The sequence below is a fragment of the Anomaloglossus baeobatrachus genome, unplaced genomic scaffold (assembly GCF_048569485.1).
Source record: "Anomaloglossus baeobatrachus isolate aAnoBae1 unplaced genomic scaffold, aAnoBae1.hap1 Scaffold_646, whole genome shotgun sequence".
In the NCBI taxonomy this organism is placed as follows: domain Eukaryota; kingdom Metazoa; phylum Chordata; class Amphibia; order Anura; family Aromobatidae; genus Anomaloglossus; species Anomaloglossus baeobatrachus.
In genome coordinates, this window is record NW_027445015.1 from 1260 (window position 1) to 145438 (window position 144179).

Genomic DNA, 144179 nt, shown 5'->3' on the forward strand with positions numbered 1-144179 from the left:
GCGAGGGGAGAGACGACGACCAGAGGCGAGGGGAGAGACGACGATGAAAAGTAACAATATAATAATCTTTATTTTTATATAGCGCCAAGATATTCCCCAGCGCTTTACAGACAGGATCATCACTGTCCCCATTGGGGCTCATAATCTACATTCCCTATCAGTCTTTGGAGTGTGGGAGGAAACCACAGGAAACACGGGGAAAACATACAGGCTCCGTGCAGATGTCGTCATTGGTGGGATTTGAACCCAGGACCCCAGCGCTGCAAGACTGCAGTGCTAACCACTGAGCCACCACAAGACTGCAGTGCTAACCACTGAGCCACCACAAGACTGCAGTGCTAACCACTGAGCCACCACAAGACTGCAGTGCTAACCACTGAGCCACCACATGACTGCAGTGCTAACCACTGAGCCACCACATGACTGCAGTACTAACCACTGAGCCACCACATGACTGCAGTACTAACCACTGAGCCACCAGAAACTGCAGTGCTAACCACTGAGCCACCACAAGACTGAAGTGCTAACCACTGAGCCACCACAAGACTGCAGTGCTAACCACTGAGCCACCAGAAAACTGCAGTGCTAACCACTGAGCCACCACAAGACTGCAGTGCTAACCACTGAGCCGCCCATATCCCGCTGTATTATCACCCCAGCGCAGGCAGCGGAGCCCCCACTGCTGAGGTCACATACGTCGTTGATCCCCGGATGACATCACTCACCTGATAACCTCCAGCTCGCAGTTGTCCTCCGGGTTTTTGGCGTTCCCTCCGGTCTTCTGGGCGTCGTGCACGGGGGTGGGACTCGGAGGTGGACAGACCGCCAGTCACTTCTTGTCGAGTGTTCTGGGGGGGGGTGATTAGAAGACTGGGTGGTCTCGGAGGAGGTGACTTCGAGCTCTGAATCCTGAGTGATGGGGTCACTGGTGTCGGGGGTGTCGGCCGCTGTGCCGGGTCCTGGGGTGACATCACAAGGGGACACATCCTGTGTGAACGGGTTGTATCGCTGCTCTGAACTCTTCCCTTGTGTTTTGGGGGCCATTGACCACAAATGGTGCAGAGCGGGGAAAGCCGCTGCCATCATGGAGGTCTCCGTCTGTGACAAGGGAGCGGGGGGGGATCATAAACAAGCGTTACTCATGTATAGGGGGCGCCCAGGGATCGGCAGAAGCCGGGGGTCTCCATCATCTCATCCACAGATTGCTGACAACCAGTCTGGCAAGAAGTGGTCACCCCACCCCCACCCATGTCAGGTAGCGGTGTAATTACAGGGAATACAGGGGAAGGTTAATAGCAGGGTCACCCCCCCTTCCCCCGGGGAGACACGGCCCTCGCCTCTCCCCCCCCCCCGGGGAGACACGGCACTCGCCTCTCCCCCCCCCCCGGGGAGACACGGCACTCGCCTCTCCCCCCCCCCCCCGGGGAGACACGGCACTCGCCTCTCCCCCCCCCCCCGAGGGAGACACGGCACTCGCCTCTCCCCCCCCCCCGGGGGAGACACGGCACTCGCCTTCTCCCCCCCCCCCCCCCGGGGAGACACGGCACTCTCCTCTCCCCCCCCCCGGGGAGACACGGCACTCGCCTCTCCCCCCCACCCCCGGGGAGACACGGCACTCGCCTCTCCCCCCCCCCCCCCCGGGGAGACACGGCACTCGCCTCTCCCCCCCCCCCCCCCGGGGAGACACGGCACTCGCCTCTCCCCCCCCCCCCGAGGAGACACGGCACTCGCCTCCCCCCCCCCCCCCGGGGAGACACGGCACTCGCCTCTCCCCCCCCCCCGGGGAGACACGGCACTCGCCTCTCCCCCCCCCGGGGAGACACGGCACTCGCCTCTCCCCCCCCCGGGGGGACGCCATCGCTAGCAGGACTCTCTGCATTTGGAGTTTGGCCGTTCCCGCGAGGCTCCCGGACGGCCGCGTCTCATGCTGCTTTCTGGCCTCCGTCGGGATGGATGAGCCTCCATTATCTGGAGCTGATGGAGGACTGACCCCTGTGTGAGGACGATCACCCCCTGCACCGCAGCGTACAGACTGGAAGAAAGTGCCGGAAATAAATCTCACGGCTGGAGCGGGGATCGTCAAAGAAAACCGTCCACAGACGTACGCAGTGTGTATATGTGTATATACGGTATAATATATATATATACAGAAATCACCCACCATTGTCATAAAACAAAGAGCGTTAGTATCAAACATCAGCAGCGCCAAGACTAGACCCGAGGATTAGTGAGAGAAAACACGGAGGACGACAGACAACGGGGTGGGGGAGGACGACAGACAACGGGGTGGGGGAGGACGACAGACAACGGGGTGGGGGAGGACGACAGACAACGGGGTGGGGGAGGACGACAGACAACGGGGGGGAGAGACAACGGGGGGAGAGACAACGGGGGGGGAGAGACAACGGGGGGGGAGAGACAACGGGGGGGGAGAGACAACGGGGGGGGGAGAGACAACGGGGGGGGAGAGACAACGGGGGGGAGAGACAACGGGGGGGAGAGACAACGGGGGAGAGACTGGGAGGAGGAGAGACAACTGGGAGGAGGAGAGACAACTGGGAGGAGGAGAGACAACTGGGAGGAGGAGAGACAACTGGGAGGAGGAGAGACAACTGGGAGGAGGAGAGACAACTGGGAGGAGGAGAGACAACTGGGAGGAGGAGAGACAACTGGGAGGAGGAGAGACAACTGGGAGGAGGAGAGACAACTGGGAGGAGGAGAGACAACTGGGAGGAGGAGAGACAACTGGGAGGAGGAGAGACAACTGGGAGGAGGAGAGACAACTGGGAGGAGGAGAGACAACTGGGAGGAGGAGAGACAACTGGGAGGAGGAGAGACAACTGGGAGGAGGTGAGACAACTGGGAGGAGGAGAGACAACGGGGAGGAGGAGGAGGAGAGACAACGGGGAGGAGGAGGAGGAGAGACAACGGGGAGGAGGAGGAGAGACAACGGGGGGGGTGGTGAGACAACGGGGGGGTGAGACAACGAGGAGGAGGAGGAGGAAAGACAACGAGGAGGAGGAAAGACAACGAGGAGGAGGAGGAGGAAAGAACAAGGAAAAGGAAAAAAACATGGAGAAGGAAAAAAATGCGGACGAAGTAGGAGTAAAAAGACAACGCAGAGTTAGAGGAAAAGTCAACGAGCACGAAAAGGAAAAGAAGAGGAGGAGGAAAACAAAGCAGAGGAGCAGCAGGAAAACAACGCAGAGGAGCAGCAGGAAAACAAAGCAGAGGAGCAGCAGGAAAACAAAGCAGAGGAGCAGCAGGAAAACAACGCAGAGGAGCAGCAGGAAAACAACGCAGAGGAGCAGCAGGAAAAGACAATGCAGAGTAAAGCTGGGGTCACACTAAACGACAGCGACAACGACGTTGCTGTTACGGCACCATTTTCTGTGACGTAACAGCGACCTTGTAAGTCGCTGTTATGATCGCTGCTTAGCTGTCAAACACAGCGACGCAGCAGTGATCATAACGACATGCGTCGCTGTGCTGCAACATGTGCAGAGAGCAGGGAACCGCGCACACTGCTTAGCGCTGGCTCCTTGCTCTCCTAGCTACAGTACACATAGGGTTAATTACCCGATGTGTACTGCAGCCACATGTGCACAGAGCAGGAGCCGGCACTGGCAGCGTGAGAGCGGCGGAGGCTGGTAACAAAGGTAAAATATCGGGTAACCAGGAAAGGTCTTCCCTTGGTTACCCGATGTTTACCTTGGTTACAGCTTACCGCAGCTGCCAGTGCCGGCTCCTGATCGCTTCATTTCGTCGCTCTCTCGCTGTCACATACAGCGATGTGTGTGTCACAACGGGAGAGCGACGACCAAAAAATGAAGCTGGACATTCAGCAACGAGCGGCGACCTCACAGCAGGGGCCAGGTCGTTGCTGGATGTCACACACAGCGACAGCGACGGGACGTCGCTGCAACGTCACAGAAAATGGTGACGTAGCAGCAACGTCGTTGTCGCTGTGTGTGACATCCACCTTAAGAGGAGGAAAAGATAAGTGGAGGAGGTGGAAAAGTCAATGAGAAGGAGTAAATGACAGAGGAGGAGACGGAAAAGACAATGCAGAGGAGGAAGAGGAGCAGGAGGAAAGACAATGCAGAGGAGGAAGGGGAGCAGGAGGAAAGACAATGCAGAGGAGGAAGAGGAGCAGGAGGAAAGACAATGCAGAGGAGGAAGAGGAGCAGGAGGAAAAGACAATGCAGAGGAGGAGGAGGAGGAAAGACAATGCAGAGGAGGGAAGAGGAGGCAGAGGCGTAAAAGACAATGCAGAGGAGGAAGAGGAGGCAGAGGCGTAAAAGACAATGCAGAGGAGGAAGAGGAGCAGGAAGAAAAGACAATGCAGAGGAGGAAGGGGAGCAGGAGGAAAAGACAATGCAGAGGAGGAAGGGGAGCAGGAGGAAAAGACAATGCAGAGGAGGAAGGGGAGCAGGAGGAAAAGACAATGCAGAGGAGGAAGAGGAGCAGGAGGAAAAGACAATGCAGAGGAGGAAGAGGAGCAGGAGGAAAAGACAATGCAGAGGAGGAAGGGGAGCAGGAGGAAAAGACAATGCAGAGGAGGAAGGGAGCAGGAGGAAAAGACAATGCAGAGGAGGAAGAGGAGCAGGAGGAAAAGGACAATGCAGAGGAGGAAGAGGAGCAGGAGGAAAAGACAATGCAGAGGAGGAAGAGGAGCAGGAGGAAAAGACAATGCAGAGGAGGAAGAGGAGCAGGAGAAAAAGACAATGCAGAGGAGGAAGGGGAGCAGGAGGAAAAGACAATGCAGAGGAGGAAGAGGAGCAGGAGGAAAAGACAATGCAGAGGAGGAAGAGGAGCAGGAGGAAAAGACAATGCAGAGGAGGAAGGGGAGCAGGAGGAAAAGACAATGCAGAGGAGGAAGAGGAGCAGGAGGAAAAGACAATACAGAGGAGGAAGGGGAGCAGGAGGAAAAGACAATGCAGAGGAGGAAGAGGAGCAGGAGGAAAAGACAATGCAGAGGAGGAAGAGGAGCAGGAGGAAAAGACAATGCAGAGGAGGAAGAGGAGCAGGAGGAAAAGACAATGCAGAGGAGGAAGGGGAGCAGGAGGAAAAGACAATGCAGAGGAGGAAGAGGAGCAGGAAGAAAAGACAATGCAGAGGAGGAAGGGGAGCAGGAAGAAAAGACAATGCAGAGGAGGAAGGGGAGCAGGAGGAAAAGACAATGCAGAGGAGGAAGAGGAGCAGGAGGAAAAGACAATGCAGAGGAGGAAGAGGAGCAGGAGGAAAAGACAATGCAGAGGAGGAAGGGGAGCAGGAGGAAAAGACAATGCAGAGGAGGAAGAGGAGCAGGAGGAAAAGACAATACAGAGGAGGAAGAGGAGCAGGAGGAAAAGACAATGCAGAGGAGGAAGGGGAGCAGGAGGAAAAGACAATGCAGAGGAGGAAGGGGAGCAGGAGGAAAAGACAATGCAGAGGAGGAAGGGGAGCAGGAGGAAAAGACAATGCAGAGGAGGAAGAGGAGCAGGAGGAAAAGACAATACAGAGGAGGAAGGGGAGCAGGAGGAAAAGACAATGCAGAGGAGGAAGAGGAGCAGGAGGAAAAGACAATGCAGAGGAGGAAGGGGAGCAGGAGGAAAAGACAATGCAGAGGAGGAAGAGGAGCAGGAGGAAAAGACAATGCAGAGGAGGAAGGGGAGCAGGAGGAAAAGACAATGCAGAGGAGGAAGGGGAGCAGGAGGAAAAGACAATGCAGAGGAGGAAGGGGAGCAGGAGGAAAAGACAATACAGAGGAGGAAGGGGAGCAGGAGGAAAAGACAATGCAGAGGAGGAAGAGGAGCAGGAGGAAAAGACAATGCAGAGGAGGAAGAGGAGCAGGAGGAAAAGACAATGCAGAGGAGGAAGGGGAGCAGGAGGAAAAGACAATGCAGAGGAGGAAGAGGAGCAGGAGGAAAAGACAATACAGAGGAGGAAGAGGAGCAGGAGGAAAAGACAATGCAGAGGAGGAAGGGGAGCAGGAGGAAAAGACAATGCAGAGGAGGAAGGGGAGCAGGAGGAAAAGACAATGCAGAGGAGGAAGGGGAGCAGGAGGAAAAGACAATGCAGAGGAGGAAGAGGAGCAGGAGGAAAAGACAATGCAGAGGAGGAAGGGGAGCAGGAGGAAAAGACAATGCAGAGGAGGAAGGGGAGCAGGAGGAAAAGACAATGCAGAGGAGGAAGAGGAGCAGGAGAAAAAGACAATGCAGAGGAGGAAGGGGAGCAGGAGGAAAAGACAATGCAGAGGAGGAAGGGGAGCAGGAGGAAAAGACAATGCAGAGGAGGAAGAGGAGCAGGAGGAAAAGACAATGCAGAGGAGGAAGGGGAGCAGGAGGAAAAGACAATGCAGAGGAGGAAGAGGAGCAGGAGGAAAAGACAATGCAGAGGAGGAAGAGGAGCAGGAAGAAAAGACAATGCAGAGGAGGAAGGGGAGCAGGAAGAAAAGACAATGCAGAGGAGGAAGGGGAGCAGGAGGAAAAGACAATGCAGAGGAGGAAGAGGAGCAGGAGGAAAAGACAATGCAGAGGAGGAAGAGGAGCAGGAGAAAAAGACAATGCAGAGGAGGAAGGGGAGCAGGAGGAAAAGACAATGCAGAGGAGGAAGAGGAGCAGGAGGAAAAGACAATGCAGAGGAGGAAGAGGAGCAGGAGGAAAAGACAATGCAGAGGAGGAAGGGGAGCAGGAGGAAAAGACAATGCAGAGGAGGAAGAGGAGCAGGAGGAAAAGACAATGCAGAGGAGGAAGAGGAGCAGGAGGAAAAGACAATACAGAGGAGGAAGAGGAGCAGGAGGAAAAGACAATGCAGAGGAGGAAGAGGAGCAGGAGGAAAAAAGACAATGCAGAGGAGGAAGAGGAGCAGGAGGAAAAGTCAATGCAGAGGAGGAAGGGGAGCAGGAGGAAAAGACAATGCAGAGGAGGAAGGGGAGCAGGAGGAAAAGACAATGCAGAGGAGGAAGGGGAGCAGGAGGAAAAGACAATGCAGAGGAGGAAGGGGAGCAGGAGGAAAAGACAATGCAGAGGAGGAAGAGGAGCAGGAGGAAGAAGGGAATTTTGTTACTTACCGTAAATTCCTTTTCTTCTAGCTCCTATTGGGAGACCCAGACGATTGGGTGTATAGCACTGCCTCCGGAGGCCACACAAAGCATTACACTAAAAAGTGTAAGGCCCCTCCCCTTCTGGCTATACACCCCCAGTGGGATCACTGGCTCACCAGTTTTAGTGCAAAAGCAAGAAGGAGGAAAGCCAATAACTGGTTTAAACAAATTCACTCCGAAGTAACGTCGGAGAACTGAAAACCGTTCAACATGAACAACATGTGTACCCGAAAAACAACCAAAAATCCCGAAGGACAACAGGGCGGGTGCTGGGTCTCCCAATAGGAGCTAGAAGAAAAGGAATTTGCGGTAAGTAACAAAATTCCCTTCTTCTTCGGCGCTCCATTGGGAGACCCAGACGATTGGGACGTCCAAAAGCTGTCCCTGGGTGGGTAAAGAAATACCTCATGTTAGAGCTGCAAAGACAGCCCTCCCCTACGGGGAGGCAACTGCCGCCTGCAGGACTCTTCTACCTAGGCTGGCGTCCGCCGAAGCATAGGTATGCACCTGATAATGTTTGGTGAAAGTGTGCAGACTGGACCAGGTAGCCGCCTGGCACACCTGTTGAGCCGTAGCCTGGTGTCGCAATGCCCAGGACGCACCCACGGCTCTGGTAGAATGGGCCTTCAGCCCTGATGGAACCGGAAGCCCAGCAGAACGGTAGGCCTCAAGAATTGGTTCTTTGATCCATCGAGCCAGGGTGGCCTTAGAAGCCTGCGACCCCTTGCGCTTACCAGCGACAAGGACAAAGAGTGCATCCGAACGGCGCAGGGGCGCCGTGCGGGAAATGTAGATTCTGAGTGCTCTCACCAGATCTAACAAATGTAAATCCTTCTCATACCGATGAACTGCATGAGGACAAAACGAAGGCAAAGAGATATCCTGATTAAGATGAAAAGAGGATACGACCTTCGGGAGAAACTCCTGAATGGGGCGCAGCACTACCTTGTCCTGGTGGAAGACCAGGAAGGGAGCCTTGGATGACAGCGCTGCTAGCTCAGACACTCTCCGAAGAGATGTGATCGCTACCAGAAAGGCCACTTTCTGTGAGAGTCTAGAAAGTGAAACCTCCTTCAGAGGCTCGAAGGGCGGCTTCTGGAGGGCAACTAGCACCCTGTTCAGGTCCCATGGATCTAACGGTCGCCTATACGGGGGTACGATATGACAAACCCCCTGCAGGAACGTGCGCACCTTAGAGAGTCGTGCTAGACGCTTCTGAAAAAAGACGGATAGCGCCGAGACTTGCCCTTTAAGGGAGCCGAGCGACAAACCTTTTTCTAACCCAGATTGCAGGAAAGAAAGAAATGTAGGCAATGCCAAAGGCCAGGGAGACACTCCCTGAGCAGAGCACCAGGATAAGAAAATCTTCCACGTTCTGTGGTAGATCTTAGCGGACGTGGGCTTCCTAGCCTGTCTCATGGTGGCAACGACCCCTTGGGATAATCCTGAAGACGCTAGGATCCAGGACTCAATGGCCACACAGTCAGGTTCAGGGCCGCGGAATTCCGATGGAAAAACGGCCCTTGGGACAGTAAGTCTGGTCGGTCTGGTAGTGCCCACGGTTGGCCGACCGTGAGACGCCACAAATCCGGATACCACGCCCTCCTTGGCCAGTCTGGGGCGACGAGTATGACGCGGCTGCAGTCGGATCTGATCTTGCGTAGCACCCTGGGCAAGAGTGCCAGAGGTGGAAACACATAAGGGAGCCGGAACTGCGACCAATCTTGCACTAAGGCGTCTGCCGCCAGAGCTCTGTGATCGCGAGACCGTGCCATGAAGGTTGGGACCTTGTTGTTGTGCCGGGACGCCATTAGGTCGACGTCCGGCCTTCCCCAGCGGCGACAGATTTCCTGAAACACGTCCGGGTGAAGGGACCATTCCCCTGCGTCCATGCCCTGGCGACTGAGGAAGTCTGCTTCCCAGTTTTCTACGCCGGGGATGTGAACTGCGGATATGGTGGAGGCTGTGGCTTCCACCCACATCAGAATCCGCCGGACTTCCTGGAAGGCTTGCCGACTGCGAGTCCCCCCTTGGTGGTTGATGTATGCCACCGCTGTGGAGTTGTCCGACTGAATTCGGATCTGCTTTCCTTCCAGCCACTGCTGGAAGGCTAGTAGGGCAAGATACACTGCCCTGATTTCCAGAACATGGATCTGAAGGGTGGACTCCTGCTGAGTCCACGTACCCTGAGCCCTGTGGTGGAGAAAAACTGCTCCCCACCCTGACAGACTCGCGTCTGTCGTGACCACCGCCCAGGACGGAGGTAGGAAGGATCTTCCCTGTGATAATGAGGTGGGAAGAAGCCACCATTGCAGAGAGTCCTTGGCCGTCTGGGAAAGGGAGACTTTCCTGTCCAGGGATGTTGACTTCCCGTCCCATTGGCGGAGAATGTCCCATTGAAGCGGGCGCAGATGAAACTGCGCAAACGGAACCGCCTCCATTGCCGCCACCATCTTCCCGAGGAAGTGCATGAGGCGTCTTAAGGAGTGCGACTGACTTTGAAGGAGAGCCTGCACCCCAGTCTGTAGAGACCGCTGCTTGTCCAGCGGAAGCTTCACTATCGCTGAGAGAGTATGAAACTCCATGCCAAGATACGTTAGTGATTGGGTCGGTGACAGATTTGACTTTGAGAAGTTGATGATCCACCCGAACGTCTGGAGAGTCTCCAGTGCAACATTCAGGCTGAGTTGGCATGCCTCCTGAGAGGGTGCCTTGACAAGTAGATCGTCCAAGTAAGGGATCACCGAATGTCCCTGAGAATGCAAGACTGCTACCACTGCCGCCATGACCTTGGTGAACACCCGTGGGGCTGTCGCCAGACCAAATGGCAGAGCTACGAACTGAAGATGGTCGTCTCCTATCACGAAGCGTAGAAAACGTTGGTGCTCTGTAGCAATCGGCACGTGGAGATAAGCATCTTTGATGTCTATTGATGCTAGGAAATCTCCTTGAGACATTGAGGCAATGACTGAGCGGAGGGATTCCATCCGGAACCGCCTGGCGTTCACATGCTTGTTGAGCAGTTTTAGGTCCAGAACAGGACGGAATGAGCCGTCCTTTTTTGGCACCACAAAGAGATTGGAGTAAAAACCTTGTCCTTGTTCCTGAAGAGGAACAGGGACCACCACTCCTTCTGCTCTTAGAGAATTCACCGCCTGCAGAAGGGCATCTGCTCGGTCGGGATGTGGGGAAGTTCTGAAGAACCGAGGCGGAGGACGAGAACTGAACTCTATCCTGTACCCGTGAGACAAAATGTCTGTTACCCACCGGTCTTTGACCTGTGGCAGCCAAATGTCGCAAAAGCGGGAGAGCCTGCCACCGACCGAGGATGCGGAGGGAGGCGGCCGAAAGTCATGAGGCAGCCGCCTTGGAAGCGGTACCTCCGGTTGCTTTCTTGGGGCGTGAGTGAGCCCGCCAGGAATCAGAGCTCCTTTGCTCTTTCTGAGTCCCTTTGGACGAGGAGAATTGGGGCTTGCCCGAGCCTCGAAAGGACCGAAACTTTGACTGCCACTTCCTCTGTGGAGGTTTGCTTGATCTGGGCTGGGGTAAGGAGGAGTCCTTACCTTTGGACTGTTTAATGATTTCCGCCAATTGCTCACCAAACAGTCTGTCTCCAGATAATGGCAAGCTGGTTAAACATTTTTTAGAAGCAGAATCTGCTTTCCATTCCTTTAACCACAAGGCTCTGCGCAAAACCACAGAATTGGCGGAAGCCATTGCGGTACGGCTCGTAGAGTCCAGTACCGCATTAATAGCGTAGGTCGCAAACGCAGTCATTTGCGTAGTTAAGGACGCCACTTGCGGCACTGCTGGACGTATGAAAGAGTCCACCTGTGCCAAACCAGCTGAAATAGCTTGGAGCGCCCACACGGCCGCGAATGCTGGAGCAAACGACGCGCCAATAGCTTCATAGACAGATTTCAACCAAAGGTCCATCTGTCTGTCATTGGCATCTTTAAGTGAAGCCCCATCCTCCACTGCAACTATGGATCTAGCTGCAAGCCTGGATATTGGAGGGTCCACTTTTGGACACTGGGTCCAGCGTTTGACCACGTCAGGGGGAAAGGGATAACGTGTATCCTTAAGGCGTTTGGAGAAACGCTTGTCTGGATAAGCATGGTGTTTCTGGATTGATTCTCTGAAGTCAGAGTGGTCCAGAAAAGTACTCAATTTACGCTTGGGATACCTGAAATGGAATTTCTCCTGCTGGGCAGCTGCCTCCTCTGCTGAAGGGGCTGGGGGAGAAATATCCAACAGCCTATTGATGGCCGCTATAAGGTCATCTACCATGGCGTCACCATCTGGCGTATCCAAATTGAGTGCGGCGTCAGGACAAGACTCCTGATCACCCACCTCTGTCTCATCATATAGAGACCCTTCTCGCTGAGACCCTGACCCGCGTGATGACGTGGAGGGTCTCTCCCAGCGAGCTCGCTTAGGCGGCCTGGGACTGTCATCGGAGTCAGAGCCCTCAGCCTGTGATGCCTGGGACCCCCTTGAAGTACGGATTAACTCCAACTGAGGGGGACCGGGGAACATAGGCACAGCAGTGTCTATGGTCTGAGCAACTGGCCTGGACTGCAAGGTCTCCAGGATTTTTGTCATAGTCACAGACATTTTATCAGCAAAGACTGCAAATTCTGTCCCCGTCACCGGGGCAGGGTTCACAGGCGTCTCTGCCTGGGCTACTACCACCATAGGCTCTGGCTGGCGAAGTGCCACTGGGACTGAACATTGCACACAATGAGAGTCATTGGAGCCTGCTGGTAGATTAGCCCCACATGCTGTACAAACAGTGTATACCGCCCGTGCCTTGGCACCCTTGCGTTTTGTGGATGACATGTTGTTGTCTTCCCAGAGCAAGATAGGGTATACAGCCAAGAAGCGACCGTACAGTGCAGTATATATATATATATATCTGGTACAGGAAAAAGTACACCAATACAACACTGTGACACTAGTGGGGCCAGCACTAATGTGCTGCTTACCGCCCGCCAACGCGGGTGTGTGGTCGCCAGAAATCCCTAGTCTGGGTCTCCCAGAGCCTGTGTCCGTCCTCCAGCCAGACTGCATGCAGGAATGGCTGCCGGCGTCCTGTGGAGGGGGGGGGCGGGCCCTGGGCGTGTTGAGACCAAAAGCGGGAAACCTGCTTCCCCCTGTGCCTAGTGAGAGGGCTGGAGCATGTAAATAAGGCTCCAGCCCTCGGCGCTGAGTAATCGTACAGCGTCTCTCCCCTTCCCTGATTGACAGGGTGGGGGCGGGAACGAAGCGGAGCTAGGCCGCAGAAGCCGGGGACTAAATTTATAAGCGCCGCCGCCGTAAAAGCGCGGTCGGCGCTAAGTCCCCGGCGCACTACAAGTCCCAGCCGCGCCGCCGCTCCGAGAGTGGCCGGCGCGGTAGTTCCCAGCACATGAAGTCACACAGCTAAGCTGCTGTGACTCAAACCCCAGCGTACAGCGCTACTGTCCCCGGCGCACTAACACACCCAGCAAGTCTGGCGTGTGCGTGCCCGCCTGTACGGGGACACAGAGTACCTGAAAGTTGCAGGGCCTTGTCCCTGAATGGTACACAGCTCCGTATCCATCAGGTTCACTGGGTCTGTGGACGGAGCCCGGCCTCAGGGCTTGGGGGCCGGTAAGATCCCACTTCCACAGAGCCCCTCAGGGGGATGGGGAAGGAAAGCAGCATGTGGGCTCCAGCCTCCGTACCCGCAATGGGTACCTCAACCTTACAAACCACAAGTGGGGTGAGAAGGGAGCATGCTGGGGGCCCCATATGGGCCCTCTTTTCTTCCATCCGACATAGTCAGCAGCTGCTGCTGACTAAACAGTGGAGCTATGCGTGGATGTCTGACCTCCTTCGCACAAAGCAGAAAACTGGTGAGCCAGTGATCCCACTGGGGGTGTATAGCCAGAAGGGGAGGGGCCTTACACTTTTTAGTGTAATTGCTTTGTGTGGCCTCCGGAGGCAGTAGCTATACACCCAATCGTCTGGGTCTCCCAATGGAGCGCCGAAGAAAAGACAATGCAGAGGAGGAAGAGGAGCAGGAGGAAAAGACAATGCAGAGGAGGAAGAGGAGCAGGAGGAAAAGACAATACAGAGGAGGAAGAGGAGCAGGAGGAAAAGACAATGCAGAGGAGGAAGAGGAGGCAGAGGCGTAAAAGACAATGCAGAGGAGGAAGAGGAGCAGGAGGAAAAGACAATGCAGAGGAGGAAGAGGAGCAGGAAGAAAAGACAATGCAGAGGAGGAAGAGGAGCAGGAGGAAAAGACAATGCAGAGGAGGAAGAGGAGGCAGAGGCGTAAAAGACAATGCAGAGGAGGAAGAGGAGGCAGAGGCGTAAAAGACAATGCAGAGGAGGAAGAGGAGGCAGAGGCGTAAAAGACAATGCAGAGGAGGAAGAGGAGGCAGAGGCGTAAAAGACAATGCAGAGGAGGAAGAGGAGGCAGAGGCGTAAAAGACAATGCAGAGGAGGAAGAGGAGCAGGAAGAAAAGACAATGCAGAGGAGGAAGAGGAGCAGGAGGAAAAGACAATGCAGAGGAGGAAGGGGAGCAGGAGGAAAAGACAATGCAGAGGAGGAAGAGGAGGCAGAGGCGTAAAAGACAATGCAGAGGAGGAAGAGGAGCAGGAAGAAAAGACAATGCAGAGGAGGAAGAGGAGCAGGAGGAAAAGACAATGCAGAGGAGGAAGAGGAGCAGGAGGAAAAGACAATGCAGAGGAGGAAGAGGAGCAGGAAGAAAAGACAATGCAGAGGAGGAAGGGGAGCAGGAAGAAAAGACAATGCAGAGGAGGAAGGGGAGCAGGAGGAAAAGACAATGCAGAGGAGGAAGGGGAGCAGGAGGAAAAGACAATGCAGAGGAGGAAGGGGAGCAGGAGGAAAAGACAATGCAGAGGAGGAAGAGGAGCAGGAGGAAAAGACAATGCAGAGGAGGAAGAGGAGCAGGAGGAAAAGACAATGCAGAGGAGGAAGGGGAGCAGGAGGAAAAGACAATGCAGAGGAGGAAGAGGAGCAGGAGGAAAAGACAATGCAGAGGAGGAAGAGGAGCAGGAGGAAAAGACAATGCAGAGGAGGAAGAGGAGCAGGAGGAAAAGACAATGCAGAGGAGGAAGAGGAGCAGGAGGAAAAGACAATACAGAGGAGGAAGAGGAGCAGGAGGAAAAGACAATGCAGAGGAGGAAGAGGAGCAGGAGGAAAAGACAATGCAGAGGAGGAAGGGGAGCAGGAGGAAAAGACAATGCAGAGGAGGAAGAGGAGCAGGAGGAAAAGACAATGCAGAGGAGGAAGGGGAGCAGGAGGAAAAGACAATGCAGAGGAGGAAGAGGAGGCAGAGGCGTAAAAGACAATGCAGAGGAGGGAGAGGAGGCAGAGGCGTAAAAGACAATGCAGAGGAGGAAGAGGAGCAGGAAGAAAAGACAATGCAGAGGAGGAAGAGGAGCAGGAGGAAAAGACAATGCAGAGGAGGAAGGGGAGCAGGAGGAAAAGACAATGCAGAGGAGGAAGAGGAGGCAGAGGCGTAAAAGACAATGCAGAGGAGGAAGAGGAGCAGGAAGAAAAGACAATGCAGAGGAGGAAGAGGAGCAGGAGGAAAAGACAATGCAGAGGAGGAAGAGGAGCAGGAGGAAAAGACAATGCAGAGGAGGAAGAGGAGCAGGAAGAAAAGACAATGCAGAGGAGGAAGGGGAGCAGGAAGAAAAGACAATGCAGAGGAGGAAGGGGAGCAGGAGGAAAAGACAATGCAGAGGAGGAAGGGGAGCAGGAGGAAAAGACAATGCAGAGGAGGAAGGGGAGCAGGAGGAAAAGACAATGCAGAGGAGGAAGAGGAGCAGGAGGAAAAGACAATACAGAGGAGGAAGAGGAGCAGGAGGAAAAGACAATGCAGAGGAGGAAGAGGAGGCAGAGGCGTAAAAGACAATGCAGAGGAGGAAGAGGAGCAGGAGGAAAAGACAATGCAGAGGAGGAAGAGGAGCAGGAAGAAAAGACAATGCAGAGGAGGAAGAGGAGCAGGAGGAAAAGACAATGCAGAGGAGGAAGAGGAGGCAGAGGCGTAAAAGACAATGCAGAGGAGGAAGAGGCGTAAAAGACAATGCAGAGGAGGAAGAGGAGGCAGAGGCGTAAAAGACAATGCAGAGGAGGAAGAGGAGGCAGAGGCGTAAAAGACAATGCAGAGGAGGAAGAGGAGCAGGAAGAAAAGACAATGCAGAGGAGGAAGAGGAGCAGGAGGAAAAGACAATGCAGAGGAGGAAGGGGAGCAGGAGGAAAAGACAATGCAGAGGAGGAAGAGGAGGCAGAGGCGTAAAAGACAATGCAGAGGAGGAAGAGGAGCAGGAAGAAAAGACAATGCAGAGGAGGAAGAGGAGCAGGAGGAAAAGACAATGCAGAGGAGGAAGAGGAGCAGGAGGAAAAGACAATGCAGAGGAGGAAGAGGAGCAGGAAGAAAAGACAATGCAGAGGAGGAAGGGGAGCAGGAAGAAAAGACAATGCAGAGGAGGAAGGGGAGCAGGAGGAAAAGACAATGCAGAGGAGGAAGGGGAGCAGGAGGAAAAGACAATGCAGAGGAGGAAGGGGAGCAGGAGGAAAAGACAATGCAGAGGAGGAAGAGGAGCAGGAGGAAAAGACAATGCAGAGGAGGAAGGGGAGCAGGAGGAAAAGACAATGCAGAGGAGGAAGAGGAGCAGGAGGAAAAGACAATGCAGAGGAGGAAGAGGAGCAGGAGGAAAAGACAATGCAGAGGAGGAAGGGGAGCAGGAGGAAAAGACAATGCAGAGGAGGAAGGGGAGCAGGAGGAAAAGACAATGCAGAGGAGGAAGAGGAGCAGGAGGAAAAGACAATGCAGAGGAGGAAGAGGAGCAGGAGGAAAAGACAATGCAGAGGAGGAAGGGGAGCAGGAGGAAAAGACAATGCAGAGGAGGAAGAGGAGCAGGAGGAAAGACAATGCAGAGGAGGAAGAGGAGCAGGAGGAAAAGACAATGCAGAGGAGGAAGAGGAGCAGGAGGAAAAGACAATGCAGAGGAGGAAGAGGAGCAGGAGGAAAAGACAATGCAGAGGAGGAAGAGGAGCAGGAGGAAAAGACAATGCAGAGGAGGAAGAGGAGCAGGAGGAAAAGACAATGCAGAGGAGGAAGAGGAGCAGGAGGAAAAGATAATGCAGAGGAGGAAGAGGAGCAGGAGGAAAAGACAATGCAGAGGAGGAAGAGGAGGCAGAGGCATAAAAGACAATGCAGAGGAGGAAGAGGAGGCAGAGGCGTAAAAGACAATGCAGAGGAGGAAGAGGAGGCAGAGGCGTAAAAGACAATGCAGAGGAGGAAGAGGAGGCAGAGGCGTAAAAGACAATGCAGAGGAGGAAGGGGAGCAGGAGGAAAAGACAATGCAGAGGAGGAAGGGGAGCAGGAGGAAAAGACAATGCAGAGGAGGAAGAGGAGCAGGAGGAAAAGACAATGCAGAGGAGGAAGAGGAGCAGGAGGAAAAGACAATGCAGAGGAGGAAGGGGAGCAGGAGGAAAAGACAATGCAGAGGAGGAAGAGGAGCAGGAGGAAAAGACAATGCAGAGGAGGAAGAGGAGCAGGAGGAAAAGACAATGCAGAGGAGGAAGAGGAGCAGGAGGAAAAGATAATGCAGAGGAGGAAGAGGAGCAGGAGGAAAAGACAATGCAGAGGAGGAAGAGGAGGCAGAGGCATAAAAGACAATGCAGAGGAGGAAGAGGAGCAGGAGGAAAAACAATGCAGAGGAGGAAGAGGAGCAGGAGGAAAAGACAATGCAGAGGAGGAAGAGGAGCAGGAGGAAAAGATAATGCAGAGGAGGAAGAGGAGCAGGAGGAAAGACAATGCAGAGGAGGAAGAGGAGCAGGAGGAAAGACAATGCAGAGGAGGAAGAGGAGGCAGAGGCATAAAAGACAATGCAGAGGAGGAAGAGGAGCAGGAGGAAAAGACAATGCAGAGGAGGAAGAGGAGCAGGAGGAAAAGACAATGCAGAGGAGGAAGAGGAGCAGGAGGAAAAGACAATGCAGAGGAGGAAGAGGAGCAGGAGGAAAAGACAATGCAGTGGATGAGAAGTAAGGCCTTGTGCGCACTGGGAAATGGAATCCGTCGGGATGGATGAGCCTCCATTATCTGGAGCTGATGGAGGACTGACCCCTGTGTGAGGACGATCACCCCCTGCACCGCAGCGTACAGACTGGAAGAAAGTGCCGGAAATAAATCTCACGGCTGGAGCGGGGATCGTCAAAGAAAACCGTCCACAGACGTACGCAGTGTGTATATGTGTATATACGGTATAATATATATATATATATATAGAAATCACCACCATTGTCATAAAACAAAGAGCGTTAGTATCAAACATCAGCAGCGCTAAGACTAGACCCGAGGATTAGTGAGAGAAAACACGGAGGACGACAGACAACGGGGTGGGGGAGGACGACAGACAACGGGGTGGGGGAGGACGACAGACAACGGGGTGGGGGAGGACGACAAGACAATACAGAGGAGGAAGAGGAGCAGGAGGAAAAGACAATGCAGAGGAGGAAGAGGAGCAGGAGGAAAAGACAATACAAAGGAGGAAGAGGAGCAGGAGGAAAAGACAATGCAGAGGAGGAAGAGGAGCAGGAGGAAAAGACAATGCAGAGGAGGAAGGGGAGCAGGAGGAAAAGACAATGCAGAGGAGGAAGAGGAGCAGGAGGAAAAGACAATGCAGAGGAGGAAGAGGAGCAGGAGGAAAAGACAATGCAGAGGAGGAAGAGGAGCAGGAGGAAAAGACAATGCAGAGGAGGAAGAGGAGCAGGAGGAAAAGACAATGCAGAGGAGGAAGGGGAGCAGGAGGAAAAGACAATGCAGAGGAGGAAGAGGAGCAGGAGGAAAAGACAATGCAGAGGAGGAAGAGGAGCAGGAGGAAAAGACAATACAGAGGAGGAAGAGGAGCAGGAGGAAAAGAATGCAGAGGAGGAAGGGGAGCAGGAGGAAAAGACAATGCAGAGGAGGAAGAGGAGCAGGAAGAAAAGAATGCAGAGGAGGAAGAGGAGCAGGAAGAAAAGACAATGCAGAGGAGGAAGGGGAGCAGGAGGAAAAGACAATGCAGAGGAGGAAGAGGAGCAGGAAGAAAAGACAATGCAGAGGAGGAAGGGGAGCAGGAAGAAAAGACAATGCAGAGGAGGAAGGGGAGCAGGAAGAAAAGACAATGCAGAGGAGGAAGGGGAGCAGGAGGAAAAGACAATGCAGAGGAGGAAGGGGAGCAGGAGGAAAAGACAATGCAGAGGAGGAAGAGGAGCAGGAGGAAAAGACAATGCAGAGGAGGAAGAGGAGCAGGAGGAAAAGACAATGCAGAGGAGGAAGGGGAGCAGGAGGAAAAGACAATGCAGAGGAGGAAGGGGAGCAGGAGGAAAAGACAATGCAGAGGAGGAAGAGGAGCAGGAGGAAAAGACAATGCAGAGGAGGAAGAGGAGCAGGAGGAAAAGACAATGCAGAGGAGGAAGAGGAGCAGGAGGAAAAGACAATGCAGAGGAGGAAGAGGAGCAGGAGGAAAAAGACAATGCAGAGGAGGAAGGGGAGCAGGAGGAAAAGACAATGCAGAGGAGGAAGAGGAGGCAGAGGCGTAAAAGACAATGCAGAGGAGGAAGAGGAGCAGGAGGAAAAGACAATGCAGAGGAGGAAGAGGAGCAGGAGGAAAAGACAATGCAGAGGAGGAAGAGGAGCAGGAGGAAAAGACAATGCAGAGGAGGAAGGGGAGCAGGAGGAAAAGACAATGCAGAGGAGGAAGAGGAGGCAGAGGCGTAAAAGACAATGCAGAGGAGGAAGAGGAGGCAGAGGCGTAAAAGACAATGCAGAGGAGGAAGAGGAGCAGGAAGAAAAGACAATGCAGAGGAGGAAGGGGAGCAGGAAGAAAAGACAATGCAGAGGAGGAAGGGGAGCAGGAGGAAAAGACAATGCAGAGGAGGAAGGGGAGCAGGAAGAAAAGACAATGCAGAGGAGGAAGGGGAGCAGGAGGAAAAGACAATGCAGAGGAGGAAGGGGAGCAGGAGGAAAAGACAATGCAGAGGAGGAAGGGGAGCAGGAGGAAAAGACAATGCAGAGGAGGAAGGGGAGCAGGAGGAAAAGACAATGCAGAGGAGGAAGGGGAGCAGGAGGAAAAGACAATGCAGAGGAGGAAGAGGAGCAGGAGGAAAAGACAATGCAGAGGAGGAAGAGGAGGCAGAGGCGTAAAAGACAATGCAGAGGAGGAAGAGGAGGCAGAGGCGTAAAAGACAATGCAGAGGAGGAAGAGGAGCAGGAGGAAAAGACAATGCAGAGGAGGAAGGGGAGCAGGAGGAAAAGACAATGCAGAGGAGGAAGAGGAGCAGGAGGAAAAGACAATGCAGAGGAGGAAGAGGAGGCAGAGGCGTAAAAGACAATGCAGAGGAGGAAGAGGAGGCAGAGGCGTAAAAGACAATGCAGAGGAGGAAGAGGAGGCAGAGGCGTAAAAGACAATGCAGAGGAGGAAGAGGAGCAGGAGGAAAAGACAATGCAGAGGAGGAAGAGGAGCAGGAGGAAAAGACAATGCAGAGGAGGAAGGGGAGCAGGAGGAAAAGACAATGCAGAGGAGGAAGGGGAGCAGGAGGAAAAGACAATGCAGTGGATGAGAAGTAAGGCCTTGTGCGCACTGGGAAATGGAATTTTCTTGAGAAAATTCCGCATGCTCTCAAAGATTACCGCACCCGCGGTAAAAAAACGCGGGAAACAGCACCCGAAAACCGCATGCGGTTTGCTGCGGTTTTACCACGGTATTGCCGCGTGCGGGTTGGGATGTGCTTTATTGCATTCAATGCAATAAAGCACATTGAAAGAAAAAAAAAAAAGTCATTTAATTCTGAGATAGTAGATAGTTAGACAGAAGAATAGATAGATAGAGGGATAGATAGATAGACAGACAGATAGAGGGATAGATAGAGGGATAGATAGAGGACAGATCGCTGCATTTCCCACGGTCGGCAGTGAGTTCACATTACCGGCCGTGGGAAATGACCGGTAATTACCTCTGCTGTCTGCTGCTTTCATTCAGCGCTGTGTCTGTGACAGTCGCGGCTGGATGTCAGCAGTGCAGGACCTGTGGATTACGCCGGAGCGGTGGATTTCGCCGGAGCTTTGGTGCGGGAGGGGTTAATAAAATGGTGAACGAGGCTTGTTTGTTTTATTTAAAATAAAGGATTTTTCTGTGTGTGTTTTATTCACTTCACTTACGGGTTGATCATGTCAGCTCTCTCATAGACGCTGCCATGATCAAGCCTGGAGTTAATGGCGGTGGTCCCCCACCATCATTAACCCCTTGTATTACCTTGCTGCCACTGCTACACGGTGGCAAGAAGAGCCGGGGACACTCCGGTAGTGCCGCATAATGCATGCGACAGTGCCGGGGCAGCTGCGGCTGATATTCTCGGCTGCGGGAGGAGGAGTGAGGCGGGGGACATTAACCCTGCCCCTCTCCCTCCCCAGCCTGAGAATACCGGGCCGCCGCTGTGTGCTTACCTCGGCTGGAAGGTGAATATGCAGCGGAGCTCACGTGTTTTGTTTTCTATATTTCCGTTTTCTTTCTATGTGTGTTCTATGTGTCTGTGATGTCTGTGTGTGTGTGTGTGTGTTCTATGTCTGTGTGTGTGTGTGTTCTATGTCTGTGTGTGTGTGTGTTCTATGTCTGTGTGTGTGTGTGTGTTCTATGTCTGTGTGTGTGTGTGTGTGTTCTATGTCTGTGTGTGTGTGTGTGTGTGTTCTATGTCTGTGTGTGTGTGTGTGTGTGTGTGTGTTCTATGTCTGTGTGTGTGTGTGTGTTCTAGGTCTGTGTGTGTGTGTGTGTGTGTGTTCTATGTCTGTGTGTGTGTGTGTGTGTGTGTGTGTGTGTGTGTTCTATGTCTGTGTGTGTGTGTGTGTGTGTGTGTTCTAGGTCTGTGTGTGTGTGTGTGTGTGTGTGTGTGTGTTCTAGGTCTGTGTGTGTGTGTGTGTGTGTGTTCTATGTCTGTGTGTGTGTGTGTGTGTTCTATGTCTGTGTGTGTGTGTGTGTGTTCTATGTCTGTGTGTGTGTGTGTGTGTTCTATGTCTGTGTGTGTGTGTGTTCTATGTCTGTGTGTGTGTGTGTTCTATGTCTGTGTGTGTGTGTGTGTGTTCTATGTCTGTGTGTGTGTGTGTGTGTTCTATGTCTGTGTGTGTGTGTGTGTGTTCTATGTCTGTGTGTGTGTGTGTGTGTGTTCTATGTCTGTGTGTGTGTGTGTGTGTTCTATGTCTGTGTGTGTGTGTGTGTGTGTGTGTGTTCTATGTCTGTGTGTGTGTGTGTGTTCTAGGTCTGTGTGTGTGTGTGTTCTATGTCTGTGTGTGTGTGTGTGTGTGTGTGTGTTCTATGTCTGTGTGTGTGTGTGTGTGTGTGTGTTCTAGGTCTGTGTGTGTGTGTGTGTGTGTGTTCTAGGTCTGTGTGTGTGTGTGTGTGTGTGTGTGTGTGTGTTCTATGTCTGTGTGTGTGTGTGTGTGTGTTCTATGTCTGTGTGTGTGTGTGTGTGTTCTATGTCTGTGTGTGTGTGTGTGTGTGTGTGTGTGTGTTCTAGGTCTGTGTGTGTGTGTGTGTGTTCTATGTCTGTGTGTGTGTGTGTGTGTGTGTTCTATGTCTGTGTGTGTGTGTGTGTGTGTTCTAGGTCTGTGTGTGTGTGTGTGTGTGTGTGTGTTCTAGGTCTGTGTGTGTGTGTGTGTGTGTGTGTGTGTGTGTGTTCTATGTCTGTGTGTGTGTGTGTGTGTGTGTGTGTGTGTGTGTGTCTGTGATGTCTGTGTGTGTGATTACTCTCTGCTTTGCTTCCTCTTCCTGTAATGACATCACTTCCCTGCAAAACTGCAAGCAAGCGATGCACATTACCGAAGGTAAACCGTGAAATACCGCAGGGAATAACGCAGGAAAACGCAGTGAACCGCACAGAATTTGCTGCCTGCGTTATTCCCTGCGGGATTTCACGATTAACATTGGAGTCAATGGAGTGAAATCCCGCAGCCACGTGCGGAAAAGAAGTGACATGCACTTGTTTTTGCTGCGGGATTCCCACAGCAAAACATGCAGCTGTCAAATTCCGCCTAGTGCGCACAGGATTTTTTTTCTCCATAGGATTTGCTGGTGATTCACTGCAGAGATGTTATGAACATTTTCTGCAGCGAAACATGCAGCAAATCCGCGGAAAATCCGGTAAGTGCGCACATAGCCCTAAGCCCACACAGAGGTAGAGCAAGAGACAACGAGCAGAAGGAGGAAAAAAACTCAGAAAAGGAGGAAAAGGTAAGGAAGAGGAAGAGACAAGGAGGAGGAGGAGGAGGAGGAAAAACAACTAGGAAGAAGAGGTGGAAAAGACAATGGAGAGGAAAAAAAGAAAGGGAAAAAGAAAGGGAAAAGGAGGAGGGGAAGGCGACATGAACAGAAGAAAGACACAAATAGAAGGATAAAGGGAGAGGATAACAAGCATAATGAGGCTGAGAAAGGCACAGAACACGGCTGCTCCCCACCTTCCCAGTCTGTGCTGGGGACGGACGGCACCGCAGGGTAAGCCTCTCCAAAATCATAATCTACAGAGACCAGGGACAAAAGAGCGGATTAGAGAGCGGTGCAGACGAGGCGGGGCGCAGACTGAGCGCAGCGCAGACTGAGCGCAGCAGCTCCACCATGTGTAATCCAGGCCCCGGCGGCCCCCGCGGAGCTCCTACCTTCACTGGACGGGGCGATGGCGCTGTCGTCCCACTCCAGATTAGCAGAGTTGATGGAGTTGAAGGAATTGAGAGATAAACTGTCAGAACCACGAACGTTGCTGGGAAGCCGGTCCTCAAAGTCAAGAAGATACTGGGGCTTGTAGTACTCCGGCATGTAGGGAGCGAGGTCCAGATAGGGAACGTCCTACAGAGGAGAACGCAACAATCACCTCCATAAAGAGGCACAGCCGAGCCCCAGAGCACCCCCAAACCTCCAACATCACACGCCCAACCCCGGGGGCTCCACAATCTGCTCTACTACACAGATTTATAGCCCCCCAAATAGGAAATACTGATCCTGAGCTACCTCCAGCATTATACTCCAGAGCTGCACTCACTATTCTGCTGCTGCAGTCACTGTGTACATACATTACATTACTGATACTGAGTTACCTCCAGTATTATACTCCAGAGCTGCACTCACTATTCTGCTGGTGCAGTCACTGTGTACATACATTACTGATCCTGAGTTACCTCCTGTATTATACTCCAGAGCTGCACTCACTATTCTGCTGGTGCAGTCACTGTGTACATACATTACTGATCCTGAGTTACCTCCTGTATTATACTCCAGAGCTGCACTCACTATTCTGCTGGTACAGTCACTGTGTACATACATTACATTACTGATCCTGAGTTACCTCTTGTATTATACTCCAGAGCTGCACTCACTATTCTGCTGGTACAGTCACTGTGTACATACATTACTGATCCTGAGTTACCTCCTGTATTATACTCCAGAGCTGCACTCACTATTCTGCTGGGGCAGTCACTGTGTACATACATTACTGATCCTGAGTTACCTCCTGTATTATCCTCCAGAGCTGCACTCACTATTCTGCTGGTGCAGTCACTGTGTACATACATTACTGATCCTGAGTTACCTCCTGTATTATACTCCAGAGCTGCACTCACTATTCTGCTGGTGCAGTCACTGTGTACATACATTACTGATCCTGAGTTACCTCCTGTATTATACTCCAGAGCTGCACTCACTATTCTGCTGCTGCAGTCACTGTGCACATACATTACATTACTGATCCTGAGTTACCTCCTGTATTATACTCCAGAGCTGCACTCACTATTCTGCTGGTGCAGACACTGTGTACATACATTACATTACTGATCCTGAGTTACCTCCTGCATTATACTCCAGAGCTGCACTCACTATTCTGCTGGGACAGTCACTGTGTACATACATTACTGATCCTGAGTTACCTCCAGTATTATACTCCAGAGCTGCACTCACTATTCTGCTGGTGCAGTCACTGTGTACACACATACATTACTGATCCTGAGTTACCTCCAGTATTATACTCCAGAGCTGAACTCACTATTCTGCTGCTGCAGTCACTGTGTACATACATTACTGATCCTGAGTTACCTCCTGTATTATACTCCAGAGCTGCACTCACTATTCTGCTGGTGCAGTCTCTGTGTACATACATTACATTACTGATCCTGAGTTACCTCCAGTATTATACTCCAGAGCTGCACTCACTATTCTGCTGCTGCAGTCACTGTGTATATACATTACTGATCCTGAGTTACCTCCTGTATTATACTCCAGAGCTGCACTCACTATTCTGCTGGTGCAGTCACTGTGTACATACATTACATTACTGATCCTGAGTTAACTCCTGTATTATACTCCAAAGCTGCACTCACTATTCTGCTGGTGCAGTCACTGTGTACATACATTACTGATCCTGAGTTACCTCCTGTATTATACTCCAGAGCTGCACTCACTATTCTGCTGGTGCAGTCACTGTGTACATACATTACATTACTGATCCTGAGTTACCTCCTGTATTATACTCCAGAGCTGCACTCACTATTCTGCTGGTGCAGTCACTGTGTACATACATTACTGATCCTGAGTTACCTCCTGTATTATACTCCAGAGCTGCACTCACTATTCTGCTGCTGCATTCACTGTGTACATACATTACTGATCCTGAGTTACCTCCTGTATTATACTCCAGAGCTGCACTCACTATTCTGCTGGTGCACTCACTGTGTACATACATTACATTACTGATCCTCAGCTACATCCAGTATTATACTCCAGAGCTGCACTCACTATTCTGCTGCTGCAGTCACTGTATACATACATTACATTACTGATCCTGAGTTACCTCCTGTATTATACCCCAGAGCTGCACTCACTATTCTGCTGCTGCAGTCACTGTGTACATACATTACATTACTGATCCTAAGTTACCTCCTATATTATACTCCAGAGCTGCACTCACTATTCTGCTGGTCCAGTCACTGTGTACATACATTACATTACTGATCCTGAGTTACCTCCTGTATTATACCCCAGAGCTGCACTCACTATTCTGCTGGTGCAGTCACTGTGTACATACATTACTGATCCTGAGTTACCTCCTGTATTATACTCCAGAGCTGCACTCACTATTCTGCTGGTCCAGTCACTGTGTACATACATTACTGATCCCGAGTTACCTCCAGTATTATACCCCAGAGCTGCACTCACTATTCTGCTGGTGCAGTCACTGTGTACATACATTACTGATCCTGAGTTACCTCCTGTATTATACTCCAGAGCTGCACTCACTATTCTGCTGGTGCAGTCACTGTGTACATACATTACTGATCCTGAGTTACCTCCTGTATTATACCCCAGAGCTGCACTCACTATTCTGCTGGTGCAGTCACTGTGTACATACATTACTGATCCTGAGTTACCTCCTGTATTATACTCAAGAGCTGCACTCACTATTCTGCTGGTGCAGTCACTGTGTACATACATTACTGATCCTGAGTTACCTCCTGTATTATACTCCAGAGCTGCACTCACTATTCTGCTGGTGCAGTCACTGTGTACATACATTACTGATCCTGAGTTACCTCCTGTATTATACCCCAGAGCTGCACTCACTATTCTGCTGGTGCAGTCACTGTGTACATACATTACATTACTGATCCTGAGTTACCTCCTGTATTATACCCCAGAGCTGCACTCACTATTCTGCTGGTGCAGTCACTGTGTACATACATCACTGATCCTGAGTTACCGTCTGTATGATCTCAAGAGCTGCACTCACTATTCTGCTGGTGCAGTCACTGTGCACATACATTACATTACTGATCCTGAGTTACCTCCTGTATTATACCCCAGAGCTGCACTCACTATTCTGCTGCTGCAGTCACTGTGCACATACATTACATTACTGATCCTGAGTTACCTCCTGTATTATACCCCAGAGCTGCACTCACTATTCTGCTGCTGCAGTCACTGTGTACATACATTACTGATCCTGAGTTACCTCCTGTATTATACCCCAGAGCTGCACTCACTATTCTGCTGGTGCAGTCACTGTGTACATACATTACTGATCTTGAGTTACCGCCTGTATTATACTCCAGAGCTGCACTCACTATTCTGCTGGTGCATTCACTGTGTACATATATTACTGATCCTGATTTACCTCCTGTATTATACTCCAGAGCTGCACTCACTATTCTGCTGGTGCAGTCACTGTGTACATACATTACATTACTGATCCTGAGTTACCTCCTGTATTATACTCCAGAGCTGCACTCACTATTCTGCTGGTGCAGTCACTGTGTACATACATTACATTACTGATCCTGAGTTACCTCCTGTATTATACTCCAGAGCTGCAATCACTATTCTGCAGGTGCAGTCACTGTGTACATACATTACTGATCCAGAGTTACCTCCTGTATTATCTCCAGAGCTGCACTCACTATTCTGCTGGTGCAGTCACTGTGTACATACATTACATTACTGATCCTGAGTTACCTTCTGTATTATACCCCAGAGCTGCACTCACTATTCTGCTGGTGCAGTCACTGTGTACATACATTACATTACTGATCCTGAGTCACCTCCTGTATTATGCTCCAGAGCTGCAGTCACTATTCTGCTGGTGCAGTCACTGTGTACATACATTACTGATCCTGAGTTACCTCCTGTATTATACTCCAGAGCTGCACTAACTATTCTGCTGGTGCAGTCACTGTGTACATACATTACTGATCCTGAGTTACCTCCTGTATTATACTCCAGAGCTGCACTCACTATTCTGCTGGTGCAGTCACTGTGTACATACATTACACTACTGATCCTGTGTTACCTCCTGTATTATACTCCAGAGCTGCACTCACTATTCTGCTGGTGCAGTCACTGTGTACATACATTACTGATCCTGAGTTACCTCCTGTATTATCTCCAGAGCTGCACTCACTATTCTGCTGGTGCAGTCACTGTGTACACACATACATTACTGATCCTGAGTTACCTCCTGTATTATACCCCAGAGCTGCACTCACTATTCTGCTGGTGCGGGCACTGTGTACATACATTACATTACTGATCCTGAGCTACATCCAGTATTATACTCCAGAGCTGCACTCACTATTCTGCTGGTGCAGTCACTGTGTACATACATTACTGATCCTGAGTTACCTCCTGTATTATACCCCAGAGCTGCACTCACTATTCTGCTGGTCCAGTCACTGTGTACATACATTACATTACTGATCCTGAGTTACCTCCTGTATTATACTCCAGAGCTGCACTCACTATTCTGCTGGTGCAGTCACTGTATACATACATTACATTACTGATCCTGAGTTACCTCCTGTATTATACTCCAGAGCTGCACTCACTATTCTGCTGGTGCAGTCACTGTGTACATACATTACATTACTGATCCTGAGTTACCTCCTGTATTATACTCCAGAGCTGCACTCACTATTCTGCTGCTGCAGTCACTGTGTACATACATTACTGATCCTGAGTTACCTCCTGTATTATACTCCAGAGCTGCACTCACTATTCTGCTGGTGCAGTCACTGTGTACATACATACATTACTGATCCTGAAATACCTCCTGTATTATACCCCAGAGCTGCACTCACTATTCTGCTGCTGCAGTCACTGTGTACATACATTACTGATCCTGAGTTACCTCCTGTATTATACCCCAGAGCTGCACTCACTATTCTGCTGCTGCTGCTGCAGTCACTGTGTACATACATTACTGATCCTGAGTTACCTCCTGTATTATACTCCAGAGCTGCACTCACTATTCTGCTGGTGCAGTCACTGTGTACATACATTACTGATCCTGAGTTACCTCCTGTATTATACTCCAGAGCTGCACTCACTATTCTGCTGGTGCAGCAACTGTGTACATACATTACTGATCCTGAGTTACCGCCTGTATTATACTCCAGAGCTGCACTCAGTATTCTGCTGGTGGAGTCACTGTACATACATTACTGATAATGAGTTACCTCCTGTATTATACTCCAGAGCTGCACTCACTATTCTGCTGGTGCAGTCACTGTGTACATACATTACTGATCCCGAGTTACCTCCTGTATTATACTCCAGAGCTGCACTCACTATTCTGCTGGTGCAGTCACTGTGTACATACATTACATTACTGATCCGGAGTTACCTCCTGTATTATACCCCAGAGCTGCACTCACTATTCTGCTGGTCCAGTCACTGTGTACATACATTACATTACTGATCCTGAGTTACCTCCTGTATTATAGTCCAGAGCTGCACTCACTATTCTGCTAGTCCAGTCACTGTGTACATACATTACATTACTGATCCTTAGCTACCTCCTGTATTATACCCCAGAGCTGCACTCACTATTCTGCTGGTGCAGTCACTGTGTACATACATTACATTACTGATCCTGAGTTACCTCCTGTATTATACACCAGAGCTGCACTCACTATTCTGCTGGTGCAGTCACTGTGTACATACATCACTGATCCTGAGTTACCTCCTGTATGATCTCCAGAGCTGCACTCACTATTCTGCTGGTGCAGTCACTGTGTACATACACATTACTGATCCTGAGTTACCTCCTGTATTATACTCCAGAGCTGCACTCACTATTCTGCTGCTGCAGTCACTGTGTACATACATTACTGATCCTGAGTTACCTCCTGTATTATACCCCAGAGCTGCACTCACTATTCTGCTGGTGCAGTCACTGTGTACATACATTACTGATCCTGAGTTACCTCCTGTATTATACTCCAGAGCTGCACTCACTATTCTGCTGGTGCAGTCACTGTGTACATACATTACTGATCCTGAGTTACCTCCTGTATTATACTCCAGAGCTGCACTCACTATTCTGCTGGTGCAGTCACTGTGTACATACATTACTGATCTTGAGTTACCGCCTGTATTATACTCCAGAGCTGCACTCACTATTCTGCTGGTGCAGTCACTGTGTACATACATTACTGATCCTGAGTTACCTCCTGTATTATACTCCAGAGCTGCACTCACTATTCTGCTGGTGCAGTCACTGTGTACATACATTACATTAGTGATCCTAAATTACCTCCTGTATTATACTCCAGAGCTGCACTCACTATTCTGCTGGTGCAGTCACTGTGTACATACATTACTGATCCTGAGTTACCTCCTGTATTATCTCCAGAGCTGCACTCACTATTCTGCTGGTGCAGTCACTGTGTAAATACATTACTGATCCTGAGTTACCTCCTGTATTATACCCCAGAGCTGCACTCACTATTCTGCTGGTGCAGTCACTGTGTACATACATTACTGATCCTGAATTACCTCCTGTATTATACTCCAGAGCTGCACTCACTATTTTGCTGGTGCAGTCACTGTGTACATACATTACTGATCCTGAGTTACCTCCTGTATTATACTCCAGAGCTGCACTCACTATTCTGCTGGGGCAGTCACTGTGCACATACATTACATTACTGATCCTGAGTTACCTCCTGTATTATACTCCAGAGCTGCACTCACTATTCTCCTGGGGCAGTCACTGTGCACATACATTACATTACTGATCCTGAGTTACCTCCTGTATTATACTCCAGAGCTGCACTCACTATTCTGCTGGGGCAGTCACTGTGCACATACATTACATTACTGATCCTGAGTTACCTCCTGTATTATACTCCAGAGCTGCACTCACTATTCTGCTGGGGCAGTCACTGTGCACATACATTACATTACTGATCCTGAGTTACCTCCTGTATTATACTCCAGAGCTGCACTCACTATTCTGCTGGGGCAGTCACTGTGCACATACATTACATTACTGATCCTGAGTTACCTCCTGTATTATACTCCAGAGCTGCACTCACTATTCTGCTGGGGCAGTCACTGTGCAGATACATTACATTACTGATCCTGAGTTACCTCCTGTATTATACTCCAGAGCTGCACTCACTATTCTGCTGGTGCAGTCACTGTGTACATACATTACATTACTGATCCTGAGTTACCTCCTGTATTATACCCCAGAGCTGCACTCACTATTCTGCTGGTGCAGTCACTGTGTACATACATTACATTACTGATCCTGAGTTACCTCATGTATTATACTCCAGAGCTGCACTCACTATTCTGCTGGTGCAGTCACTGTGTACACACATTACTGATCACGAGTTACCTCCTGTATTATACCCCAGAGCTGCACTCACTATTCTCCTGGTGCAGTCACTGTGTACATACATTACATTACTGATCCTGAGTTACCTCCTGTATTATACCCCAGAGCTGCACTCACTATTCTGCTGGTCCAGTCACTGTGTACATACATTACATTACTGATCCTGAGTTACCTCCTGTATTATACTCCAGAGCTGCACTCACTATTCTGCTGGTCCAGTCACTGTGTACATACATTACATTACTGATCCTTAGCTACCTCCTGTATTATACCCCAGAGCTGCACTCACTATTCTGCTGGTGCAGTCACTGTGTACATACATCACTGATCCTGAGTTACCTCCTGTATGATCTCAAGAGCTGCACTCACTATTCTGCTGGTGCAGTCACTGTGTACATACACATTACTGATCCTGAGTTACCTCCTGTATTATACTCCAGAGCTGCACTCACTATTCTGCTGCTGCAGTCACTGTGCACATACATTACATTACTGATCCTGAGTTACCTCCTGTATTATACCCCAGAGCTGCACTCACTATTCTGCTGCTGCAGTCACTGTGTACATACATTACTGATCCTGAGTTACCTCCTGTATTATACCCCAGAGCTGCACTCACTATTCTGCTGGTGCAGTCACTGTGTACATACATTACATTACTGATCCTGAGTTACCTCCTGTATTATACCCCAGAGCTGCACTCACTATTCTGCTGCTGCAGTCACTGTGTACATACATTACTGATCCTGAGTTACCTCCTGTATTATCTCCAGAGCTGCACTCACTATTCTGCTGGTGCAGTCACTGTGTACACACATACATTACTGATCCTGAGTTACCTCCTGTATTATACTCCAGAGCTGCACTCACTATTCTGCTGCTGCAGTCACTGTGTACATACATTACTGATCCTGAGTTACCTCCTGTATTATCTCCAGAGCTGCACTCACTATTCTGCTGGTGCAGTCACTGTGTATATACATTACTGATCCTGAGTTACCTCCTGCATTATACTCCAGAGCTGCACTCACTATTCTGCTGGTGCAGTCACTGTGTACATACATTACTGATCCTGAGTTACCTCCTGTATTATACCCCAGAGCTGCACTCACTATTCTGCTGGTGCGGGCACTGTGTACATACATTACATTACTGATCCTGAGCTACATCCAGTATTATACTCCAGAGCTGCACTCACTATTCTGCTGCTGCAGTCACTGTATACATACATTACATTACTGATCCTGAGTTACCTCCTGTATTATACCCCAGAGCTGCATTCACTATTCTGCTGCTGCAGTCACTGTGTATATACATTACATTACTGATCCTAAGTTACCTCCTATATTATACTCCAGAGCTGCACTCACTATTCTGCTGGTCCAGTCACTGTGTACATACATTACATTACTGATCCTGAGTTACCTCCTGTATTATACCCCAGAGCTGCACTCACTATTCTGCTGGTGCACTCACTGTGTACATACATTACATTACTGATCCTGAGTTACCTCCTGTATTATACTCCAGAGCTGCACTCACTATTCTGCTGGTGCAGTCACTGTGTACATACATTACATTACTGATCCTGAGTTACCTCCTGTATTATACTCCAGAGCTGCACTCACTATTCTGCTGGTGCAGTCACTGTGTACATACATTACATTACTGATCCTGAGTTACCTCCTGTATTATACCCCAGAGCTGCACTCACTATTCTGCTGGTGCAGTCACTGTGTACATACATTACATTACTGATCCTGAGTTACCTCCTGTATTATCCTCCAGAGCTGTACTCACTATTCTGCTGGTGCAGTCACTGTGTACATACATTACATTACTGATCCTGAGTTACCTCCTGTATTATACTCCAGAGCTGCACTCACTATTCTGCTGGTGCAGTCACTGTGTACATACATTACTGATCCTGAGTTACCTCCTGTATTATACTCCAGAGCTGCACTCACTATTCTGCTGGTGCAGTCACTGTGTACATACATTACTGATCCTGAGTTACCTCCTGTATTATACTCCAGAGCTGCAGTCACTATTCTGCTGCTGCAGTCACTGTGTACATACATTACTGATCCTGAGTTACCTCCTGTATTATACCCCAGAGCTGCACTCACTATTCTGCTGGTGCAGTCACTGTGTACATACATTACTGATCCTGAGTTACCTCCTGTATTATACTCCAGAGCTGCACTCACTATTCTGCTGGTGCAGTCACTGTGTACATACATTACTGATCCTGAGTTACCTCCTGTATTATACTCCAGAGCTGCACTCACTATTCTGCTGGTGCAGTCACTGTGTACATACATTACATTAGTGATCCTGAATTACCTCCTGTATTATACCCCAGAGCTGCACTCACTATTCTGCTGCTGCAGTCACTGTGTACATACATTACTGATCCTGAGTTACCTCCTGTATTATACCCCAGAGCTGCACTCACTATTCTGCTGCTGCTGCTGCAGTCACTGTGTACATACATTACTGATCCTGAGTTACCTCCTGTATTATACGCCAGAGCTGCACTCACTATTCTGCTGGTGCAGTCACTGTGTACATACATTACTGATCCCGAGTTACCTCCTGTATTATACCCCAGAGCTGCACTCACTATTCTGCTGGTCCAGTCACTGTGTACATACATTACATTACTGATCCTTAGCTACCTCCTGTATTATACCCCAGAGCTGCACTCACTATTCTGCTGGTGCAGTCACTGTGTACATACATTACATTACTGATCCTGAGTTACCTCCTGTATTATACTCCAGAGCTGCACTCACTATTCTGCTGGTGCAGTCACTGTGTACATACATCACTGATCCTGAGTTACCTCCTGTATGATCTCCAGAGCTGCACTCACTATTCTGCTGGGGCAGTCACTGTGCAGATACATTACATTACTGATCCTGAGTTACCTCCTGTATTATACTCCAGAGCTGCACTCACTATTCTGCTGGTGCAGTCACTGTGTACATACATTACATTACTGATCCTGAGTTACCTCCTGTATTATACCCCAGAGCTGCACTCACTATTCTGCTGGTGCAGTCACTGTGTACATACATTACATTACTGATCCTGAGTTACCTCATGTATTATACTCCAGAGCTGCACTCACTATTCTGCTGGTGCAGTCACTGTGTACACACATTACTGATCCCGAGTTACCTCCTGTATTATACCCCAGAGCTGCACTCACTATTCTGCTGGTGCAGTCACTGTGTACATACATTACATTACTGATCCTGAGTTACCTCCTGTATTATACCCCAGAGCTGCACTCACTATTCTGTTGGTCCAGTCACTGTGTACATACATTACATTACTGATCCTGAGTTACCTCCTGTATTATACTCCAGAGCTGCACTCACTATTCTGCTGGTCCAGTCACTGTGTACATACATTACATTACTGATCCTTAGCTACCTCCTGTATTATACCCCAGAGCTGCACTCACTATTCTGCTGGTGCAGTCACTGTGTACATACATCACTGATCCTGAGTTACCTCCTGTATGATCTCAAGAGCTGCACTCACTATTCTGCTGGTGCAGTCACTGTGTACATACACATTACTGATCCTGAGTTACCTCCTGTATTATACTCCAGAGCTGCACTCACTATTCTGCTGGTGCAGTCACTGTGTACATACATTACTGATCCTGAGTTACCTCCTGTATTATACTCCAGAGCTGCACTCACTATTCTGCTGCTTCAGTCACTGTGCACATACATTACATTACTGATCCTGAGTTACCTCCTGTATTATACCCCAGAGCTGCACTCACTATTCTGCTGGTGCAGTCACTGTGTACATACATTACTGATCCTGAGTTACCTCCTGTATTATACTCCAGAGCTGCACTCACTATTCTGCTGCTGCAGTCACTGTGTACATACATTACTGATCTTGAGTTACCGCCTGTATTATACTCCAGAGCTGCACTCACTATTCTGCTGGTGCATTCACTGTGTACATACATTACTGATCCTGAGTTACCTCCTGTATTATACTCCAGAGCTGCACTCACTATTCTGCTGGTGCAGTCACTGTGTACATACATTACATTAGTGATCCTAAATTACCTCCTGTATTATACTCCAGAGCTGCACTCACTATTCTGCAGGTGCAGTCACTGTGTACATACATTACTGATCCTGAGTTACCTCCTGTATTATCTCCAGAGCTGCACTCACTATTCTGCTGGTGCAGTCACTGTGTACATACATTACATTACTGATCCTGAGTTACCTTCTGTATTATACCCCAGAGCTGCACTCACTATTCTGCTGGTGCAGTCACTGTGTACATACATTACTGATCCTGAGTTACCTCCTGTATTATACTCCAGAGCTGCACTCACTATTCTGCTGGTGCAGTCACTGTGTACATACATTACATTACTGATCCTGAGTCACCTCCTGTATTATGCTCCAGAGCTGCACTCACTATTCTGCTGGTGCAGTCACTGTGTACATACATTACTGATCCTGAGTTACCTCCTGTATTATACTCCAGAGCTGCACTCACTATTCTGCTGGTGCAGTCACTGTGTACATACATTACACTACTGATCCTGTGTTACCTCCTGTATTATACTCCAGAGCTGCACTCACTATTCTGCTGGTGCAGTCACTGTGTACATACATTACATTACTGATCCTGAGTTACCTCCTGTATTATACTCCAGAGCTGCACTCACTATTCTGCTGGTGCAGTCACTGTGTACATACATTACTGATCCTGAGTTACCTCCTGTATTATCTCCAGAGCTGCACTCACTATTCTGCTGGTGCAGTCACTGTGTACACACATACATTACTGATCCTGAGTTACCTCCTGTATTATACTCCAGAGCTGCACTCACTATTCTGCTGGTGCAGTCACTGTGTACATACATTACTGATCCTGAGTTACCTCCTGTATTATACCCCAGAGCTGCACTCACTATTCTGCTGGTGCGGGCACTGTGTACATACATTACATTACTGATCCTGAGCTACATCCAGTATTATACCCCAGAGCTGCACTCACTATTCTGTTGCTGCAGTCACTGTGTACATACATTAAATTACTGATCCTAAGTTACCTCCTATATTATACTCCAGAGCTGCACTCACTATTCTGCTGGTCCAGTCACTGTGTACATACATTACATTACTGATCCTGAGTTACCTCCTGTATTATACCCCAGAGCTGCACTCACTATTCTGCTGGTGCAGTCACTGTGTACATACATTACATTACTGATCCTGAGTTACCTCCTGTATTATACTCCAGAGCTGCACTCACTATTCTGCTGGTGCAGTCACTGTGTACATACATTACATTACTGATCCTGAGTTACCTCCTGTATTATACTCCAGAGCTGCACTCACTATTCTGCTGGTGCAGTCACTGTGTACATACATTACATTACTGATCCTGAGTTACCTCCTGTATTATACCCCAGAGCTGCACTCACTATTCTGCTGGTGCAGTCACTGTGTACATACATTACATTACTGATCCTGAGTTACCTCCTGTATTATCCTCCAGAGCTGTACTCACTATTCTGCTGGTGCAGTCACTGTGTACATACATTACATTAGTGATCCTGAATTACCTCCTGTATTATACCCCAGAGCTGCACTCACTATTCTGCTGCTGCTGCTGCAGTCACTGTGTACATACATTACTGATCCTGAGTTACCTCCTGTATTATACTCCAGAGCTGCACTCACTATTCTGCTGGTGCAGTCACTGTGTACATACATTACTGATCCTGAGTTACCTCCTGTATTATACTCCAGAGCTGCACTCACTATTCTGCTGGTGCAGTCACTGTGTACATACATTACTGATCCTGAGTTACCTCCTGTATTATACTCCAGAGCTGCACTCACTATTCTGCTGGTGCAGTCACTGTGTACATACATTACATTAGTGATCCTGAATTACCTCCTGTATTATACCCCAGAGCTGCACTCACTATTCTGCTGCTGCTGCTGCAGTCACTGTGTACATACATTACTGATCCTGAGTTACCTCCTGTATTATACTCCAGAGCTGCACTCACTATTCTGCTGCTGCAGTCACTGTGTACATACATTACTGATCCTGAGTTACCTCCTGTATTATACCCCAGAGCTGCACTCACTATTCTGCTGCTGCAGTCACTGTGTACATACATTACTGATCCTGAGTTACCTCCTGTATTATACTCCAGAGCTGCACTCACTATTCTGCTGGTGCAGTCACTGTGTACATACATTACTGATCCTGAGTTACCTCCTGTATTATACTCCAGAGCTGCACTCACTATTCTGCTGGTGCAGTCACTGTGTACATACATTACTGATCCCGAGTTACCTCCTGTATTATACCCCAGAGCTGCACTCACTATTCTGCTGGTGCAGTCACTGTGTACATACATTACATTACTGATCCTGAGTTACCTCCTGTATTATACCCCAGAGCTGCACTCACTATTCTGCTGGTCCAGTCACTGTGTACATACATTACATTACTGATCCTGAGTTACCTCCTGTATTATACTCCAGAGCTGCACTCACTATTCTGCTGGTCCAGTCACTGTGTACATACATTACATTACTGATCCTTAGCTACCTCCTGTATTATACCCCAGAGCTGCACTCACTATTCTGCTGGTGCAGTCACTGTGTACATACATTACATTACTGATCCTGAGTTACCTCCTGTATTATACTCCAGAGCTGCACTCACTATTCTGCTGGTGCAGTCACTGTGTACATACATCACTGATCCTGAGTTACCTCCTGTATGATCTCCAGAGCTGCACTCACTATTCTGCTGGTGCAGTCACTGTGTACATACACATTACTGATCCTGAGTTACCTCCTGTATTATACCCCAGAGCTGCACTCACTATTCTGCTGCTGCAGTCACTGTGTACATACATTACTGATCCTGAGTTACCTCCTGTATTATACCCCAGAGCTGCACTCACTATTCTGCTGGTGCAGTCACTGTGTACATACATTACTGATCCTGAGTTACCTCCTGTATTATACTCCAGAGCTGCACTCACTATTCTGCTGGTGCAGTCACTGTGTACATACATTACTGATCCTGAGTTACCTCCTGTATTATACCCCAGAGCTGCACTCACTATTCTGCTGGTGCAGTCACTGTGTACATACATTACTGATCCTGAGTTACCTCCTGTATTATACTCCAGAGCTGCAGTCACTATTCTGCTGCTGCAGTCACTGTGCACATACATTACATTACTGATCCTGAGTTACCTCCTGTATTATACTCCAGAGCTGCACTCACTATTCTGCTGGTGCAGTCACTGTGTACATACATTACTGATCCTGAGTTACCTCCTGTATTATACTCCAGAGCTGCACTCACTATTCACTGTGTACATACATTACATTACTGATCCTGAGTTACCTCCTGTATTATCTCCAGAGCTGCACTCACTATTCTGCTGGTGCAGTCACTGTGTACATACATTACATTACTGATCCTGAGTTACCTCCTGTATTATCTCCAGAGCTGCACTCACTATTCTGCTGGTGCAGTCACTGTGTACATACATTACATTACTGATCCTGAGTTACCTCCTGTATTATCCTCCAGAGCTGCACTCACTATTCTGCTGGTGCAGTCACTGTGTACATACATTACTGATCCTGAGTTACCTCCTGTATTATACTCCAGAGCTGCACTCACTATTCTGCTGCTGCAGTCACTGTGTACATACATTACTGATCCTGAGTTACCTCCTGTATTATACTGCAGAGCTGCACTCACTATTCTGCTGGTGCAGTCACTGTGCACATACATTACATTACTGATCCTGAGTTACCTCCTGTATTATACTCCAGAGCTGCACTCACTATTCTGCTGGTGCAGTCACTGTGTACATACATTACATTACTGATCCTGAGTTACCTCCTGTATTATACTGCAGAGCTGCACTCACTATTCTGCTGGTGCAGTCACTGTGCACATACATTACATTACTGATCCTGAGTTACCTCCTGTATTATACTCCAGAGCTGCACTCACTATTCTGCTGGTGCAGTCCCTGTGTACATACATTACTGATCCTGAGTTACCTCCTGTATTATACTCCAGAGCTGCACTCACTATTCTGCTGGTGCAGTCACTGTGCACATACATTACATTACTGATCCTGAGTTACCTCCTGTATTATACTCCAGAGCTGCACTCACTATTCTGCAGGTGTAGTCACTGTGTACATACATTACTGATCCTGAGTTACCCCCTGTATTATACTCCAGAGCTGCACTCACTATTCTGCTGGTGCAGTCACTGTGTACATACATTACTGATCCAGAGTTACCTCCTGTATTATACTCCAGAGCTGCACTCACTATTCTGCTGGTGCAGTCACTGTGCACATACATTACTGATCCCGAGTTACCTCCTGTATTATACCCCAGAGCTGCACTCACTATTCTGCTGGTGCAGTCACTGTGTACATACATTACTGATCCTGAGTTACCTCCTGTATTATACTCCAGAGCTGCACTCACTATTCTGCTGGTGCAGTCACTGTGTACATACATTATTGATCCTGAGTTACCCCCTGTATTATACTCCAGAGCTGCACTCACTATTCTGCTGGTGCAGTCACTGTGCACATACATTACATTGCTGTCACTATGGATACAGGTGGATATGCTTCTTCTTGGCTCTCTTTCGGGCTCAGCTCCTGAGGCTGCTGTACTGGTCACATGTTCCTTCATGACGTCGCTCATCCTCCACATATGAGCGGGAGGCGGCACATCCGGTCTGTGTTGCTCAGTTTTGGGCGCCTGCTCACGTCCCCTAATTTGCCCCAACAGTTTCCACCTAATTTCCATTAGTAGCACAGAGTGAGCCCTGCAGGAAAACCCCCCGCTCGCTCTCCGCTACCCCCCACTCACCCTAAGCCTCACCCCCCGCTCACCTCCCCCCTGCTCGCCCTAAGCCTCACCCCCAGCTCCGCCCCCGCTCCCTGCTCGCCCCCCACTCACCCTAAGCCTCACCCCCATCTCCGCCCCCGCTCCCCCCACACTCGCCCTAAGCCTCACCCCCCGCTCACCCCCCCGCTCACCCCCCACTCACCCCCCCGCTCACCCACTGCTCACCCCCCGCTCACCCACTGCTCACCCCCCGCTCACCCACTGCTCACCCCCCGCTCACCCCCCCGCTCACCCCCCGCTCACCCCCTGCTCACCAGTTCCAGCTCAAATCTAATGAACTCCAGGCCAGACATGAGGGTGAGGAAGAGGGTGAGATGATCGTGACTGCAGACCAAGGCGTTCCTGGAACAGAACAACACAGCAATGAAGAGGGGACGCCGCACGAGAGAGGGAGGAGGGGGGCGAGGAAGGGACGCCGCACGAGAGAGGGAGGAGGAGGGCGAGGAAGGGACGCCGCACGAGAGAGGGAGGAGGGGGGCGAGGAAGGGACGCCGCACGAGAGAGGGAGGAGGAGGGCGAGGAAGGGACGCCGCACGAGAGAGGGAGGAGGAGGGCGAGGAAGGGACGCCGCACGAGAGAGGGAGGAGGAGGGCGAGGAAGGGACGCCGCACGAGAGAGGGAGGAGGAGGGCGAGGAAGGGACGCCGCACGAGAGAGGGAGGAGGGGGGCGAGGAAGGGACGCCGCACGAGAGAGGGAGGAGGAGGGCGAGGAAGGGACGCCGCACGAGAGAGGGAGGAGGAGGGCGAGGAAGGGACGCCGCGGAAGAGAGGGAGGAGGAGGGCGAGGAAGGGACGCCGCGGAAGAGAGGGAGGAGGAGGGCGAGGAAGGGACGCCGCACGAGAGAGGGAGGAGGAGGGCGAGGAAGGGACGCCGCACGAGAGAGGGAGGAGGAGGGCGAGGAAGGGACGCCGCACGAGAGAGGGAGGAGGAGGGCGAGGAAGGGACGCCGCACGAGAGAGGGAGGAGGGGGGCGAGGAAGGGACGCCGCACGAGAGAGGGAGGAGGAGGGCGAGGAAGGGACGCCGCACGAGAGAGGGAGGAGGAGGGCGAGGAAGGGACGCCGCGGAAGAGAGGGAGGAGGAGGGCGAGGAAGGGACGCCGCGGAAGAGAGGGAGGAGGAGGGCGAGGAAGGGACGCCGCACGAGAGAGGGAGGAGGAGGGCGAGGAAGGGACGCCGCACGAGAGAGGGAGGAGGAGGGCGAGGAAGGGACGCCGCACGAGAGATGGAGGAGGAGGGCGAGGAAGAGACGCCGCACGAGAGGGAGGAGGAGGGCGAGGAAGGGACGCCGCACGAGAGAGGGAGGAGGAGGGCGAGGAAGGGACGCCGCACGAGAGAGGGAGGAGGAGGGCGAGGAAGGGACGCCGCACGAGAGAGGGAGGAGGAGGGCGAGGAAGGGACGCCGCACGAGAGAGGGAGGAGGAGGGCGAGGAAGGGACGCCGCACGAGAGAGGGAGGAGGAGGGCGAGGAAGGGACGCCGCACGAGAGAGGGAGGAGGACGGCGAGGAAGGGACGCCGCACGAGAGAGGGAGGAGGAGGGCGAGGAAGGGACGCCGCACGAGAGAGGGAGGAGGAGGGCGAGGAAGGGACGCCAAGAAAGAGGGAGGAGGGCGAGGAAGGGACGCCGGGGGGAGAGAGGGAGGAGGGCGGGGAATAGACACCGCACGAGAGAGGGAGGAGGGCGAGGAAGGGACACCGCACGAGAGAGGGAGGAGGAGGGCGAGGAAGGGACACCGCACGAGAGAGGGAGGAGGGCGAGGAAGGGACACCAAGAAAGAGAGGGAGGAGGGCGAGGAAGGGATGCTGCGGACAAGAGGGAGGAGGGCGAGGAAGAGACGTCGCAGAAGAGAGGGAGGAGGGCGGGGAAGGGACGCCGCAGGAGAGAGGGAGGAGGGCGAGGAAGGGACACCGCAGGAGAGAGGAGTAAAGCGGGGAAGGGATGCCGCAGGAGAGAGAGGGAGGAGGGCGGGGAAGGGACGCCGCGGAAGAGAGGGAGGAGGGCGGGGAAGGGACGCCAAGAAAAAAAGAGGGAGGAGGGCGAGGAAGGGACGCCAAGAAAGAGAGGGAGGAGGGCGGGGAAGGGACGCCGCGGGAGAGAGAGAAGAGGGCGAGGAAGGGATGCCGGGGGAGAGAGGGAGGAGGGCGTGGAAGGGAGGACACAGGAGAGAGGGAGGAGGAGGGCGAGGAAGGGACGCCGCACGAGAGAGGGAGGAGGAGGGCGAGGAAGGGACGCCGCACGAGAGAGGGAGGAGGAGGGCGAGGAAGGGACGCCGCACGAGAGAGGGAGGAGGAGGGCGAGGAAGGGACGCCGCACGAGAGAGGGAGGAGGAGGGCGAGGAAGGGACGCCGCACAAGAGAGGGAGGAGGAGGGCGAGGAAGGGACGCCGCACGAGAGAGGGAGGAGGGGGGCGAGGAAGGGACGCCGCACGAGAGAGGGAGGAGGAGGGCGAGGAAGGGACGCCGCACGAGAGAGGGAGGAGGAGGGCGAGGAAGGGACGCCGCACGAGAGAGGGAGGAGGAGGGCGAGGAAGGGACGCCGCACGAGAGAGGGAGGAGGAGGGCGAGGAAGGGACGCCGCACGAGAGAGGGAGGAGGAGGGCGAGGAAGGGACGCCGCACGAGAGAGGGAGGAGGAGGGCGAGGAAGGGACGCCGCACGAGAGAGGGAGGAGGAGGGCGAGGAAGGGACGCCGCACGAGAGAGGGAGGAGGAGGGCGAGGAAGGGACGCCGCACGAGAGAGGGAGGAGGAGGGCGAGGAAGGGACGCCGCACGAGAGAGGGAGGAGGAGGGCGAGGAAGGGACGCCGCACGAGAGAGGGAGGAGGAGGGCGAGGGACGCCGCACGAGAGAGGGAGGAGGAGGGCGAGGAAGGGACGCCGCACGAGAGAGGGAGGAGGAGGGCGAGGAAGGGACGCCGCACGAGAGAGGGAGGAGGAGGGCGAGGAAGGGACGCCGCACGAGAGAGGGAGGAGGAGGGCGAGGAAGGGACACCGCACGAGAGAGGGAGGAGGGCGAGGAAGGGACACCAAGAAAGAGAGGGAGGAGGGCGAGGAAGGGACGCCGGGGGGAGAGAGGGAGGAGGGCGGGGAATGGACACCGCACGAGAGAGGGAGGAGGGCGAGGAAGGGACACCGCACGAGAGAGGGAGGAGGAGGGCGAGGAAGGGACACCGCACGAGAGAGGGAGGAGGGCGAGGAAGGGACACCAAGAAAGAGAGGGAGGAGGGCGAGGAAGGGATGCTGCGGACAAGAGGGAGGAGGGCGAGGAAGAGACGTCGCAGAAGAGAGGGAGGAGGGCGGGGAAGGGACGTCGCGGAAGAGAGGGAGGAGGGCAGGGAAGGGACGCCGCAGGAGAGAGGGAGGAGGGCGAGGAAGGGACACCGCAGGAGAGAGGAGTAAAGCGGGGAAGGGATGCTGCAGGAGAGAGAGGGAGGAGGGCGGGGAAGGGACGCCGCGGAAGAGAGGGAGGAGGGCGGGGAAGGGACGCCAAGAAAAAAAGAGGGAGGAGGGCGAGGAAGGGACGCCAAGAAAGAGAGGGAGGAGGGCGGGGAAGGGACGCCGCGGGAGAGAGAGAAGAGGGCGAGGAAGGGATGCCGGGGGAGAGAGGGAGGAGGGCGTGGAAGGGAGAACGCAGGAGAGAGGGAGGAGGGCGGGGAAGGGACGCCGCAGGAGAGAGGGAGGAGGGCGTGGAAGGGACGCCGCAGGAGAGAGGGAGGAGGGCGTGGAAGGGACGCCGCGGAAAAGAGGGAGGAGGGTGAGGAAGGGACGCCGCGGAAGAGAGGGAGGAGGGCGGGGAAGGGACGCCGCGGAAGAGAGGGAGGAGGGCGGGGAAGGGACGCCACACGAGAGAGGGAGGAGGGCGTGGAAGGGACGCCGCAGGAGAGAGGGAGGAGGGCGAGGAAGGGACACCGCAGGAGAGAGAGAAGAGGGCGAGGAAGGGACGCCGAGGGAGAGAGGGAGGAGGGCGAGGAAGGGATGCTGCGGAAGAGAGGGAGGAGGGCGGAGAAGGGACGCCGCGGGAGAGAGGGCGAGGAAGGGACGCCGCGGAAGAGAGGGAGGAGGGCGAGGAAGGGATGCCGCAGGAGAGAGAGGGAGGAGGGCGGGGAAGGGACACCACAGGAGAGAGAGGGAGGAGGCCGGGGAAGGGATGCCGCAGGAGAGAGAGAGGGAGGAGGGCGGGGAAGGGACGCCGCGGAAGAGAGGGAGGAGGGCGAGGAAGGGACGCCAAGAAAAAGAGAGGGAGGCGGGCGAGGAAGGGACGCCAAGAAAAAGAGAGGGAGGCGGGCGAGGAAGGGACGCCGCAGGAGAGAGAGGGAGGGCGGGGAAGGGACGCCAAGAAAGAGAGGGAGGAGGGCGAGGAAGGGACGCCACAGGAGAGAGAGGGAGGAGGGCGGGGAAGGGACGCCGCGAAAGAGAGGGAGGAGGGCGAGGAAGGGACACCAAGAAAGAGAGGGAGGAGGGCGAGGAAGGGACGCCAAGAAAGAGAGGGAGGAGGGCGAGGAAGGGACGCCGCGGGAGAGAGGGAGGAGGGCGTGGAAGGGACGCCGCAGGAGAGTGGGAGGAGGGCAGGGAAGGGATGCCGTGGAAGACAGGGATGAGGGCGGGGAAGGGACGCCGCAGGAGAGAGGGAGGAGGGCGAGGAAGGGTCGCCGCGGAAGAGAGGGAGGAGGGCGAGGAAAGGACGCCGCCCGAGAGAGGGAAAGGCGGGACTGTCACAGGAAAGAAGGAGTGACGTTGTGGGAAAGAGAGGATGGGATGCTGCAGGAGAGAGGGAGAGGATGGGGACCCTGTGGGAGAGACAGAGACACCATGGAAGAAAAAGGAGGATGGAGAGGAAGAAACGCTAATGGAGTGAGGGTGGAGGAACAGACGCTGCAGACCCTGGGGTGGGTCCATAGAGGTGGCACGGCGGTAAACCCTGGGGTGGGCCCATAGAGGTGGCACGGCGGTAGACCTTTGGGTGGGCCCATAGAGGTGGCGCGGCGGTAGACCTTTGGGTGGGCCCATAGAGGTGGCGCGGCGGTAGACCTTTGGGTGGGCCCATAGAGGTGGCGCGGCGGTAGACCTTTGGGTGGGCCCATAGAGGTGGCACGGCGGTAGACCCTGTGGTGGGTCGATGGAGGTGGCGCAGTGCTAGACCCTGAGGTGTGCTGATAGAGGTGGTGTGGCGGTAGACCCTGGGGTGGGCCGATGGAGGTCGCGCGGCGGTAGACCCCGGGGTGGGCCGATGGAGGTGGCGTGGCGGTAGACCCTGAGGTGCGGCGGTAGACCCTGGGGTGCGGTGGAGCGTCCCATTTTCGGCGGCAGGGAGCGGCTTACTTGTAGTAGTATTTCTCTAGGAGGCTTTGGTTCTCCTGGAATAACCTCAGGTAACTCTCCAGGGAATTCTCATTGAGCGCCAGGTACAGCCAGGCTCGGCCTGCGGAGGACAGCAGAGGTTAGGTGCCGGCGGCGGGGCATGACAGGCGGGTGCAGGTCAGCAGTACTCACTGCGGCCGAGCAGCGTCGCCACATGCTGCTGATCCTCAATCTGCTTCACGGCTTCTCTGCGGGTGAAGTGGACGACGAGCACCCAGTACCCGGAGGAGATGTCCTGCAGCCTGTGAGGGGAGAGGGGTCACAGACATTGCTGGGGGGTCCCCCCACATTACAACCCCGGATGCCACTCACCCATACAGCAGGGCATGGTCCAGGTGCTCACACAGCCTCTGCAGGACGCGGTCGTGGTTACGTATGGCCGGGGTCTCATCCTCACATGCGGCAAAGTAACTCTGCAACTAAGAGCGAAAAGACTGGCGTTACATCAGCACCGCGCACTGCCGAATCCCTCCGTGCGGAGGGGACGCACTGCCGAATCCCTCCGTGCGGAGGGGACGCACTTGTTGGAGCCACGCGATAGGACCTCGTCACTTCTGCCAATAAGTGACATTCCGCGCCCACAAGGGGTACACGAGGTCCACTTGGCGCCGTATTACACCGACACCTCCTATCCATACGGGCACGGAACGGCAGACAGAGTAGGTCGTGCACAACACCCCACTCGCTCACAACCCTGACAGGCCAACAGACCCTTTTCACTAGCCCCAGTGAAACAGGGCTCTACCAGTTCCTCATTAGATATAAGCCTGGTCTACTAACAGGACCCACATGTTTACTGGATGTGACCTCTCTGAGAAGAACCACCAACAAAATGTCCGCTCTGGTTTTCAATAACCCATGTACCTCCCACCTGGTGACCTATGACAGGGCTGGACATGGGATGTGCCTTCAGGTTCTAGAGAATTAGGAGATGGCAGCTTTCTTCATATCTCTGCTAACGAGCGTCCCATGTGTAAGATATTACCATCATGTTTCCTATTATGATTTTATCTACCCATAGCTAGGAAACATGATGGGTGTTTTGTCCTCCAGCCGTTTGTTAGTAATTTTGGGCTGATACGCATGTCCCACAATTAAGGCAAAATGTGTGTGTGATGTGCGCCCCGCTGTCCAGAGGCCAGAAATATGCCTGCCCTATTTGTGGGAGCTACGCACCACCTAGTTTTATAACTTTTACCCCAGGGCCAGGCTGTCTGAAGGTCACCTGTGAAGCTTCTCTGAAACCAGCAAACACTCAGCCCTTCCCTAGCTGCATTACTTTTGTCACCAGGTGGTCTGCTCTGGTCAGGGCGGCTTCCTTGCTATACACTCCCTGACAGAAGTTCTGTCGCTTATCCATGTTATGTAAATAAAAGCTTATAGCCTGACTTTAATTTTATCCATTGGTTTTATAAATTACTCTTTTTAAAGCTTAAACCGTCCCAAATTTGGTTATGACAATAAAGTTGCTGAAATATTGATCATTTAATGAACACAAAAGGTCAGATTTTGGCAAGACAAAAAGTTTTGTTGCCCACAGAAAGTAATGTGAAATTCACACAAATAATTACCTTCTAATACAAAGATACGTGGCATAACATTGGTGAATGAAGTTGTGGTGCTATTAGAGCCATATGTAATATTGTGTGTGACTTCCATGAGCTTGAAGGACGGCATCCATGCGGCTCAACAATGATTCATACAAGTTATTGATGAGGTCATAAGGGATAGCAGAGAATGCATCTTACATGCCTCAAAGAGGTCATCTAGAGTCTTGGGTTTTGTCTTCCAAGCTTCCTCTTTCATCCTACCCCAAACATGCGCAATGATGGTCATGTCTGGTGACTGGGCTGGCCGGTCCTTGATCTTCTTTGCCAGGAGGAGCTTTGTTGTAGAGATGGATGTATGAGATGGAGACCATCCTGCTGCAGAATGTGACCCCTTTTATGATTGGGAATGTAACAGGTAGCTAATACTTCTCGATATTTTAGGCTATTGATATTGCCTTCCACCTTGCAAATGTTTTGCACCCCCCATACTGAATGTAACCCCAGACCATGATCTCTCCACCACCAAACTTACCTGTTTTCTGGATCCATACGGGATCCAGTAGGTCTCCTGCAGTATTTGCGGCGGCTGTGGTGTAATTCAACTGAAGATTCATCAGAGAAATCCACCTTCTGCCACTTTTCCTGCGTCCATCTGTTTAGCAGGCTGTGGGACTTGGCAAATGCCACACGGTTTTTAATTGCCTTTTGTTTAGTGCTGGCTTCTGGGCACTGATTCCACCATGGAGGCCATTTCCAGACAGAATCCTACAAACTGTTCTAGGCGACACAGGGACTTGAGGTGACCAGGCCTGTGGGAGCTCTGCTGCAGTGGAAGAGGGGCTGGCTTTGGTTCCTCCTGAGCAGTTGTCTTGCGGGGTCTGCCGGACCTGGGCTTGTCAAAAACATCTCCAGCCTCTTCAAATCTTTTTTTTAATTCTTTGTACTTGACGCTGAGACACATTAAAGGTGCAGCCACCTCTGCAGTGGATCTGGTCTGCAGCCTCTTGATAATCAAGGCTTTGGTCGCAGGGTGGATTTTTGGCATGTTGTCAGAGGACAAGTTGCAGTTCTAGTGAAGATCTGGGGTGCTGGATTTCTTTTTATACACAACCACTAATTAACCGATCATTAGTGAGCACAGGTGAGGATGTAAACTAGAATTGGGGGCATTATATGACAAGGTGACAAAACTTTTGTCTTGCCAAAATCTGACCTTTCTATGTTCATTAAATGATCAATATTTCAGCTTTGCAGCAACTTTATTTTCATAACCTAAACCAAATTTGGGAGGGTTTCAGATTTCAAAAGCGTAATTTATAAAACCAATGGATGAATTTAAAGTCAGGTTATAAGCTTTTATTTACATAACATGGATAAGCGACAGAACCTCTGTCAGGGAGTGTAATGTTGTCACCTGCCATTTATTCCACGATTTTGATATTGGATTTCTATCCTGGATAAGGTCACTTCTTACTGCAGGTCAGGAGGTGTATAAATATGAAGGGCACATAACTGGCATGTAGGATATGCCATATACCTCCCAATACATAATATGAAATACAAATTCTGGATAGCACCAAGGATCACCGGCCACGAGATGAAGCATATGCTGTGGAGTGCAAAAAACCTGTGAAGCTGGACTCCAGTTGTGTGCCCTGTGGAGTACTGCTCTCTGGTGCAAGTCTCTTGGGGGATGCGTCTATCAGTTTTGCACATGGAGAGGTGAAATTCTCGCCCATTCTTCCTTTGTAAACAGCTGGAGCTGAGTGAGGTTGGATTCTAACACCTGGATACGGTTATTTGTGAACCCTTCCATTGTAGATTTTGCTTTATGTTTGGGATCATTGTCTTGTTTGAAGACAAATCTCCGTCCCAGTCTCAGGTCTTTTGCAGACTCCAACAAGGTTTTCTTCAAGAATGGTCCTGTATTTAGCTCCATTCAACTTCCCATCAATTTTACCATCTTCCCTGTCCCTGCTGAAGAAAAGCAGGCCCAAACCATGATTCTGCCTCCACCATGTTTGACAGTGGGGATGGTGTGTTTAGGGTGATGAGCTGTGTTGCTTTTATCGTTTGGCATTGTGCCCATATAGTTGGATTTTGGTTTCCTCTGAGCAGAGCCCCTTCTTCCACATGTTTGCTGTCTCCAGGCGGCTTGTGGCAAACTTTACACAACACTTTTTATGGATATCTGTGAGAAATGGCTTCTTCTTGCCACTCTTCCATAAAGGCAGATTTGTGAAGTGTAGGCTGATTGTTGTGCTATGGACAGACTCTCCCTCCTCAGCTGTAGATCTCTGCAGATCATCCAGAGGGATCATGGGCCTCTTGGCTGCATCTGATCAGTCTTCTCCTTGTGTGAGGTGACAGTTTGGATGGACGGCCGGGTGTTGGTAGATTTGCAGGGGTATGATGCTCCTTCCATTTCTATATGATCGCTTGCACAGGGCTTCTTGGGATGTGTAAAGTTGTGGAAATCTTTTTGTAACCAAATCCAGCTTTACACTTCTCCACAACAGTATCCTGGACCTGCCTGTTGTGTTCCTTGGTCTTCATGATGCTCTCTGCGCTTTAGGCTAAGTTCACACTTCCGTTGTTTTGCATCAGTCACAATCCGTCGCGTTGAGGAATTACGGTATCCTGCAAAATATTTTGCAGGAATCCTGTTTTTCCCCATAGACTTCTATTAGTGACGGATTGTGACTGATGATGCTGCGTTGCATCCGCTGCGTCACGGTCAGTTGTTTTTTAACTGACCGCCGGGCGGGAGCAACGCAGCATGTAACTTTTTTTGAGCAGCGCGATCCGTAGGATTTCACTGCGCATGCGCTCTCTGGCTCCCTGCACCCGTAACCAGGATACACATTGGGTAACCAAGCAATGCGCTTTGGTTAGTTGCCCGATATTTACAGTGGTTACGGGTGCAGGGAGCCCGCGCTAAGTGGGTATCCAAGATAAATATCGGGTAACCAAGCAAAAAGTGCTTTGCTTTTAGTTACCTGATATTTACCCTGGATACAGTGTGCAAGGCGGTCGACACTTCACCACTCGGCTCCGCCCCCTCCCGCACTCCGCATGTGTACACACACACACACTCACTCACTTGTCCCCAGCCCTGCAGTCCCAGCGGCACTGACGTCCTCAGCTCCCTGGCTCCGCCCCCTCGCGCTCCACATGTACACATGCATGTAGACACACACACACACATATATACACACCTGTCCCCAGCCTTGCCGACCGCGGCAGTGACGTCCTCAGCTCCGCCCTCCGATCTCCGCCCCCGCACACAATGGAGTCCGACAAAGAAATTCATTTTTGTCACCGTTGTCATCCGTTGTACAACGCATCAGTTACATGCGTCAAGCAACACATGTGACTGATGCAAAACAGCGGAAGTGTGAACTTAGCCTTACACAGACCCTGAGCCTATCACAGAGCAGGGGCATTATACGGAGACTTGTTACACACAGGGGCTTATATTTATCATCATCAGTCATTTAGGACAACATTGCATCATCCAGAGACCCTCAATCACCTTCTGGAGGGAGTTTCTGCACTGACAGTAAAGGGGATGAATAATTTTGCCTCCTGACAAAGCCTTTGGTGAAACACGCGTCGAGGCCCCGCCCCCACGCCCGGACACATCCACCATTCCTGCTCTGACATGACGCAAGGTAACAGTGATTAATCGTTTATGCCCTTTTGCCCTTTGGGACTCTTTAGGGGGTTTTACAGACCTCCTTCACATAACTTGTCTTCTATACTGTCCCCTGTGACTTTCTATGGGCCTTTTTTCCACCTTGTACTATCTTTATTACATTGCTGCCTGTCAGCAGGCTGCCATCTGGTGGTGTGTCCTGGTAATGCTGTGGGTTGTTTCCATCTAGCCTGCCTCCACTGTGTGTCCTGTATCACCTTTGTACAAATTATTACATTTTGTATTTCACCTTGACTATTTGTGCTCCTCTCTCTGTTGTATCCCCATCTTTATTCATTGAAAAATTGGGGCTACTTCTTTTAGGTTTTATATTACAGTTATTTATTGTTTATAAAAGTGTAAAATAAGCAATAAATTTCCTTCCTCTTCACAATTGTGTCACTTGTAGATTCTTCTCCAGAACATTCACATTTTATCTTTATGTTTGAAGCCTGAAATGTGGGAAAAGGGTGAAAAATTCAAGGGGCTGAATACTTTCACAAGGCACTGTATTTATTACACACAAGAAAAAGGAACTTCTCCCCCCGATTTCACAACACGAGGAATCACGGGACCAGACAGGGAGCGGACACTGATAGCGGCCATGTCCTGCCCGACACCGGGGGGGCCGCACCGCAACTAACAAGATCGGCTAAAAGAGAAATAAAATATTATAATGCGGTTGCACAAATCTGCACACCCTTACACTGATACTTTGGTGACGTCTCATATGAATTTCTGGGGTGTTCAGACTTTGTGGGTCGGGGTCTATCATCTCTAAAGTCACTGATCTTTGCCGCCTCCTCCTTGTTGCCCCCCATCTGACTGATTGTGGGGGTCTCCTGTTATATCCACTGTATCAGCACTGGAGCGTTATAAGAGGGGCTGATATCAGTCACATATGTAATGTCTGGGGTTATATCAGCGCTGGAGCGTTATAAGAGGGGCTGATATCAGTCACATATGTAATGTCTGGGGTTATATCAGCACTGGAGCGTTATAAGAGGGGCTGATATCAGTCACATATGTAATGTCTGGGGTTATATCAGCACTGGAGCGTTATAAGAGGGGCTGATATCAGTCACATATGTAATGTCTGGGGTTATATCAGCACTGGAGCGTTATAAGAGGGGCTGATATCAGTCACATATGTAATGTCTGGGGTTATATCAGCACTGGAGCGTGATAAGAGGGGCTGATATCAGTCACATATGTAATGTCTGGGGTTATATCAGCACTGGAGCATTATAAGAGGGGCTGATATCAGTCACATATGTAATGTCTGGGGTTATATCAGCACTGGAGCGTTATACGAGGGGCTGATATCAGTCACATATGTAATGTCTGGGGTTATATCAGCACTGGAGCGTTATAACAGGCTGATATCAGTCACATGTGTAATGTCTGGGGTTATATCAGCACTGGAGCATTATAGGAGGGGCTGATATCAGTCACATATGTAATGTCTGGGGTTATATCAGCACTGGAGCATTATAAGAGGGGCTGATATCAGTCACATATGTAATGTCTGGAGGTTATATCAGCACTGGAGCGTTATAAGAGGAGCGGATATCAGTCACATATGTAATGTCTGGGGTTATATCAGCACTGGAGCGGTATAAGAGGGGCTTATATCAGTCACATATGTAATGTCTGGAGGTTATATCAGCACTGGAGCGGTATAAGAGGGGCTTATATCAGTCACATATGTAATGTCTGGGGTTATATCAGCACTGGAGCGTTATAAGAGGAGCTGATATCAGTCACATATGTAATGTCTGGGGTTATATCAGCACTGGAGCGTTATAAGAGGAGCGGATATCAGTCACATATGTAATGTCTGGGGTTATATCAGCACTGGAGCGGTATAAGAGGGGCTTATATCAGTCACATATGTAATGTCTGGGGTTATATCAGCACTGGAGCGTTATAAGAGGGGCTGATATCAGTCACATATGTAATGTCTGGGGTTATATCCGCACTGGAGCGTTATAAGAGGGGCTGATATCAGTCACATATGTAATGTCTGGGGTTATATCAGTACTGGAGCATTATAAGAGGAGCTGATATCAGTCACATATTGTGAGGCAAATCCCGGGATATGAAGATGAATTATGACTCCAGTCATAATCCCTCATCACTCCCTGGCAGTGCCCCCTCCCTTCTTGTTCTCAGTGTTCCACTTACACCTCCATGGCCATGTCCTGTGATATGGAGATGAGGTGGTGTGGGAACAATGGACACAGGATGACTCCCTGCCGTCACCCTGTAACAAGAGCTGTATCTCATTAGCAAGGCTATGGAAATAGCCAGACAGAACGACTCCAGTAAAAAAATGGTTCATATCTCGCAAGCCATATTTCCGATAAATATGGCAACCATAAAAATGGTGTCTCCGCATGCGGACGATGCCGGCACACCCTTTTTATGGGAGCAGGACATTGGGAAATGCCCCAGGCGTGATATCAGCCAATGGGGAACTGGCAGACAGGTCATGAGTCCCCTCGTTCTGTAGCTAAATTCATAACTGTCACAATGAGAGCATTGGCGTCTGCCTACGACGCTCCCAGGCAAAGTTATGGCCCATATTCCATGTTGGGATATTGTCCATAACTCAAGCCAGGGGTGGAGCAGTGCTCCCTCTGAGGTCACGAAGGTAGGAGGGGAACTGGATGTGCCCAGGTTGATAACCCTACTTCGGCCATTTTCCAGTGGTCTTTTCGCTGGGGGCACGTGTAGGAAACATCTGTGGGAAGGATCCTAGAAACCTGGGTACAGCGCCCCCCTGTGGCCAGACGCACAAGGTAACTGCTGGAACTGTGTATGCCTGTTTGTAACCCATGCTTTGCTTGTAACTGTACTCTGACATATGTATATTCTGTAGATTCCCTATTGTATATATTGTAGTTTCTAGTGTGCTTTAGGCTGATTAAATTATATAATTAATCTTGGGCTGTTCTGTTATCTCGATCTTGAATCCCACGTCTGTGTGTTCGGCTAATAGTTACCGTGAAGCGGTTGGTGGCAGCGAATTGTGCCAAGGATTATTGTGGGGAGGCCAGTGAGATTCGGGGAGATTTTATATATTCCGCCCGCGGAGGTCGGGGGAATATATACCCTACTCTCACCGGGGACCCTTCAATAATCGGCATAAGTAGTATAGCGGCCTCCTTGCTTATGGTCGGGCAATTCCATAATTGGCCTGACTATAAGAGGGGCGCTAGAGAGCGCGTCACGTGCTCTGTCTGTCGGTCGGGAGGTATAAAGGAGGGGTGACCCCCACTTGTTACCCCCCGATTGTGACGTACTGGTAGCCAGCGCGGGGGATTTCTGAGTGACCCCCCCGGTGGTTTGTGACACATATGTAATGTCTGGAGGTTATATCAGCACTGGAGCGTTATATGAGGGGCTGATATCAGTCACATATGTAATGTCTGGGGTTATATCAGCACTGGAGCGTTATAAGAGGGGCTGATATCAGTCACATATGTAATGTCTGGGGTTATATCAGCACTGGAGCATTATAAGAGGGGCTGATATCAGTCACATATGTAATGTCTGGGGTTATATCAGCACTGGAGCATTATAAGAGGGGCTGATATCAGTCACATATGTAATGTCTGGGGTTATATTAGCACTGGAGCGTTATAAGAGGGGCTGATATCAGTCACATATGTAATGTCTGGGGATATATCAGCACTGGAGCGTTATAAGAGGGGCTGTTATCAGTCACATATGTAATGTCTGGGGTTATATCAGCACTGGAGCATTATAAGAGGGGCTGATATCAGTCACATGTGTAATGTCTGGAGGTTATATCAGCACTGGAGCGTTATAAGAGGGGCTGATATCAGTCACATATGTAATGTCTGGGGTTATATCAGCACTGGAGCATTATAAGAGGGGCTGTTATCAGTCACATGTGTAATGTCTGGGGTTATATCAGCACTGGAGCGTTATAAGAGGGGCTGATATCAGTCACATATGTAATGTCTGGAGGGTATATCAGCACTGGAGCATTATAAGAGGGGCTGATATCAGTCACATATGTAATGTCTGGGGTTATATCAGCACTGGAGCGTTATAAGAGGGGCTGATATCAGTCACATATGTAATGTCTGGGGTTATATCAGCACTGGAGCGTTATAAGAGGGGCTGATATCAGTCACATATGTAATGTCTGGGGTTATATCAGCACTGGAGCATTATAAGAGGGGCTGATATCAGTCACATGTGTAATGTCTGGAGGTTATATCAGCACTGGAGCATTATAAGAGGGGCTGATATCAGTCACATGTGTAATGTCTGGAGGTTATATCAGTGCTGGAGCGTTATAAGAGGGGCTGATATCAGTCACATATGTAATGTCTGGAGGTTATATCAGCACTGGAGCATTATAAGAGGGGCTGATATCAGTCACATATGTAATGTCTGGAGGTTATATCAGCACTGGAGCATTATAAGAGGGGCTGATATCAGTCACATGTGTAATGTCTGGAGGTTATATCAGCACTGGAGCATTATAAGAGGGGCTGATATCAGTCACATATGTAATGTCTGGGGTTATATCAGCACTGGAGCATTATAAGAGGGGCTGATATCAGTCACATATGTAATGTCTGGGGTTATATCAGCACTGGAGCATTATAAGAGGGGCTGATATCAGTCACATGTGTAATGTCTGGGGTTATATCAGCACTGGAGAGTTATAAGAGGGGCTGATATCAGTCACATATGTAATGTCTGGGGTTATATCAGCACTGGAGCGATATAAGAGGGACTGATATCAGTCACATATGTAATGTCTGGGGTTATATCAGCACTGGAGCGTTATAAGAGGGGCTGATATCAGTCACATGTGTAATGTTTGGGGTTATATCAGCACTGGAGAGTTATAAGAGGGGCTGATATCAGTCACATATGTAATGTCTGGGGTTATATCAGCACTGGAGCGTTATAAGAGGGGCTGATATCAGTCACATATGTAATGTCTGGGGTTATATCAGCACTGGAGAGTTATAAGAGGGGCTGATATCAGTCACATATGTAATGTCTGGGGTTATATCAGTACTGGAGCATTATAAGAGGGGCTGATATCAGTCACATATGTAATGTCTGGGGTTATATCAGCACTGGAGCGTTATAAGAGGGGCTGATATCAGTCACATGTAATATCTGGGGTTATATCAGCACTGGAGCGTTATAAGAGGGGCTGATATCAGTCACATATGTAATGTCTGGGGTTATATCAGCACTGGAGAGTTATAAGAGGGGCTGATATCAGTCACATATGTAATATCTGGGGTTATATCAGCACTGGAGCGTTATAAAAGGGGCTGATATCAGTCACATATGTAATGTCTGGGGTTATATCAGCGCTGGAGCGTTATAAGAGGGGCTGATATCAGTCACATATGTAATGTCTGGGGTTATATCAGCACTGGAGCATTATAAGAGGGGCTGATATCAGTCACATATCTAATGTCTGGGGTTATATCAGCACTGGAGCATTATAAGAGGGGCTGATATCAGTCACATGTGTAATGTCTGGAGGTTATATCAGCACTGGAGCATTATAAGAGGGGCTGATATCAGTCACATATGTAATGTCTGGAGGTTATATCAGCACTGGAGCATTATAAGAGGGGCTGATATCAGTCACATATGTAATGTCTGGAGGTTATATCAGCACTGGAGCATTATAAGAGGGGCTGATATCAGTCACATGTGTAATGTCTGGGGTTATATCAGCACTGGAGCATTATAAGAGGGGCTGATATCAGTCACATATGTAATGTCTGGGGTTATATCAGCACTGGAGCGTTATAAGAGAGGCTGATATCAGTCACATATGTAATGTCTGGGGTTATATCAGCACTGGAGCATTATAAGAGGGGCTGATATCAGTCACATGTGTAATGTCTAGAGGTTATATCAGCACTGGAGCGCTATAAGAGGGGCTGATATCAGTCACATATGTAATGTCTGGGGTTATATCAGCACTGGAGAGTTATAAGAGGGGCTGATATCAGTCACATATGTAATGTCTGGGGTTATATCAGCACTGGAGCGATATAAGAGGGGCTGATATCAGTCACATATGTAATGTCTGGGGTTATATCAGCACTGGAGAGTTATAAGAGGGGCTGATATCAGTCACATATGTAATGTCTGGGGTTGTATCAGCACTGGAGCATTATAAGAGGGGCTGATATCAGTCACAAATGTAATGTCTGGGGTTATATCAGCACTGGAGCATTATAAGAGGGGCTGATATCAGTCACATATGTAATGTCTGGGGTTATATCAGCACTGGAGCGTTATAAGAGGGGCTGATATCAGTCACATATGTAATATCTGGGGTTATATCAGCACTGGAGCGTTATAAGAGGGGCTGATATCAGTCACATATGTAATGTCTGGGGTTATATCAGCACTGGAGAGTTATAAGAGGGGCTGATATCAGTCACATATGTAATATCTGGGGTTATATCAGCACTGGAGCGTTATAAGAGGGGCTGATATCAGTCACATATGTAATGTCTGGGGTTATATCAGCACTGGAGCATTATAAGAGGGGCTGATATCAGTCACATATGTAATGTCTGGGGTTATATCAGCACTGGAGCATTATAAGAGGGGCTGATATCAGTCACATATGTAATGTCTGGGGTTATATCAGCACTGGAGCGCTATAAGAGGGGCTGATATCAGTCACATATGTAATGTCTGGGGTTATATCAGCACTGGAGCATTATAAGAGGGGCTGATATCAGTCACATATGTAATGTCTGGGGTTATATCAGCACTGGAGCGTTATAAGAGGGGCTGATATCAGTCACATATGTAATGTCTGGGGTTATATCAGCACTGGAGCATTATAAGAGGGGCTGATATCAGTCACATGTGTAATGTCTGGGGTTATATCAGCACTGGAGCATTATAAGAGGGGCTGATATCAGTCACATATGTAATGTCTGGGGTTATATCAGCACTGGAGCGCTATAAGAGGGGCTGATATCAGTCACATATGTAATGTCTGGGGTTATATCAGCACTGGAGAGTTATAAGAGGGGCTGATATCAGTCACATGTGTAATGTCTGGAGGATATATCAGCACTAGAGCGTTATAAGAGGGGCTGATATCAGTCACATATGTAATGTCTGGAGGTTATATCAGCACTGGAGCATTATAAGAGGGGCTGATATCAGTCACATATGTAATGTCTGGGGTTATATCAGCACTGGAGCGCTATAAGAGGGGCTGATATCAGTCACATATGTAATGTCTGGGGTTATATCAGCACTGGAGCGTTATAAGAGGGGCTGATATCAGTCACATATGTAATGTCTGGGGTTATATCAGCACTGGAGCGTTATAAGAGGGGCTGATATCAGTCACATATGTAATGTCTGGGGTTATATCAGCACTGGAGCGTTATAAGAGGGGCTGATATCAGTCACATATGTAATGTCTGGGGTTATATCAGCACTGGAGCGCTATAAGAGGGGCTGATATCAGTCACATATGTAATGTCTGGAGGTTATATCAGTACTGGAGCGTTATATGAGGGGCTGATATCAGTCACATATGTAATGTCTGGAGGTTATATCAGCACTGGAGCATTATAAGAGGGGCTGATATCAGTCACATATGTAATGTCTGGGGTTATATCAGCACTGGAGCGTTATAAGAGGGGCTGATATCAGTCACATATGTAATGTCTGGGGATATATCAGCACTGGAGCATTATAAGAGGGGCTGATATCAGTCACATGTGTAATGTCTGGGGTTATATCAGCACTGGAGCGTTATAAGAGGGGCTGATATCAGTCACATGTGTAATGTCTGGGGTTATATCAGCACTGGAGCGTTATAAGAGGGGCTGATATCAGTCACATATGTAATGTCTGGGGTTATATCAGTACTGGAGCGTTCTAAGAGGAGCTGATATCAGTCACATATGTAATGTCTGGGGTTATATCAGCACTGGAGCGTTATACGAGGGGCTGATATCAGTCACATATGTAATGTCTGGGGTTATATCAGCACTGGAGCGTTATAAGAGGGGCTGATATCAGTCACATATGTAATGTCTGGGGTTATATCAGCACTGGAGCGTTCTAAGAGGAGCTGATATCAGTCACATGTGTAATGTCTGGGGTTATATCAGTACTGGAGCGTTATATGAGGGGCTGATATCAGTCACATGTGTAATGTCTGGAGGTTATATCAGCACTGGAGCATTATAAGAGGGGCTGATATCAGTCACATATGTAATGTCTGGGGTTATATCAGCACTGGAGCGTTATATGAGGGGCTGATATCAGTCACATATGTAATGTCTGGAGGTTATATCAGCACTGGAGCATTATAAGAGGGGCTGATATCAGTCACATATGTAATGTCTGGGGATATATCAGCACTGGAGCATTATAAGAGGGGCTGATATCAGTCACATATGTAATGTCTGGGGTTATATCAGCACTGGAGCATTATAAGAGGGGCTGATATCAGTCACATGTGTAATGTCTGGGGTTATATCAGCACTGGAGCATTATAAGAGGGGCTGATATCAGTCACATATGTAATGTCTGGGGTTATATCAGCACTGGAGCGCTATAAGAGGGGCTGATATCAGTCACATATGTAATGTCTGGGGTTATATCAGCACTGGAGAGTTATAAGAGGGGCTGATATCAGTCACATGTGTAATGTCTGGAGGATATATCAGCACTGGAGCGTTATAAGAGGGGCTGATATCAGTCACATATGTAATGTCTGGAGGTTATATCAGCACTGGAGCATTATAAGAGGGGCTGATATCAGTCACATATGTAATGTCTGGGGTTATATCAGCACTGGAGCGTTATAAGAGGGGCTGATATCAGTCACATATGTAATGTCTGGGGTTATATCAGCACTGGAGCGTTATAAGAGGGGCTGATATCAGTCACATATGTAATGTCTGGGGTTATATCAGCACTGGAGCGTTATAAGAGGGGCTGATATCAGTCACATATGTAGTGTCTGGGGTTATATCAGTACTGGAGTGTTATAAGAGGGGCTGATATCAGTCACATATGTAATGTCTGGGGTTATATCAGCGCTGGAGCGTTATAAGAGGGGCTGATATCAGTCACATATGTAATGTCTGGGGTTATATCAGCGCTGGAGCGCTATAAGAGGGGCTGATATCAGTCACATATGTAATGTCTGGGGTTATATCAGCACTGGAGCATTATAAGAGGGGCTGATATCAGTCACATATGTAATGTCTGGAGGTTATATCAGCACTGGAGCATTATAAGAGGGGCTGATATCAGTCACATATGTAATGTCTGGGGTTATATCAGCACTGGAGCGTTATATGAGGGGCTGATATCAGTCACATATGTAATGTCTGGGGTTATATCAGCACTGGAGCGCTATAAGAGGGGCTGATATCAGTCACATATGTAATGTCTGTGGTTATATCAGCACTGGAGCGTAATAACAGGCGGATATCAGTCACATATGTAATGTCTGGGGTTATATCAGCACTGGAGCGTTATAAGAGGGGCTGATATCAGTCACATATGTAATGTCTGGAGGTTATATCAGCACTGGAGCATTATAAGAGGGGCTGATATCAGTCACATATGTAATGTCTGGAGGTTATATCAGCACTGGAGCATTATAAGAGGGGCTGATATCAGTCACATATGTAATGTCTGGGGTTATATCAGCACTGGAGCGTTATAAGAGGGGCTGATATCAGTCACATATGTAATGTCTGGGGTTATATCAGCACTGGAGCGCTATAAGAGGGGCTGATATCAGTCACATATGTAATGTCTGGAGGTTATATCAGCACTGGAGCGTAATAACAGGCTGATATCAGTCACATATGTAATGTCTGGAGTTATATCAGCACTGGAGCGTTATAAGAGGGGCTGATATCAGTCACATGTGTAATGTCTGGGGTTATATCAGCACTGGAGCATTATAAGAGGGGCTGATATCAGTCACATGTGTAATGTCTGGGGTTATATCAGCACTGGAGCGTTATAAGAGGGGCTGATATCAGTCACATATGTAATGTCTGGGGTTATATCAGCACTGGAGCGTTATAAGAGGGGCTGATATCAGTCACATATGTAATGTCTGGGGTTATATCAGCACTGGAGCGTTATAAGAGGGGCTGATATCAGTCACATATGTAATGTCTGGAGTTATATCAGCACTGGAGCATTATAAGAGGGGCTGATATCAGTCACATATGTAATGTCTGGGGTTATATCAGCACTGGAGCGTTATAAGAGGGGCTGATATCAGTCACATATGTAATGTCTGGGGTTATATCAGCACTGGAGCGTTATAAGAGGGGCTGATATCAGTCACATATGTAATGTCTGGGGTTATATCAGCACTGGAGCGTTATAAGAGGGGCTGATATCAGTCACATATGTAATGTCTGGGGTTATATCAGCACTGGAGCGTTATAAGAGGGGCTGATATCAGTCAAATATGTAATGTCTGGGGTTAGATCAGCACTGGAGCGTTATAAGAGGGGCTGATATCAGTCACATGTGTAATGTCTGAGGTTATATCAGCACTGGAGTGTTATAAGAGGGGCTGATATCAGTCACATATGTAATGTCTGGGGTTATATCAGCACTGGAGCGTTATAAGAGGGGCTGATATCAGTCACATATGTAATGTCTGGGGTTATATCAGCACTGGAGCATTATAAGAGGGGCTGATATCAGTCACATATGTAATGTCTGGGGTTATATCAGCACTGGAGCGTTATAAGAGGGGCTGATATCAGTCACATATGTAATGTCTGGGGTTATATCAGCACTGGAGCGTTATAAGAGGGGCTGATATCAGTCACATATGTAATGTCTGGGGTTATATCAGCACTGGAGCGTTATAAGAGGGGCTGATATCAGTCACATATGTAATGTCTGGGGTTATATCAGCACTGGAGCGTTATAAGAGGGGCTGATATCAGTCACATATGTAATGTCTGGGGTTATATCAGCACTGGAGCGTTATACGAGGGGCTGATATCACACTTCTCTGCTCGGTATTACACTCTGCGGTGACTGTATTTCCGGACGGTCGGGATTCTTTACATTCACAGCCATCGCCCCAGAAACAGAAGTGAGATGACATGGTAGAAACCTGTTCTGCAGTTTGTAGGGACTACAAGTGTCAGCATGCCGCACCATACAGAGGAGGATGTGTCAGGGACTGGCGCTCGGCTCTCGGTCTCAGCACCAGTGGTTGTAGCAGTGTACAACTTCGCACCACCAGGACCACAAGGCTCAGCATACCAGGTCACTACATGTGACCGCTGGCACCACTCATCCAGGCACCAATCACTGGGCACCCAACACCCTGAGCCCAGGAGGGGTGACAGGCACCGTCCCCGGCAGCCCCCCGCAGAGAGATGAGGTGACAGGCACCGTCCCCGGCAGCCCCCCGCAGAGAGATGAGGCGACAGGCACCGGCCCCGGCAGCCCCCCGCAGAGGGATGAGGTGACAGGCACCGGCCCCGGCAGCCCCCCACAGAGTGATGAGGCGACAGGCACCGTCCCCGGCATCCCCCCGCAGAGAGATGAGGCGACAGGCACCGTCCCCGACATCCCCCCGCAGAGAGATGAGGCGACAGGCACCGTCCCCAGCAGCCCCCCGCAGAGGGATGAGGCGACAGGCACCGTCCCCGGCAGCACCCCGCAGAGGGATGAGGTGACAGGCACCGTCCCCGGCAGCCCCCCGCAGAGGGATGAGGTGACAGGCACCGTCCCCGGCAGCCCCCCGCAGAGGGATGAGGTGACAGGCACCGTCCCCGGCAGCACCCCGCAGAGAGATGAGGTGATAGGCACCGTCCCCGGCAGCACCTCCGCAGCGCAGGACACCAAGCAGCAGATCCGGTCCCATGCAGAGATGAACAAATACGCACAACCCCCCCCCAGCTGAACACTACTGGAGGAATGATTACATTAGAGTCCACAGAAACACGCTGGGGGGACACACTGTAACAACCCCTTCCCCCTCAAATTGTGCACAGACTAGTGATCTCCATGTACAGTATACAGGGGGGACAGCGCGTAATGCACCGTGCATACAGGGGGGACAGTGCGTAATGCACCGTGCATACAGGGGGGACAGCGCGTAATACACCGTGCATACAGGGGGGACAGCGCGTAATACACCGTGCATATAGGGGACAATGCGTACTGCACAGTGCATACAGGGGAGGGGACAGCGCGTAATGCGCCGTGCATACAGGGGGGGACAGCGCATAATGCACCGTGCATACAGGGGGGACAGCGCATAATGCACCGTGCATACAGGGGGGACAGCGCGTAATGCACCGTACATACAGGGGGGACAGCGCGTAATGCACCGTGCATACAGGGGGGGACAGCGCGTAATGCACCGTGCATACAGGGGGGACAGCGCGTAATGCACCGTGCATACAGGGGGGGACAGCGCGTAATGCACCGTGCATACAGGGGGGACAGCGCGTAATGCACCGTGCATACAGGGGGGACAGCGCGTAATGCACCGTGCATACAGGGGGGACAGCGCGTAATGCACCGTGCATACAGGGGGGACAGCGCGTAATGCACCGTGCATACAGGGGGGACAGCGCGTAATGCACCGTGCATACAGGGGGGACAGCGCGTAATGCACCGTGCATACAGGGGGGACAGCGCGTAATGCACCGTGCATACAGGGGGGACAGCGCGTAATGCACCGTGCATACAGGGGGGACAGCGCGTAATGCACCGTGCATACAGGGGGGACAGCGCGTAATGCACCGTGCATACAGGGGGGACAGCGCGTAATGCACCGTGCATACAGGGGGGACAGCGCGTAATGCACCGTGCATACAGGGGGGACAGCGCGTAATGCACCGTGCATACAGGGGGGACAGCGCGTAATGCACCGTGCATATAGAGGACAATGCCTACTGCACAATGCATACAGGGGGGGGGAAGGGGACAGCGCGTAATGCACAGTGCATATAGGGGACAATGCGTACTGCACAGTGCATACCGGGGACAGCGCTCAATGTACAGTGTATACAGAGGGGACAGCGCATAATACACAGTGCATACAGGGGGACAATGCGTAATGCGCAGTTTATACAGTGCATACAGGGGGGGACAGCGCATAATGCGTAGTGCATATGGGGGGACAATGCGTAATGCGCAGTTCATAGAGTGTATACAGGGGGGACAGAGTGTAATGTACAGCGTATTCAGGGTGGGACAGCGTGTAATGTACAATGTATACAGGGGGGGACAGCGTGTAATGTACAATGTATACAGGGGGGACAGCGTGTAATGTACAATGTATACAGGGGGGGACAGCGTGTAATGTACAATGTATACAGGGGGGGACAGCGTGTAATGTACAATGTATACAGGGGGGGACAGCGTGTAATGTACAATGTATACAGGGGGGGACAGCGTGTAATGTACAATGTATACAGGGGGGGACAGCGTGTAATGTACAATGTATACAGGGGGGGACAGCGTGTAATGTACAATGTATACAGGGGGGGACAGCGTGTAATGTACAATGTATACAGGGGGGGACAGCGTGTAATGTACAATGTATACAGGGGGGACAGCGTGTAATGTACAATGTATACAGGGGGGACAGCGTGTAATGTACAGTGTATACAGGGGGGACAGCGTGTAATGTACAGTGTATACAGGGGGGGACAGCGTGTAATGTACAGTGTATACAGGGGGGGACAGCGTGTAATGTACAATGTATACAGGGGGGGACAGCGTGTAATGTACAATGTATACAGGGGGGGACAGCGTGTAATGTACAATGTATACAGGGGGGGACAGCGTGTAATGTACAATGTATACAGGGGGGACAGCGTGTAATGTACAGTGTATACAGGGGGGGACAGCGTGTAATGTACAGTGTATACGGGGGGGGACAGCGTGTAATGTACAATGTATACAGGGGGGACAGCGTGTAATGTACAGTGTATACAGGGGGGGACAGCGTGTAATGTACAGTGTATACGGGGGGGACAGCGTGTAATGTACAGTGTATACAGGGGGGGACAGCGTGTAATGTACAGTGTATACGGGGGGGACAGCGTGTAATGTACAGTGTATACAGGGGGGGACAGCGTGTAATGTACAGTGTATACAGGGGGGACAGCGTGTAATGTACAGTGTATACAGGGGGGGACAGTGCGTAATGTACAGTGTATACAGGGGGGGACAGTGCATAATGTACAGTGTATACAGGGGGGGACAGTGCATAATGTACAGTGTATACAGGGGGGGACAGTGTATAATGTACAGTGTATACAGGGGGGGACAGTGCATAATGTACAGTGTATACAGGGGGGGACAGCGTGTAATGTACAATGTATACAGGGGGGACAGCGTGTAATGTACAGTGTATACAGGGGGGGACAGCATGTAATGTACAGTGTATACGGGGGGGACAGCGTGTAATGTACAGTGTATACAGGGGGGGACAGCGTGTAATGTACAGTGTATACGGGGGGGACAGCGTGTAATGTACAGTGTATACAGGGGGGGACAGCGTGTAATGTACAGTGTATACAGGGGGGGACAGCGTGTAATGTACAGTGTATACAGGGGGGGACAGCGTGTAATGTACAGTGTATACAGGGGGGGACAGCGTGTAATGTACAGTGTATACAGGGGGGGACAGCGTGTAATGTACAGTGTATACAGGGGGGGACAGCGTGTAATGTACAGTGTATACAGGGGGGACAGTGTATAATGTACAGTGTATACAGGGGGGACAGCGTGTAATGTACAGTGTATACAGGGGGGGACAGCGTGTAATGTACAGTGTATACAGGGGGGGACAGCGTGTAATGTACAGTGTATACAGGGGGGGACAGCGTGTAATGTACAGTGTATACAGGGGGGGACAGCGTGTAATGTACAGTGTATACAGGGGGGGACAGCGTGTAATGTACAGTGTATACGGGGGGGGGAGAGGTATACACACACACATATATACACAGCACGTAGTTCTAGAGCACGCCGGGGCCGCACCTTCTTCACGGACAGGTTGATGTTCTCCAGGATCCGGTCCTTCACCTCCCGCGGATCCATCCGCCCAGAGCGACCGGTTCCCGAGCTCCGGGGCCGTCATGTGACTGACAGGAAGTGACGTCACGTCTCCGGGTGGTGTATAGGCAGAGGGCGTGGATATGCTAATGCAGCATGTAGACTGCAGCAATGACGACGGGGTGGGAGGGGCTTCCGAATGTTTTCATTCCTAACATGTGACTGACGTTAGCGCTGTTCACATGAGTAGAGTCGGGAACCTCCCCGGCCCTGGACTACAACTCCCAGCATGCCCCGGGACCGTGCGGTGTGTGTCAGCGCTACAACCAATCACAAGTTAGCTTTCATTTCTTTAAAAGTGAAAGCAGATACCCGATTGGTTTCTGAGGATTCCGCTGTATCCTAGCAACCAATAGTAAAGATATTGTCTCAGTGACCAGTAGAAGAATGAGGTGGTATCATGACGTCACGTGAGGCCGCGCCGCGGGGGCGGGGAGCTGCGTATGAACGAGGCCCCCGCGGATCGCCATAATATATACAAGAGGGCGGAGTCTGACCACTGCTGGGGGGGCAAAGCCTGGACCGCGACCAAAGCCGCCAGTGAGAAAGAAAAAGTCTGCACGCCCGGTACAAGCCCAGAGAGAGAAGTCTGCACGCCCCTGTACAAGCCCAGGGAGAGAAGTCTGCACGCCCCTGTACAAGCCCAGGGAGAGAAGTCTGCACGCCCCTGTACAAGCCCAGGGAGAGAAGTCTGCACGCCCCTGTACAAGCCCAGGGAGAGAAGTCTGCACGCCCCTGTACAAGCCCAGGGAGAGAAGTCTGCACGCCCCTGTACAAGCCCAGGGAGAGAAGTCTGCACGCCCCTGTACAAGCCCAGGGAGAGAAGTCTGCACGACCCTGTACAAGCCCAGAGAGAGACGTCTGCACACCCCTATACAAGCCCAGGGAGAGAAGTCTGCAAGCCCCTGTACAAGCCCGGGAAGAGAAGTCTGCACGCCCCTGTACAAGCCCGGGAAGAGAAGTCTGCACGCCCCTGCACAAGCTTGGGAAGAGAAGTCTGCACGCCCCTGCACAATTCCAGGAAGAGAAGTCTGCACGCCCCTGTACAAGCCCGGGAAGAGAAGGCTGCACGCCCCTGCACAATGCCAGGGAGAGAAGTCTCCCCTGCACACTCCCAGCCCGGGGAGAGAAGTCTGCACGCCCCTGTACAACACTAGTCCAGGGACAGAAGTCTGCACGCCCCTGTACAATACTAGCCCAGGGACAGAAGTCTGCACGCCTCTGTACCATCCCAGCCTGGAAAAGAAACCATCTAGAATCTGCACAAATCACTGAGAAACAAATCAAAAAGAGACTGGAAAAAGACAAAAATAAAGATAAGGCAGATGCATAAGTCTGCACACCCTTACACTGATACATCTGTGAATTTCTGGGGAGTTCAGTCTTTGTGGGTCGGTGTCTATCCCCTCTAGAGTTGATCTTTGCCAGGCTTCTCCTTGTAGCCCCCCTCTGGCAGATTTCGGGGGTCTCCTGTGAATTTCTGGGGAGTTCAGTCTTTGTTGGTCGGGGTCTATCCCCTCTAGAGTTGCTGATCTGTGCCGGCTCCTCCTTGTAGCCCCCCCTCTGGCAGATTTCGGGGGTCTCCTGTGAATTTCTGGGGAGTTCAGTCTTTGTGGGTCGGGGTCTATCCCCTCTAGAGTTGCTGAAATATGCCGGCTCCTCCTTGTAGCCCCCCTCTAGAAGATTTCGGGGGGCTCCTGTGAATCTCTAGGGAGTTCAGTCTGTGTGTGTCGGGGTCTATCCCTCTAGAGTTGCTGATCTGTGCCGGCTCCTCCTTGTAGCCCCCCCTCTGGCAGATTTCGGGGGTCTCCTGTGAATTTCTGGGGAGTTCAGTCTTTGTGTGTTGGGGTCTATCCCCTCTAGAGTTGATCTTTGCTGGGCTCCTCCTTGTAGCCCCCCTCGCAGATTTCGGGGGTCTCCTGTGAATTTCTGGGGAGTTCAGTCTTTGTGGGTCGGGATCTATCCCCTCTAGAGTTGATCTGTGCCGGCCCCTCTTGTAGCCCCCCTCTGGCAGATTTCGGGGGCTCCTGTGAATTTCTATGGAGTTCAGTCTTTGTGTGTCGGGGTCTATCCCCTCTAGAGTTGATCTTTGCCGGCTCCTACTTGTAGCCCCCCTCTGGCAGATTGCAGGGTTCTCCTGTGTACAGCGCCCTCTTCAGGTCACCACAGACTTCCCTTGGACTCAGGTCCGGGCTCGACCGTTCCAGAAGTTCCATCTTCTGGTAATATTGGGGTCACTTGGGATCTTTGTGCTGAGAGGTCAAATTCTTCCTCATCTTCAGCTTTTTAGCAGAGGCTGGAAGGTTTTCCTGCAGATTTACCTGATATTTGTTCTGTCCATAAGTCCCTCCCCCTTGGCTAAAGCCCCAGTTGCATCTGCCATAAAGCAGAGCACAGTGCTGCCCCACCAGACCTCACTGTTGGTAGGGAGGAGGGGGGGTGTTCTGCGGTGGTGACTTTGCACCTTGTGGAATTACAGTCCCTCGGTCTTATCAGGCAGAACACATTTCCTGCTTCTGGCCGACGCGATGGAGGTTTTGGCAGAACACACAACACACCCGGGTGGGTGATGGTTAAGAAAAAGCTCCGTCTTGTCCCCTCCCCCACAGGCCGGACACATGAAGAATATGAGAGATTCTGTCACATGAAGGACTACACAGAAATCCCTGCAGCTCCTTTAATGTTGCTGTCGCCTCTGCTGCTCCTTTAATGCTGCAGTTGCCTCCCTGCAGCTCCTTTAATGTTGCTGTCACTTCCGAAGCTCTTTTAATGTTGCTTCTCTGTAGCGCCTTTAATGTTGCTGTTGTCTCTCTGCAGCTCCTTTCAGGTTGTTGTTGCCTCTCTGCAGCTCCTTTAATATTGCCTATCTACAGCTTCTTTAATGTTGTTGTTGCCTCTCTGCAGCTCTTTTAACGTTGCTGTCGCCTCTCTGCAGCTCCTTTAATGTTGCCTGTCTGCAGCTCATTTAATATTGCCTATCTACAGCTTCTTTAATGTTGCTGTTGCCTCTCTGCAGCTCCTTTCATGTTGCTGTCGCCTCTCTGCAGCTCCTTTCATGTTGCTGTCGCCTCTCTGCAGCTCCTTTCATGTTGCTGTCGCCTCTCTGCAGCTCCTTTAATATTGCCTATCTACAGCTTCTTTAATGTTGCTGTTGCCACTCTGCAGCTCCTTTAATGTTGCTGTCGCCTCTCTGCAGCTCCTTTAATGTTGCCTCTTTGCAGCGCATTTAATGTTGCTGTTACCTCCAGAACAGATTTCTTCTCGTTACATCAGTATATGAGGGATGGTCAGTTCTCGGTGATAATATCATTCTGCCTGATCTCAGCCCCTTCTTGAGGACGTCTTCACAGGGTCTATTGTAGATCCGATGTCTGGGAAATGCTTTGTACCTTCTCCTGGCTGACAACTTTCCACAATGAGACCCTTTGCTGTGTTATCAGCTGTTTACAGGTTTTCTGGGGTTAATCAGATGTGACAGCGGCCGAGCACTGACCCTGTGTGGCACAGGGGGATGTGACCACCGCCCTGAGTATACCAGGGTGTGAGCAATTCTGCAACGGCAGTATTGTAATTTTTACTTTCCGCAGAAGTATTTCACTTTGTTTCTCAGTAGATTTGTACAGATTACAGGGGATAAAGGGAGAAAGTCGTGAGAAATTAATATGTATTAGTTAAGTGATATGAAGAACGATTTAATGGTCCAGTCACACAAGAAAGGAGTAAAAAAAAAAAAAGACTACGGGGCGACTCCGCTTATAAGTGACTGGTTTGGGGGGGGGGGTCATCAGAATAGTAGGGGTCACGTCACCGGGTTATTACACTCGGGTTATACAGTCACCAGTATACAAAAGCCCAAAGGAGGCCATCTGCTGTGCCACCGTCAGCTGCACAAGTCCTCACACCCCTCTGTGCCCTGATCTTAGTCCCTGCCTTGCTGCAGAGGTGGGCACCCTATAATGAATGGCGGCTCTGATAACAGACCCCTCATGTTTCCTGTCTGGGGTCCACCGCTATGTACGTGGTGTGAGCCCCCGCGGTGCCGCTGCGTACGTTGTGTGAGCCCCCGCGGTGCCGCTGCGTACGTGGTGTGAGCCCCCGCAGTGCCGCTGCGTACGTGGTGTGAACCCCCGCGGTGCCGCTGCGTACGTGGTGTGAGCCCCCGCGGTGCCGCTGCGTACGTGGTGTGAACCCCCGCGGTGCCGCTGCGTACGTGGTGTGAGCCCCCGCGGTGCCGCTGCGTACGTGGTGTGAGCCCCCGCGGTGCCGCTGCGTACGTGGTGTGAGCCCCCGCAGTGCCGCTGCGTACGTGGTGTGAACCCCCGCGGTGCCGCTGCGTACGTGGTGTGAGCCCCCGCGGTGCCGCTGCGTACGTGGTGTGAGCCCCCGCGGTGCTGCTGCAGCCCCTCACCAGTAGCGCACCACACGCAGAGCGCGGAGACAACGGCCTGGACCAGAATTGATGTAAATTATGTTGGATTTTACTGGAAATATTTTGGATTCTTTAGTAAATACTTATCGTTCTCGGTGATTTATGGAGGAAAGTTCTGACGATAAAATCCTAATGTGAGGAAACGTCATAAATAGGGATTATGGAATACCCTATTATTCGCTTCGACAAATATCCAGCGAATACCTCGCCGCTATTCGACTATTCGCGAATATTTGGCCCCCAATGTAAGTCTATGGGAAAGCAGAATAATTTTACGTCGGACCGGTCGATGACCTGTGGTGACTGAAGAAAAGGCTGAAATGGATGGGAAAGGCTGCACAGTATGGGCACAGCCTGAAGAAGGGGCCTCACTGCATTTCTGGTGTCTTGGAATAACGTGCTCAGAGCAGCATGCGGCGTTTACGTAGTCGCCAGAATAGCTCTCAAACCAAAGTAAAAGAGGCGAACTTCTAAGAAACAGTTTCTAGTGCCTAATCACTGTGATAAAACGTCAAATCAAGCCCCGACCTAAAAAAACAAACACTTAAGCATATGTTCACACATTTTGTTTTTTACATTTTTCCTTCTTTTTCGATTAGAAGGGCTGTAACGTATACATTATATTGGGGTCTGTCTCACGCCTCCTTTTCTGGGACATATTTGACTGCATTTTAAAAGGTCAGCTACAATGTGCCCGTTGGGATGTTGGCCTTGCCCTCGTCCTCCTCCACCAGCACCACCGGCTCCAGTGTCCCTCTATTCAAATGTAGAAAGGGCCACTGGCTATCCTCAAATCTCAGACTTCTTGGGGCTCTCAGGTGGGCCCTGTAACATACATTGGGGAGGGATGGCAGTCATTTGTAGTTTTCTGCGTCCCCTATATCATTAGTGTGAAAGTTGGAATACGTACTCCATAACACTTTACAGTGCTATTGCCAATGTGGGCATTTGGGTGTTGGCCTTGCCCTCCTCCTCCTCCTCCACCAACACCACCGGCTCCAGTGGCCCTCTATTCAAATGATTCAGAAATGTATGTTTTATGGACAAATGAACGCCACGCTGTGACATCGAAGCTGATATCATTGATGATGATTGCATCTGACCAAAAGCTGGAGGTAAAAATTGGTAGGATAAGCAACAGGGCATAACATGCCAAGGAGCTAAAGAAAAATTCTGATTCCGCAGGGGGCCATGTGTAACACACCGTGGAGCACAGCATCAATAAAGAACACAAATAGAGACTGCCTGACCAATTGTTATAGACAGTGTAGCCTCGATAGTGCTTGTGCCAGTGCATAATGTACAAAGGCTTGAAAAATACTGCCCTGGGTGATTGGGCCAAACAATTACATGGCAGCAGCAGCATAACAAGTTACATTAGTCATGCGGTGTCATTAGATGATAGAAGACAAAATAGTCTTGAATGAGAAACAATGGAACTTATTTGATCTTAAGAAATCCAAATTTTGGGGCTTCACTTATTACTGGGTCTTGTTAACAGGCGGCCTGAGATACTCTGGGGCAATCCATCTATGGTTCATTTTGATCATGGTCAAACCGTCTGTACTTTCCGTGGATAGTCGTGTGCGACTGTTATTTTTGACCCCACTGAACTGAAAACACGCTCAGACAACACACTCGCAGCAGGGCAAGCTAGCACTTCCAAAGTGTATAAGCCGAGGTCTGGCCAAGTGTTGAGCTTGGAAACCCAATAGTTAAAGGGAACAGTAGACTCGGAAAGCATGCTGATATGGTCACCTACATAGTCCCTCACCATCTTACTTAACTGTTCCCTCCTTCTCATCGTTCCCCAAACCGGTATCTGAGTCGCAGTTGACGGTTTGTGGAAAATGGACCAGTTTTGGCACATTAGTCCCCCGCCTGTGTTGCTCCTACTATGCGTAGCCCTCTCTTGTAATCCTGTTGCGTGAGATGACCCGCTATCTCTGATGCCAGCATGATCTGAGGGTAATCGTTCCATCAACTGCTCCACTACAGCCCTCTTGAATGTTTCCGTAGTATAATCCTTATTTGCCTTTTCAAGTAGTGAAGCAAATTTGTCTTTGTAGAGTGGGTCAAGGAAGGTACATAACCAGTATTTGTTGTCTGCCAAAATGTGGACTAGCCGACAGTCATGAGAAAGGCCGTGTGACATGAACTGTGCCATGTGTCCCAGACTCCGAACTGGAAACCTGTGTGTGTCACTGCTAAGAATACATTCTGTCTCCCTAAACCTCCTCTCCTCCTCAGTCTTCCTCTCCTCCTCCTCCTCTTCAGGCCATCCATGCTGGACAGCCCTGAAGCTTGGGTGGTCAATTCCTTGGTTACCAACTTCAAAGCATTCCTGTTCTTCATCATCCTCCTCATCCTCATGATGCTGAGCAAAGGTGGCCTGAGCTTGTTGGCCGAGGTTGTGCGGATTACTAGAAACCATTGTGAAGTCTGGATCCATAGACAACTCGGGTGCATGAACACTTTGGTCAGTCAGACCATCCATCAATAAACAAATCAGTGGATTAGTAATGCTAATAACAGCATCCTCACTGCTCACAATGTTAGTACCGTAATCAAAATTCTCCAAGTCCTGACAAATGTCTGCAATCCACACCCACTAGGCAGTACTTATGTCTGGCAGCTGCGTCTGACACAGCCCTCTGCTGCTCATGGATCCTGGCCAACATATGATAGATGGAATTCAATCTCGTAGGGAGGTCACATATCAGTCTGTGACTAGGCAAGTGTAAGCGCTGCTGCAGCACTGCCAGGCCAGCAAAAGAGGGAGATGACTTGCGGAAATGGGCGCTAATACGTCGTACCTTGGTAAGTAGGTCTGGTATCCCAGGGTATTTCTTCAGAAAGTGCTGAACTACTAAATTTACAACGGGGGCCATACAAGGAACGTGTACAAGCTTTCCAAGCCGCCACCAGATTACGACCATTATCGCACACTACAATCTCTGGACGGAGATCCAAAGGCTCAAGCCACTCATCTGTCTGCTCAGTTATCGCTTTCAAAAGCTCAGGTGCCGTGTGCGATTTGTCACTGCTACAGATGAACTTCAGTAGAGCATGTTGCCTCTTAGCTGAGAAAGTGCTGCAGAGATCCCAGCTGGGGAATGATGTCGACGATTGGACACCGGCGGATGTTGAGGAGGATGCACAGGAGCCAGATGAAGAGTAGAAGGAGGAGGGAGTTGTTGTGTAAGAGGCTACTGAAACTGTGATTGAAGTGGGCCCCGCTATTCTGGGTGTGGGAATTATATGGGATGTTGCCGGCTCAGACTCTCTACCAGCCAGCACCAGGTTCACCCAGTGTGCAGTCAGTGAGATGTAGCGTCCCTATCCACTTCCGCTTGTCCACGTGTCTGTAGTTAAGTGGACCTTCCCTGTTATGGCGTTGGTCAGAACCCGTTTGATGTTTACGGACACGTGATTGTGGAACGCGGGGACGGCACAACGAGAAAAGTAGTGGCGGCTAGGCACAGAGTACCGATGTTCTAACACCGCCAAAAAGTTGCAGAAAGCCTCTGTTCCCACAAGCCTATACAGCAACATCTCAAGGGCTATCAATCGTGCAATGTGTGCAGTTATGGTTTCTGCCCTTGGGTGCGTAATGGGGTATTTTCGTTTCCTTTCGAAGGTCTGTGTTATGGACAACTGAACAGAACACTGGGACACCGAAGCGGATGTGGTCATTGATGATTGAGTTCGGCCAACATCAGCTTGGGAGAAGGAGGCATCAGCGCCACCTTCTTGCACACCACTTTGGGAAGCAGGCAGCCCAGGAGAAGTGGCAGAGTTTGGCGTCTGGAATTCGTGTTTTTCACCTAGAGCTGTCAACCATCTAGTGGTGTGCTTGGCTAACATATGGTTTCTCATGCTGGAGGTGCCCAAGATGGAAGTATTTCTGCCTCTGCTAAGCTTGGTCTGACAGATTTGACAAATGACAACTGTTCGGTCCGAAGGACTCTTGGAAAAAAAAAAACTCCCACACAATCGCACCACGGACCCTTGGACTCTAAGATGGCTGAGGTGGTGCACGGACCCTTGGACTCGAGATGGCACAGGTGGTGCATGGACCCTTGGACTCCGAGATGACACAAGTGGTGGTGTCATGTGCACAATTGATTGACCTCTGGCAGTGATCGATACCCTATGTCTTACAGCCTTTTTGCAGACTATGGGCACATGCTCCTCTGCACTGCTGCTCTCGCAATCCATGCCACCCGTCCATGTTGGATCAGTCACCTCATCATCGACCAGGTCGTCTTCAAATTCCTGAAGGTCAACATCTTCGGTAATGGAGGTTTCAGGCTAACCTGAGGGCAACTGTGTCTCATCATCTGCCAACACTTCCACCTGATTGCGCAGCATGTCACAGCCAACAATATGGCTTTCTTCTGGCCTTGGGTGCTCAAAGATCTGTGCATCACTGCACACCACGGCCTCACCTGCGTTGGTGGTGTTGTGCAGTGAGAAGCAAGAAAGGTCAAAGGATCTCGTAAACAGTTCCTCAGAGTAACCTACTTTGGTGTCACATGTTTCCTTAGAATACTGATGTTGTGGGGAAGGAGGACCAGGCTGAGGATTCGATGGGCCATCCTCTGGGCTACTCAAGTCTCTGTGTGGACCTATGGGATTTGCTGCTTGACAAGTAACTGGAGGCATTTTCTGCTATCTCACTCGTTATTTATTCGCACTGTTCAGGGCGCCAGAGTGCTTTCCCACGTGGAGAAGAAAATTGTGATAGGAAGGCAGAGGTAGATAAACGAGGAACCTTTTTCTTTGGCTCGATCATACTGTTTGGGCGACCACCACTGTCACTACCACCTCATCCATGGCCCTTACCCCCTCTTTTTCCAATTTTGTTTGTTTGATTATTTGAAGGTGAACACTGTAACGTGACCTTTTCTACAGGCAGTGGAACAACAGTGATGCCAGGTTGTTAAACTTGTGTTAATAGTTTCTCACGATAGCGGTTTCTGTAAGTCTAAAAACCGCAAGGTACCTTTACTGGACAAACTACCACTTGGAGGAGTTGACAAAGATGTGAATGTCTTTAAGCCCCAAAAGAAAACAGGGTTTGACAACACTTGTAGTTTAGTATTGGTTTTTAGCACTCAGACGGTTTTAGTAAGAGCAGGGCACTATGTAGGTTTCGTAAGATATGAAGCCACCACCAGGATGCTATATATTATGGTATTGGCTTCAGGCAGAACTACAGGCGGTGACAGTCATTTTATTTTTTATATTTTATTTAAATTTACACTATTTTTTTTTTCTTAGCTGTAGGGTACTATGGAGTTTATGTACGCTATGAAGCCAACACAAGGACGCAACTGTGCTGGTATGAATTGAGATGGTGGCTGACCGGCACTACACTACACCTGAACCTGTTGTTTTTACAATTTTGGGACTTTTTTTTTGCAAGTTGTAATACCTATTGCAAGTATAACAGACACAAGGGATGTAGCAGTGCTGGGATTGTTTATTATCAGTAGCAGATGTCAGGACAGCTTTACATCTCTCCCTGCCTGTGAATAAGCTGTCCCTATATCACACACTGCAGGAGCAGACGCTATGCAGCACGAAGAGGATTATATTTTTTTTGGGCAGTTTAAAAAAGGAACGGATCTCACCGAAAAAAGTACTGCAGTAACACTGTCCCTATAGCTATTTCTGCGATTTCTTCACCTGCTAGCACAGAGTGGACACTGTCTTCAGCTCTTATAAGGACTATTTTGGATTCTGCAGCAGGAACAGTATCTCATAGAACGCATTGCACTGTCCCTATACCTGTTTCTATGATTTACACAGTCGCGAGCAGCTAATGCTAAATAGCTTCAGCCCTTAGAAGGACTAGTATTAGTTGGCTGGAAAGAAGGGAATTTTGTTACTTACCGTAAATTCCTTTTCTTCTAGCTCCTATTGGGAGACCCAGACGATTGGGTGTATAGCACTGCCTCCGGAGGCCACACAAAGCAATTACACTAAAAAGTGTAAGGCCCCTCCCCTTCTGGCTATACACCCCCAGTGGGATCACTGGCTCACCAGTTTTAGTGCAAAAGCAAGAAGGAGGAAAGCCAATAACTGGTTTAAACAAATTCACTCCGAAGTAACCTCGGAGAACTGAAAACCGTTCAACATGAACAACATGTGTACCCGAAAAACAACCAAAAATCCCGAAGGACAACAGGGCGGGTGCTGGGTCTCCCAATAGGAGCTAGAAGAAAAGGAATTTACGGTAAGTAACAAAATTCCCTTCTTCTTCGGCGCTCCATTGGGAGACCCAGACGATTGGGACGTCCAAAAGCTGTCCCTGGGTGGGTAAAGAATACCTCATGTTAGAGCTGCAAGACAGCCCTCCCCTATATGGAGGCAACTGCCGCCTGCAGGACTCTTCTACCTAGGCTGGCGTCCGCCGAAGCATAGGTATGCACCTGATAATGTTTGGTGAAAGTGTGCAGACTCGACCAGGTAGCTGCCTGGCACACCTGTTGAGCCGTAGCCTGGTGTCGCAATGCCCAGGACGCACCCACGGCTCTGGTAGAATGGGCCTTCAGCCCTGATGGAACCGGAAGCCCAGCAGAACGGTAGGCTTCAAGAATTGGTTCTTTGATCCATCGAGCCAGGGTGGCTTTGGAAGCCTGCGACCCTTTGCGCTTGCCAGCGACAAGGACAAAGAGTGCATCCGAGCGGCGCAGGGGCGCCGTGCGGGAAATGGAGATTCTGAGTGCTCTCACCAGATCTAACAAATGTAAATCCTTCTCATACCGATGAACTGCATGAGGACAAAACGAAGGCAAAGAGATATCCTGATTAAGATGAAAAGAGGATACCACCTTCGGGAGAAACTCCTGAATGGGGCGCAGCACTACCTTGTCCTGGTGGAAGACCAGGAAGGGAGCCTTGCATGATAGCGCTGCCAGCTCAGACACTCTCCGAAGAGATGTGATCGCTACCAGAAAAACCACTTTCTGTGATAGTCTAGAAAGTGAAACCTCCCTCAGAGGCTCGAAGGGCGGCTTCTGGAGGGCAACTAGTACCCTGTTCAGATCCCATGGATCTAACGGCCGCTTGTACGGGGGTACGATATGGCAAACCCCCTGTAGGAACGTGCGCACCTTAGGAAGGCGTGCCAAACGCCTCTGAAAAAAGACGGATAGCGCCGAGACCTGACCTTTAAGGGAGCCGAGCGACAAACCTTTTTCTAACCCAGATTGCAGGAAAGAAAGAAAGGTAGACAATGCAAATGGCCAGGGAGACACTCCCTGAGCAGAGCACCAGGATAAGAATATCCTCCACGTTCTGTGGTAGATCTTAGCGGACGTGGGCTTCCTAGCCTGTCTCATGGTGGCAACGACCCCTTGGGATAATCCTGAAGACGCTAGGATCCAGGACTCAATGGCCACACAGTCAGGTTCAGGGCCGCAGAATTCCGATGGAAAAACGGCCCTTGGGACAGTAAGTCTGGTCGGTCTGGTAGTGCCCACGGTTGGCCGACCGTGAGCTGCCACAGATCCGGATACCACGCCCTCCTCGGCCAGTCTGGAGCGACGAGTATGACGCGGCTGCAATCGGATCTGATCTTGCGTAGCACTCTGGGCAAGAGTGCCAGAGGTGGAAACACATAAGGGAGCCGGAACTGCGACCAATCTTGCACTAGGGCGTCTGCCGCCAGCGCTCTTTGATCGCGAGACCGTGCCATGAGGGTTGGGACCTTGTTGTTGTGCCGGGACGCCATGAGGTCGACGTCCGGCCTTCCCCATCGGCGACAGATTTCCTGAAACGCGTCTGGGTGAAGGGACCATTCCCCTGCGTCCATGCCTTGGCGACTGAGGAAGTCTGCTTCCCAGTTTTCTACGCCGGGGATGTGAACTGCGGATATGGTGGAGGCCGTGGCTTCCACCCACATCAGAATCCGCCGGACTTCCTGGAAGGCTTGCCGACTGCGTGTCCCCCCTTGGTGGTTGATGTATGCCACCGCTGTGGAGTTGTCCGACTGAATTCGGATCTGCCTTCCTTCCAGCCACTGCTGGAAGGCTAGTAGGGCAAGATACACTGCTCTGATTTCCAGAACATTGATCTGAAGGGTGGACTCCTGCTGAGTCCACGTACCCTGAGCCCTGTGGTGGAGAAAAACTGCTCCCCACCCTGACAGACTCGCGTCTGTCGTGACCACCGCCCAAGACGGTGGTAGGAAGGATCTTCCCTGTGATAATGAGGTGGGAAGAAGCCACCACTGCAGAGAGTCCTTGGCCGTCTGGGAAAGGGAGACTTTCCTGTCCAGGGATTTTGACTTCCCGTCCCATTGGCGGAGAATGTCCAATTGAAGTGGGCGCAGATGAAACTGCGCAAACGGAACCGCCTCCATTGCCGCCACCATCTTCCCGAGGAAGTGCATGAGGCGTCTTAAGGAGTGCGACTGATCTTGAAGGAGAGCCTGCACCCCAGTCTGTAGAGACCGCTGCTTGTCCAGCGGAAGCTTCACTATCGCTGAGAGAGTATGAAACTCCATGCCAAGATACGTTAGTGACTGGGTCGGTGACAGATTTGACTTTGAGAAGTTGATGATCCACCCGAACGTCTGGAGAGTCTCCAGTGCAACAGTCAAGCTGAGTTGGCATGCCTCTTGAGAGGGTGCCTTGACCAGTAGATCGTCCAAGTAAGGGATCACAGAGTGTCCCTGAGAGTGCAAGACTGCTACCACTGCCGCCATGATCTTGGTGAACACCCGTGGGGCTGTCGCGAGACCAAATGGCAGAGTTACGAACTGAAGATGGTCGTCTCCTATCACGAAGCGTAGAAAGCGTTGGTGCTCTGTAGCAATCGGCACGTGGAGATAAGCATCCTTGATGTCTATTGATGCTAGGAAATCTCCTTGAGACATTGAGGCAATGACTGAGCGGAGGGATTCCATCCGGAACCGCCTGGCGTTCACATGCTTGTTGAGCAGTTTTAGGTCCAGAACAGGACGGAATGAGCCGTCCTTTTTTGGCACCACAAAGAGATTGGAGTAAAAACCTTGACCTTGTTCCTGAAGAGGAACAGGGACCACCACTCCATCTGCTCTTAGAGAAGTCACCGCCTGCAGAAGGGCATCTGCTCGGTCGGGATGTGGGGAAGTTCTGAAGAACCGAGGCGGAGGCCGAGAACTGAACTCTATCCTGTACCCGTGAGACAAAATGTCTGTTACCCACCGGTCTTTGACCTGTGGCAGCCAAATGTCGCAAAAGCGGGAGAGCCTGCCACCGACCGAGAATGCGGAGGGAGGCGGCCGAAAGTCATGAGGCAGCCGCCTTGGAAGCGGTACCTCCGGTTGCTTTCTTGGGGCGTGAGTGAGCCCGCCAGGAATCAGAGCTCCTTTGCTCTTTCTGAGTCCCTTTGGACGAGGAGAATTGGGGCTTGCCCGAGCCTCGAAAGGACCGAAACTTTGACTGCCACTTCCTCTGTGGAGGTTTGCTTGATCTGGGCTGGGGTAAGGAGGAGTCCTTACCTTTGGACTGTTTAATGATTTCCGCCAATTGCTCACCAAACAGTCTGTCTCCAGATAATGGCAAGCTGGTTAAACATTTTTTAGAAGCAGAATCTGCTTTCCATTCCTTTAACCACAAGGCCCTGCGCAAAACTACAGAGTTGGCGGATGCCATTGAGGTACGGCTCGTAGAGTCTAGTACCGCATTGATAGCGTAGGTCGCAAACGCAGACATTTGCGTAGTTAGGGACGCCACTTGCGGCACTGCTGGACGTATGAGAGAGTCCACCTGTGCCAGACCAGCTGAAATAGCTTGGAGCGCCCACACGGCCGCGAATGCTGGAGCAAACGACGCGCCGATAGCTTCATAGACAGATTTCAACCAAAGGTCCATCTGTCTGTCATTGGCATCTTTAAGTGAAGCCCCATCCTCCACTGCAACTATGGATCTAGCTGCAAGCCTGGATATTGGAGGGTCCACTTTTGGACACTGGGTCCAGCGTTTGACCACGTCAGGGGGAAAGGGATAACGTGTATCCTTAAGGCGTTTAGAAAAACGCTTGTCCGGATAAGTATTGTGTTTCTGGACTGATTCTCTGAAGTCAGAGTGGTCCAGAAAAGTACTCAATTTACACTTGGGATACAGGAAATGGAATTTCTCCTGCTGGGCAGCTGCCTCCTCTGCAGAAGGGGCTGGGGGAGAAATATCCAACAGCCTATTGATGGCCGCTATAAGGTCATTTACCATGGCGTCACCATCAGGGGCATCCAGATTGAGAGCGGTTTCAGGACAAGACTCCTGATCACCCACCTCTGAACCATCATATAGGGACCCTTCTCGCTGAGACCCTGATCCGCGTGACGACGTGGAGGGTCTTTCCCAGCGAGCTCGCTTAGGCGGACTGGGACTGTCATCGGAGTCAGAGCCCTCAGCCTGTGATGCCTGGGACCCCCTTGAAGTACGGATTAGTTCCAACTGAGGGGGACCGGAGAGCAGAGACACAGCAGTGTCTATGGTCTGAGCAACTGGCCTGGACTGCAAGGTCTCCAGGATTTTTGTCATAGTCACAGACATTTTATCAGCAAAGACTGCAAATTCTGTCCCCGTCACCGGGGCAGGGTTCACAGGCGTCTCTGCCTGGGCTACCACCACATTAGGCTCTGGCTGACGAAGTGCCACTGGGACTGAACATTGCACACAATGAGAGTCGTTGGAGCCTGCTGGTAGATTAGCCCCACATGCTGTACAAGCAGTGTATACAGCCCGTGCCTTGGCACCCTTGCGTTTTGCGGATGACATGCTGTTGTCTCCTCAAAGCAATATAGGGTGTACAGCCAAGAAGCGACCTTACAGTGCAGTATATAAATATATCTGGTACAGCGAAAAATATAACACTGTGGCACTAGTGGGGCCGCACGTATGTGCTGCTTACCGCCCGCTTAGCGCGGGTGTGTGGTCGCCAGAAACCCCTAGCCTGGGTCCCCCAGAGCCTGCGTCCGTTCTCCAGCCAGACTGCATGTGTATAATGGCTGCCGGCGTCCTGGGGAGCTGCAAGCCTGGGGGCGGGCCTAGGGCGTGCACAGAGAAAAAGCGCGAAGCCTGTGTCCTACTGTGCTCAGTGAGAGGGCTGGAGCATGTAAATCGTGCTCCAGCCCTCGGCGCTGCCGATTGAACAACGTCTCTCCCCTACCCTGATTGACAGGGTGGGGGGCGTTAACGAAGCGGCGCTAGGCCGCAGAAAACCGGGGACTAAAGTTAGAAGCGCCGCCGCCGTAAAAGCGCGGTCGGCGCGTCCCCGGCGCACTACAAGTCGCAGCTGCGCCGCCGCTCCAGGGGCGGTCGGCGCGGCGATCCACACACATAAAGTCCCCCAGTAATCTGCGGGGACTATAAGCCCAGCGCACAGCGCTACCGTCCCCGGCGCACTAGCACACCCAGCAAGCCTGGGGTGTGCGTGGCCTGCCATACGGGGACACAGAGTACCTGAAAGTTGCAGGGCCTTGTCCCTGAACGGCACTCCCGCTCCACATCCAGCAGGTTCTATGGGTCTGTGGATGGAGCCCGGCCTCAGGGCTTGGTGGCCGGTAAGATCCCACTTCCTCAGAGCCCCTCAGGGAGATGGGGAAGGAAAACAGCATGTGGGCTCCAGCCTCTGTACCCGCAATGGGTACCTCAACCTTACAAACCACAAGTGGGGTAAGAAGGGAGCATGCTGGGGGCCCCATATGGGCCCTCTTTTCTTCCATCCGACATAGTCAGCAGCTGCTGCTGACTAAACAGTGGAGCTATGCGTGGATGTCTGACCTCCTTCGCACAAAGCAGAAAACTGGTGAGCCAGTGATCCCACTGGGGGTGTATAGCCAGAAGGGGAGGGGCCTTACACTTTTTAGTGTAATTGCTTTGTGTGGCCTCCGGAGGCAGTGCTATACACCCAATCGTCTGGGTCTCCCAATGGAGCGCCGAAGAAAACGCTGTACTGCACACAGTACAGTCTCACTACACCGGCCGCTCCGGAATTAATGTGTGCACACAAAATGGCGGCAGCTTTATATAGCCCCTATGACGCTGTGCGGCCAAGACAATCACAGTAACACCCCAACAAAGATGGCTGCTGCGTTACTGTGAGAGCAAGCAACGTCAGATGTGTTCATTGGCTGGAAACTGGCGCCAGGAAGTCAGAAATGAAAATGAAAGTACCGGAGGAAATACCCCATTATCCGCCAGATACCAAATAGTGGCGAATACATTTGCTCATCCCTAGTTATAAACCCAGCATTATATCCATTGTAGCTCAGCAATATCAGGGTTTCTCAGGACACAGTTGTAGGCTCTCTCCTCGAAGGTGGGGGTCCTCAGGATGCAGTTTAGGCTCGTTCAACTTGCGGTTGGGAGTCCTCAAGACACGATTGTAGACTCACTGCTCTTGAGGTCAGGGGTCCTCAGGATACAGTTGTAGGCTCTGCGAGGTCAGGGGTCTTCAGGACATGATTGTAGACCCACTGCTCTTGTGGTCAGGGGTCCTCAGGATACAGTTGTAGGCTCTGCGAGGTCAGGGGTCTTCAGGACATGATTGTAGACTCACTGCTCTTGTGGTCAGGGGTCCTCAGGATACAGTTGTAGGCTCTGCGAGGTCAGGGGTCCTCAGGATACAGTTGTAGGCTCTGCGAGGTCAGGGGTCCTCAGGATACAGTTGTAGGCTCTGCGAGGTCAGGGGTCTTCAGGACATGATTGTAGACCCACTGCTCTTGCGGTCGAGGGTCCTCAGGGTGCAGTTATAGGAGCAGCAGATTAACTCGTCAGTGTCTTGTGTTGAGAGACAAGGCTCAGCGGAGGAGCCCACCCATAAAGCAGGCACCTCCACCACTTTATTTAGTTCTCTGCTCATATTTGCATCGTGGCTCCACCAGAAACTACACTGCAGTGTCTGACCCCACAAGACGGGTGCTGGTGGCAGCTGCCGGGGTAAACTGACCCTGGGCCCAGCTGGGCTGTGGTGTCTGGAGGGGAAGAACAATGCTGCAAGTAATCAGATTGTGAAAACAGAAAGCACCAGCAGGGCTGAGTACACGGGGGAGACGCGGTCAGGCTTTATGGTGTAGGATAGCTCAGTGAGTAAGGCGCCTGCTTTACCCCCTCACATGTCACAGACGAGAGATTTCTCCACCATACCTTCCCATGTATTGGGCGGCGGTAGCATTTATCCTGGATATGGCGGCACCGCCCCGCACGTGTCCGGGCAGATCACACCAGGTTGCACCTTTACTCCAGTCACATCCAGGGCTGTTGCATGTAAGCTCCCACAATTAACTGCAGCCTGATACAGACCAATGGGGAGAGTGCAGCAGAAAACATCGGATTGTGCGGCAGCTTCGGATGTCACTGTAGGAAAACCCCTACCATGATGAGACCAGGAAGTACACACCGGAGGCAGCAAGGATAGAAAACACTGGAGGCAGCGAGGATAAAACACACTGGATTCTGCGGCAGGTTCGGATGGGACAACAGCACAACCCCTACCATGAGGAGACCAGGACCAGTGACGCACACACCGGAGGCAGCGAGGATAGGAAAACATTGGATTGTGCGGCAGCTTCGGATGTGACTGTAGGAAAACCCCTACCATGATGAGACCAGGAAGTACACACCGGAGGCAGCAAGGATAGAAAACACTGGAGGCAGCGAGGATAAAACACACTGGATTCTGCGGCAGGTTCGGATGGGACTACAGCACAACCCCTACCATGAGGAGACCAGGACCAGTGACGCACACACCGGAGGCAGCGAGGATAGGAAAACATCGGATTGTGCGGCAGCTTCGGATGTGACTGTAGGAAAACCCCTACCATGATAAGACCAGGAAGCACACACTGGAAACATCGAGGATAGAAAATGCTTTCTTTATGGCTCTCGGATTTGTAAAATGTCTGATCCCTACGGCCCGGATGCAGTAGCTGAGACCCCGGGGCTTCACGAGGCCTCGGTAACATCGCGCCCACAAGATGACGTCCCGGGGGACTGCTGCATCGAGGAGGCTGCCGGGTGCTGTCCGTCTGCCAGATACGGAGACCCGGCACTGACCTCTCCCACCACCCACGGTGGCGGTACAGGCAATTATGTGGGGACCACAATGTTCTTGGCGAGTAAAGCGAGCAGCGCCATCTCCACGTCCCCATCAGCTCTTTCCAGGGCTACAATGGCGTCCTGCCTGGTAAAGCCTGCGCCCACAATGCGCTCCACCGCGTGCTCCACCACAGCGGGCAGAGCTGTAGGATGCACGGAGGGGGGGCTGCGTGCACAGACCACCCCTTCACTGCTCAGTCCTGGGAGCGGTCCATCCCCTGCCGCCGCAGCTCCGGAGTGACACAAGGCACCAGTGACCACCTGATGATCCAGCTCAGAGCCCGATGTACCCACAGGTACCGTGCAGTCACCAGGAGCAGCTCCCGGGGTATCCGCCATGTTACACACAGTGACGCCCGGTCCCTTCCCCCCATAAAGGTCTGTGTCCTTGTCCCCATTTTGGTCAGACTCCTGATTGAACGCCCCAGGATCAGCCCCCGGGCACAGAGCCCCCTCCTCCCCTCCGGACAGAGGAGATCCCTGACCACTGATGACCACTAATTCATGTAGTTCCTTCAAAGCAGAGGCCAAGGAGAAGCAGCCGTCCTCCCCCTCCGGGCCGGAGGAGGCCGGGGGCTTAGGGCAGTCTTTCTTTGTGGCACTGAGCAGGTCTTCGGACCTCTCGGGATTAGGGGAGAGGTTGGTGCAGGACGGGTGGTGGCTCCCAGGACCCCGGATGGAGACAATCCCTCCAGAGCCGCAGTCATCCACAATCACGTGTGTGTCCATCAAGTCCTCAGCAATGGCAGCAGGAGCCGGTGTCTCTGCTCCGCCATCCTCCACCGGTGACGATGTGGAAGGAGGAAGCGCGTCCCTTAGGTGAGGCCCCCACTCCGAGGAGACTGCAGCAGTAGAGATGGGCGAGGGCCCCGGGCCCCGATCAGCAGCAGAGGCAGGAGGAGAAGCTGCTCCGGAGAGGTCATCAGTGACTGCAGATCTGAAGGACTCGGAGGTGTCACCTGTGTGCCCAGCGCTGCCGGCAAAATCTGCGGCAGAGGACGGGGCGGGCACCGGAGCAGCAGGAATGATGGTGTCCAAAGAATGGCCAGGGTGGGTAGATCCATCCAACGGTGGCACCAGCGACGGACCTGCCTCTGAGGTAGATTCCCTGTCTGCAAAGAAGGAAGACAAGAGACTGAGTCATCACCACACGAGAAACTGTGACCCCTCCCCCCGATACGTGGGACCCCGAGAACAGCAATGAGATCACTGAGAATACCGCCTATCCATCACCAAAGATCAGCGGTGAAATCACTGAGAATACCGCCTATCCATCACCAGATGATAGCAGTGACATCACTGAGAACACCTCCTATCCATCACCAGAGATCAGCAGTGACATCACTGAGAACACCTCCTATCCATCACCAGAGATCAGCGGTGACATCACTGAAAACACCTCCCATCCATCACCAGAGATCAGCGGTGACATCACTGAGAACACCTCCTATCCATCACCAGAGATCAGTGGTGACATCACTGAGAACACCGCCTATCCATCACCAGAGATCAGCAGTGACATCACTGAGAACACCGCCTATCCATCACCAGAGATCAGCAGTGACATCACTGAGAATACCGCCTATCCATCACCAGAGATCAGCGGTGACATCACTGAGAACACCTCCTATCCATCACCAGAGATCAGCAGTGACATCACTGAGAACACCACCTATCCATCACCAGAGATCAGCAGTGACATCACTGAGAACACCTCCTATCCATCACCAGAGATCAGCGGTGACATCACTGAGAACACCTCCTATCCATCACCAGAGATCAGCGGTGACATCACTGAGAACACCTCCTATCCATCACCAGAGATCAGCAGTGACATCACTGAGAACACCTCCTATCCATCACCAGAGATCAGCGGTGACATCACTGAGAACACCGCCTATCCATCACCAGAGATCAGCAGTGATATCACTGAGAACACCTCCTATCCATCACCAGAGATCAGCAGTGACATCACTGAGAACACCTCCTATCCATCACCAGAGATCAGCGGTGACATCACTGAGAACACCGCCTATCCATCACCAGAGATCAGCAGTGATATCACTGAGAACACCTCCTATCCATCACCAGAGATCAGCGGTGATATCACTGAGAACACCTCCTATCCATCACCAGAGATCAGCGGTGACATCACTGAGAACACCTCCTATCCATCACCTGAGATCAGCGGTGACATCACTGAGAACACCGCCTATCCATCACCAGAGATCAGCGGTGACATCACTGAGAACACCTCCTATCCATCACCAGAGATCAGCAGAGACATCACTGAGAACACCTCCTATCCATCACCAGAGATCAGCAGTGACATCACTGAGAACACCTCCTATCCATCACCAGAGATCAGCAGTGATATCACTGAGAACACCTCCTATCCATCACCAGAGATCAGCAGTGACATCACTGAGAACACCTCCTATCCATCACCTGAGATCAGCGGTGACATCACTGAGAACACCGCCTATCCATCACCAGAGATCAGCAGTGACATCACTGAGAACACCTCCTATCCATCACCAGAGATCAGCAGTGACATCACTGAGAACACCACCTATCCATCACCAGAGATCAGCAGTGACATCACTGAGAACACCTCCTATCCATCACCAGAGATCAGCAGTGACATCACTGAGAACACCGCCTATCCATCACCAGAGATCAGCGGTGACATCACTGAGAACACCGCCTATCCATCACCAGAGATCAGCAGTGACATCACTGAGAACACCTCCTATCCATCACCAGAGATCAGCAGTGACATCACTGAGAACACCTCCTATCCATCACCAGAGATCAGCGGTGACATCACTGAGAACACCTCCTATCCATCACCAGAGATCAGCAGTGACATCACTGAGAACACCTCCTATCCATCACCAGAGATCAGCAGTGACATCACTGAGAACACCACCTATCCATCACCAGAGATCAGCGGTGACATCACTGAGAACACCTCCTATCCATCACCAGAGATCAGCAGTGACATCACTGAGAACACCTCCTATCCATCACCAGAGATCAGCGGTGACATCACTGAGAACACCCCCTATCCATCACCAGAGATCAGCGGTGACATCACTGAGAACACCTCCTATCCATCACCAGAGATCAGCGGTGACATCACTGAGAACACCTCCTATCCATCACCAGAGATCAGCGGTGACATCACTGAGAACACCTCCTATCCATCACCAGAGATCAGCAGTGACATCACTGAGAACACCTCCTATCCATCACCAGAGATCAGCGGTGACATCACTGAGAACACCTCCTATCCATCACCAGAGATCAGCAGTGACATCACTGAGAACACCTCCTATCCATCACCAGAGATCAGCAGTGACATCACTGAGAACACCTCCTATCCATCACCAGAGATCAGCAGTGACATCACTGAGAACACCTCCTATCCATCACCAGAGATCAGCAGTGACATCACTGAGAACACCTCCTATCCATCACCAGAGATCAGCAGTGACATCACTGAGAACACCTCCTATCCATCACCAGAGATCAGCAGTGACAATACTGAGAACACCGCCTATCCATCACCAGAGATCAGCAGTGACATCACTGAGAACACCTCCTATCCATCACCAGAGATCAGCAGTGACATCACTGAGAACACCTCCTATCCATCACCAGAGATCAGCAGTGACATCACTGAGAACACCACCTATCCATCACCAGAGATCAGCGGTGACATCACTGAGAACACCTCCTATCCATCACCAGAGATCAGCGGTGACATCACTGAGAACACCTCCTATCCATCACCAGAGATCAGCGGTGACATCACTGAGAACACCGCCTATCCATCACCAGAGATCAGAGGTGACATCACTGAGAACACCTCTTATCCATCACCAGAGATCAGCAGTGACATCACTGAGAACGCCTCCTATCCATCACCAGAGATCAGCAGTGACATCACTGAGAACGCCTCCTATCCATCACCAGAGATCAGCAGTGACATCACTGAGAACACCTCCTATCCGTCACCAGAGATCAGCAGTGACATCACTGAGAACACCTCCTATCCATCACCAGAGATCAGCAGTGACATCACTGAGAACACCTCCTATCCATCACCAGAGATCAGCAGTGACATCACTGAGAACACCACCTATCCATCACCAGAGATCAGCGGTGACATCACTGAGAACACCTCCTATCCATCACCAGAGATCAGCAGTGACATCACTGAGAACACCTCCTATCCATCACCAGAGATCAGCGGTGACATCACTGAGAACACCCCCTATCCATCACCAGAGATCAGCGGTGACATCACTGAGAACACCTCCTATCCATCACCAGAGATCAGCGGTGACATCACTGAGAACACCTCCTATCCATCACCAGAGATCAGCAGTGACATCACTGAGAACACCTCCTATCCATCACCAGAGATCAGCAGTGACATCACTGAGAACACCGCCTATCCATCACCAGAGATCAGCAGTGACATCACTGAGAACACCTCCTATCCATCACCAGAGATCAGCAGTGACATCACTGAGAACACCTCCTATCCATCACCAGAGATCAGCGATGACATCACTGAGAACAGCTCCTATCCATCACCAGAGATCAGCAGTGACATCACTGAGAACACCTCCTATCCATCACCAGAGATCAGCAGTGACATCACTGAGAACACCTCCTATCCATCACCAGAGATCAGCGATGACATCACTGAGAACAGCTCCTATCCATCACCAGAGATCAGCGGTGACATCACTGAGAACACCTCCTATCCATCACCAGAGATCAGCAGTGACATCACTGAGAACACCTCCTATCCATCACCAGAGATCAGCAGTGACATCACTGAGAACACCTCCTATCCATCACCAGAGATCAGCGGTGACATCACTGAGAACACCTCCTATCCATCACCAGAGATCAGCGGTGACATCACTGAGAACACCTCCTATCCATCACCAGAGATCAGCAGTGACATCACTGAGAACACCTCCTATCCATCACCAGAGATCAGCGGTGACATCACTGAGAACACCTCCTATCCATCACCAGAGATCAGCAGTGACATCACTGAGAACACCACCTATCCATCACCAGAGATCAGCAGTGACATCACTGAGAACACCACCTATCCATCACCAGAGATCAGCAGTGACATCACTGAGAACACCTCCTATCCATCACCAGAGATCAGCAGTGACATCACTGAGAACACCTCCTATCCATCACCAGAGATCAGCGGTGACATCACTGAGAACACATCCTATCCATCACCAGAGATCAGCAGTGACATCACTGAGAACACCTCCTATCCATCACCAGAGATCAGCGGTGACATCACTGAGAACACCCCCTATCCATCACCAGAGATCAGCGGTGACATCACTGAGAACACCTCCTATCCATCACCAGAGATCAGCAGTGACATCACTGAGAACACCACCTATCCATCACCAGAGATCAGCGGTGACATCACTGAGAACACCTCCTATCCATCACCAGAGATCAGCAGTGACATCACTGAGAACACCTCCTATCCATCACCAGAGATCAGCGGTGACATCACTGAGAACACCACCTATCCATCACCAGAGATCAGCGGTGACATCACTGAGAAAACCGCCTATCCATCACCAGAGATCAGCGGTGACATCACTGAGAACACCTCCTATCCATCACCAGAGATCAGCGGTGACATCACTGAGAAAACCGCCTATCCATCACCAGAGATCAGCAGTGACATCACTGAGAACACCCCCTATCCATCACCAGAGATCAGCGGTGACATCACTGAGAACACCACCTATCCATCACCAGAGATCAGCGGTGACATCACTGAGAACACCTCCTATCCATCACCAGAGATCAGCGGTGACATCACTGAGAACACCACCTATCCATCACCAGAGATCAGCGGTGACATCACTGAGAAAACCGCCTATCCATCACCAGAGATCAGCAGTGACATCACTGAGAACACCTCCTATCCATCACCAGAGAGCAGCGGTGACATCACTGAGAACACCTCCTATCCATCACCAGAGATCAGCGGTGACATCACTGAGAACACCACCTATCCATCACCAGAGATCAGCGGTGACATCACTGAGAAAACCGCCTATCCATCACCAGAGATCAGCAGTGACATCACTGAGAACACCTCCTATCCATCACCAGAGATCAGCAGAGACATCACTGAGAACACCTATCCATCACCAGAGATCAGCGGTGACATCACAGGTCTCTCCTGTGATCCTGTCTGGTAACACACTTAACCCCATCATTGCTGTGCAGCGCGATTACCTGCGGTGCAGCCCCTCCGGCGGCAGATCACACACACATGCATCATGGATTCTGTTGGTCTGTGAGTTTTTGGGAGAGAAAACAGCAAACGATATTAGGAGAACACGACAGGCGGCATGCAGTTAGTGACAAACCCCAGGAAGACCCCGTCCCCCGCCACAAACACACGTGCACACACACACACACGTGCACACAGCGCGGACAGACGGCGTACCCGCTTCATCGGCAGACTTCTGCAGCACTTCGGCCAGCTCCCGGTCTGCAATGTCCTCGGGGCGGATGTCCTCTGTTCCGGGGCCGTATGCCAGCCGCGCGCACTCCGGGAGCTCTCCCTCCGGCAGGAAGCTGGTGCGCGTGCCCGTGGTGCCAATCACCAACACGTTCTTCTCCAGGTCTATGGAGCACTGAGGGGGGAACAGACGGGACACAAAACCTAAACACAGCACAGACCGGGCCTCATTACTGGAAACCGTCAGCAAGGCCGGGGACTGAGCGCTCACTGACAGATCAGCAGGACTCCTATACTACAGGAGAACACAATGCAGAATAGGGAGTGCAGCTCTGGAGGGCGAGATTTTGCAGCGTCACCGGCTCTGATGATAAAGCCAGTATAGGAAAGGTGACAAAGCGGCTCCGCACGTCAGTGGCCGCGTACTGCAGAGCATGTACTATAGGGGTCATCAGTACAGAGGACAATGGAGAACCTCGGGGCCGGTGTGCAGATACAGAGCCACGCTCTGCTGCTCCTCTGGGACCAAAATACCTGATGTCGCTTCAACATGTCCAGACCGAGCAGCATGTCCATGGGCTGCTCCTCCAAGATGGAGAAGGAGCAGGGCAAGAAGTCTCCCTCGATCTGCACCTGAGCTGCAACATACAACACACCATCACGTCACAGAGCGACCGCTCCCTGGCCCCCAGGACCCCCCCACACAAGGCCCCCAACCCGCTCCTCCCCGCTGGGCCCCCAAGGCTGCTCCCCAGCCTGCTCCTCCCCACAGGGCCCCCAGCCCGCTCCTCACCGCAGGGCCCGCTCCCCGACCCACTCCTCCCCGCAGGGCCCCCAGCCCACTCCTCGCCGCAGGGCCCCCAGCCCGCTCCTCGCCGCAGGGCCCCCAGCCCGCTCCTCGCCGCAGGGCCCCCAGCCCGCTCCTCGCCGCAGGGCCCCCAGCCCGCTCCTCGCCGCAGGGCCCCCAGCCCGCTCCCCGCCGCAGGGCCCGCTCCCCAGCCTGCTCCCCACCGCAGGGCCCCCAGCCCGCCCCCCACCGCAGGGCCCCCAGCCCGCTCCCCACCGCAGGGCCCCCAGCCCGCTCCCCACCGCAGGGCCCGCTCCCCAGCCCGCTCCCCACCGCAGGGCCCCCAGCCAGCTTCACTCCTCTAACAGCTCCCTCTCCACTGCTCCTCCCACTCCCCTGGCGGGCCCCTGGCCTGATCCAGCCCCGGACAGCCCCCCAGCTTACTTGCCACCCCCAGACAGCCCCTCACCCAGGACGAGTTTCCGCAGTGTGTTGTAGTGGGATATTTCAGGGCCGGGGAACATCGTTGCGGCTCATATCGGTTGCAGGAGTAGATGGAGCGACTCACCTAGATGCACTCGGCCGATGATTTTCTGAGTGCCGACCCCCTTGGCGATGCCGGCCCACCGCCTGTCCACCAGCCTCATGATATGGCAACGCTCGGCACAGGCCTGGCTCATTATTGTCATCTGCGCTCCTGTGAGAAGGAGGAGGGAGTCAGCGCCTGCAGTGTGAGCCCCACAACCCCTCCCCAAGCGCTCCTCACCTGAGTCCACGAAGGCCTTCACCGGGTAGCCATTCACCTTGCAGTTGATGTAGAGCATCACCACCTGGCCGAAGCTCTCCGGAGCCTCCTCCATGGCGATCGTCATGTTCTCCTCAATGTTCTGCTGCCTGCGGGGGAAACAGGGATCACTAACAGCCATTGTCCCTGAAGACGGCAGCTCCGGGTGTGACTAGAGCACAATGTGTGACAGAGCAGCACAGTGGCCCCTAGTGTACACAGGTCCGTGCATGCTGGGAGCAGTACACTCCCAGAAAGAAGTTCTGTCGCTTCTCCATGTTATGTCAATAAAAGCTTATAACCTGACTTTAAATTCATCCATTGGTTTTATAAATTACTCTTTTGAAAGCTGAAAACCTCCCAAATTTGGTTTAGGTTATGAAAATAAAGTTGCTGAAATATTGATCATTTAATGAACATAGAAAGGTCAGATTTTGGCAAGACAAAAGTTGTTGCCTTGTCATATAAAGCACCGAATCCTAGTTTACATCCTCACCTGTGCTCACTAATGATCGGTTAATTAGTGGGTGTGTATAAAAAGAAATCCAGCACCCCAGACCTTCACTTGAACTACAACTTGACCTCTGACAACATGCCAAAAATCCACCCTGCGACCAAAGCCTTGACTATCAAGAGGCTGAAGACCAGATCCACTGCAGAGGTGGCTGCACCTTTAATGTGTCTCAGCGTCAAGTACAAAGAATTAAAAAAAAGATTTGAAGAGGCTGGAGATGTTTTTGACAAGCCCAGGTCCGGCAGACCCCGCAAGACAACTGCTCAGGAGGAACCAAAGCCAGCCCCTCTTCCACTGCAGCAGAGCTCCCACAGGCCTGGTCACCTCAAGTCCCTGTGTCACCTAGAACAGTTTGTAGGATTCTGTCTGGAAATGGCCTCCATGGTCCAATCAGTGCCCAGAAGCCAGCACTAAACAAAAGGCAATTACAAAACTGTGTGGCATTTGCCAAGTCCCACAACTGCTAAACAGATGGACGCTGGAAAAGTGGCAGAAGGTGGATTCTCTGATTAATCTTCAGTTGAATTACACCACAGCCGCCGCAAATACTGCAGGAGACCTACTGGATCCCGTATGGATCCAGAAAACAGGTAAGTTTGGTGGTGGAGAGATCATGGTCTGGGGTTACATTCAGTATGGGGGGTGCAAACATTTGCAAGGTGGAAGGCAATATCAATAGCCTAAAATATCAAGAAGTATTAGCTACCTGTTACATTCCCAATCATAAAAGGGGTCACATTCTGCAGCAGGATGGTGCTCCATCTCATACATCCATCTCTTCAACAAAGATCCTCCTGACAAAGAAGATCAAGGTGCTCAAGGACCGGCCAGCCCAGTCACCAGACAGGAACATCATTGAGCATGTTTGGGGTAGGATGAAAGAGGAAGCTTGGAAGACAAAACCAAAGAGTCTAGATGAGCTCTGGGAGGCATGTAAGATGCATTCTCTGCTATTCCTGATGACTTCATCAATACATTGTATGAATCATTGTTGATCCGCATGGATGAGTCCTTCAAGCTCATGGAAGTCACACAAAATATTACATATGGCTCTAATAGCAGCACAACTTCATTCACCAATGTTATGCCACGTATCTTTGTATTAGAAGGGAATTATTTGTGTGAATTTAACATTACTTTCTGTGGGCGACAACTTTTGTCTTACCAAAATCTGACCTTTCTGGGTTCATTAAATATTTCAGCTTTGCAACAACTTTATTTTCATAACCTAAACCAAATTTGGGAGGGTTTCAGCTTTGAAAAGAGTAATTTATAAAACCAATGGATGAAGTCAGGTTATAAGCTTTTATTTACATAACATGGAGAAGCGACAGAACTTCTGTCAGGGACTGTAGTGTGATGGCAGCTCGTGGCCAGTGATCACTGCTGGATGACAGGACAGGGCTGCCATAAATCCTGTGCCTGACAACTGTGAGGCACTACCAGAGCCCACGAATCCGCACCTGATGTCTTCCTCTATCTTAGCCTGAGCCTCCAGATCAAAGGGGTCAGCGGAGAAGAGTCGGATCCGCTCCTGCTCCCGCCGCGCTCGCTCCTGCTGCTGCTCCACCAGGACCTTGGTGAACTTCTCTGCACAGAAGAGAAGTCAGAGGTGAAAAAGGTCCCGCACCCAGCACCGCCAGCAGGGGGCGCACAATCTACCCAGGTCTCTGCTCAGCAGCACCCGGCACCGCCAGCAGGGGGCGCACGATCTACCCAGGTCTCTGCTCAGCAGCACCCGGCAGTGCCAGCAGGGGGCGCACGATCTACCCAGGTCTCTGCTCAGCAGCACCCAACACCGCCAGCAGGGGGCGCACTATCTACCCAGGTCTCTGCTCAGCAGCACCCGGCACCACCAGCAGGGGGCGCACTACGTACCCAGGTCTCCGCTCAGCAGCACCTGGCATTACCAGCAGGGGGCGAAGTACGTACCCAGGTCTCCGCTCAGCAGCACCTGGCATTACCAGCAGGGGGCGAAGTACGTACCCAGGTCTCCACTCAGCAGCACCTGGCACCGCCAGCAGGGGGCGCACTACGTACCCAGGCCTGCGCACAGCAACACCCGGCACCACCAGCAGGGGGCACACTACGTACCCAGGTCTCCGCTCAGCAGCACCTGGCATTACCAGCAGGGGGCGAAGTACGTACCCAGGTCTCCACTCAGCAGCACCTGGCACCGCCAGCAGGGGGCGCACTACGTACCCAGGTCTGCGCTCAGCAGCACCCGGCACCGCCAGCAGGGGGCACACTACGTACCCAGGTCTCCGCTCAGCAGCGCCTCCGCCAGGGGAGGGTTGCGCTCTTTCAGCAGTGAGAGCTCGTGGGGATTGGCCAGCAGCATCTCCTTCAGCAGAGCGGGGTTATCCAGCCCCTGCGGGAACGACGTGGAGTCCGGAGCCGGAGGCCGAGGCTGGGGGGAGGCCGCGGGAGGCCGGGAGGTCCCAGGGACAGCAATGCTGCTGAAATCAATGCGGGGCAAACCTGTGGAGAGAATACAAGAGTCACTACAGCCAGAGCGTGACAACCCCATACAGCAGGGCTGATAACAGAGAGCAACAGACTGCAGGTATAGTGTCCCTTCTAATGCCATCTGGAGGAGATTCTGCATCCAAACCCATCAGCCACCATGACACCTAGGACACGACCGCAGGTACAACTGGAGAAAGACGACCCAACGAGCGACAGCGAGGAGCCGCTCTCCTCCGGGGGGAACCCGACGAGCGACAGCGAGGAGCCGCTCTCCTCCGGGGGGAACCCGACGAGCGACAGCGAGGAGCCGCTCTCCTCCGGGGGGAACCCGACGAGCGACAGCGAGGAGCCGCTCTGCTCCGGGGGGAACCCGACGAGCGACAGCGAGGAGCCGCTCTCCTCCGGGGGGAACACGACGAGCGACAGCGAGGAGCCGCTCTCCTCCGGGGGGAACCCGACGAGTGACAGCGAGGAGCCGCTCTCCTCCGGGGGGAACCCGACGAGCGACAGCGAGGAGCCGCTCTCCTCCAGTCACAACCAGAGCTGAAATGTGGGGGATGGGGTACGGATAGTGTGATGTGCAGCTCTGGGAGTGACTGGAGGATGGGCCCATATGGTGGCAGGGTCTTACCAGAGAATGCTGCAGCAGGACGAGGGGCGGCAGACCGGGACTCCGCCGGATCTTTCTGCCGCAGGACCACCACGTCACCATCTTTCAAGCCGTAAGAGGACAGAGATCGCTGGTTGTCCGTCAGCGGCTGCTCCGCATAGATGATCTGCAAGAAACAGAGGACATTGGGGTCACTCCAGATTAAGCAGTCCCCTCCAGCCTACACAGCGCCAACACCCCCTCCGGCCTACACCGCGCCAGCGCCACCGCCCCCTCCGGCCTACAGCGCGCCAGCGCCACCGCCCCCTCCGGCCTACAGCGCGCCAGCGCCGCCCCCTCCGGCCTACACAGTGACAACACCGCCGGTCTTTATATCCCTATCCCAGCTCCCTCCGGTCTATATACAAAGCTCTAGCAAAAAAATCAGTTCTCTGCACAATTGTCAGTTTTTGTGATTTTCATTTACACAAGAATACTAATAATGTGTTACCTCAGAAATCAATATTTTGTGGAATAACCATGATTATTAATCCCAGCTTTCCTGAGTCCTGGCCGCTTTCCTCCGGACTATCACACTGCTTTTGGGTGACCTTATGCCACTCCTGGTGCAGAAATGTAAGCAGTTCTTTGTTTGATGGCTTGTGACTATCCATCTTCCTCTTGATTACATTCCAGAGGTTTTCAATGGGGTTCAGGTCTGGAGATTGGGCGGTCATGACAGGGTTTTGATGTGGTGTCCTTCATCCACACATTGATGGACCTAGCTGTGTGGCATGGCGCATTGTCCTGCTAGAAAAACCAGTCCTCAGAGTTGGGGACATTGCCTGAGCAGAAGGAAGCAGCTGTTCTTCCAGGATATTCTTGTATGCGGCTCGATTCATACGTCCTTCACAAAGTTTAATCTGCCCAATTTCTAGAGTAAGGTCATCTTCTCTGATGAGTCTAATTTTCAGCTTTGCCCAATCCCTGGTCATCTGCTGGTTCGAAGGAGACCTGGAGAGGTGTACAAGCCACAGTATATTGCACCCACTGTGAAATTTGGTGGATGATCGGTGATGATCTGGGGATGCTTCAGCAAGGCTGGAATTGGGCAGATTAAACTTTGTGAAGGACGTATGAATTAAGCCGCATACAAGGTTATCCTGGAAAACAGCTGCTTCTTCTGCTCAGGCAATGTTCCCCAACTCTGAGGACTGGTTTTTCCAGCAGGACAATGCACCATGCCACACAGCTAGGTCCATCAATGTGTGGATGAAGGACACCACATCAAAACCCTGTCATGGCCAGCCCAGTCTCCAGACCTGAACCCCATTGAAAACCTCTGGAATGTAATCAAGAGGAAGATGGATCAAGCCATCAAACAAAGAAGAACTGCTTACATTTCTGCACCAGGAGTGGCATAAAATCACCCAGAACCAGTGTGAAGACTGGAGGAAAGCTGGGATTAATAATCATGGTTATTCCACAAAATATTGATTCCTGAATCTTCCTGAGGTAAAACATTATTATATTGTTGTGTAAATGATGAGGAACTTGTTTTCTTTGCATTATTTGAGGTGAAAGCGCTGCGCATTCTGTGCATCCTGTGCAGCGTGTGCATTCTGTGCAGCCTGTGCAGCGTGTGCATTCTGTGCAGCCTGTGCAGCGTGTGCATTCTGTGCAGTCTGTGCAGCGTGTGCATTCTGTGCAGCCTGTGCATTCTGTGCATCCTGTGCAGCGTGTGCATTCTGTGCATCCTGTGCAGCGTGTGCAGCGTGTGCATTCTGTGCATCCTGTGCAGCGTGTGCATTCTGTGCAGCCTGTGCAGCGTGTGCATTCTGTGCAGCCTGTGCAGCGTGTGCATTCTGTGCAGCCTGTGCAGCGTGTGCAGCCTGTGCAGCCTGTGCAGCGTGTGCATTCTGTGCATCCTGTGCAGCGTGTGCATTCTGTGCAGCGTGTGCAGCGTGTGCAGCCTGTGCAGCGTGTGCATTCTGTGCAGCCTGTGCAGCGTGTGCATTCTGTGCAGCGTGTGCATTCTGTGCAGCCTGTGCAGCGTGTGCATTCTGTGCAGCCTGTGCATTCTGTGCAGCCTGTGCATTCTGTGCAGCGTGTGCATTCTGTGCAGTCTGTGCAGCGTGTGCATTCTGTGCATCCTGTGCAGCGTGTGCATTCTGTGCAGCGTGTGCATTCTGTGCATCCTGTGCAGCGTGTGCATTCTGTGCAGCGTGTGCATTCTGTGCAGCCTGTGCAGCGTGTGCATTCTGTGCAGCCTGTGCAGCGTGTGCATTCTGTGCAGCCTGTGCAGCGTGTGCATTCTGTGCAGTCTGTGCAGCGTGTGCATTCTGTGCATCCTGTGCAGCGTGTGCATTCTGTGCAGCGTGTGCATTCTGTGCAGCGTGTGCATTCTGTGCATCCTGTGCAGCGTGTGCATTCTGTGCAGCCTGTGCATTCTGTGCAGCCTGTGCAGCGTGTGCATTCTGTGCAGTCTGTGCAGCGTGTGCATTCTGTGCATTCTGTGCAGCCTGTGCATTCTGTGCAGCCTGTGCAGCGTGTGCATTCTGTGCAGCCTGTGCAGCGTGTGCAGCGTGTGCATTCTGTGCAGCCTGTGCAGCCTGTGCATTCTGTGCAGTCTGTGCAGCGTGTGCATTCTGTGCATTCTGTGCAGCCTGTGCATTCTGTGCAGCCTGTGCAGCGTGTGCATTCTGTGCAGCCTGTGCAGCGTGTGCAGCGTGTGCATTCTGTGCAGCCTGTGCAGCCTGTGCATTCTGTGCAGCCTGTGCAGCGTGTGCATTCTGTGCAGCCTGTGCATTCTGTGCAGCCTGTGCAGCGTGTGCATTCTGTGCAGCCTGTGCAGCGTGTGCAGCGTGTGCATTCTGTGCAGCCTGTGCAGCGTGTGCATTCTGTGCAGCCTGTGCAGCGTGTGCAGCGTGTGCATTCTGTGCAGTCTGTGCAGCGTGCTATTTTCACCATTTCTCATTGTTAAAAAATAAATACAAAATTTATTGCTGGAAATTGGGAGACGTCGTCAGTGATTATAGAATAAAGAACAATTTACAATTTACTCAAATATAAAGAGAAAGATCAGAAAAACTGACAATTGTGCAGCGGAGTCTGAATTTCTGCCAGAGCTATAATCTAATAATATATATATCTATCCCCGCTCCCTCCGGTATATATATTATATACACACACATATACACCGTATATCACTATCTATACACAGTGGTGTTGATAAGCCCTGCATAGGCAGAAAGCACTCTACATTTCACACTTCTGCATCTCTGCAGTGACACTGGTGGAACATACATGTGTCTGTTTCCCTCATTGTAGGCCGCTCATTTTTGAATGTCCCCCGTGTATACATTGTTATGGTTGTGCATGTTTGATATTTTCCAGCATAGCCATCCCTACCCCCGTGCAGTGTAGAATGTGAACAGGCTTCTACGTTCAGTAACTTCCAATGCAAGGTCTCACAGACTTACATGTTCCTTTATAAGCGGTATTATTTGTATGTAATTCCGAGTCCGGCCTTGTGAGGGCGTCTTTAGCGTCTAATCCGTTATTGGCCTTTGCATCTCTGTGCATTGAGTGCAGGAGCTTCTGCAGATGTCACCAGTGATGATGCTTCCGGGCCTGGGTCAGAGCCTCCTCTCTCTTGGCTGTTTTGTAGATATCTCTATTGATACCTTGTGCCACATTTTCCATTGGGTTGAGGTCTGGGGACTGGGCTGGCCGGTCAGTAGGAGCCACCTTGTTCTTTTTTCCGTTACTGTCTTAGCTGTGACAAGGAGCGTTATCATCCTGGAGGATACAATCCCCTGATCCAGGTGCGGAGCAGAAGGCAGCATTTTCTTATGAAGGATGTCTATGTATTTGCATTAACCCTCCACAATATGAAGCCTTCCCCCACCATTGGCTGCCATCCAGCCCAGACCATTACTGGCATCCGATGTGTCAGGGCTCACTCTGGCTTGTGCCCTTCATGTGGAAACCTTCTCACATAAGACTTGCCATCATTTCCTAAAATGCAGAAAGTGCTTTCATCAGTAAATAGCACTTCTTCCCACTCCTCCTTCCTCCATTGTGAATATGTCAATGCCCCCAGTGTTCGCCTTTGTCTTTGTATGGCTGTCATCAATGGCTTCTTCCGGGCCTTGCACCCTGTATGGCTGTCATCAATGGCTTCTTCCGGGCCTTGCACCCTGTATGGCTGTCATCAATGGCTTCTTCCGGGCCTTGCACCCTGTATGGCGGTCATCAATGGCTTCTTCCGGGCCTTGCACCCCTCAATCCTGCTTCCAATCATCTCTCCCTGACAGTGGATGTTGCTGCCTGAATATTGCCCTTTTCTTGCCGTTCTCGCAGAAGCGGAGGAGGGCGGAGCTTTCCATTGGCGAGGGATGTTATCAGTATCTGTCCTCCCAGATCTGGGCCTGTCCTGGGTAATTCCCAGCTGCTTAGGTCTCTGCACAATTCTTACCCCTGTCCTCTGATTACAGCCGCCCTTCCCTGTGATCTGGGGCCAGTGTAACCCTCCTCATGTAGCACCACAACTCGCACACGACCCTCCGCTGACAACAATCTGAAGGCTCCATCATAAAGCTCCACAGCATCACTCACTACATAGCCCTACAGATAAAGCAACTACGCAGCAGATGGGAGGCAATGTGATTGGCTGCCATATCCAGGCTATGATTGGCCACAACAACCTCATCTGTGATTGGCTAGTTTTGGATCTATTGTTGCAATAATTTCAGGCAAAAAAACTGCTTCAAAAGCTAAAAATATTCCAGAGAATGAACAAAACCATAAATAATGTGTCACATATCAGCATAAAATCAATGTATCCTCTGCAGGGCGTATCAACACCACTGTATATATATATACACACTATACACAGTGCAGAGTGTACCATATATAATGTATCCTCTGCAGGACGCATCAACACCACTGTATATATATATATATATACACACTATACACAGTGCAGAGTGTACCATATATAATGTATCCTCTGCAGGACGCATCAACACCACTGTATATATATATATACACTATACACAGTGCAGAGTGCACCATATATAATGTATCCTCTGCAGGACGCATCAACACCACTGTATATATATATACACTATACACAGTGCAGAGTGCACCATATATAATGTATCCTCTGCAGGACGCATCAACACCACTGTATATATATATACACTATACACAGTGCAGAGTGCACCATATATAATGTATCCTCTGCAGGACGCATCAACACCACTGTATATATATATACACTATACACAGTGCAGAGTGTACCATATATAATGTATCCTCTGCAGGACGCATCAACACCACTGTATATATATATACACACTATACACAGTGCAGAGTGTACCATATATAATGTATCCTCTGCAGGACGCATCAACACCACTGTATATATATATATATATATATACACTATACACAGTGCAGAGTGTACCATATATAATGTATCCTCTGCAGGACGCATCAACACCACTGTATATATATATATATATACACACTATACACAGTGCAGAGTGTACCATATATAATGTATCCTCTGCAGGACGCATCAACACCACTGTATATATATATATACACTATACACAGTGCAGAGTGCACCATATATAATGTATCCTCTGCAGGACGCATCAACACCACTGTATATATATATACACTATACACAGTGCAGAGTGCACCATATATAATGTATCCTCTGCAGGACGCATCAACACCACTGTATATATATATACACTATACACAGTGCAGAGTGCACCATATATAATGTATCCTCTGCAGGACGCATCAACACCACTGTATATATATATACACTATACACAGTGCAGAGTGTACCATATATAATGTATCCTCTGCAGGACGCATCAACACCACTGTATATATATATACACACTATACACAGTGCAGAGTGTACCATATATAATGTATCCTCTGCAGGACGCATCAACACCACTGTATATATATATACACTATACACAGTGCAGAGTGCACCATATATAATGTATCCTCTGCAGGACGCATCAACACCACTGTATATATATATATACACTATACACAGTGCAGAGTGTACCATATATAATGTATCCTCTGCAGGACGTATCAACACCACTGTATATATATATACACTATACACAGTGCAGAGTGTACCAAATATAATGTATCCTCTGCAGGACGCATCAACACCACTGTATATATATATACACACTATACACAGTGCAGAGTGTACCATATATAATGTATCCTCTGCAGGACGTATCAACACCACTGTATATATATATATACACTATACACAGTGCAGAGTGCACCATATATAATGTATCCTCTGCAGGACGTATCAACACCACTGTATATATATATACACTATACACAGTGCAGAGTGTACCAAATATAATGTATCCTCTGCAGGACGCATCAACACCACTGTATATATATATATACACACTATACACAGTGCAGAGTGTACCATATATAATGTATCCTCTGCAGGACGTATCAACACCACTGTATATATATATATACACTATACACAGTGCAGAGTGTACCATATATAATGTATCCTCTGCAGGACGCATCAACACCACTGTATATATATATACACACTATACACAGTGCAGAGTGCACCATATATAATGTATCCTCTGCAGGACGCATCAACACCACTGTATATATATACACACTATACACAGTGCAGAGTGCACCATATATAATGTATCCTCTGCAGGACGTATCAACACCACTGTATATATATATACACACTATACACAGTGCAGAGTGCACCATATATAATGTATCCTCTGCAGGACGCATCAACACCACTGTATATATATATATATATATATATATATAAAAAAATTGTTTAAAAGAACAGAGAGTCCTCAGTGGTTGATACCTTTTAATGGCTAACTGAAAAGATGGTAATAATTGCAAGCTTTCGAGACTACTCAGGTCTCTTCATCAGGATACCATGCCTGATGAAGAGACCTGAGTAGTCTCGAAAGCTTGCAATTATTACCATCTTTTCAGTTAGCCATTAAAAGGTATCAACCACTGAGGACTCTCTGTTCTTTTAAACAATTTTTTTATCTCTACTGGCTAACACGGTACAAAGATATATTTTACTTGTATATATATATATACACTATACACAGTGCAGAGTGTACCATATATAATGTATCCTCTGCAGGACGTATCAACACCACTGTATATATATATACACTATACACAGTGCAGAGTGTACCATATATAATGTATCCTCTGCAGGACGTATCAACACCACTGTATATATATATATATACACTATACACAGTGCAGAGTGCACCATATATAATGTATCCTCTGCAGGACGTATCAACACCACTGTATATATATATATACACACTATACACAGTGCAGAGTGCACCATATATAATGTATCCTCTGCAGGACGCATCAACACCACTGTATATATATATACACACTATACACAGTGCAGAGTGCACCATATATAATGTATCCTCTGCAGGACGTATCAACACCACTGTATATATATATACACACTATACACAGTGCAGAGTGCACCATATATAATGTATCCTCTGCAGGACGCATCAACACCACTGTATATATATATATACTATACACAGTGCAGAGTGTACCATATATAATGTATCCTCTGCAGGACGTATCAACACCACTGTATATATATATATACACTATACACAGTGCAGAGTGTACCATATATAATGTATCCTCTGCAGGACGTATCAACACCACTGTATATATATATATACACACTATACACAGTGCAGAGTGCACCATATATAATGTATCCTCTGCAGGACGCATCAACACCACTGTATATATATACACACTATACACAGTGCAGAGTGTACCATATATAATGTATCCTCTGCAGGACGTATCAACACCACTGTATATATATATATACACTATACACAGTGCAGAGTGCACCATATATAATGTATCCTCTGCAGGACGCATCAACACCACTGTATATATATATACACTATACACAGTGCAGAGTGTACCATATATAATGTATCCTCTGCAGGACGCATCAACACCACTGTATATATATATATACACACTATACACAGTGCAGAGTGCACCATATATAATGTATCCTCTGCAGGACGCATCAACACCACTGTATATATATACACTATACACAGTGCAGAGTGTACCATATATAATGTATCCTCTGCAGGACGCATCAACACCACTGTATATATATATATACACACTATACACAGTGCAGAGTGCACCATATATAATGTATCCTCTGCAGGACGCATCAACACCACTGTATATATATATATACACTATACACAGTGCAGAGTGCACCATATATAATGTATCCTCTGCAGGACGCATCAACACCACTGTATATATATATACACTATACACAGTGCAGAGTGCACCATATATAATGTATCCTCTGCAGGACGTATCAACACCACTGTATATATATATACACTATACACAGTGCAGAGTGTACCATATATAATGTATCCTCTGCAGGACGTATCAACACCACTGTATATATATATACACTATACACAGTGCAGAGTGCACCATATATAATGTATCCTCTGCAGGACGTATCAACACCACTGTATATATATATACACTATACACAGTGCAGAGTGTACCATATATAATGTATCCTCTGCAGGACGCATCAACACCACTGTATATATATATATACACTATACACAGTGCAGAGTGCACCATATATAATATATCCTCTGCAGGACGTATCAACACCACTGTATATATATATATATACACTATACACAGTGCAGAGTGCACCATATATAATGTATCCTCTGCAGGACGTATCAACACCACTGTATATATATATATATACACTATACACAGTGCAGAGTGCACCATATATAATATATCCTCTGCAGGACGTATCAACACCACTGTATATATATATATACACACTATACACAGTGCAGAGTGCACCATATATAATATATCCTCTGCAGGACGTATCAACACCACTGTATATATATATATATACACTATACACAGTGCAGAGTGCACCATATATAATATATCCTCTGCAGGACGTATCAACACCACTGTATATATATATATACACACTATACACAGTGCAGAGTGTACCATATATAATGTATCCTCTGCAGGACGCATCAACACCACTGTATATATATATACACACTATACACAGTGCAGAGTGTACCATATATAATGTATCCTCTGCAGGACGCATCAACACCACTGTATATATATATACACACTATACACAGTGCAGAGTGTACCATATATAATGTATCCTCTGCAGGACGCATCAACACCACTGTATATATATATACACTATACACAGTGCAGAGTGTACCATATATAATGTATCCTCTGCAGGACGCATCAACACCACTGTATATATATACACACTATACACAGTGCAGAGTGCACCATATATAATGTATCCTCTGCAGGACGCATCAACACCACTGTATATATATATATACACTATACACAGTGCAGAGTGTACCATATATAATGTATCCTCTGCAGGACGCATCAACACCACTGTATATATATATATATACACTATACACAGTGCAGAGTGCACCATATATAATGTATCCTCTGCAGGACGCATCAACACCACTGTATATATATATACACTATACACAGTGCAGAGTGTACCATATATAATGTATCCTCTGCAGGACGTATCAACACCACTGTATATATATATATATATATATATACACTATACACAGTGCAGAGTGCACCATATATAATGTATCCTCTGCAGGACGTATCAACACCACTGTATATATATATACACTATACACAGTGCAGAGTGTACCATATATAATGTATCCTCTGCAGGACGTATCAACACCACTGTATATATATATACACTATACACAGTGCAGAGTGCACCATATATAATGTATCCTCTGCAGGACGCATCAACACCACTGTATATATATATACACACTATACACAGTGCAGAGTGTACCATATATAATGTATCCTCTGCAGGACGCATCAACACCACTGTATATATATATACACTATACACAGTGCAGAGTGCACCATATATAATGTATCCTCTGCAGGACGTATCAACACCACTGTATATATATATATACACTATACACAGTGCAGAGTGTACCATATATAATGTATCCTCTGCAGGACGCATCAACACCACTGTATATATATATATATATACACTATACACAGTGCAGAGTGTACCATATATAATGTATCCTCTGCAGGACGCATCAACACCACTGTATATATATATACACACTATACACAGTGCAGAGTGTACCATATATAATGTATCCTCTGCAGGACGCATCAACACCACTGTATATATATATACACACTATACACAGTGCAGAGTGCACCATATATAATGTATCCTCTGCAGGACGCATCAACACCACTGTATATATATATATACACACTATACACAGTGCAGAGTGCACCATATATAATGTATCCTCTGCAGGACGCATCAACACCACTGTATATATATATATATACACTATACACAGTGCAGAGTGTACCATATATAATGTATCCTCTGCAGGACGTATCAACACCACTGTATATATATATACACACTATACACAGTGCAGAGTGTACCATATATAATGTATCCTCTGCAGGACGCATCAACACCACTGTATATATATATATATATACACTATACACAGTGCAGAGTGTACCATATATAATGTATCCTCTGCAGGACGTATCAACACCACTGTATATATATATACACACTATACACAGTGCAGAGTGTACCATATATAATGTATCCTCTGCAGGACGCATCAACACCACTGTATATATATATATATACACTATACACAGTGCAGAGTGTACCATATATAATGTATCCTCTGCAGGACGCATCAACACCACTGTATATATATATATACACACTATACACAGTGCAGAGTGTACCATATATAATGTATCCTCTGCAGGACGCATCAACACCACTGTATATATATATATACACACTATACACAGTGCAGAGTGTACCATATATAATGTATCCTCTGCAGGACGCATCAACACCACTGTATATATATATACACTATACACAGTGCAGAGTGTACCATATATAATGTATCCTCTGCAGAACGTATCAACACCACTGTATATATATATACACACTATACACAGTGCAGAGTGTACCATATATAATGTATCCTCTGCAGGACGTATCAACACCACTGTATATATATATATATACACTATACACAGTGCAGAGTGCACCATATATAATGTATCCTCTGCAGGACGCATCAACACCACTGTATATATATATACACTATACACAGTGCAGAGTGCACCATATATAATGTATCCTCTGCAGGACGTATCAACACCACTGTATATATATATACACTATACACAGTGCAGAGTGTACCATATATAATGTATCCTCTGCAGGACGCATCAACACCACTGTATATATATATACACTATACACAGTGCAGAGTGTACCATATATAATGTATCCTCTGCAGGACGCATCAACACCACTGTATATATATATACACACTATACACAGTGCAGAGTGCACCATATATAATGTATCCTCTGCAGGACGTATCAACACCACTGTATATATATATACACACTATACACAGTGCAGAGTGTACCATATATAATGTATCCTCTGCAGGACGTATCAACACCACTGTATATATATATACACACTATACACAGTGCAGAGTGTACCATATATAATGTATCCTCTGCAGGACGCATCAACACCACTGTATATATATATACACTATACACAGTGCAGAGTGCACCATATATAATGTATCCTCTGCAGGACGTATCAACACCACTGTATATATATATACACACTATACACAGTGCAGAGTGTACCATATATAATGTATCCTCTGCAGGACGCATCAACACCACTGTATATATATATACACTATACACAGTGCAGAGTGCACCATATATAATGTATCCTCTGCAGGACGCATCAACACCACTGTATATATATATACACTATACACAGTGCAGAGTGTACCATATATAATGTATCCTCTGCAGGACGCATCAACACCACTGTATATATATATATATACACTATACACAGTGCAGAGTGCACCATATATAATGTATCCTCTGCAGGACGCATCAACACCACTGTATATATATATACACTATACACAGTGCAGAGTGTACCATATATAATGTATCCTCTGCAGGACGCATCAACACCACTGTATATATATATACACTATACACAGTGCAGAGTGTACCAAATATAATGTATCCTCTGCAGGACGTATCAACACCACTGTATATATATATACACTATACACAGTGCAGAGTGTACCATATATAATGTATCCTCTGCAGGACGCATCAACACCACTGTATATATATATACACACTATACACAGTGCAGAGTGCACCATATATAATGTATCCTCTGCAGGACGCATCAACACCACTGTATATATATATATACACACTATACACAGTGCAGAGTGTACCATATATAATGTATCCTCTGCAGGACGTATCAACACCACTGTATATATATATATATATATATACACACTATACACAGTGCAGAGTGCACCATATATAATGTATCCTCTGCAGGACGCATCAACACCACTGTATATATATATATATACACTATACACAGTGCAGAGTGTACCATATATAATGTATCCTCTGCAGGACGTATCAACACCACTGTATATATATATATATATATACACACTATACACAGTGCAGAGTGCACCATATATAATGTATCCTCTGCAGGACGTATCAACACCACTGTATATATATATATACACTATACACAGTGCAGAGTGCACCATATATAATGTATCCTCTGCAGGACGTATCAACACCACTGTATATATATATATATATATACACACTATACACAGTGCAGAGTGTACCATATATAATGTATCCTCTGCAGGACGCATCAACACCACTGTATATATATATACACACTATACACAGTGCAGAGTGCACCATATATAATGTATCCTCTGCAGGACGCATCAACACCACTGTATATATATATACACTATACACAGTGCAGAGTGCACCATATATAATGTATCCTCTGCAGGACGTATCAACACCACTGTATATATATATATACACTATACACAGTGCAGAGTGTACCATATATAATGTATCCTCTGCAGGACGTATCAACACCACTGTATATATATATATACACACTATACACAGTGCAGAGTGTACCATATATAATGTATCCTCTGCAGGACGCATCAACACCACTGTATATATATATACACACACTATACACAGTGCAGAGTGCACCATATATAATGTATCCTCTGCAGGACGCATCAACACCACTGTATATATATATACACTATACACAGTGCAGAGTGTACCATATATAATGTATCCTCTGCAGGACGCATCAACACCACTGTATATATATATATACACTATACACAGTGCAGAGTGTACCATATATAATGTATCCTCTGCAGGACGCATCAACACCACTGTATATATATATATACACTATACACAGTGCAGAGTGCACCATATATAATATATCCTCTGCAGGACGCATCAACACCACTGTATATATATATACACTATACACAGTGCAGAGTGTACCATATATAATGTATCCTCTGCAGGACGTATCAACACCACTGTATATATATATACACACTATACACAGTGCAGAGTGTACCATATATAATGTATCCTCTGCAGGGCGTATCAACACCACTGTATATATATATATATACTATACACAGTGCAGAGTGTACCATATATAATGTATCCTCTGCAGGACGCATCAACACCACTGTATATATATAATACACTATACACAGTGCAGAGTGTACCATATATAATGTATCCTCTGCAGGACGCATCAACACCACTGTATATATATATATACACACTATACACAGTGCAGAGTGCACCATATATAATGTATCCTCTGCAGGACGCATCAACACCACTGTATATATATATATACACTATACACAGTGCAGAGTGCACCATATATAATGTATCCTCTGCAGGACGCATCAACACCACTGTATATATATATATATACACACTATACACAGTGCAGAGTGTACCATATATAATGTATCCTCTGCAGGACGTATCAACACCACTGTATATATATATATACACTATACACAGTGCAGAGTGTACCATATATAATGTATCCTCTGCAGGACGCATCAACACCACTGTATATATATATACACTATACACAGTGCAGAGTGCACCATATATAATGTATCCTCTGCAGGACGTATCAACACCACTGTATATATATACACACTATACACAGTGCAGAGTGCACCATATATAATGTATCCTCTGCAGGACGCATCAACACCACTGTATATATATATACACTATACACAGTGCAGAGTGCACCATATATAATGTATCCTCTGCAGGACGTATCAACACCACTGTATATATATATACACACTATACACAGTGCAGAGTGCACCATATATAATGTATCCTCTGCAGGACGCATCAACACCACTGTATATATATATATATACACTATACACAGTGCAGAGTGTACCATATATAATGTATCCTCTGCAGGACGTATCAACACCACTGTATATATATATATATATACACACTATACACAGTGCAGAGTGCACCATATATAATGTATCCTCTGCAGGACGCATCAACACCACTGTATATATATATACACACTATACACAGTGCAGAGTGTACCATATATAATGTATCCTCTGCAGGACGCATCAACACCACTGTATATATATATACACTATACACAGTGCAGAGTGTACCATATATAATGTATCCTCTGCAGGACGTATCAACACCACTGTATATATATATACACACTATACACAGTGCAGAGTGCACCATATATAATGTATCCTCTGCAGGACGCATCAACACCACTGTATATATATATATATATATATATATACACACTATACACAGTGCAGAGTGCACCATATATAATGTATCCTCTGCAGGACACATCATCACCACTGTATATATATACACACTATACACAGTGCAGAGTGCACCATATATAATGTATCCTCTGCAGGACGTATCAACACCACTGTATATATATATACACTATACACAGTGCAGAGTGCACCATATATAATGTATCCTCTGCAGGACGCATCAACACCACTGTATATATATATATACACTATACACAGTGCAGAGTGCACCATATATAATGTATCCTCTGCAGGACACATCATCACCACTGTATATATATATACACTATACACAGTGCAGAGTGCACCATATATAATGTATCCTCTGCAGGACGCATCAACACCACTGTATATATATATATACACACTATACACAGTGCAGAGTGTACCATATATAATGTATCCTCTGCAGGACGCATCAACACCACTGTATATATATATATACACTATACACAGTGCAGAGTGCACCATATATAATGTATCCTCTGCAGGACGCATCAACACCACTGTATATATATACACACTATACACAGTGCAGAGTGCACCATATATAATGTATCCTCTGCAGGACGCATCAACACCACTGTATATATATATACACACTATACACAGTGCAGAGTGTACCATATATAATGTATCCTCTGCAGGACACATCATCACCACTGTATATATATATACACTATACACAGTGCAGAGTGCACCATATATAATATATCCTCTGCAGGACGCATCAACACCACTGTATATATATATACACACTATACACAGTGCAGAGTGTACCATATATAATGTATCCTCTGCAGGACACATCATCACCACTGTATATATATATACACTATACACAGTGCAGAGTGCACCATATATAATGTATCCTCTGCAGGACGCATCAACACCACTGTATATATATATACACTATACACAGTGCAGAGTGCACCATATATAATGTATCCTCTGCAGGACGTATCAACACCACTGTATATATATATATACACACTATACACAGTGCAGAGTGCACCATATATAATGTATCCTCTGCAGGACGCATCAACACCACTGTATATATATAGATATATATACACACTATACACAGTGCAGAGTGCACCATATATAATGTATCCTCTGCAGGACACATCATCACCACTGTATATATATATACACACTATACACAGTGCAGAGTGCACCATATATAATGTATCCTCTGCAGGACGTATCAACACCACTGTATATATATATACACTATACACAGTGCAGAGTGCACCATATATAATGTATCCTCTGCAGGACGCATCAACACCACTGTATATATATATACACACTATACACAGTGCAGAGTGTACCATATATAATGTATCCTCTGCAGGACGCATCAACACCACTGTATATATATATACACACTATACACAGTGCAGAGTGTACCATATATAATGTATCCTCTGCAGGACACATCATCACCACTGTATATATATATACACTATACACAGTGCAGAGTGCACCATATATAATGTATCCTCTGCAGGACGCATCAACACCACTGTATATATATATACACTATACACAGTGCAGAGTGCACCATATATAATGTATCCTCTGCAGGACGTATCAACACCACTGTATATATATATATACACACTATACACAGTGCAGAGTGCACCATATATAATGTATCCTCTGCAGGACGCATCAACACCACTGTATATATATATATATATATATATATACACACTATACACAGTGCAGAGTGTACCATATATAATGTATCCTCTGCAGGACGTATCAACACCACTGTATATATATATACACTATACACAGTGCAGAGTGTACCATATATAATGTATCCTCTGCAGGACGTATCAACACCACTGTATGTATATATATACACTATACACAGTGCAGAGTGCACCATATATAATGTATCCTCTGCAGGACGCATCAACACCACTGTATATATATATATACACTATACACAGTGCAGAGTGTACCATATATAATGTATCCTCTGCAGGACGTATCAACACCACTGTATGTATATATATACACTATACACAGTGCAGAGTGCACCATATATAATGTATCCTCTGCAGGACGCATCAACACCACTGTATATATATATAAAAAAAATTTGTTTAAAAGAACAGAGAGTCCTCAGTGGTTGATACCTTTTAATGGCTAACTGAAAAGATGGTAATAATTGCAAGCTTTCGAGACTACTCAGGTCTCTTCATCAGGCATGGTATAACACAAAATCTGAAGAGTCACGTATTTATACACAACAGGACTTAGAATAGTGCAGTAAAAAAAAAAAAAAAAAAAAGAACAAGTTATATGAAACAGAACTATCTCTATGGCAGGGGGACAAGCTGTTCTAGCCATAAATACTGCTGCAGTTCAGTGTGAAAGTTTTATTGTCCTTTGATAAGGGTCTGGTCCAGGGCTGTGACACGCTCGGATGGTCAGAGGAGCACATCTTTTAACTGATGTAAAAAGACATGAATCCATGAGACACATTCATTCCTTCTCTGAATGTGTCAAAGGTCACCATAAGTTAGTACACCCATAGTCTCCTGTCTCTCTGGGACTTGAAGTTTCCTTTCAATACCAGCAATTTCATGTCCATGATGCTGTGGTCTGGGTTACAAAAATGTTTGGCCACAGGTAGATCCATCCTTTTTTCTCTAATTGTGTGGCGGTGAGAATTCATCCTTGTCCTGAGCTGTTGTCCTGTCTCCCCTACATACAGACCCCCAGTTGGACATTTGGTACATATAATTAAGTACACCACATTGGTTGTGGTGCAGCTGAACGTACCTGGGATCTTGTAGTCCTGATGTGATCTGGGAATCTTTATCTTGTCCGTTGTCAATATTAATGGACAGGTCTTGCATTTTTTCTGGTTGCAGGGAAATGTTCCTGTTGGTGTTGGAGAGGACAGGGAGCTTCTGACAATGATGCTTCTTAGATTTGGGGGCTGTCTAAAACACAGAAGTGGGGGGTCTGGAAAAATAGATTTTAACCGGGCATCTTTTTGCAGTAATGGTTGTAGTTTCCGTGCAGCTCCTCTAAACACCTCCAGATGTGGATTGTAGGTGACTACAAGAGGGACCCGGTTGTTCTCTTCTTTGGTTTTATAATGTAGAAGATGGTTTCTTGATATTCTGGTGGCTCTTATAATCTGGTTTTCAATTGTTCTTGGGTGGTAGCCTTGATTCAAAAAGGTTTTTCTGAGGCCCTCAAGGTGATTGTCTCTATCTGTACTGTTGGAACATATCCGATTGTACCTGATAGCCTGGCTGTATACAATAGAGTTTTTTATATGTTTTGGATGAAAACTGTCCCATTTCAGGTATGTTGGACGGTCAATTGGCTTCTTGTACAGGGATGTCTGTATTTCATTGTTCCGTAGTTTAATCATGGTGTCCAAGAAGTTGATTTCCGTGCAGGAGTAGTTGAGTGTTAGGTTGATGGTGGGATGAAACTGATTAAATTGTTCATGGAAGGTCTTCAGCTGCTCCTCAGACTCTGTCCAGATGATTAAAATATCATCAATGTAACGGTAGTAGGCCAGAGGCCTGATAGGACAAGAGGATAAAAAGTCACTCTCAAGCTTGGCCATGAAAAGATTTGCATATTGTGGTGCCATTTTGCTTCCCATTGCAGTCCCAGTCTCCTGTAGATATATGTCATTGTCAAATTCAAAGTAATTATGGGTGAGGATAAATTTTGTAAGCTTCACCACAGAATTGGCATCAGTTCCTGTATTTTCCAGGAAAATTTTGCAAGCATTTAATCCATCCTGGTGTGGAATATTCGAGTACAAGGATTCCACATCCATGGTGGCAAGGATGGTTCCCTCTGGAAGAGGACCTATTGCTGATAGTTTTTTCAATAGGTCAGTAGTGTCCTGGATGTAGCTGCTTGTATCCCTTACCAAGGGTTTAAGGATACCCTCTACCCATCCAGAGACTTGTTCAGTGAGGGTGCCCACACATGAAATGATGGGTCTTCCTGGGTTTCCAGATTTGTGAATTTTGGGAAGCATGTAGAATGTGCCTATTCTTGGACTCACCGGTATCAGTTCATCAGTTCTTATGGATATGTCAGGCAGACAAGAGGCCAACTTGTTAAGTTCCTTGTAATAGTCCTGTGTAGGGTCAGACTCCAATTTCTTATAGTAGCGTGTGTCCATCAGTTGTCTGTGTGCTTCCTTCATGTAGTCTGATTTGTTCATCATGACTATTGCACCCCCCTTGTCTGCAGGTTTAATGATGATTTCTTTGTTGGTTTTCAAAGATTTTATGGCCCTTCTCTCCTGGGCACTGATGTTGGATGGTTGCCTCCTGTGTGTGTCTAGGAAAGTGGATTTTACCAAATGTCTGAAAGTGTCTATATAGTTATCCAGATGAGGGTTGCGTCCTGGTGGAGGTGTCCAATCTGATCTTTTCCTGGTTGTCAAGATCCGTCTTCCTTCAGTCTGGGAGGATTCTGAAACATCTGCATCGCTAAAATATTCCCTCAGACGTAGTCTCCTGAAGTAATCTTCCATGTCGCTGCAGAGTTCAATTTTGTCTAGAGCTTTAGTCGGACAAAATGAGAGTCCTCTAGAAAGCACAGCAACTTCCATTTTGTTTGGTTTGTAATCCGAGAGATTGATAACACAGTTAGATGCTTTTGTGCCTTGAATGGACTTGGTTTCCAAGTTGTCAGGTTTTGGCTTTGTTCTCCACCTGTTTGTATTAAGTCCTGAATTGAGGCGCAGTCTGTGTAGCTTCTTTTCCTTGTTGTGGATCAGAAGGGTTCGTAGTCTGTAGTAGTATTGTTGTACTTCTTGTTCTGTGCTTTCTGGAAGTGTCTTCCTTTGTGTTTCAAATTCCCTCTGGATTTTACTCTTGATGCTGTAGAAGACATGCAAAAGGTGATTCCTTAGTCTCTCAGAAGTCCTGTGACAAAGGTTTTGTGCATAATGGGTATTGTAGGTATGTAGAATTGGGTTTGTAATCCAGAGTCCTTTGGGGATCAGATTCTCCTTTTTGCATTTGGATAAGAAAAATATGTCGCTGTCCAGTTGTGCGCGTTTCTTCAGAAGTGTCTTTAGTTCCATAAAGATGCGGTACATTCTGGTATCCTCCATTTTGATACAAGTAAAATATATCTTTGTACCGTGTTAGCCAGTAGAGATAAAAAAAATTTGTTTAAAAGAACAGAGAGTCCTCAGTGGTTGATACCTTTTAATGGCTAACTGAAAAGATGGTAATAATTGCAAGCTTTCGAGACTACTCAGGTCTCTTCATCAGGCATGGTATAACACAAAATCTGAAGAGTCACGTATTTATACACAACAGGACTTAGAATAGTGCAGTAAAAAAAAAAAAAAAGAACTAAAGACACTTCTGAAGAAACGCGCACAACTGGACAGCGACATATTTTTCTTATCCAAATGCAAAAAGGAGAATCTGATCCCCAAAGGACTCTGGATTACAAACCCAATTCTACATACCTACAATACCCATTATGCACAAAACCTTTGTCACAGGACTTCTGAGAGACTAAGGAATCACCTTTTGCATGTCTTCTACAGCATCAAGAGTAAAATCCAGAGGGAATTTGAAACACAAAGGAAGACACTACCAGAAAGCACAGAACAAGAAGTACAACAATACTACTACAGACTACGAACCCTTCTGATCCACAACAAGGAAAAGAAGCTACACAGACTGCGCCTCAATTCAGGACTTAATACAAACAGGTGGAGAACAAAGCCAAAACCTGACAACTTGGAAACCAAGTCCATTCAAGGCACAAAAGCATCTAACTGTGTTATCAATCTCTCGGATTACAAACCAAACAAAATGGAAGTTGCTGTGCTTTCTAGAGGACTCTCATTTTGTCCGACTAAAGCTCTAGACAAAATTGAACTCTGCAGCGACATGGAAGATTACTTCAGGAGACTACGTCTGAGGGAATATTTTAGCGATGCAGATGTTTCAGAATCCTCCCAGACTGAAGGAAGACGGATCTTGACAACCAGGAAAAGATCAGATTGGACACCTCCACCAGGACGCAACCCTCATCTGGATAACTATATAGACACTTTCAGACATTTGGTAAAATCCACTTTCCTAGACACACACAGGAGGCAACCATCCAACATCAGTGCCCAGGAGAGAAGGGCCATAAAATCTTTGAAAACCAACAAAGAAATCATCATTAAACCTGCAGACAAGGGGGGTGCAATAGTCATGATGAACAAATCAGACTACATGAAGGAAGCACACAGACAACTGATGGACACACGCTACTATAAGAAATTGGAGTCTGACCCTACACAGGACTATTACAAGGAACTTAACAAGTTGGCCTCTTGTCTGCCTGACATATCCATAAGAACTGATGAACTGATACCGGTGAGTCCAAGAATAGGCACATTCTACATGCTTCCCAAAATTCACAAATCTGGAAACCCAGGAAGACCCATCATTTCATGTGTGGGCACCCTCACTGAACAAGTCTCTGGATGGGTAGAGGGTATCCTTAAACCCTTGGTAAGGGATACAAGCAGCTACATCCAGGACACTACTGACCTATTGAAAAAACTATCAGCAATAGGTCCTCTTCCAGAGGGAACCATCCTTGCCACCATGGATGTGGAATCCTTGTACTCGAATATTCCACACCAGGATGGATTAAATGCTTGCAAAATTTTCCTGGAAAATACAGGAACTGATGCCAATTCTGTGGTGAAGCTTACAAAATTTATCCTCACCCATAATTACTTTGAATTTGACAATGACATATATCTACAGGAGACTGGGACTGCAATGGGAAGCAAAATGGCACCACAATATGCAAATCTTTTCATGGCCAAGCTTGAGAGTGACTTTTTATCCTCTTGTCCTATCAGGCCTCTGGCCTACTACCGTTACATTGATGATATTTTAATCATCTGGACAGAGTCTGAGGAGCAGCTGAAGACCTTCCATGAACAATTTAATCAGTTTCATCCCACCATCAACCTAACACTCAACTACTCCTGCACGGAAATCAACTTCTTGGACACCATGATTAAACTACGGAACAATGAAATACAGACATCCCTGTACAAGAAGCCAATTGACCGTCCAACATACCTGAAATGGGACAGTTTTCATCCAAAACATATAAAAAACTCTATTGTATACAGCCAGGCTATCAGGTACAATCGGATATGTTCCAACAGTACAGATAGAGACAATCACCTTGAGGGCCTCAGAAAAACCTTTTTGAATCAAGGCTACCACCCAAGAACAATTGAAAACCAGATTATAAGAGCCACCAGAATATCAAGAAACCATCTTCTACATTATAAAACCAAAGAAGAGAACAACCGGGTCCCTCTTGTAGTCACCTACAATCCACATCTGGAGGTGTTTAGAGGAGCTGCACGGAAACTACAACCATTACTGCAAAAAGATGCCCGGTTAAAATCTATTTTTCCAGACCCCCCACTTCTGTGTTTTAGACAGCCCCCAAATCTAAGAAGCATCATTGTCAGAAGCTCCCTGTCCTCTCCAACACCAACAGGAACATTTCCCTGCAACCAGAAAAAATGCAAGACCTGTCCATTAATATTGACAACGGACAAGATAAAGATTCCCAGATCACATCAGGACTACAAGATCCCAGGTACGTTCAGCTGCACCACAACCAATGTGGTGTACTTAATTATATGTACCAAATGTCCAACTGGGGGTCTGTATGTAGGGGAGACAGGACAACAGCTCAGGACAAGGATGAATTCTCACCGCCACACAATTAGAGAAAAAAGGATGGATCTACCTGTGGCCAAACATTTTTGTAACCCAGACCACAGCATCATGGACATGAAATTGCTGGTATTGAAAGGAAACTTCAAGTCCCAGAGAGACAGGAGACTATGGGAGTACAAACTTATGATGACCTTTGACACATTCAGAGAAGGAATGAATGTGTCTCATGGATTCATGTCTTTTTACATCAGTTAAAAGATGTGCTCCTCTGACCATCCGAGCGTGTCACAGCCCTGGACCAGACCCTTATCAAAGGACAATAAAACTTTCACACTGAACTGCAGCAGTATTTATGGCTAGAACAGCTTGTCCCCCTGCCATAGAGATAGTTCTGTTTCATATAACTTGTTCCTTTTTTTTTTTTTTTTTTACTGCACTATTCTAAGTCCTGTTGTGTATAAATACGTGACTCTTCAGATTTTGTGTTATACCATGCCTGATGAAGAGACCTGAGTAGTCTCGAAAGCTTGCAATTATTACCATCTTTTCAGTTAGCCATTAAAAGGTATCAACCACTGAGGACTCTCTGTTCTTTTAAACAAATTTTTTTTATCTATACTGGCTAACACGGTACAAAGATATATTTTACTTGTATATATATATATACACTATACACAGTGCAGAGTGTACCATATATAATGTATCCTCTGCAGGACGCATCAACACCACTGTATATATATACACACTATACACAGTGCAGAGTGCACCATATATAATGTATCCTCTGCAGGACGCATCAACACCACTGTATATATATATACACTATACACAGTGCAGAGTGCACCATATATAATGTATCCTCTGCAGGACGCATCAACACCACTGTATATATATATATACACACTATACACAGTGCAGAGTGTACCATATATAATGTATCCTCTGCAGGACGCATCAACACCACTGTATATATATACACACTATACACAGTGCAGAGTGCACCATATATAATGTATCCTCTGCAGGACGCATCAACACCACTGTATATATATATATATACACTATACACAGTGCAGAGTGTACCATATATAATGTATCCTCTGCAGGACGCATCAACACCACTGTATATATATACACACTATACACAGTGCAGAGTGTACCATATATAATGTATCCTCTGCAGGACGTATCAACACCACTGTATATATATATACACTATACACAGTGCAGAGTGTACCATATATAATGTATCCTCTGCAGGACGTATCAACACCACTGTATATATATATATACACTATACACAGTGCAGAGTGCACCATATATAATGTATCCTCTGCAGGACGCATCAACACCACTGTATATATATACACACTATACACAGTGCAGAGTGCACCATATATAATGTATCCTCTGCAGGACGCATCAACACCACTGTATATATATATATATACACTATACACAGTGCAGAGTGTACCATATATAATGTATCCTCTGCAGGACGCATCAACACCACTGTATATATATACACACTATACACAGTGCAGAGTGTACCATATATAATGTATCCTCTGCAGGACGCATCAACACCACTGTATATATATACACACTATACACAGTGCAGAGTGCACCATATATAATGTATCCTCTGCAGGACGCATCAACACCACTGTATATATATATATATACACTATACACAGTGCAGAGTGTACCATATATAATGTATCCTCTGCAGGACGCATCAACACCACTGTATATATATACACACTATACACAGTGCAGAGTGTACCATATATAATGTATCCTCTGCAGGACGTATCAACACCACTGTATATATATATACACTATACACAGTGCAGAGTGTACCATATATAATGTATCCTCTGCAGGACGTATCAACACCACTGTATATATATATATACACTATACACAGTGCAGAGTGCACCATATATAATGTATCCTCTGCAGGACGCATCAACACCACTGTATATATATACACACTATACACAGTGCAGAGTGTACCATATATAATGTATCCTCTGCAGGACGCATCAACACCACTGTATATATATACACACTATACACAGTGCAGAGTGCACCATATATAATGTATCCTCTGCAGGACGCATCAACACCACTGTATATATATATACACTATACACAGTGCAGAGTGCACCATATATAATGTATCCTCTGCAGGACGTATCAACACCACTGTATATATATATACACACTATACACAGTGCAGAGTGCACCATATATAATGTATCCTCTGCAGGACGCATCAAAACCACTGTATATATATATACACACTATACACAGTGCAGAGTGTACCATATATAATGTATCCTCTGCAGGACGCATCAACACCACTGTATATATATATTGTGAGACTGTGACCGGGGTTATCTATGACGGCCGGTATGTCTCGCCCCGGTTGTGCTCACTCCATGATAATCCACTATAGGGTTAATGCTGTTTTCCCTACAGGCTGAAGGGAGGGATAAATAGATTCAGGAACAAGGGCAGGTGTGCCGGGTGTGAGAGGGTGATCACATCTCCCTGAGTTCTCTGCCGGAAAGGCACCTATGTACTATTGTGAACTTTTTCTTTGGAATAAACCGTGTGCTGTGACCCTTGGTGCCTGGATCCCGTGTCTTCTGCAGCGCAGCCGACGACGCTACCTCACATATGGTGGAGAATCGGCGGGCATGACAGCCGGTGAGGTGTAGCATCCATCCCTGGTGACCCAGCTGCGCATGTCCTGGATTCGAGCGGCTATACTACAGCCCAAACCCGGCGACGCCATGGAGGACATACTAAATCATTTGGCTCAGGCTAATGCACAGCAGCAACAGGCTAATGCACAGCAGCTACAAACCAATGCACACCTGCTCCAATCCTTGCAAGTGCAGGAAAAAAAATTCCAAGAACAGATGGATCAGGCCAATGCACGTCAGCAGCAATCCTTGCAAGTGCACCAAGAACAGATGGAGCAGGCCAATGCACGTCAGCAGCAAGCCTTGCAATTGCAGGAAAAAAGGCACCAAGAACAGATGGTTCTCCTGGCCAAGTCGATCCGTGCCGGACCGGCAGCAACAACCCCGGGACCGGGTGACGACGGCAGCGTCCGGAAAGCGGTGAGACAAGCGTTGCAAAAGATGACCCCGGGAGATGATGTGGAAGCGTTCCTGGCGGTGTTTGAACGGGTGGCCGAGCGGGAAAAGCTGCCGACCCCGCAGTGGGCTGAGGTATTGTCGCCCTATCTGACGGGGGAACCCCAAAAAGCGTACCTGGACCTCTGTACCGAGGACGCCATTGACTATGTGACCCTGAAAGCCGAAATACTGGCTCGGTTGGGGGTGAATACCTATGTACGGGCTCAGCGGGTAAATCAGTGGTTCTTTGAGGAAGCCAAACCCGTACGCTCCCAGGCCTATGACTTGTTACATCTTGTAAAAAAGTGGTTGCAGCCTGACACTCTGAGCCCGGCGCAAATGGTGGAAAGGGTAGTAGTGGATCGTTTTGTGCGCACTTTACCCGTCACCGTTCAACGGTGGGTCGGACAGGGTGACCCGAGTACCCTGGACCAATTAGTGTCCCTGGTAGAGCGGCATGTGGCTACGCAGGACTTGATACGGGACACTGAGACTTTGCGTACCGCCCGGCGGTTCGGCCCCTCCAAACCTAGGGCCAAGGACCCACCGCTGACACCGGTGCGGGAGTCCGCTACCGTCCCGTCTGAAGCTGCACCCTCCGTCCCTGAGGTCCGGAAAACTATGTACCCTAAACGACAACTCGTCAAGGGGGTGTCCTTCCCTATTAGATGTTGGCGGTGCCAGCGGGTGGGACATATGGAAGCCCAGTGTCCACTCACCACGGAGCCCATGGATTGTGGGGTTACCCGGCGGGGTTCAATGTATGCTCAGGTGGTGTGTACCGCTGACCTGGTCTACCCAGAGACTGAGCCCCACTTGTGCCAAATTCAGGTGAATGGATGTCCGGTTACAGGATTGTTGGATTCCGGAAGCTTAGTGACCCTTGTGCGATCAACCCTAAGGGCTAAAGTAAAGGCCACCGGACGTACCGTGGGGGTGGTTTGCATACATGGGGACCGCCGAGACTATCCCACGGGGATAGTCACCATCACAGCACCTTGCGGTCAGGTGCAACATGAGGTGGGACTTATTAATACTCTTCCCTATGATGTGATCCTAGGAAGGGATCTGCCCTATTTTTGGACTTTATGGAAGGGACCTCCTAAGTCCCCTCAGATATTGGTCAGTCCGGGACCTGAGCCCTACAATCCTGAATCCGGGACGCCTGCCGTAGGGGTCCCCATGATAGGGACAGGATGTGAACCTGATAGGTCGCCCCTAGAGGTATTGGCAGGAGAGGCTGAGACGGTCGAGCCCATCCCGGAGTTGGAGGCGTCCCCGGATACGTTTGGGACAGCCCAACTCCAGGACCCTACATTAATACATGCCCGGAGTCGGGTGACAGTAGTTGACGGGGTGGCACAGCTGCCTGGTGCCCAGGTAAGATACCCCCATTTCGCTCTTAAGCAGGATTTACTCTACCGGGTAGATGAAATACGGGGCGTAGGGGTAGAGCAGTTGGTGGTGCCCCAGCCGTATCGCCGGCGGGTCCTCGACTTGGCTCATAAACACCTGATGAGTGGTCACCTAGGGGTCAAGAAAACGCAGGAGCGAATATTGCAAAGGTTCTATTGGCCCGGGGTCTTTGGGGAGGTAAAACGGTTCTGCGAAACCTGCCCGGAGTGTCAGCTTACCGCACCCCTGACCCACTTTCGCAGTCCGTTGGTACCGTTACCCATAATAGAAGTCCCTTTTGAACGGATAGGGATGGATCTGGTGGGGCCCCTCGTAAAGTCTGCTCGAGGGCACCAGCATATCCTAGTGATCGTTGACTATGCCACCCGGTATCCAGAGGCGATACCTCTCAGACATACTGCAGCCAAGCTTATAGCTCGGGAGTTGTTTGCTGTGTTCTGCCGGGTGGGGTTGCCCAAGGAGATCCTTACGGATCAGGGGACCCCATTCATGTCTAAAGTGACCAAAGAACTATGCCGGCTACTCCAGATCAAGCAGTTGCGTACGTCTGTGTATCATCCTCAGACGGATGGTTTAGTGGAACGATTCAATAAAACCCTGAAAACCATGCTCAAAAGGGTGATTTCCAAAGACGGGAAAGACTGGGATATGATGCTTCCCTATTTGATGTTTGCCATACGAGAGGTGCCACAGGCATCCACGGGGTTTTCGCCTTTTGAATTGTTATACGGGCGACATCCCCGGGGATTGTTGGACCTGGCAAAAGAAACCTGGGAGCAGGAGCCCACCCCCCATAAAAGTGTGATTGAACACATTTTGGGTATGCAGAACCGCATAAGCGCGGTCATGCCAATTGTGAAGGAGCATTTACAGGAGGCTCAGGCCGCGCAAAGCGGCCGCTACAATAGACAAGCCACCGTGCGGACCTTTAATCCCGGGGATCGGGTGTTGGTATTGATTCCCACGGCGGAGAGTAAATTCCTGGGTATCGTGGGGTACTACAGGAGGTTTGTAAAAGATTTTGCGGGACTATCAGCCCCCTTGACGGACCTTCTCAAAGGCAAGAAGTCCGTCATGGTGCGCTGGACTCCGCAGGCCGAGGACTCCTTCCGGGCCCTGAAGGAGGTCCTGTGCGGACAGCCCGTTCTTGTAAACCCTGATTTCCGGAAAGAGTTCATAGTACAGACTGACGCCTCGGAGGTCGGCCTGGGGGCAGTGCTGTCTCAGGTGGTTCAGGGGGTGGAACACCCCGTCACCTTCTTAAGTAGGAAGCTCACCCCTCCCGAGCGGAATTATAGCGTAGTGGAGAAGGAGTGTCTGGCGATCAAGTGGGCCTTGGAGTCCCTACGCTATTACCTGCTGGGACGGCAGTTTCGCTTGGTGACGGATCACTCTCCACTGGTCTGGATGAGGTCCGCCAAGGAACGGAATGCCCGGGTTACCCGGTGGTTCCTTTCTCTGCAGAACTTCCGGTTTACGGTTGAACACCGGGCCGGTAGGTTGCAGGGCAACGCCGATGCCTTGTCCCGCGGCCCATGTTTGATGGCAGGAGTTCAACCCCGCACGCTTGAACTGAGGGGGGGGGTATGTGAGACTGTGACCGGGGTTATCTATGACGGCCGGTATGTCTCGCCCCGGTTGTGCTCACTCCATGATAATCCACTATAGGGTTAATGCTGTTTTCCCTACAGGCTGAAGGGAGGGATAAATAGATTCAGGAACAAGGGCAGGTGTGCCGGGTGTGAGAGGGTGATCACATCTCCCTGAGTTCTCTGCCGGAAAGGCACCTATGTACTATTGTGAACTTTTTCTTTGGAATAAACCGTGTGCTGTGACCCTTGGTGCCTGGATCCCGTGTCTTCTGCAGCGCAGCCGACGACGCTACCTCACAATATATACACTATACACAGTGCAGAGTGCACCATATATAATGTATCCTCTGCAGGACGCATCAACACCACTGTATATATATATACACTATACACAGTGCAGAGTGTACCATATATAATGTATCCTCTGCAGGACGCATCAACACCACTGTATATATATATATACACTATACACAGTGCAGAGTGCACCATATATAATGTATCCTCTGCAGGACGCATCAACACCACTGTATATATATACACACTATACACAGTGCAGAGTGTACCATATATAATGTATCCTCTGCAGGACGCATCAACACCACTGTATATATATATACACTATACACAGTGCAGAGTGCACCATATATAATGTATCCTCTGCAGGACGTATCAACACCACTGTATATATATATACACACTATACACAGTGCAGAGTGTACCATATATAATGTATCCTCTGCAGGACGCATCAACACCACTGTATATATATATATACACTATACACAGTGCAGAGTGTACCATATATAATGTATCCTCTGCAGGACGTATCAACACCACTGTATATATATATACACACTATACACAGTGCAGAGTGTACCATATATAATGTATCCTCTGCAGGACGCATCAACACCACTGTATATATATACACACTATACACAGTGCAGAGTGTACCATATATAATGTATCCTCTGCAGGACGCATCAACACCACTGTATATATATATACACTATACACAGTGCAGAGTGTACCATATATAATGTATCCTCTGCAGGACGCATCAACACCACTGTATATATATATACACACTATACACAGTGCAGAGTGTACCATATATAATGTATCCTCTGCAGGACGCATCAACACCACTGTATATATATATACACTATACACAGTGCAGAGTGTACCATATATAATGTATCCTCTGCAGGACGTATCAACACCACTGTATATATATATATATACACTATACACAGTGCAGAGTGTACCATATATAATGTATCCTCTGCAGGACGCATCAACACCACTGTATATATATATACACTATACACAGTGCAGAGTGTACCATATATAATATATCCTCTGCAGGACGCATCAACACCACTGTATATATATATACACTATACACAGTGCAGAGTGTACCATATATAATGTATCCTCTGCAGGACGCATCAACACCACTGTATATATATACACACTATACACAGTGCAGAGTGCACCATATATAATGTATCCTCTGCAGGACGCATCAACACCACTGTATATATATATATATATACACACTATACACAGTGCAGAGTGTACCATATATAATGTATCCTCTGCAGGACGTATCAACACCACTGTATATATATATATACACTATACACAGTGCAGAGTGCACCATATATAATGTATCCTCTGCAGGACGCATCAAAACCACTGTATATATATATACACTATACACAGTGCAGAGTGCACCATATATAATGTATCCTCTGCAGGACGCATCAACACCACTGTATATATATATACACACTATACACAGTGCAGAGTGCACCATATATAATGTATCCTCTGCAGGACGTATCAACACCACTGTATATATATACACACTATACACAGTGCAGAGTGTACCATATATAATGTATCCTCTGCAGGACGCATCAACACCACTGTATATATATATACACTATACACAGTGCAGAGTGCACCATATATAATGTATCCTCTGCAGGACGCATCAACACCACTGTATATATATATATACACTATACACAGTGCAGAGTGCACCATATATAATGTATCCTCTGCAGGACGTATCAACACCACTGTATATATATATACACACTATACACAGTGCAGAGTGCACCATATATAATGTATCCTCTGCAGGACGCATCAACACCACTGTATATATATATATACACTATACACAGTGCAGAGTGCACCATATATAATGTATCCTCTGCAGGACGCATCAACACCACTGTATATATATATATATACACTATACACAGTGCAGAGTGCACCATATATAATGTATCCTCTGCAGGACGTATCAACACCACTGTATATATATATACACTATACACAGTGCAGAGTGCACCATATATAATATATCCTCTGCAGGACGTATCAACACCACTGTATATATATATACACACTATACACACTGCAGAGTGTACCATATATAATGTATCCTCTGCAGGGCGTATCAACACCACTGTATATATATATACACTATACACAGTGCAGAGTGCACCATATATAATGTATCCTCTGCAGGACGCATCAACACCACTGTATATATATATACACTATACACAGTGCAGAGTGTACCATATATAATGTATCCTCTGCAGGACGCATCAACACCACTGTATATATATATACACTATACACAGTGCAGAGTGCACCATATATAATGTATCCTCTGCAGGACGCATCAACACCACTGTATATATATATACACACTATACACAGTGCAGAGTGCACCATATATAATGTGTCCTCTGCAGGACGCATCAACACCACTGTATATATATATATACACTATACACAGTGCAGAGTGCACCATATATAATATATCCTCTGCAGGACGTATCAACACCACTGTATATATATATATATACACTATACACAGTGCAGAGTGTACCATATATAATGTATCCTCTGCAGGACGCATCAACACCACTGTATATATATATACACACTATACACAGTGCAGAGTGTACCATATATAATGTATCCTCTGCAGGACGCATCAACACCACTGTATATATATATATACACACTATACACAGTGCAGAGTGCACCATATATAATGTATCCTCTGCAGGACGCATCAACACCACTGTATATATATATATACACTATACACAGTGCAGAGTGCACCATATATAATGTATCCTCTGCAGGACGTATCAACACCACTGTATATATATATATACACTATACACAGTGCAGAGTGCACCATATATAATGTATCCTCTGCAGGACGCATCAACACCACTGTATATATATATACACACTATACACAGTGCAGAGTGCACCATATATAATGTATCCTCTGCAGGACGCATCAACACCACTGTATATATATATATATATACACTATACACAGTGCAGAGTGTACCATATATAATGTATCCTCTGCAGGACGCATCAACACCACTGTATATATATACACACTATACACAGTGCAGAGTGCACCATATATAATGTATCCTCTGCAGGACGCATCAACACCACTGTATATATATATATATACACTATACACAGTGCAGAGTGTACCATATATAATGTATCCTCTGCAGGACGCATCAACACCACTGTATATATATATATACACACTATACACAGTGCAGAGTGCACCATATATAATGTATCCTCTGCAGGACGCATCAACACCACTGTATATATATATATATACACTATACACAGTGCAGAGTGCACCATATATAATGTATCCTCTGCAGGACGTATCAACACCACTGTATATATATATACACTATACACAGTGCAGAGTGCACCATATATAATGTATCCTCTGCAGGACGCATCAACACCACTGTATATATATATACACTATACACAGTGCAGAGTGTACCATATATAATGTATCCTCTGCAGGACGCATCAACACCACTGTATATATATATACACTATACACAGTGCAGAGTGTACCATATATAATGTATCCTCTGCAGGACGCATCAACACCACTGTATATATATATACACTATACACAGTGCAGAGTGTACCATATATAATGTATCCTCTGCAGGACGCATCAACACCACTGTATATATATACACACTATACACAGTGCAGAGTGCACCATATATAATGTATCCTCTGCAGGACGCATCAACACCACTGTATATATATATACACTATACACAGTGCAGAGTGTACCATATATAATGTATCCTCTGCAGGACGCATCAACACCACTGTATATATATATACACACTATACACAGTGCAGAGTGTACCATATATAATGTATCCTCTGCAGGACGCATCAACACCACTGTATATATATATATATACACTATACACAGTGCAGAGTGTACCATATATAATGTATCCTCTGCAGGACGTATCAACACCACTGTATATATATATATATATACACACTATACACAGTGCAGAGTGTACCATATATAATGTATCCTCTGCAGGACGCATCAACACCACTGTATATATATATATACACTATACACAGTGCAGAGTGCACCATATATAATGTATCCTCTGCAGGACGCATCAACACCACTGTATATATATATACACACTATACACAGTGCAGAGTGTACCATATATAATGTATCCTCTGCAGGACGTATCAACACCACTGTATATATATATACACACTATACACAGTGCAGAGTGCACCATATATAATGTATCCTCTGCAGGACGCATCAACACCACTGTATATATATATACACTATACACAGTGCAGAGTGTACCATATATAATGTATCCTCTGCAGGACGCATCAACACCACTGTATATATATATACACACTATACACAGTGCAGAGTGTACCATATATAATGTATCCTCTGCAGGACGCATCAACACCACTGTATATATATATATATATACACTATACACAGTGCAGAGTGTACCATATATAATGTATCCTCTGCAGGACGTATCAACACCACTGTATATATATATATATATACACACTATACACAGTGCAGAGTGTACCATATATAATGTATCCTCTGCAGGACGCATCAACACCACTGTATATATATATATACACTATACACAGTGCAGAGTGCACCATATATAATGTATCCTCTGCAGGACGCATCAACACCACTGTATATATATATACACACTATACACAGTGCAGAGTGTACCATATATAATGTATCCTCTGCAGGACGCATCAACACCACTGTATATATATATACACACTATACACAGTGCAGAGTGTACCATATATAATGTATCCTCTGCAGGACGTATCAACACCACTGTATATATATATATACACTATACACAGTGCAGAGTGTACCATATATAATGTATCCTCTGCAGGACGCATCAACACCACTGTATATATATATACACACTATACACAGTGCAGAGTGCACCATATATAATGTATCCTCTGCAGGACGCATCAACACCACTGTATATATATATACACTATACACAGTGCAGAGTGCACCATATATAATGTATCCTCTGCAGGACGCATCAACACCACTGTATATATATACACACACTATACACAGTGCAGAGTGCACCATATATAATGTATCCTCTGCAGGACGCATCAACACCACTGTATATATATATACACTATACACAGTGCAGAGTGCACCATATATAATGTATCCTCTGCAGGACGCATCAACACCACTGTATATATATATATACACTATACACAGTGCAGAGTGCACCATATATAATGTATCCTCTGCAGGACGCATCAACACCACTGTATATATATATACACACTATACACAGTGCAGAGTGTACCATATATAATGTATCCTCTGCAGGACGCATCAACACCACTGTATATATATATATACACTATACACAGTGCAGAGTGTACCATATATAATGTATCCTCTGCAGGACGTATCAACACCACTGTATATATATATACACTATACACAGAGCAGAGTGCACCATATATAATGTATCCTCTGCAGGACGCATCAACACCACTGTATATATATATATACACTATACACAGTGCAGAGTGCACCATATATAATGTATCCTCTGCAGGACGTATCAACACCACTGTATATATATATATACACTATACACAGTGCAGAGTGTACCATATATAATGTATCCTCTGCAGGACGCATCAACACCACTGTATATATATACACACTATACACAGTGCAGAGTGCACCATATATAATGTATCCTCTGCAGGACGTATCAACACCACTGTATATATATATATATATACATTATACACAGTGCAGAGTGCACCATATATAATGTGTCCTCTGCAGGACGTATCAACACCACTGTATATATATATACACTATACACAGTGCAGAGTGCACCATATATAATGTATCCTCTGCAGGACGCATCAACACCACTGTATATATATATACACACTATACACAGTGCAGAGTGCACCATATATAATGTATCCTCTGCAGGACGCATCAACACCACTGTATATATATATACACACTATACACAGTGCAGAGTGTACCATATATAATGTATCCTCTGCAGGACGCATCAACACCACTGTATATATATATATACACTATACACAGTGCAGAGTGTACCATATATAATGTATCCTCTGCAGGACGTATCAACACCACTGTATATATATATACACACTATACACAGTGCAGAGTGTACCATATATAATGTATCCTCTGCAGGACGCATCAACACCACTGTATATATATACACACTATACACAGTGCAGAGTGCACCATATATAATGTATCCTCTGCAGGACACATCAACACCACTGTATATATATATATACACTATACACAGTGCAGAGTGTACCATATATAATGTATCCTCTGCAGGACGCATCAACACCACTGTATATATATATATACACTATACACAGTGCAGAGTGTACCATATATAATGTATCCTCTGCAGGACGCATCAACACCACTGTATATATATATACACACTATACACAGTGCAGAGTGTACCATATATAATGTATCCTCTGCAGGACGCATCAACACCACTGTATATATATATATACACTATACACAGTGCAGAGTGCACCATATATAATGTATCCTCTGCAGGACGCATCAACACCACTGTATATATATATATACACTATACACAGTGCAGAGTGCACCATATATAATGTATCCTCTGCAGGACGCATCAACACCACTGTATATATATATATACACACTATACACAGTGCAGAGTGTACCATATATAATGTATCCTCTGCAGGACGCATCAACACCACTGTATATATATATATACACTATACACAGTGCAGAGTGCACCATATATAATGTATCCTCTGCAGGACGCATCAACACCACTGTATATATATATATACACTATACACAGTGCAGAGTGCACCATATATAATGTATCCTCTGCAGGACGCATCAACACCACTGTATATATATATACACACTATACACAGTGCAGAGTGCACCATATATAATGTATCCTCTGCAGGACGCATCAACACCACTGTATATATATACACACTATACACAGTGCAGAGTGCACCATATATAATGTATCCTCTGCAGGACGTATCAACACCACTGTATATATATATACACTATACACAGTGCAGAGTGCACCATATATAATGTATCCTCTGCAGGACGCATCAACACCACTGTATATATATACACACACTATACACAGTGCAGAGTGTACCATATATAATGTATCCTCTGCAGGACGCATCAACACCACTGTATATATATATATACACACTATACACAGTGCAGAGTGCACCATATATAATGTATCCTCTGCAGGACGCATCAACACCACTGTATATATATATATATATATATACACTATACACAGTGCAGAGTGCACCATATATAATGTATCCTCTGCAGGACGCATCAACACCACTGTATATATATATACACACTATATACAGTGCAGAGTGCACCATATATAATGTATCCTCTGCAGGACGCATCAACACCACTGTATATATATATATACACTATACACAGTGCAGAGTGTACCATATATAATGTATCCTCTGCAGGACGCATCAACACCACTGTATATATATATACACACACTATACACAGTGCAGAGTGTACCATATATAATGTATCCTCTGCAGGACGCATCATCACCACTGTATATATATATACACACTATACACAGTGCAGAGTGTACCATATATAATGTATCCTCTGCAGGACGCATCAACACCACTGTATATATATATATATATACACACTATACACAGTGCAGAGTGTACCATATATAATGTATCCTCTGCAGGACGCATCAACACCACTGTATATATATATATATATACACACTATACACAGTGCAGAGTGCACCATATATAATGTATCCTCTGCAGGACGCATCAACACCACTGTATATATATATACACTATACACAGTGCAGAGTGTACCATATATAATGTATCCTCTGCAGGACGCATCAACACCACTGTATATATATATACACACACTATACACAGTGCAGAGTGCACCATATATAATGTATCCTCTGCAGGACGTATCAACACCACTGTATATATATATATACACTATACACAGTGCAGAGTGTACCATATATAATGTATCCTCTGCAGGACGCATCAACACCACTGTATATATATATATATACACACTATACACAGTGCAGAGTGCACCATATATAATGTATCCTCTGCAGGACGCATCAACACCACTGTATATATATATACACTATACACAGTGCAGAGTGTACCATATATAATGTATCCTCTGCAGGACGTATCAACACCACTGTATATATATATACACACTATACACAGTGCAGAGTGTACCATATATAATGTATCCTCTGCAGGACGCATCAACACCACTGTGTATATATATATATATACACTATACACAGTGCAGAGTGCACCATATATAATGTATCCTCTGCAGGACGCATCACCACCACTGTATATATATATATACACTATACACAGTGCAGAGTGCACCATATATAATGTATCCTCTGCAGGACGCATCAACACCACTGTATATATATATACACACTATACACAGTGCAGAGTGCACCATATATAATGTATCCTCTGCAGGACGCATCAACACCACTGTATATATATATATATATATATATACTATACACAGTGCAGAGTGCACCATATATAATGTATCCTCTGCAGGACGCATCAACACCACTGTATATATATATATATACACTATACACAGTGCAGAGTGCACCATATATAATGTATCCTCTGCAGGACGCATCAACACCACTGTATATATATATATACACTATACACAGTGCAGAGTGCATCATATATAATGTATCCTCTGCAGGACGTATCAACACCACTGTATATATATATACACTATACACAGTGCAGAGTGCACCATATATAATGTATCCTCTGCAGGACGCATCAACACCACTGTATATATATATATATATACACACTATACACAGTGCAGAGTGCACCATATATAATGTATCCTCTGCAGGACGCATCAACACCACTGTATATATATATACACTATACACAGTGCAGAGTGTACCATATATAATGTATCCTCTGCAGGACGCATCAACACCACTGTATATATATATACACACTATACACAGTGCAGAGTGTACCATATATAATGTATCCTCTGCAGGACGCATCAACACCACTGTATATATATACACTATACACAGTGCAGAGTGTACCATATATAATGTATCCTCTGCAGGACGTATCAACACCACTGTATATATATATACACACTATACACAGTGCAGAGTGCACCATATATAATGTATCCTCTGCAGGACGCATCAACACCACTGTATATATATATATACACACTATACACAGTGCAGAGTGTACCATATATAATGTATCCTCTGCAGGACGTATCAACACCACTGTATATATATATACACTATACACAGTGCAGAGTGTACCATATATAATGTATCCTCTGCAGGACGTATCAACACCACTGTATATATATATACACTATACACAGTGCAGAGTGCACCATATATAATGTATCCTCTGCAGGACGTATCAACACCACTGTATATATATATACACTATACACAGTGCAGAGTGCACCATATATAATGTATCCTCTGCAGGACGCATCAACACCACTGTGTGTATATCACTATCCCCGCTCCCTCCGGTCTATATATCACTATCCCCGCCCCCTCCGGTCTATATATCACTATCCCCGCCCCCCTCCGGTCTATATATCACTATCCCCGCCCCCTCCGGTCTATATATCACTATCCCCGCCCCCTCCGGTCTATATATCACTATCCCCGCTCCCTCCGGTCTATATATCACTATCCCCGCCCCCTCCGGTCTATATATCACTATCCCCGCCCCCCTCCGGTCTATATATAACTATCCCCGCTCCCTCCGGTCTATATATCACTATCCCCGCTCCCTCCGGTCTATATATCACTAGCCCCGCTCCCTCCGGTCTATATATCACTATCCCCGCTCCCTCCGGTCTATATATCACTATCCCCGCTCCCTCCGGTCTATATATCACTATCCCCGCCCCCTCCGGTCTATATATCACTATCCCCGCCCCCTCCGGTCTATATATCACTATCCCCGCCCCCTCCGGTCTATATATCACTATCCCCGCCCCCTCCGGTCTATATATCACTATCCCCGCCCCCTGCGGTCTATATATCACTAGCCCCGCTCCCTCCGGTCTATATATCACTATCCCCGCTCCCTCCGGTCTATATATCACTATCCCCGCCCCCTCCGGTCTATATATCACTATCCCCGCTCCCTCCGGTCTATATATCACTATCCCCGCCCCCCTCCGGTCTATATATCACTATCCCCGCCCCCTGCGGTCTATATATCACTATCCCCGCCCCCTCCGGTCTATATATCACTATCCCCGCCCCCTGCGGTTTATATATCACTAGCCCCGCTCCCTCCGGTCTATATATCACTATCCCCGCCCCCTCCGGTCTATATATCACTATCCCCGCCCCCTCCGGTCTATATATCACTATCCCCGCCCCCTCCGGTCTATATATATATCACTATCCCCGCCCCCTCCGGTCTATATATATATCACTAGCCCCGCTCCCTCCGGTCTATATATCACTATCCCCGCTCCCTCCGGTCTATATATCACTATCCCCGCCCCCTCCGGTCTATATATCACTATCCCCGCCCCCTCCGGTCTATATATCACTATCCCCGCTCCCTCCGGTCTATATATCACTATCCCCGCCCCCTCCGGTCTATATATATATCACTATCCCCGCTCCCTCCGGTCTATATATCACTATCCCCGCCCCCTCCGGTCTATATATCACTATCCCCGCCCCCTCCGGTCTATATATCACTATCCCCGCCCCCTCCGGTCTATATATATATCACTATCCCCGCCCCCTCCGGTCTATATATATATCACTAGCCCCGCTCCCTCCGGTCTATATATCACTATCCCCGCTCCCTCCGGTCTATATATCACTATCCCCGCCCCCCTCCGGTCTATATATCACTATCCCCGCCCCCTCCGGTCTATATATCACTATCCCCGCCCCCTCCGGTCTATATATCACTATCCCCGCCCCCTGCGGTCTATATATCACTATCCCCGCCCCCTCCGGTCTATATATCACTATCCCCGCCCCCTGCGGTCTATATATCACTATCCCCGCCCTCTGCGGTCTATATATCACTATCCCCGCTCCCTCCGGTCTATATATCACTATCCCCGCCCCCTGCGGTCTATATATATCACTATCCCCGCTCCCTCCGGTCTATATATCACTATCCCCGCTCCCTCCGGTCTATATATCACTATCCCCGCTCCCTCCGGTCTATATATATCACTATCCCCGCTCCCTCCGGTCTATATATCACTATCCCCGCTCCCTCCGGTCTATATATATCACTATCCCCGCTCCCTCCGGTCTATATATATCACTATCCCCGCTCCCTCCGGTCTATATATCACTATCCCCGCCCCCTGCGGTCTATATATCACTATCCCCGCCCCCTGCGGTCTATATATCACTATCCCCGCTCCCTCCGGTCTATATATCACTATCCCCGCTCCCTCCGGTCTATATATCACTATCCCCGCCCCCTCCGGTCTATATATCACTATCCCCGCCCCCTCCGGTCTATATATCACTATCCCCGCTCCCTCCGGTCTATATATCACTATCCCCGCTCCCTCCGGTCTATATATCACTATCCCCGCCCCCTGCGGTCTATATATCACTATCCCCGCCCCCTCCGGTCTATATATCACTATCCCCGCCCCCTGCGGTCTATATATCACTATCCCCGCCCCCTCCGGTCTATATATCACTATCCCCGCCCCCTGCGGTCTATATATCACTATCCCCGCCCCCTCCGGTCTATATATCACTATCCCCGCCCCCTGCGGTCTATATATCACTAGCCCCGCTCCCTCCGGTCTATATATCACTATCCCCGCCCCCTCCGGTCTATATATCACTATCCCCGCTCCCTCCGGTCTATATATCACTATCCCCGCCCCCTGCGGTCTATATATCACTATCCCCGCCCCCTGCGGTCTATATATATCACTATCCCCGCTCCCTCCGGTCTATATATATCACTATCCCCGCTCCCTCCGGTCTATATATCACTATCCCCGCCCCCTCCGGTCTATATATATCACTATCCCCGCTCCCTCCGGTCTATATATCACTATCCCCGCCCCCTGCGGTCTATATATCACTAGCCCCGCTCCCTATGTGTAAGTCCCCCGCTTCCTCCGGTCTATCCCCGCTCCCTCCTCAGCAGACCCCGCTGGCCGCCGCCGCCGCTCGCCCTCTCACCAGGGACTCGGCGGCCGGGACGCCGCTCTCCAGCTCGCACAGGGCGCGGAAGTTCTCCAGCTCGAAGTCCTGGTCCACGTCCAGGGAGAATGTGATCTCGGACAGGTCGCGGCGGACGCAGTACACGGTGATTAACATGGCGGCTGCTATCGCCCACACCGAGCACCAACACCGGGGGGCGGAGCCACGGCGCCACTCACTGCGCAGCCGCAGCTTCCGGCGAGAAGAATCACCTGACCATCACGTGACCATCACGTGACCTGCAGTACTTCCGCCCTGAGCGCGTCACCAGCATCTCCCAGCATCCTCTGCGCTGTTGTCATGTCCTGACCCCTGATCGCTTGCACGGCTGCCCTCATCCCCGGGCTCCGGCCTCTCTGCGCGCTGCAGTCCCGGGACCGCTCCAGAGAGGCAGGAAACGGCGGAATGCTGATCAGAATAGACATGTATGGTGCTCAATAAACACAAAGCTATCATCCATAAACAGGATCAAAGGGAAAGAGGAGGACGGGAGAGGAAGAGGACGGGAGAGGAAGAGGACGAGGACGGGAGAGGAAGAGGACGAGGACGGGAGAGGAAGAGGACGAGGACGGGAGAGGAAGAGGACGAGGACGGGAGAGGAAGAGGACGAGGACGGGAGAGGAAGAGGACGAGGACGGGAGAGGAAGAGGAAGAGGACGGGAGAGGAAGAGGAAGAGGACGGGAGAGGAAGAGGAAGAGGACGGGAGAGGAAGAGGAAGAGGACGGGAGAGGAAGAGGAAGAGGACGGGAGAGGAAGAGGAAGAGGACGGGAGAGGAAGAGGAAGAGGACGGGAGAGGAAGAGGAAGAGGACGGGAGAGGAAGAGGAAGAGGACGGGAGAGGAAGAGGAAGAGGACGGGAGAGGAAGAGGAAGAGGACGGGAGAGGAAGAGGAAGAGGACGGGAGAGGAAGAGGAAGAGGACGGGAGAGGAAGAGGAAGAGGACGGGAGAGGAAGAGGAAGAGGACGGGAGAGGAAGAGGAAGAGGACGGGAGAGGAAGAGGAAGAGGACGGGAGAGGAAGAGGAAGAGGACGGGAGAGGAAGAGGAAGAGGACGGGAGAGGAAGAGGAAGAGGACGGGAGAGGAAGAGGAAGAGGACGGGAGAGGAAGAGGAAGAGGACGGGAGAGGAAGAGGAAGAGGACGGGAGAGGAAGAGGACGGGAGAGGAAGAGGACGGGAGAGGAAGAGGACGGGAGAGGAAGATGTGAGACAGGAGGGAAAGAAGGAGGACGAGAGAGGACAGGATGGAGAGGAGGATGTGAGACAGGGGGGAAAGAGAGTACGAGAGAGGACAGAGAGGAGAGGAGGATGTGAGACAGGACGGAAAGAAGGACGACGAGAGAGGAGAAGATGGAGAAGAGGATGTGAGAGGACGAAAAGAAGGTGGACGAGAGAGGACAGAGGAGGACGAGAAAGGAGAGGATGGAGAGGAGGATGTGAGACAGGAGGGAAAGAAGGAGGACGAGAGAGGAGCGGAGGATGTGAGACAGGGGGGAAGGAAGGAGGACGAGAGAGGAGAGGAGGATGTGAGACAGGGGGGAAGGAAGGAGGACGAGAGAGGAGAGGAGGATGTGAGACAGGAGGGAAAGAAGGAGGACGAGAGAGGAGAGGAGGATGTGAGACAGGGGGGAAGGAAGGAGGACGAGAGAGGAGAGGAGGATGTGAGACAGGACGGAAAGAAGGACGACGAGAGAGAAGATGGAGAAGAGGATGTGAGAGGACGAAAAGAAGGTGGACGAGAGAGGACAGAGAGGAGGACGAGAAAGGAGAGGATGGAGAGGAGGATGTGAGACAGGAGGGAAAGAAGGAGGACGAGAGAGGAGCGGAGGATGTGAGACAGGAGGGAAAGAAGGAGGACGAGAGAGGAGAGGAGGATGTGAGACAGGGGGGAAGGAAGGAGGACGAGAGAGGAGAGGAGGATGTGAGACAGGGGGAAGGAAGGAGGGCGAGAGAGGACAGGAGGATGTGAGACAGGGGGAAGGAAGGAGGGCGAGAGAGGACAGAGAGGAGGACGAGAGAGGAGAGGACGATGTGAGACAGGGGGGAAAGAAGGAGGACGAGAGAGGAGGAGGAGGATGTGAGACAGGACGGAAAGAACGAGAACGAGAAAGGAGAGGAGGATGGAGAGGAGATTGTGAGACAGGGCGGAAAGGAGGACAAGAGAGGAGAGGAGGATGTGAGACAGGGGGGAAGGAAGGAGGACGAGAGAGGACAGAGAGGAGGACGAGAGAGGAGAGGAGGATGTGAGACAGGGGGGAAAGAAGGAGGACGAGAGAGGAGAGGAGGATGTGAGACAGGACAGAAAGAATGAGGACGAGAAAGGAGAGGAGGATGGAGAGGAGATTGTGAGACAGTACGGAAAGGAGGACGAGAGAGGAGAGGACGGAGAGGAGGATGTGAGAGAGGAGGATGGAGAGGAGATTGTGAGACAGGACGGAAAAGAGGACGAGAGAGGAGGACGAGAAAGGAGAGGACGGAGAGGAGGATGTGAGACAGGACGAAAAGAAGAACGAGAGAGGAGAGGAGGATGTGAGACAGGACGGAAAGAATGAGGACGAGAAAGGAGAGGAGGATGGAGAGGAGATTGTGAGACAGTACGGAAAGGAGGACAAGAGAGGAGAGGACGGAGAGGAGGATGTGAGACAGGAGGGAAAGAAGGAGGACGAGAGAGGAGGATGGAGAGGAGATTGTGAGACAGGACGGAAAAGAGGACGAGAGAGGACAGAGGAGTAGGACGAGAGAGGACTGAGAGGAGGATGTGAGACAGGAGGGAAAGACGGAGGACGAGAGAGGAGAGGAGGATGGAGAGGAGATTGTGAGACAGGACGGAAAGGAGGACGAGAGAGGAGAGGAGGATGTGAGACAGGAGGGAAAGAAGGAGGACGAGAGAGGAGAGGACGGAGAGGAGGATGTGAGACAGGAGGGAAAGAAGGAGGACAAGAGAGGAGAGGACGGAGAGGAGGATGTGAGACAAGACGGAAAGAAGGAGAACGAGAGAGGAGAGGAGGATGTGAGACAGGAGGGAAAGGAGGAGGACGAGAGAGAGGAGGATGGAGAGGAGATTGTGAGACAGGACGGAAAGGAGGACGAGAGAGGAGAGGAGGATGTGAGACAGGACGGAAAGAAGGTGGACGAGAGAGGACAGAGAGGAAGACGAGAAAGGAGAGGACGGAGAGGAGGATGTGAGACAGGACGGAAAGAAGGACGACGAGAGAGGAAAGGAGGATGTGAGAGGACGGAAAGAAAGTGGACGAGAGAGGACAGAGAGGAGGACGAGAAAGGAGAGGATGGAGAGGAGGATGTGAGACAGGACGGAAAGGAGGACGAGTGAGGACAGAAAAGACGAGGATGGAGAGGAGGATGTGAGACAGGACGGAAAGAAGGAGGACGAGAGAGGACGGAGAGGAGGAAGAGAGGAGAGGACGGAGAGGAGGATGTGAGACAGGACGGAAAGGAGGACGAGAAAGGAGAGGAGGGAGAGGATGTGAGACAGGACGGAAAGAAGGACGACGAGAGAGGAGAGGATGGAGAGGAGGATGTGAGAGGACGGAAAGAAGGTGGACGAGAGAGGACAGAGAGGAGGACGAGAAAGGAGAGGATGGAGAGGAGGATGTGAGACAGGACGGAAAGGAGGACGAGTGAGGACAGAAAAGACGAGGATGGAGAGGAGGATGTGAGACAGGACGGAAAGAAGGAGGACGAGAAAGGAGAGGAGGGAGAGGATGTGAGACAGGACGGAAAGAAGGAGGACGAGAGAGGACAGAGAGGACGAGAAAGGAGAGGACGGAGAGGAGGATGTGAGACAGGACGGAAAGAAGGTGGACGAGAGAGGACAGAGAGGAGAGGATGGAGAGGAGGATGTGAGACAGGACGGAAAGAAGGAGGACGAGAGAGGACAGAGAGGACGAGAAAGGAGAGGACGGAGAGGAGGATGTGAGACAGGACGGAAAGGAGGACGGAGAGAACAGAAAGGAGGATGAGGACAGACAGGAGAGGGAGGAGGAGAGAGAAGGCTGAGGAAGATAAGGACAGAGAGGAGGATGGAGAAGAGGGGAAAGATGAGGATGGAGAGATACACCATTAGATAATTACTAGAGGGTTAATCATACAGAACTGCGCTGATATTTACTGCTAAATAACAAACGTGGAGGTAATAATGGGAAATACAGGAAGGATGAATGTGCTGCAGGATGAATGTGCTGCAGGAAGGTGAGGAATAGAGATCATGCACTAATAAACGCGTCACTAACAAAATTAAATCTCCATCTCTCACCGTCCTGCAGCACATTCATTCTGCGCTTCTCATCCTGCAGCACATTCATCCTGCGCTTCTCATCCTGCAGCACATTCATCCTGCATCACATTCATCTTGCGCTTTCTATCCTGCAGCACATTCATCCTGCATCACATTCATCTTGCGCTTTCTATCCTGTAGCACATTCATCCTGCACTTTTCATCCTGTAGCACATTCATCCTGCAGCACATTCATCCTGTGCCTCTCAACCTGCAGCACATTCATCCTGCGCTTTTCATCCTGCAGCACATTCATCCTGCAGGACATTCTTCCTGCAGCACATTCATCCTGTGCTTCTCATCCTGCAGCACATTCATCCTGCACTTTTCATCCTGCAGCACATTCATCCTGTGCTTCTCATCCTGCAGCACATTCATCCTGCGCTTCTGCAGCACATTCATCCTGCAGCACATTCATCATGCGCTTTTCGTCCTGCAGCACATTCATCCTGCGCCTCTCATCCTGCAGCACATTCATCCTGGCTGTATTTCCCATTATTTCCTCCACATTTGTTACTGTGCGCTTCTTCAGGCAGTTGTTGTTTCTTTGTTGTTTTCCTCTCGTTTTTTTCCAGTTGTGTATTATTAACCCTCTAGTAATGATGTAACGCCGGTCGTCTCCGCTCTTCGCCGTTTTCCTCTTTAATCCTGTTGTCTATAATTTGTGTTTATTGTGTGGATCGGTTTGGCTGTATTCTCTCTCACACGAGCGCTCTTCTTTGTGATGTCTTTTTCACGCTCCAGTTACTTTGTGGTTTCAGAGAGAAATGAGAAATTCCGTCTTTTTCATTAAAATGTTAATAAAGTGAAGAGCTCCTGTCACCAGAAGAGGCGGTATTGAGAGGCCGAGGACGGTCACACTGCGGGAGGGGGCGGCAGCGAGGAGCCGAGGACTGTCACACTGCGGGAGGGGGCGGCAGCGAGGAGCCGAGGATGGCCACACTGCGAGAGGGGGCGGCGGCGAGGAGCCGAGGACGGTCACACTGCGGGAGGGGGCGGCAGCGAGGAGCCGAGGATGGCCACACTGCGAGAGGGGGGCGGCAGCGAGGAGCCGAGGACTGTCACACTGCGGGAGGGGGCGGCAGCGAGGAGCCGAAGATGGCCACACTGCGAGAGGGGGGCGGCGGCGAGGAGCCGAGGACGGTCACACTGCGAGAGGGGGCGGCGGCGAGGAGCCGAGGACGGTCACACTGCGGGAGGGGGCGGCGAGGAGCCGAGGACTGTCACACTGCGGGAGGGGGCGGCAGCGAGGAGCCGAGGACTGTCACACTGCGAGAGGGGGCGGCGGCGAAGAGCCGAGGACGGTCACACTGCAGGAGGCAGCAAGGAGCCGAGGACGGTCACACTGCGGGAGGGGGCGGCGGCGGCGAGGAGCCGAGGACAGCCACACCGAGAGGGGGCGGCAGCGAGGAGCCAAGCACGGTCACACTGTGGGAGGGGGCAGCAGCGAGGAGCTGAGGACGGTCACACTGCGGGAGGGGGCGGCAGCGAGGAGCCAAGCACGGTCACACTACAGGAGGCGGCAAGGAGCCGAGGACGGTCACACTGCAGGAGGGGGCGGCAGCGAGGAGCCAAGGACGGTCACACTGTGGGAAGAGGCGGCGGCGAGGAGTTGAGGACGGTCACACTGCGGGAGGGGGTGGCAGCCGAGGACGATCACACTACAGGAGGGGGTGGCAGCAAGGAGCCGAAGACGGTCACACTGCGGGAAGGGGCGGGTAGTGAGGAGTCGAGGACAGTCACACTGCGGGAAGGGGTGGTAGTGAAGGGTCGAGGACAGTCACACTGCGGGAAGGGGTGGTAGTGAAGGGTCGAGGACAGTCACACTGCGGGAAGGGGCGGTAGTGAGGGGGCGAGGACAGTCACACAGTGGGAAGGGGCAGTATTAAGGGGTCGAGGACGGTCACATTGCGGGAAGAGGTGGAGTTCACCTGCTGCCAGAGGAAGAGGCATACAGGCGCAGTTGAGAAGGGGAGGGAGGGAGGGAGGGGGGGGGGGGGTTGCGGCCAGGGCAGACGAGGACGACGGTGGAGTACAGAGGACCAGGATGAGGACGGTCACTCTGCATGGAAGCTTGGAGCATCAGCTGTCACTATCCTGGATGAAGCATGGTGACACGAGCAGAGGACGGGGACACATTTATTGTTTTGAGAATTCAAAATAAAACCTTCAAGTGCCGAAACTTCACAAAAAGTGCAGGGGGGGGTGGGGGGGGGGGGGGGGGGGGGGGGGCGCTGTGTCCCCATCATGGCCGCTGCAACCGCCAGCACGAAGAATAAATCTACAAAATCACCACAAATTATACAAAACCCAAAAAAAAGGTACAACCAAAATGTCTCCCCTCCCCCCTCCCTCCCCCCCTCCCACCCCCCCTCCCTCCTTCCGGTCCCCGGGGACCGGCTGCCTCTGTTGTGTTCTGTGATATTCAGTCCATTGCTTTTAATCCGCTTTTTCTTTCTCCTTCATGTGGAGGAAAACAACGCTGAAGACGAAGAGGCCGCACATCATGGAGAAGGCGCTGGCGTAATATGGGAAGGCGGAGGGGATGAACCGCTCATACTGGGTGTGCTGCAGAGGACGGACCGACACCTGAGGAGCAAGGGCACAGTCACAGGGGATATGGAGGCGCCAACAACACATCCTGCATTACACTCCAGAGCTGCACTCACTATTCTGCTGGGGCAGTCACTGTGTACATACATTACTGATCCTCAGTTACCTCCTGTATTATCCTCCAGAGCTGCACTCACTATTCTGCTGGTGCAGTCACTGTGTACATACATTACATTACTGATCCTGCGTTACCTCCTGTATTATACTCCAGAGCTGCACTCACTATTCTGCTGGGGCAGTCACTGTGTACACACAT

General features: G+C 49.0%; 3 protein-coding genes across 4 annotated transcripts in view; all 3 read right to left on the reverse strand.

Moving 5' to 3' along the window:
- Positions 1-702: 702 nt before the first annotated feature.
- LOC142286184 (pleckstrin homology domain-containing family M member 2-like) lies at positions 703-65079 on the reverse strand. The gene is given in 9 exon segments (XM_075333329.1): positions 703-1038; positions 1040-1098; positions 22579-22638; positions 22777-22963; positions 39523-39610; positions 44585-44684; positions 44756-44865; positions 44936-45042; positions 64940-65079. Coding segments are annotated over 9 exon segments (1092 nt in total). The 5' UTR covers positions 65000-65079; the 3' UTR covers positions 703-717.
- An 18195-nt stretch (positions 65080-83274) lies between these two features.
- LOC142286185 (protein DDI1 homolog 2-like) lies at positions 83275-137202 on the reverse strand. 2 transcript variants are annotated; one of them, XM_075333331.1, is made up of 10 exons: positions 136997-137199; positions 95266-95410; positions 94422-94646; positions 93629-93755; positions 91634-91761; positions 91436-91564; positions 90615-90718; positions 90066-90255; positions 89852-89910; positions 84566-84651 (listed from the first exon to the last, which is right to left on the reverse strand). In XM_075333331.1, the coding sequence occupies exons 1-9, from the start codon at positions 137132-137134 to the stop codon at positions 89894-89896; spliced, it is 1203 nt and encodes a 400-aa protein (XP_075189446.1). In that variant the 5' UTR covers positions 137135-137199; the 3' UTR covers positions 84566-84651; positions 89852-89893. The 2 variants fall into 2 exon arrangements, with proteins under 2 accessions (XP_075189445.1, XP_075189446.1); XM_075333330.1 differs by lacking the exon at positions 89852-89910 and having other exon boundaries at positions 83275-84651; positions 136997-137202.
- A 6231-nt stretch (positions 137203-143433) lies between these two features.
- The window catches only part of LOC142286187 (dolichyl-diphosphooligosaccharide--protein glycosyltransferase 48 kDa subunit-like), a 5509-nt gene continuing 4763 nt past the window's right edge, over positions 143434-144179 (reverse strand). Inside the window, exon 10 of the mRNA XM_075333332.1 lies at positions 143434-143899. Coding sequence (XP_075189447.1) covers positions 143750-143899 — 150 coding nt within the window. The 3' untranslated portion in view covers positions 143434-143749. The remainder of the gene's footprint in view (positions 143900-144179) is intronic.

What these genes read in the sequence shown, in the direction of transcription:
- LOC142286185 (XM_075333330.1), bottom strand. Translation starts at nt 137,134, where the DNA reads ATGTTAATCACCGTGTACTGCGTCCGCCGCGACCTGTCCGAGATCACA. An exon ending in AAGATAGAGGAAGACATCAG is followed by an intron (nt 91,762 to 93,628) that starts GTGCGGATTCGT and finishes TTTCCCCCGCAG; the next exon opens with GCAGCAGAACATTGAGGAGA. An exon ending in GAAGGCCTTCGTGGACTCAG is followed by an intron (nt 91,565 to 91,633) that starts GTGAGGAGCGCT and finishes TCCTTCTCACAG; the next exon opens with GAGCGCAGATGACAATAATG.